The 141,764-nt window shown below is 41.1% G+C and overlaps 10 protein-coding genes and 1 long non-coding RNA gene across 13 annotated transcripts; 7 read left to right on the top strand and 4 right to left on the bottom strand.

The window, feature by feature from the left end:
* The first annotated feature begins 443 nt into the window (after positions 1–443).
* nipsnap1 (nipsnap homolog 1 (C. elegans)) lies at positions 444–9,771 on the top strand. The gene is made up of 10 exons (XM_047592630.1): positions 444–689; positions 2,107–2,234; positions 3,521–3,566; positions 4,002–4,096; positions 4,329–4,399; positions 4,557–4,697; positions 6,521–6,552; positions 6,654–6,748; positions 8,448–8,531; positions 9,106–9,771. The coding sequence occupies exons 1-10, from the start codon at positions 625–627 to the stop codon at positions 9,168–9,170; spliced, it is 822 nt and encodes a 273-aa protein (XP_047448586.1). The 5' UTR covers positions 444–624; the 3' UTR covers positions 9,171–9,771.
* Positions 9,772–11,478: 1,707 nt separating this feature from the next.
* On the top strand, positions 11,479–31,096 carry castor1 (cytosolic arginine sensor for mTORC1 subunit 1). Its single transcript, XM_047592505.1, has 9 exons — positions 11,479–11,819; positions 18,100–18,170; positions 22,954–23,147; positions 23,527–23,662; positions 25,667–25,790; positions 26,327–26,446; positions 26,824–26,906; positions 27,983–28,077; positions 30,110–31,096. The coding sequence occupies exons 1-9, from the start codon at positions 11,671–11,673 to the stop codon at positions 30,179–30,181; spliced, it is 1,044 nt and encodes a 347-aa protein (XP_047448461.1). The 5' UTR covers positions 11,479–11,670; the 3' UTR covers positions 30,182–31,096.
* A 1,078-nt stretch (positions 31,097–32,174) lies between these two features.
* LOC125012438 lies at positions 32,175–36,147 on the top strand. Its single transcript, XM_047592398.1, has 3 exons — positions 32,175–33,531; positions 33,696–33,829; positions 34,949–36,147. The coding sequence occupies exons 1-3, from the start codon at positions 33,414–33,416 to the stop codon at positions 35,369–35,371; spliced, it is 675 nt and encodes a 224-aa protein (XP_047448354.1). The 5' UTR covers positions 32,175–33,413; the 3' UTR covers positions 35,372–36,147.
* A 1,421-nt stretch (positions 36,148–37,568) lies between these two features.
* Positions 37,569–39,905, top strand: LOC125012426. The gene is made up of 3 exons (XM_047592381.1): positions 37,569–37,705; positions 37,831–37,973; positions 38,312–39,905. Exons 1-3 carry the CDS (start codon positions 37,690–37,692, stop codon positions 38,777–38,779), a joined length of 627 nt encoding a protein of 208 aa, XP_047448337.1. The 5' UTR covers positions 37,569–37,689; the 3' UTR covers positions 38,780–39,905.
* A 298-nt stretch (positions 39,906–40,203) lies between these two features.
* spring1 (SREBF pathway regulator in golgi 1) lies at positions 40,204–43,899 on the bottom strand. Its single transcript, XM_047592740.1, has 5 exons — positions 43,300–43,899; positions 42,181–42,337; positions 41,918–42,069; positions 41,516–41,629; positions 40,204–40,777 (listed from the first exon to the last, which is right to left on the bottom strand). The coding sequence occupies exons 1-5, from the start codon at positions 43,393–43,395 to the stop codon at positions 40,694–40,696; spliced, it is 603 nt and encodes a 200-aa protein (XP_047448696.1). The 5' UTR covers positions 43,396–43,899; the 3' UTR covers positions 40,204–40,693.
* Positions 43,900–43,921: 22 nt separating this feature from the next.
* rnft2 (ring finger protein, transmembrane 2) lies at positions 43,922–57,096 on the top strand. Its single transcript, XM_047592739.1, has 10 exons — positions 43,922–44,069; positions 44,565–44,642; positions 45,081–45,595; positions 45,682–45,758; positions 46,258–46,358; positions 46,679–46,832; positions 51,438–51,587; positions 55,407–55,472; positions 55,556–55,657; positions 56,243–57,096. Exons 2-10 carry the CDS (start codon positions 44,596–44,598, stop codon positions 56,375–56,377), a joined length of 1,347 nt encoding a protein of 448 aa, XP_047448695.1. The 5' UTR covers positions 43,922–44,069; positions 44,565–44,595; the 3' UTR covers positions 56,378–57,096.
* A 783-nt stretch (positions 57,097–57,879) lies between these two features.
* Positions 57,880–59,789, bottom strand: LOC125011917. The gene is made up of 2 exons (XR_007113232.1): positions 59,327–59,789; positions 57,880–58,053 (listed from the first exon to the last, which is right to left on the bottom strand). It is a non-coding gene; the product is annotated as an uncharacterized LOC125011917 (long non-coding RNA).
* Positions 59,790–60,087: 298 nt separating this feature from the next.
* Positions 60,088–79,149, top strand: fbxw8 (F-box and WD repeat domain containing 8). The gene is made up of 11 exons (XM_047591423.1): positions 60,088–60,675; positions 60,754–60,858; positions 62,813–62,977; positions 63,082–63,170; positions 64,524–64,681; positions 65,690–65,886; positions 66,687–66,908; positions 72,843–72,973; positions 77,089–77,262; positions 78,436–78,552; positions 78,811–79,149. Exons 1-11 carry the CDS (start codon positions 60,232–60,234, stop codon positions 78,974–78,976), a joined length of 1,968 nt encoding a protein of 655 aa, XP_047447379.1. The 5' UTR covers positions 60,088–60,231; the 3' UTR covers positions 78,977–79,149.
* A 1,075-nt stretch (positions 79,150–80,224) lies between these two features.
* On the bottom strand, positions 80,225–86,826 carry tesca (tescalcin a). Its single transcript, XM_047591428.1, has 8 exons — positions 86,675–86,826; positions 85,385–85,454; positions 85,051–85,131; positions 83,970–84,109; positions 82,121–82,182; positions 81,058–81,165; positions 80,922–80,969; positions 80,225–80,839 (listed from the first exon to the last, which is right to left on the bottom strand). Exons 1-8 carry the CDS (start codon positions 86,733–86,735, stop codon positions 80,747–80,749), a joined length of 663 nt encoding a protein of 220 aa, XP_047447384.1. The 5' UTR covers positions 86,736–86,826; the 3' UTR covers positions 80,225–80,746.
* Positions 86,827–87,004: 178 nt separating this feature from the next.
* On the bottom strand, positions 87,005–96,100 carry fbxo21 (F-box protein 21). 3 transcript variants are annotated; one of them, XM_047591424.1, is made up of 12 exons: positions 95,840–96,100; positions 95,126–95,261; positions 94,057–94,166; positions 93,397–93,518; positions 92,365–92,511; positions 91,304–91,440; positions 91,076–91,212; positions 90,591–90,770; positions 90,242–90,374; positions 89,792–89,982; positions 88,793–88,950; positions 87,005–87,991 (listed from the first exon to the last, which is right to left on the bottom strand). In XM_047591424.1, exons 1-12 carry the CDS (start codon positions 96,061–96,063, stop codon positions 87,750–87,752), a joined length of 1,917 nt encoding a protein of 638 aa, XP_047447380.1. In that variant the 5' UTR covers positions 96,064–96,100; the 3' UTR covers positions 87,005–87,749. The 3 variants fall into 3 exon arrangements, with proteins under 3 accessions (XP_047447380.1, XP_047447381.1, XP_047447383.1); XM_047591425.1 differs by having other exon boundaries at positions 90,591–90,767; XM_047591427.1 differs by having other exon boundaries at positions 94,057–94,151.
* Positions 96,101–97,345: 1,245 nt separating this feature from the next.
* On the top strand, positions 97,346–131,500 carry nf2a (NF2, moesin-ezrin-radixin like (MERLIN) tumor suppressor a). The gene is made up of 16 exons (XM_047592549.1): positions 97,346–98,067; positions 99,783–99,908; positions 100,014–100,136; positions 102,524–102,607; positions 111,459–111,527; positions 111,673–111,755; positions 113,787–113,862; positions 114,365–114,499; positions 114,596–114,670; positions 114,769–114,882; positions 116,092–116,214; positions 116,496–116,713; positions 119,003–119,108; positions 122,681–122,799; positions 123,619–123,778; positions 129,042–131,500. The coding sequence occupies exons 1-16, from the start codon at positions 97,954–97,956 to the stop codon at positions 129,090–129,092; spliced, it is 1,776 nt and encodes a 591-aa protein (XP_047448505.1). The 5' UTR covers positions 97,346–97,953; the 3' UTR covers positions 129,093–131,500.
* The last annotated feature ends 10,264 nt before the right edge of the window (positions 131,501–141,764 follow it).

Here is a 141,764-nt window from a genome sequence, read left to right as displayed (position 1 = left end):
TAGGAAACAGGGACAATTACAGTTTCATGTATTTTGACATATTTAAACATATTTAAAATACTATGTCTTGAATATCAATAGTAGCGCGACAAGCTACCGTACTGTTTATAGTCTGCGCGCAACACGCTGACTCGGGCTTCCTTTCCGGCTACCGTAATAACCGCTGTCTGCGCGCAACAATTATTTTCAGATAGCGGTAATCCAAAACGATGACTGTGCCCAGAAATTGGGGACGTCTAGTTGAGATGGCTGATCAATAAGAAGGTTTATTAAAGGTATAGTCATAAAAACAGTTTTAATTATTAACTCATAGCATTGTTAGTGTATAGTAAAAAAGAAAAAGAAAAAAAAGTCATCCAACTGTTCGCTAATGTGTTTTAAAATGTGCCCCCAATCGATGACAGGCGGAATCGACTAATCAGGTCTGATCGGCATTGATTACCGCGCACTGCGCACTGCGTGGCCCGGTCAATCAGACTTGTTTTTAAATCTCCGGCGGATTAGTCTTTATGTCTATCTAACTCCAAGCCTGATTAACGCAGCACACACCACAGGCGGGAAGGTAAACATTAACCAGACGAGCACGTTTACGTGTCAAAGAAAGTTTTAAGTTTGCGCAGGAACATGGCGGCGGCTGGATGGACTAAAGGACTGTACAGGTCCTCTGTCAGTCTGCAACAAGCCACCAGGTAAAACAAGCTTTTCCATATTATTACTTTTTTTATTATTACATTTTTTCCATGGCTAATCGTTGATTACTCATTGAGAGTCAATATGTTTTTTTATTTTACCCTCAAACTAAAACATAAGGCAGCAGACTCAATTCATTTCTTATTATTTCATCAGTCACTGCGTTTTATTTTTTGTAAAACATATACCCTTTTTTAGGTAAATTGCAATTGCATGTGCTTCAGTTCATAATATGATCTCACTTATTCATTTTTGTGGCATTATGAACTACAAAAACTAGACTTTTCCTGTTACTTGTTCTAATCATTGGCAGGAACGTCGACCTTTGCCCTGTTAAGATACTATAAAGCAACTACCACTATCTGCCTCTGCTGCAGAATGTATTTCTAATCACTGACTTGTCATAATATTATAAACAAACTTTTAAATGTTTTTTTTTTGGCCATTTCTGTGCTTAATTTTTAAAGAGGGTGCCGTGGGAAATTCATTTTTAATTATAAGGAACAATTAAAGCCACTGGCCCATGAGGTTATTAAAGGAGTTGTTTCACTGACCTTGAAAGTTATTTATTTATTTATTTATTGCAGAATAACAAAATAAAGCCTCAGAAAGTGAATTAACAGATGGCTTTGTTAATAAATGTAAGGAACGCATGCACACTGCAGCTGCCTAATCCGTTCGTGGGGACATGAAATAAAATGCAGAAGCTTAAAGTGACATTGAAAAAAGAAAAAGGTTTAAAAATAAAAAAAATTATATATATATAATTTAGCTACTGAAGTCCTTCAGTTTTATGTCAGAGTAATGACTGTGAAGCTGTTTTAAGTCTATTGTTAGTGATGCTTCATTCATATTCTTTAAAAGATATATGTAAATGATATAAACACTATTTTATTTTGATTGATTTCTTTATTTTTTTTTTGGTGACAGTTGGGATTCCCCTCGTCTGCTTAAAAGCTGCTATTATCTTCATTGCTGGTTTATCTTATGCACGACTGCCTCCTTAAAATGACAGTGGAGCCTTATTTCTCCGCTGTTTGACTATGAGAGGCAGATACCGACGTTCAAACACCGACCGAGCCTCTTAGATTAAAACGCTTCTTACTGATATTCTCCTTTTATTCACTCAAGAGTGGGTGAGAAGAAGTTTTTTTTGTTGTTTTTTTTTGCAGTGAGGGAACAAGCTGCAGTGTTCAACCCACTCACTTATACACTATGCATACTTTTCATATCAAAGGATATTAGCCTGGGCTGTCTTTTAGCCTGTATGGCATACGCATCATCTCCAGGATCCTTTTAAAGTTTGCCTTTTTGGTTCGTTTCTTTTTTTTTTTCTTTTTAACCTAGACAACTTCAGCGGTTTATCTTTCTGCTTTTAGCCTTTGAGGAACTTTCTCTCATCTCGTTTCTGTGTAGGAGGTTTTCAGATAGCGGCGACAAAGGCTGGTTCCGGTCCCTGTTCGCGCACAAACTCGACGCCAGGAAAGATGCTCACTCCAACCTGCTGTCAAAGAAAGAGACCAGCAACCTGTACAAGATTCAGTGTAAGGCTGGCAGCCTTTTTTCATTTATTTATTTTATTTTATTATATTATACTTGCATACTGTACAAGCAGAGGGTTATTTTGAGTGCAGTTGCAAGGCTAGAGATAAGTAAATGTGATCCACTTACATCCTATTATAATGAAAAGGATTCTGTTTTGCGTCTCAACACTCTGGCATCTATTTGTCTCTGCAGAAAACGGCTCAATAAATCACCGTAAATTGAATTCAGTCCACGCTGGCCTTAGTGACCTCAGAGAACACACACACGCACGCACGCACACACGCACGCACACACACACACACACACACACACACACAGGACTCAGCTCAGAGTTATTTGTCAATATACATGCACAACATACAAACCAGCTCTTCCCATGTTTTTCAGGCGAAGGACCCAAACTGATGAGAGATTAAGTAGGGACCACCTACCTACTACATGTGTTCTATATTAATGTAGTGCTACTCATAAATATACATTATTAGTCGAATTTTTCATTCAATATTAAGCCATTCAGATAATACACAGGTTCAAATATTCATTTATTTAAATAAAACAAAGCGATCGATTTTGGCGTCAGTAGTTACTGATGGGAGCTAGCTGCTCTGTTAGCTTCTCTTCTGCTAATATTGCAGCGTGCTTCTGGATTTCACCTGGGAAGACACCTAATTGGCTCTCGGCCAATTGCTGGGAACCTGACAGAGTCGGTGTGTAAAATGCAGCCTCGTGATTGTCTCAGCAGTGATAGGGGCGGAGCCTACTGTGTACAGGAGGCTCAGATTGACAGGTCTAGTGTGGCGCTCGGTGTGAAACTGTATCCTTCTGCCTCCATTTATTTGTGGGGGGAAATTAAAAATCTTTATATAAAGTGTCTAATCAACCAAAGACTCCGCGACCTCGATGCAGTACATCCGCGGATCCCCTAGGGGTCACGGACCCCCTGTTGAAGTAAAGTTTTGTAACGTTTTCCAACAATTTATGTAGTTTTTCTTTTAAGTCTGTCGGGACGACTGCATCCGTGGCTTGAAGAGAAACCTATCACTCTCCCCGGGCTTTGATCTTCTTACGTGGTGTACATCACAGCGTGTAGGGATTTCAATTTGAACACTCTATCAGCCGCAGCCTATAACCTACTGCGGACCAAATCAGTTTTGTATATAAAGTCTTTGCTGAATTGAGGTGTGAAATTACTTTGTTGAAGAATTTGATTGTTGCTTGTATTTTATTTTATTTTTTCCAAAAAGTCAGATTCTTCTTTCTTTCTTTCTTTTTTTTTATTTTAAAGTTCACAACGTCAAACCAGAGTGCCTGGAAGCTTACAACAGTCTAGAGTGAGTGTCTTCGCCGCCTGAAATCCTCCCCTGCATTAAGTCAATCTATGTTTCCGCTCCTTTGTTTAATCTTTCACTTTTAAAAACCTGATAAGTGTCTTTCCATACACTGCTGGACAGATAAAGATAGACAGACTTTGAGCCGAGGAGCAGGTAATTAGATTTCCTCCATGATACGAGGTTTGTGTTTCCACCGTAATGGTATTCTTCCAGGAGATTAATTGAGCATACAACTGAGGTAACGGCAATAACCTGTTGTTAGGATGAGACCAAATTGAATGGATTTTTATAATGGACGTTTATTTAGATTTTTATGCTCCTTGAGTGCCCTCTGGTTGGCTGTTGCGGTGAAGTAATATGAAGTTATATCACCGCTGGTACACAACTTCACGGAATCTTTTCCCTGATATTATTTCATTTTTCTGCCCGCGTAAGAGCTGAAGTGCAAAGCAGGCTCCACCGGGACCAGGACTATCCATGTGAGGTGGTGGGCAGCTGGAATACCTGGTATGGAGATCAGGATCAAGCTGGTAAGCAGCGCGGTAGAACATGATGGAAATGTGTGCAGACGCATTTTTGCCTCATAAACACATGAGCTGAGTGGCTGCAGGTTATATTTCTACATATGAGGAGTGTATAATGTTTAGAAAAAGGAACATTCATTGACAACAAGAAGAATATTTCCCGGTGAGACCGTGTCTCGTGAGCGACGTCGTTTCTGGTGCAGTGCTACAGTGACACCTGCTGGTGTTTGTCTTGCAGTGCATCTGTGGCGTTACAGAGGAGGTTATCCAGCTTTGACTGACTGCCTGCAGAAGCTGAAGAGCAACTCGGTAATTCTACGATTTCTGTTCCTATATTTCATTATGGTTAAAACTGTGACGCTTGGTTCTTTAAATGGAGAGGAATAAATACAACCTCGGTGGCTAAAATGTGCTTTTAATACATGTGAACATCTGCTTGTCTGAGAAAGTGTGATTCCTTTTTTAGGAGTATGTGGAGTTTCGAAAAGAGAGAGCAAAGATGTTGATCTCAAGGAGGAACCAGCTTCTTCTGGAGTTCAGCTTCTGGAATGAACCCCAACCAAGACCAGGACCAAACATCTACGAGATGCGCACCTATCACCTGAAGGTAGACTACACGGCTACTACACAGCAAGATTTACACGTGTTTGCACATCCGTCACGACCAGGCGCAACATTATGACCAGCTATTATAAGACAGGAAACCTCTTTTCTCATTATTGTAATGTCCTAAAAAAGTATGATATTCTTAGGCTGGACAGATATCAGATCTTTATGGATGTTTGTCTCATGTTCAAAGTTTTAAATGCTCAGAGTAAAAACATTGAAGGACGAAGAATTAGAGCTCTTACTAGAGGTGACTGTAACGTACTGAGGCGTAGGACTCCCAAATGTCCTTATCTGTAAGAGGAACAAGTTACCACCACACATCAGAAACTACTTTGTTTTCTAAAAAAATATCAAACATAAATCAGACACGTACTCACATAGTCTAGATAGTTTTCTTAATCTGATTCATACTCTTTGGTTTTTGGTCCATTAATGTTTTTTTTATATATGTATAATTGTGGGTCAGATGTTTTGTCATATTGTCTGTTTCTAGCTTGTCTGTGTGTGTCTGCTTCTGTAATTGTCTGTTGTGTGATTGTTGTTTTAAATCTTTTCTGTCTGTGTTGTGTAGCTGCCTTGGGACTATGGCTGAAATTTAGAATTTGTGCTGAGTCCGGTGTATTAACACTGATGACTAACACATCAATGTTGATTAATGTGCATTATCCCAATTCAATAAACTACTACTACTACTCATGATTGTGACTCATCAGAGACTGGACATGGATGTTTGTTTGTTTTTTCAGTTTTTCCTACACTGTTTTTGTGTGTGTTTATGTCCGTGTCAGGCTGCTGTTAAATGATGTCTAATGTTTTTATGTCTAAATAACATCCATGAATGAATGAATGAATGTCAGGTCCAAACAGTTTCACAGCAGAACACACACGATGGTTTAAATGTTATTTACGTCTCCTGTCGGTGGTCATAATGATGTGGCTGATTGTGGTGGTGTACATGGCGGCTTCCATGGCAACAGCACATTCAGCACAGAGTCTTTATAACATTGTGGTGGTGGGTTTATAGAATCCTCCTTTACTTTTACAGAGACTCAGTCGCTGTAATACGTCAGATTAATTCCATGTCACTTTGGTCGTATAACTGTAATTTCTGGTCATATCGTCACATAATCATTAATACAAATTCACAGATTTGTGTTCACATTTTTTTTTTTTTAAGCCGCCCATTGAACACAACTCCTTAGATCAGATTCGCTGCACTACATTTATAGTTAACCGGACACTTCAGTGCACTTTAGTCCCTGTTGTGTTTGGAATAACTGGGCTATTTTTGGCCCCTCTACTATGTTATAATCACTTATTTATATCCGACTCTCTGGGTTGAGGTGTTATTTGCTCTCAAAAGGACTTAAAATACAGCCAATCAAATATTCTTGCCCGTGAGCTCACATCCCAAACAGAGCTCCCTGATCAGCCACAACATTATGACCACCGGCAGGAGAAGTAAATAATACTGACCATCTTGTGACAGCTCAGTGTTCTGCTGGGAAACTTTTGGACCTGGCATTCATTCATGTGGATGTTAGACCTGTAGCACCCACCTACACCAGACCGGGGACCCCCAACTCCATAGCAATGATTGCAGCAGGAACAACTAAAACAAAACCAAAGAAAACATGAAGAACAGCACAACCTATAGGATCCAAAGATACACAACTGTTGGATTGGAAGGAAGGTGGTCATAATGTTATGCCTGATTACTATAAACACGCTGTAAATAATATAAATGGTGCTTTTACTGTTTAGGTTTAAATGAATTGCCTGTGTGTAGTTATGACTCCACCTGTGTCACATGTGTTTCAGCCAGGAACCATGATCGAGTGGGGGAACCACTGGTGAGACGAGCTTCCTCTGCTTCCTCAAACGCAGATCACATCAGTTTGCTGAACCTTTGCGCACCAGTGATGATGATGTTATGTTCCATCTCTTGAAACAGGGCGAGGGCCATCACACACAGACAGGAGAACAACGAGGCAGTGGGCGGCTTCTTCTCACAGATCGGTGACCTGTATGTCGTTCATCACTTGTGGGGTGAGTAAATGAACACACAGTGGCGTGGGCGGGAGGAAGCTTCACCACGAGTGTGTTTGCACGTTGTGGACGTTGCACCTCTCGAGCCAGGAGAGATCCTCAGGTTTAGGAGATGGAACGTGATCAGTGTGATCGGATTTCGTGCAGCTGGCTTGATCCGAGCGCAGATAACATCTTCCACTGAGTTTGCGGCTGCAGTGAAATCATCAGCACGTGGCAGTGGGACCTTCCACTGCCTGACAGACAAACAGGAACCGTGTTACCGCCATGTTTGAAGGGATACGCAGCTCCTTTTTTCTGCACACTTTGCTTCTTCCATCATTTTGATGGAGGTTGATTTTTGTTTCATCAACTAATAGATGTTTGTAATGCATCACCGATGCTGGTAATGCATTACTCTAATCTGACCACTTTTTTCTAGTAACGAATAATCTAACGCGTTACTATTTCCAAACCAGTGATCAGATTAAAGTTACTTGTCCAAGTTACCGTGCGTTGCTATTTTTCCCAGTTTATATTTTGACGTCATGTATGCAACAAGTCACGTTTTCAGCATGAGGACAACTCACATCTAAGACACAAACGTAGACAACAATGGAGGGAAGAGAGAGATGTGCATTTGCCACATACTTTGCCATTTTCTGTTTTTTTTGTGCGCTTTCTTTTTAGAATTTTTAGAATCTTTTTAGAAACCAATTTCTGATATTTGTAAAAAAGAAAAAAAAAGTTTGATAGATATGAGCTCTTGTGACCCCCATTATTTTTTAACTTCTTTAATTCTCTCTTAAGCCAGACTGACCTCCTCATCAAGATTTTTTCTGTTTTGTGGCGGTAAGGTGGTCTTAACCCTTGTCAGGCTTCCAGTTACTTTCAGAAGTATTTTCTTTTCTGTATCGATGGAAACTCATCTGTTACCACAATCACAATCTCTACAGAGTGACAAGGACAAAAACACTGCTCTCTCTCCAAAAACAGCATTTCTGCCCGTCTGCAGTTTGATCGACTTCATCTACCAGAACACTATCGGGACAATGTTTAGTAGAGAGATGAAAATAGAGTAGGACAGTTTGGTTTAAATGAGAGGCATCATGTTTGGAGATGAACCATCGCTGCATTCCAGCATCAGAACCTCATGGGGGCGCTATCACTGATGGACCAATGAATTCTGGATTCTACCGATGAACTCTAAAAGATAACGAGCCCCAAGAACACAAGTTCTACAGAAGAAATGTTAAAGAAGAACAAGATGAATGTTTAGGAACGTTCAAGTCCAATAGAAAAAATCCAATAGAAATGTTGAGGGAGGACCTGAAGCATCGGTTCATGAGAGGAAACCAACAACATCTCAGAACTGAAGTGCTTCTGTTCTGAGGAATCAGGGATCAGATTCCTCCTGTAGACACTGATCAGCAGTTACCAGAAACATTTAGTCACAAGGAGCTCACAGCAGATACTGGAAATGAGGCTTCACTGATTAAATAAATGTAGAAAAGTAGAATATTTCATTTGATTGGGTTCTATTCGTTCACTTCGTCTTAAGTGAAAATCCACCAAAGTTTTGAGTCATTTTTATGCATAAATGTAGAAAATTCTGATGGATGCAAAAAAAAACTTTCTAGCAGCACTGTGAATGTAAATTCATCCACCTACAATGTGATTCACTGTATGTGAGTGCTGGCTGTTGTTTTTGTTTTTGTAGCTTATAAAAACTTCGAGTCCCGAGAGGAGACAAGAAACTCAGCCTGGCTCAAGGATGGATGGGACGTGAATGTGTATTATACAGGTAACGATATAATATAATATAATATAATATAATATAATATAATCATTTCTTGTTTGCATCTATTTCGACCAATGGAAAATGGAATTTCTTTGTTTATTTGGGGAGGCCCACAAATGAAACAACTAAAATGTGCTTCTGAAATGTGCATGGCAAGAGTGAAAGGCAATGACAGGTGTGTTTAAATATAAGATTTATTTTCCTGTCATTCTTTGTGAAGCATATTAAGCAATTTATGAGACGACAGGGACAGATCAGCTCAGGTCTCATTCACATATTGTAGGGAACAGAACCTGCAGGTGGAACCGACAAAAAAAACAAAACATGTTGAGCAGTTTTGTGACGGCAGGTAAATAAATGATATTTGAGAAGAGCAGTGTTGCCTTTTAAAAAGTGAAGTAAAGTTTAAAAAAACGTAATCTTAATGTAAATGGATTTTTACAGTAAATGTATTTATTATAAGTTATAAAATAAAACCTACACGATCACCATCGTGGGCTGTGGTTATAACTTGATAATTTTACTGTTAATTGTATATGTAAGAGTATGTGACATGTTTCTTTTCGTCTGTTCCCAGTTCCTTTGATCAGAAGTATGGAGTCTAGGATAATGATTCCCACCAAAACTTCACCGTTACAGTGAGAACGTGACTGAACTGCGAACGGCTCATTGTCCTCAACTCCCTGATCTGTTTGGTATGACCGACTGCAGCTGTTTTTAATCTGCCACGTGATCTGTGTCACTTAAAGTATCAGTAACAGTCATCGATGCAGTGTTCACAAGCATTTATTAACGGAGCCTTGAACAAAAAAAAAATCTCCAGAGGTTTAGGTCAAGTACGTGGGGACGAAGAATGAGAACGTGACCCAATGTGTTGTAGATTGATTGAAAAGAGTGAGGTGTGGTGCATTACCTGCATTTTATTTTTATCTGGAATTACTGTAATAGACTTTATTTTTCTTTCCCACAGTGAAAGAATTAGACTCCGCCCAGATTTTTATGATTGCACTTTTATGACCACATATGACTTATAAATCACAAATGAGATCTCTCCAAAGATTCACTACAGCGTCGGTGATTAAAAATAAAAGCCTACCTCATTCTTAGATCATAGAAATATCTAGACATTTCGCTGATTTAAAATTCACAGTTAGATGCATGTGAAGTGCCTAGCAGGAGAAAAATTGTAACTTCTGGTATGAAGTGGTCAGTATTTTCAAAATAAAAGTTGACTAACACAAGAGTTTGGCTATTGTAATATTTAAGAAGTTTTTTGTCAATGTCTGGTAAAAAAAGAAAGCAACAAATGACACAGAATATGAGTAACTGTATATATATATATCCATGAATGTTTCAAATAAGTGATTTATAGCTGCAACAGTTTGTATTTGTCCTACACTTTCACCTAAGTACTAAAAACATATGAAACAAGTTTCTCTGAGAAGGTTTACACAAGTTCTTGGAATAAAGCTGAGCTCAGAGTCTCCAGTCCAACTACTTACATAGCAGACAATATTTTCTTTACGCAGCTGATGACAATGTTGTGTTGCAAGAGGAAAGGGTGTTTCCCAGAGGTTAGCCGCTGGTTTTGTGTTCTTGGAAATTACTATTCAGCAAACACTTAGAATACTATCCTGTGCAAAAATTCCTCATGTAACCACCTCAAACTGAACAAACTGTCCTGAAGAATTTTCCATTTGGGTTAGGAGGGTTGGTGTGAACCTTTAATTATGTGATAAATAAGAACATATTCTCTCAGTTTTGAGTCATTAGAATTTTGTCTTTATGTGGCACAAACAAAACATAACATGACCGGGGTTTGGGAGGAACCAGAATGTGGTGGTGACGAAGCAATAAGTAGTTCAAACAAGTGTTTGCAAAGGCGAACTCATCAGAAATATGCTCTCTGTCTGAGTAATCTTCTTTTAGTGAAGAAAATAATTGTCTTTAATGTAGGGAAAAACTTAGCAAAGCAACTTACAACAAGTTACAACCTGCTTTTTGTTTGTCTTGTGACATGCATACTTCACATCTGATTATTTTATTAGCTGCCCACGTCATCTCTAATCACAATGACTTCAGTCAGGTTGAGGAAATAATGTTTGACCAGGCATAACATTATGACCACCTTCCTGATGCAACAGTTGTGCATGTCTAGGTAGCATCCACACGAATGCCAGGTCCAAAGGTTTCTCAGCAGAACACTGAACTGCCGTGAGATGGTGAATGTTATTTACGTCTCCTGTCAGTGGGTTTAATGTTGTGGCTGATGGGTGTGTATGTGTAACTATATGTAACCTTAGTTTGGCTCTGGTTCCTCTTTTTGTAAGAACCACAACAAAATTAGTAAATCTTATTAGTAAAATGTATTTATTTTAAAATCAATTAAAAGACACTTGCTGTGTTTCCATTACCCTTAGAAATGCGCAAAACCTAATTATCGCAATAAAATACTGGTAATGGAAACACCTACATTTTGAAAACCTCTCACAAAACCTCTTACAACATTTTCACGCTCTCATGTGGTGGTTTTTCAGACGGCTTGATATAAAAGTGTATTGTAAAAGTGCAATGGAAAAACTGGAGATGATGCAGGGGTCATGTGACCATCTTCCTCAAAGTGAAGTTTCCTGTATACTTAACGAGAGTTACAGCTCATTCACACCTTTCAGTGGAAACACTTAAAAGCGCAATTGTACTCGAAATTTCGCTTTTATTTTGCAGAAAAATAATAATAATGATAATAATGGAAAAACAGCTACTGACTCGCTTACTTTATTCCCCAGCTCTTATTTTGAAGATCGCAACCGGAAGTGGCTTTACCCTCGTAACGTCACCGCTTGAACCGGCCCCCTTCTCGCACGCGCGCCAGACATTTAAAGACCACGAGCCTGTCCCTTTAAGAGAAGGGGGCGTGTCGTTTCCGGGGCTGTCCCTTTATTTGAATATACAGTAGTTGAGAAGGGGCTGGAATCCGATTGCGTCGGATGTTTTTCGTGTTATGAGCTGAGCGTCCGCAGCGGGGACGTGAGGAGGTGTTTTTCTTTTTTAGTCGTCGGTAACGTATCACTCCCCCCCCCGTGGCCTAAATTTAACATTTGAATGCTATCGGCCAGCTGAGAGAAGGCGCTTTCTCCGCCGCATGCACGACCAGAGGAGCTGGGAGACCACCAGGAGCATGGACTTACACATCCTGGACCACAGGCTGCGGGTCACCAGCATAGCCAAGAACGGGCTGGTGAACTTCACACACCCCCTGATCAAGCTGATATTCCTCCGGAACAGGACACGGTAAGAGGAACCCCACACCCCCGCCCGGCCGCCCCATCCCGACGATCGGGCCAGATGGTTGCACGGCTCCGCTTGTGAATCGGCTCCGGTAATCCGGTAACCCCTCCTCCCCTTCCTGCGTTCACTGGGTGGCGGAGCCTTAACTGGGGCTGTGTTTGCCTGTGCATGCCCTGCTCTGCCTCCACGAAGGATGCACTGCAATGCATTCACAGCAACTCCCTGCTTGCATTCATTAAAAAAAATCTTCTGTCAAATGAGGTTATATTTGCACAAAACCTGCAGCAGTCAAGTCAGTGCAGTTTTATTTTACATGCTGGAATGCTTTCATTCATTCCTGCATTCACACATGTAGGATAAGATATGGTTAGTTTTATTTGCAACATGCACAGGGAAATGTATTTGTGCATCTTTTCACAGTAAAAACAGTAATAATTGCACACAAGGTGAAAACAATGTAAGAATAAACGTATAACTGAGAAAAATACAAACTGAACATGACATGTAAACCAAAAAAAGGTAATGCAGTCGTACTTGAGCACAGTTAAGGCTCAGAGTTGAGCAGACGGATGGCATGGGGATAAAAACTCCTCTTCAGTCTTCTCAGTCCTTGTCCTCGGGGTGACTGGGCTGTTCCAGGTTCATGTCGGTTCCCTTAACCTGCAACGTTTTGTGTAAATGTCCTGCAGGTTAGGAGGTGAGGGTGAACCTATCACCCCCTAGAGGGCCAGGAAGTCCTGCCTGGTGCAGTTTCCCATCCAGGTGGTGACCATCCCAAACAAGATGCTGTCGGTGGTGCAGGTGTACAAGTTCCTGAGCACCTCGAGAGGGAGCTTATAGTCTCTGAGGGGTCTTCTTCTTCTTCTGTATGAATGCATGTCAGTGAACCACGCTGGTTCCACCGTGCACAGGATCAGCAATAATTAAACGAAGCGCACCTGATGTATTTTGGTGGCTGACCTGTTGCCTGAACCACAAGCAGCCTTGGCATCGGTGCCAGTATTTAGTTAATCTGTGGACAAAACACACACACGTTGTTACGTAACAGTTTATTCCCCCTGACTGCCCCACATGTGCAGTGGCCAGAGGAAGAGCTCAACATCTGTCTTCGAAGCCACCGCGATATATAGGCCGGGCAGTGACCCAGCAGCTGCTGCTCTCGTGTTAAATAACAAAGGCAAATGTCAGAGGATTTCATCGCCCTTTGTGCTCTCTGGAGTTGTGCATCCTAGTATCCTTGAACATATCTATCAGGTGCTTCCTTTGTTTATTAGCCACAGATTGAGCCGAGTCCGTGCCCATCACCTTGAAGCTTTCTTATTTTTATTTCTTTCCCCCCTGACACGGAGACAAAAGATTTAAGTCACTTCCCTGACGATCTCTTCCTCCATCAGGCTCCAAGTGTTGTGCAAGGTTTTTAACATGTCCATACCAGACATTCACATTCAGTGTCATAGCAGCTCTCGCCGCCTCACCAACCACTGCAGCGCGCAGCACATAACCAGTTTGTGTGAGTAATGCACAGATATGTATGTAAGAGGGAAAAACAAGTTGAACAATTGGAATAATTTCAGTGAAGCATTCAGTGGGTGATTAAACAAAGTAGGCCGAGCCGTGAATCAACCAGACAAAAAAAAAAAAAAAAAAAGCGTGCAGGCCTCACTAGCTTGGAATTGCAGGCCTGGTCTGGTGTGTTGTTTGTGCTGTTTGTGCTGTTTGTGCTTTGCACTTATGTCGTTATGCTGTGGTGTGGATGTGTTTTGCCTTGTTTTTCCTGTTCTTTTTCCGTAGCGCACTCAAACTATATAGGGAGTGGAAGACTCAAAACAACCGAGGAGAAAAAAAACAAGCCTGATTGTCTCCGACTGGTTTTCAGCCATCTCCCTCTCCCAGGCCTCTCCTATTCATTAGGGAACAGCTCGAAGGCGCAAAGTGATTTGAAAGAAGTTCTGAGCAGAATTTTAAGGAGGGGAGATGGTAGATTTCCCCTTTAACAACCGCTACGAGCGGAGCGTGCGGTGCACAGGGTAAAAGTAGTCAGTGGATCGTCTGTGTCTTGTGTAGGAGAATGAACTGTTGATGGAGGAAACAGGTCAAGGGTCAAGTTTGTGCTCTGCTAAAACACCTAAGGATGTGAATGAAGCCTCCCACAACTGTTGGGGAAAAAAAGGTGCAAAAAATGAAAAACATGTGAGCTTACTCGTCTGGCGTTGTCCTTTGTTGTGGCTGTTTAAACTTTATGGGTGTGACAATAATAGGAGCCCAGTATGTCAGTCCTACTGCACTGTACATTTTGTTTATTTTAATTTAAAATACAAAGACAATTTCATTTCTTTATTCACAGCAGGAGATGATTTTGTGATCTTCCCAGAGGCTATCTGTGACTTATTAACAGGGATTCAAAAACATTAAATTATGAAAAACAATAACTATTTCTACCTAAATTATAACTTAAACTGGAACAATCCAGGATAATTTCATAAATACAGACAGTATAGAACTTAAACACAATAGCAACATATCAGGCACAAGTAAATGAGGCAAAATATCTTGACCCAAATTTGGATCAAACATATTTTGACAGCATTTTTTTTTTTTTTAAATATCTTTTTAGAAATAGATGGGGATGCAGACTGTTTTATCTTGCTCTCAACCTCATTCCAAGTTTGTGGATCTTTAACAGTCAAACTAAGACTTGTCTTCTTCCTCCTTCTTCTTCTTTTTTCTTCTTCTTCTGCGGGTAACTAACGAGAGCCCGGGTTGGGAACAATGCCTCAGCTGAGCCAGAGACCCAGTTGGGAGTTTTCCACTTGTCTGCTTCAGTGATCCGTCAATGTTGGGGCCCACTTGTTTTCACAGGACTCCCCCCGCCTCGTCCCAACCCGTTCTAACAACAGTTGTTCCGATAGAAACGGGGGGGAAGCTTTGTGACGAATCAGAAGAGCAAACGTAGGGGACAGCTGGGTCGTGCCCTGACGGTGGCTCGGTGGGCTCGCTCCTTCGACATCACTTTTCTGCGCTCTTATCATGTTTCCTCAGCTGGAGCATCGGTTGCAGACGCCCCCACCGCCACCAGCCCTCACTCCCCAACCGCCGCCGCCTCCTGCTGTTTTCTCTTCAGCTGGATCAAAGTCCAGACTTTCATCTTCCCCACTCGGCCGCTCCCTCGCTACCTGTGGCTTCCTCGTCACTTTGGGTTATTTTCCGCCTCGTCCTCTTCATGTTCCCTTCATGCTTCAGTAGAAGGTGCTTGCTTTTTCGACCCATTACCGCCGGCTATCACACGGAGGCGACGTATTGCCGTACAAAACACACTTAATCAGTCAATTATTCACAGAGTCCAAGAGATGGACACGACGATATCCACAACCTCCAGCTGTCCCAGTGCTTTATTTGTTTGCATCAAAGCACTTTAAGCCACGATTGGACTGCATGGCTTTGAACTTGTCTCAATAAGGCCAGCACTTCAGACCACTTAAACATATTTGAATCCCACCATCGTACATGTTTAACAAACTAATTTAACCTTCCTATTGTCCTCTCTGTCAAATCTGACCCATTTTTGAATGTCTCTGTATCACATAATTTGATATAAACTCGGTCTACTGCACATTAGGGACATGGGCAAAAAAACTATCACGACAAATCAAATGATACCGACCAGTTATAGTCAAATAAGCTGCTTAACTACAGGTTTACTACATCTGGTCGGCTAAATTTACCAGAGGATGTGGCTGGTTTCTCCAGACACATTTGGCATCATACTCTGGCTTGTGGTTGTATTTCAGGTGGTGGATAAAATTTGATGTGTTGCTATCCTTAGCCTTTATCATTTTCTCATGATATCCGAACCAGGTCCATATTACCTCATCATGTACATCTACTGCAAAGAAGTGTACAAAATAGTGGTAGGTTTTACAAATAGTCAAACAGACCAGATTAATTTGGAGCCAGGGGGACAAAAGCTGCATGGTCGACGGGAAGACAAATCTACAAATCATAGTCTGACCTGTAGCTCTTCAGACTCTAAGTATAGCGTATGATTTGTACAAGCTTGCAAATAGATTTGCAAAAGTAGTGTAGTTGTAGTGGCGCTTCAGTGAGGCATCCTTTCGGGTCCTATCTGTACTTTGCAAACAGGAAACCAAATATGCACTTGATACATTTCCTTCAGGTTGCTTTGCAGCAACAATCAACATGTTGCTTGGATTAATACAATGTCAGAAGGCTCACTGTCTTCTCCTAAAACAAAGCACAAGTTAAACCTCCACACTGGATACTTCCAGGATAGCTGCCAAACACATGCTACCTGCAGGAAAAGCTGCAAGCTGAGGAAGGTGAAAGGTCAACAGGAAACGAGAGGGATATTGTAACACAATGGGCTGGAAGAGCTTGCTAGCACAGCTGGTGGTTAGTGTTACAGCGCTCGGTCTCTCTCTGGGTCTTTGTCTGTCGGTTGCGTGATTGTCCCGTTTCGTGGCAGGGATTACTTTTAGCTGAGTCAGCGGCTTGGCGGTCTCACTCATGGTCTGACTCTGGCGATAAAGCAGAGGAAGAGGAAGGTGTATCTTCGGTGGGATGTTTTATGAAAACAGGAATAATGTAGCTCTTCCTTTTTGGCGATTCGGAGAAAACAAAGAGAGGCCATCTGTGTGGAAACTGTTTTTGTCTCCTCTCTCTAGCAAATATTAAAGGCTTCCCTCAAACATTTACTTAACTTTGTTCTCTCGTCCTGCGCATGTGTAGGTCTTGAGTTTGGATTCACAGTGTCATGTGTTAGACTTTTCCATTGGATATCAAACAATGGAAACCATGGAACAGATATTTATTACATCGTGTTGACACATCTGTTTTGCTTTTGTCCAGCTCTTCCTTGTTGTCATACTTTTAAATCCAATCAGCTTTCAGGCCTGATATTCAGCAGTGAGTATTGTAACTGATAATGTCCAGAGGATTTGGACCGTTCCTCTGTTAGCGATAGCTGATGTCTTTTCAGATACATTGCAGTTTGTTGTATTTCAGGAGTGACACGTCACGGTTGTATAGGCGTCATCTTTACTGAAGTATTTACACTTACATGAGGAAGAGCTGCTAGTTTGTGGAAACGAACCACTGGACTCCTCACCTGTCTTCTCGGAGGCGTCCATGTTGTTATTGTCATGTGACCAGTCAGTACGTTTACATGCACATGGAAAAAAAAAAAAATTATTGCCTTAATCCGACTTTAACTGGACAACTTAAGTGCATGTAAACATGTCACCCAGACTAGAATCGGAGTATCTGATTAAGATACCCAGATAATGCGATTAATCAGACTTTAACTGGACAATGTGTGTGCACATGGCGTATGACCCCGAAACAAAAACATTCAAGAAAGCCGGTCACAGAAGAAGAAGGTAAACAGAGAGATAGCGACATCTTATCTGCACCAGAAGTAGCACCAGATTAAAAAAGTCTGAACTATTATCCATCTGGGTGTTGCATGAAATGCTGGTACATTCTCTTCAAAAAGTTATCTAATCCAAGTGAATGTGTGTGCGCTGCTCATTTGTTTTCCTCAAACTGTACCAAATCCTAAGCTATTTTTTTCTCACAAAGGCAGTGTTCAGTTGGACTGGTGACTGGCCGGACCGAGCGGGAGCAGCAGAGCCTTTGAAAGCGAATGCATTTGTTCCTAACGAGTAGATTTTAATCAGTGTCCCCCCTTGCACTGTTCTCATGCTTGATTACCAGTAACTCTGGCCTTTCTTTTGTAAATTTTTTAAACCCCATTTATCTGCATCAGCTGGCAAAACTGCACAGTCCTTTCCAATATTCAATGGAAGAACCCCACAAAGGGTGTCATTGTTGCCTATTTAAAAAAAAAAGGGGGAGACCTCTGTTGTTTATAGATAATTCATTAAGTTTTGTCTACTGAATTCAGAAGCTCACATTTATCATCTCGTTCGTAATTGAGCTGCTCATTCTTTTCCTTGAATGGGGCAGTTGCTAATAAGGGCAGTGCCCCAGTTTTGTGCGTTCTCCACCATTTGCTTTAGACAAAGAAGCGTTTGCAGGCGTAATACCGGGCGCTGGGCTTCTGCTAATTGAGTGACGGCCGCTCTGAACCCTGCGCACGTATCACAGAACCCCGTTTATTTGATTCCTTTTAACTCAACATTGCAACGGCCTTTTTGCAGATGAATAGCGCTGTTTCCCTTCCTTTGCTTTCTCCTCCTTATCTCCTCATGCCGTCCACATTTTCTCCATTTCCGTCCTCACGCTGTCTCCTCTCCTCTTTCAGGTGTAAGTTTTTCAGCCTGACAGAGACACCTGAGAACTACACGGTCGTCCTTGACGAGGAGGGATTCAAAGGTAGAACACCCTCATGCACGTACATCTTCCTACAGGGCAGGGGTTTGTCTTTCCTCCACTCTCTTCTACCGGCTGTACAGTATGTACTGTTCACACAACGGTGCAGACAACAATTTAGGGAAGCTACTCCCTTTTTCAATACGTACTGAAATCGTGGTTAGAAGCTGGTATGTGGTGTTGAATTTGGCCACAATATAGGACAGGGTTGTTTTACTACCCCAATGTTACTTCCTTCCTTCCTCATTCACCTTCGAGGGCCTCTCATGCTAGGATGGGTGTACTGTGACCGCATGACTTCAGATTTTTTTAAAGTCGACTGTTATGTGACACTGACAAGTCTCTGATGACGTAACAAATAAATACCCAGCGGAAAGTTATGAAATCTATATGCTCGACCTGGACACATATGCTAAGAACATACAGCTCATGTGCTACATACTGTGAGCTGCAGATATGTATAGCCTGCATAAAAACAGGCTGCACCTCTGCACCTTCTCCATGTTTTGCAGCTAAAGGTCCAATAACTTTATCAAATAGTTGATGTGCAGCTTCCTTCTCTCTGTTACCACAGGACGTTTGGTGAAGTTGTTACTGACTAATGTCCAGAGGATTTGGACCGTTCCTCTGTTAGCGTTAGCTGACGTCTTTTCAGATGCATTACAGTTAGTTGTATTCCAGGACTGACATGTCACGGTGGTATGAGCTTCACCTTTAGTGAAGTATTTCCACATAATTGATGAACTGCTGCTAGTTTGCTGCAACGACCCCCTTTGACGACTCCTCACCTGTCTTCTAGGAGGATGTTGTTATTGTTGTCCTCACATGATCAGTTACTAGTTGATTAAAAACCACTAGTGTTGAGGATTTTCAGTAATGGGGAAATTGCAGTGTTCCGCTGTCATATTGCACATCTTATCTATTTATATATCGGGCATAGCATTATCACCACCTTCCTGATATTGTGTAGGTCTCTCTCTTGTGCCTCCAAGATAGTTGAGACTCATCAGAGATTGGACATTGACTTTCTGAGGGCGTCCTGTGGTGTCTGGAAACAGGATGTTGTTAATGGGGTTCCTTTTGGTCCTGTGACTTGAATTTGGAGTCAACACTTTGTGCTGTTTTTCATGTTTTTTTTGCATCCTGCTGGTCCAGGTCCAAAAGTTTCCCAGCAGAAACATTGGTCAATGTTATTTACTTCTCCTGTCAGTGGTGTTAATGATGTGGCTGATCTGTGTATAAGTGCAAAAAGGATTGGGCTCACTGTTTTCTGACATCTTGTCTCTCGTGTCCTTTTTAGTTCCTTTGCCTCAAATCAGTCATGTGCACCTTCGTGGAAAATCCATTTCATTTTTAGTTGTTTTTATATTAATATACTCTAGACAATTAGAGCAGTTAACAAAATAAAATCAGGCCAATAAAAATATTTGTACGTTAAACCACTGGTGTTTTACCTCTGGACTCATCCACACATCCTCTCCTCCTCGTTCCTGCATTTTCGTCTCGTCCTTCCGCACAGATGTGGACGTTAAAGTCATACATCGCCTCGGGCCGTTCCGCTACTCTCTTTCTCCTTTTGCTCTCCTTCTGACTGAGTGCCTATTTTAAGAGGTGAAAGCTGGTGTAGTGAAGCCACAAGGGGCTGCCTGGGATAAATTATGCCAACCAGAACAGTGGACCTTTTAAAAAGGGGAATAAAGAGAAGAGAGCGAGAGAGTATTCACGGCAGGAGGTCGGCCGCATTTGGAAATGTGCTAAGTTGGTTGAATGAACCTGATTAGTTTTGTGCTTCCTCTGAATGTGTGCGCCACTTCAAATGGAGATCAAACATGAAAGGAAGGTTTTACCCTCAGGATGAGTTTCCAGAAGTGTAATCATTTAAATGATTGGTCTTCAACAGGGGGCCTGTGCCCCCCAGGGGTCCGCATAGGTACTGCAGGAGGGGTCGCAAAATCTTTGGTTGATTAGACATTTTATATATATATATATATATATTTTTTTTTTTTTTAATTTTCTCCCACAAATTAAAATTTCTTTCAATACAAATTAACATGAATTCAACATATTTTAGTAAAGGGATAAATGGAGGCTAAAGCGCTAAGGTAAGCTTCCTGTACACAGTAGGCTCCGCCCCTATCGCTGCTGAGCCAATCATGAGGCTGCATATTTCCCAGCAATTGGCCGAGAGACAATTAGGTGGCTTCCCAGGTGAAATCCAGAAGCACGCTGCAATATTAGCAGAAGAGAAGCTAACAGAGCAGCTAGCTCCCATCAGCCTGTTATATGTTATATGTGTCAGGTATGTTTATGTTTATGGTTAAATATTTGAACCTGTGTATTATTTGAATAGCTTAATATTGGATGAAAACTTCTGATAATCATGTGTATTTATAAATAGCACTAGGTCCAGTTTAATATAGAACACATATAGTAGGTGGGGAAGACCTCTGATTTAAATGTTTATAGTTTATGAAGGCTCGAGACACTTTTCCCAGATTGCTTTTTACTTCCTGCTTTTCCATTCTGGCTCAGAGACACTATTTAAACATTGACCCTACAGCAAACAAGCCTTCACTCAAGTCACACTTTACATCTTGTAGTGGAATGTCTCCTATGGGCATGATTTCCTCCGGAGCTACTAAATAAATAAATAACGGGGGCTGTTTTAAGTCTCTGGGGCTAAAGAAAGAAAGAAAGAAAGAAAGAAAGAGAGAGAGAGAGAGAGCAGAGCAGGTGGGAGAGAGGAAGTGTTCGATCGTTGCACTGAGCAGCAACAACAGGAAGTAGTTACTTAAAGCTGCCTCGTAGTTTACAGCCCAACGAACGCACATATACATCATCGGTCTCATAAAGGTGCAGAGAGGTGCCAACGTTAAAAGGCTGCAGCATAAAGAGATGTCATCAACTGCACTGGTGCACTTATTATTATTATTATTCTTGACACATGTTGTTCGTTGTGGGTGATTTTAGGGTTAAAACAGCACAAACAGCGTCACACACAGGAGACAGTGTGCAGACATTTTCAGGGGTTGAGAAGCGTAGCGATTTATATGTCTTTTAAAGATTCTGAAAGGGTTATCCATGTTTTTATCTCATGTTACTACTGTAACATCCTCTATACGAGCGTTGACCAGGCCTCTGCAACTCGTCTTTTAACAAGAATGAAAACAAGAACATATTTCTCTCTTCCTGGCATCTGTTCACTGGCTTCCAGTGTGTCCGGGGTCTTTAACCTTTTTCAGGCCAAGGACCCCCCAAAGTGAGAGATTAAGTAGGGACCCCCTACCTACTATATATGTTCTGTATTAAACTCGGCCTAGTGCTATTTGTAAATATGCATTATTATCATAAGTTTTCATGCAATATTGAGATATTCATATAATGTATAAAATGTATGAAAATGTGTCATCAACCAAAGATTTTTGCGACTCCCTTGGACCTTGGAGAACCTCTGCAGACTTCCTGTTGAAGATATATGCAGAACATTATAGGATATAGATTCTAGGGTTTGGTAGTGATACCACCGATTTCCTTTCTGCTGGTATCGGCGATAATGATCCGATACCGATACTAATGTGTCTGGTAAATCTAAAACAAAAAGTAGTTATTTGTTTATTTGTTTTAAACTCTGAAGTATATTGAGGTAACTGTCTCATTTACTATGTAACTGAGCTAATACAACAAATACAATCATACGAAATAAGTGAAAATGGTGTTTCAGTCAAGTAAAAATAAGAAGACCATTCAAATAAATTGTTGTTTAATTTTTAAGAACTACTATAAAATGAAAACTTGCATCTTAATTGTGACCCTGTTCTCTTCTCTTCCGTCCTCCTCATCATAAATATTCTATGTTGTGGTTTAACCTGAGTTTGTGTTTCACTTTCCACTGTGTTCCTACATTATCTCCAATGATGGAAGTATTGAAAGTATCGATATTTTGATTTGAGAATCCATTTCAGAGCATAAAGACCTGGTATCAGTATTTCAGTATTGATCCGTACATCACTAGTGTCTGATTATAAATCACTGAAATAAAAGTTCTGGCTCCGCCCACATGTCCCATACAGGTAACTCAGGTTAACAGACCGTTGTCCTCGTCACTTTTATTATTTGGTATTTAATTCAGTTTGAGAGCTGCTCTTTTTACTGTGATTTAATCTAATACTTTAATTTCTTTTTACCTCCTACTGTTCATTCTTTGTTTTTGTGTTAACTGTTTGTTTTGTATATTGTTCCATGTCCCAACTACTCTGTTCATCACTTCGTCATTTGTTAAGGTTAAAGGTTAAAGCTTATTTATTTATGATAATTAACGTGTCTAGTTTCATATGACAGGCAAATTTAACAGATTAGCAAGTTTGGCTATTGTGGACGTTGGAACTTCATTGTTTGCAGTTCTGTCATTGCACAGCCAAGTTCATATATTAAAATAAACAGTTTTATATTCTGCCACACATTATAATATAATATAAATAATGAAATAATCCCAGTGTCCACATATGAGGACATAGTTTTTTTTTTTCAAAAACTACTACTTCCTGTTCAAAGACGATGCTTAGTTTTCCCCAAAATCCCAAATACCTTGGATAAATTTATAATGCATACCACATAAAAGCTCGGTTCTCATGCGGGTAGATGTACCAGGGTCATTAGAATTTTTAGTTTTTTTATAATCCCATGTTTTCAAACACTTCTTCTCTTCTGCCTTTTCATTGCGTAACATCAGACGTTGTGTTTGAGGTCAGCCTCGCCGACCGACTCCTCTCTTCTTGACTCCACTCAGAGCTGCCGCCCTCGGAGCACCTCCAAGTAGAGAGCTCCATCTGGCTGCCACTCAACGTGGTCTCCAACGGCAACGCCTCCAGCAGCTCACAGGCTGTCGGCGTGACCAAAATCGCCAAGTCGGTCATCGCCCCGCTGGCCCAGCAGCACGTCTCCGTCTTCATGCTCTCCACTTATCAGACCGACTTCATCCTGGTCAGTGTCGTTTCCTTTTTCCCATCATTCACTCGTGATTACAGCAATTTTTCCTAACTCTTTAAATGCATAAAAAGCTCAGACCTGTAATCTTGCTGAGAAGCTTTTTCCACCCGCTGAGCTCCCTCAGACCACTGCATTTTGTCCACTCACCAATTCTTCAATTCTCAGCAGACTTAGTTGATGTATTACATGTGAAAATGTTAACTGGGCAAAAAATGTGTAACCCCCCTTGACGGACGTTTGTGTCAGCAAACATATTAATGTTTGACAGGCAGGACGGGTATTTCCATGAAGTGAGAAGTAGAATATTTGCATGTGTTTGCTATATTTACCATCCACACGAATATAAGGAGATATTTCTGTCTTTGCTGTGTAGGTGAGAGAGAAGGACCTGTCTGTAGTCATCAGCACTCTGGAGGAGGAGTTCAGCATCTACAAGGAGGTGGGAGGAGAGTCTGTTCCCGTGCACTGCCAGCACGAATCCAACGGCCTCCAGAAGAACGGCAAAGACGGTAAAGAAGCTCCTCGCTCTGTTCGCAGCTCGTCTCAGGATGTAGTAAAGATCCTCTAGCGCCACCTTCAGGATCTTTGTGCAGAGGCCACCGACTTTACTGTTCTGTTTTGCAGAATGCAAAATAAATGCAAAGTAAATGCAGCTCTGACTTTACCACCGACAACTTTGCTATTTTCATCTGTGACTCTAAAACCGAGAAAACGTGGCATTTTACAAGAGGATTTTTGAGTTTACGCCAATCCACTGACATTATTTAACCTTTCTGTATTAAATATTAGTGTGATTCTCCCTCCTCTTGGTTCAGTGTGTTCGACCACACTCATTTGGGGATCAAAGCAACCACACAAACCTTTAAAACAAAATTTCGAGGCACAGGGTGCGACCAGATAATAGCTTGTACTTTTTTTATTCAACCAGAGTACCATCAAAGTCATACAGAATCTCTAGAAACAGCAGACGGTCCAAGTTCGATAGAAGCAGAGTTTTATGTTTAAAGAGAAACATGCAAGTCCAGACCACCGCTGTGCTTTTATAATGCTTTGTGTTGGCACATCCGTGATGATGTCCACGTTCATACGAGGACTCAGAACCAGTCATACCGTGCCTCTCCATTCATCATTTTTTTGTCACTTTTTATGTTTGCTTAATTCATCACTCTGTCACCTTTACGGCCGGTTTGCTACTCTGCTGCTCTTGTTCTAAAAGTTCACCTGAAGTTCACCGCGCTATGTGGTGTTCCTGCATTGTGCGGTTTATCTAGAGCAGTGCTTCTCAACCTGGGCGTCCGCCGACCCCTAGTGGTCTGTGGTGTAATTGCAAGGCATGGGAAAATAAAATCCTTTAAAAAAGGTAATATGACATTTAAAGAAATAGGATTATTTTGCTCAAATGTGACAGAGACCTTTATCTGCCTAAACTACAGAGGGGAACAGGATTTTGCATCTGTTTCACAAGCAGAATTTACTGTATTTTATTAAGAGATCATTTACTTAATAATGCTCTTATTGTGAAACATCTGCATCTCATTAACTTGCATGTTCTGGTTAGCATTTGAAATGAAGCTAATTTTTCAAGGTTCAGAACCACTGATCTAGAGTTCATTTGGCTGTATTCTGGTCCCTTCACATAACCATAGCGGGAATATATGTTTAAGCCTTAAGAATGTAGTGTGTAATATCATAAACAAAATGTTAATTGAGTCAAAGCTTTTAAAATCAGGATTTTCCTCAACAGAAGTGGTCTTTGGTTCTGGTCATTGGCAGTTATGTGTTTTAATTAGCCAAGCGTAGGGCTGGGTGGTATGAGCAAAAATGTATATCACAATATTTTTCAAAATTCTGACAGTATGACCATTTTTTTTTTCATGCATAATCACGTGTTTCCAACATTTTCTACTGGTTGAGTAGAGAGAGTAACTTTTGCAGAAGATTGACTAAGGATGGACTATTTCACCATTTTAAATAAATAATTAAATGTTATCGAGATGAAATGAGGAAATGTGACAAAAAGTTTTATTTATTTTGACATATTTATTCATATTTAAACATATTTAAACTGCTATGTCTGTAATGTCAATAGCAGCCAACCTCTACCGTAATGATTGTAGTCTGCGTGCAACATTTTTTTTTTTCTCATTCATAAAAAGCCGATATTAAAAATCATAACATATCATAAAGAAAAAATACCGGTACTCGGTATGAACCGGTAAACCTTAGTAAAGCATAAAAATAAACTGAACTGAGGGCTTACAACCTTATCATATAATTCAGTCAGCAAAAGAATTACAGGTACAAAAATTACCCTAGAATAGATTCAATCCAAAAAAAGAGAGAGATATTGTAGGTTTTCTGTCTTATTTGAGAGTAGAACCAGGAACCTGCCTCTGTAGCTCCACTCTTGCAATTTTAAAAGAAATACAGAAACTAGTAGGTTAATAAATATATAATATTATACTAAAAAAAGTGCATCTGTTCTAATAATAACACCGTCTTTCTCCTTCCAGCCATCCAGCCCACAGTTCACCCAGTGCTGATCCCCCAGAACCACTTCTGCGTCATGTCCCTGGACCCGGACACGCTGCCGTCCATCGCCACCACGCTCATCGACGTCCTCTTCTACTCCAGCAGGTGAGGCCCAGTTTTTACTGTAGCGCCGCTGGGAAACACTAGATGGCAGCACCAGACGCAAATAAGGCCTGAGATGGTCCCGCGTTTATCATGACAGGTGTCTCTCCTGGGTAATTATTTCACATCGTTCTATTTATTGACTTTCTTCTCATTTTATATTTCAAACTAATATATTTTATTATTTATTTTTTACTTTTATCTTGGATATTTTATCCAATTTTATTCCACAGTCTGTTAATGAATGGATTGTTTTTTCATTTGTGAAACTAATAATTAAAAACAGGGATTCTTTGAAGTTTTAGACATGGATTCTTAGCACAGAACGGTTCAAATCCAAAATTTGCAAAAACAAAGATGCTGTAAAACTAAGATATTATTGCATATTATTTACGTCTTTTGTCTTGTGCATGAGTTTAATGCATGATTGACTCTATTAGATCCTCTAATAAAAATCATCACTATTTATTGAACAAATAGTTCCTGTCTCGATTCTCTGCTATCATGTTGAACATGTTTTTTTTTTTTTTCGTCTTTAGTCCTAAAGAAGACACGCAGTCGTCTCCTCCGGGTCAGGATTTGGATTGCATCAAGTTCTTCTCCTTCTCCCTGATCGATGGATACATCTCACTGGTGATGGACACTGAAGCTCAGAGACAGTAAGGAGACCAAACTTATCCCACGTCCGACACCACACCAAAACCTGGGATCTTTATCTCAAGTCAGCCACAACATTATGACCACTGACAGGAGACTGACCATGACCTTCCTTCATGGCAGCAGGATGCAAAAAAACATGAAGACCAGCACAAGGTGTTGACCTGGCCTCCAAATTCACTAGATCCCAAACTGATCAAGTATCTGTGGGATGATCCATAGGTCTATTCTCTGATGAGTCACAACTGTTTTGGAGGCGTACACAATATTAGGAAGGTGGTCATAATGTAGATGACTACTAGTCCCAGCTGTTCCACTAACATGCAACATGGGTCTGATGAGTCTGGTGGAATTAACTGTCCCGTCTTTGTGCTCTAAGGTTCCCCGCTCATCTTCTCTTCACCAGTTCGTCTGGGGAGCTGTGGAGAATGGTTCGTATCGGGGGACAACCCCTGGGCTTCGGTAAGGCTACTTTTAAATACTCCAGAGTTCACCAGGTTTCTCTTCACAGGTTAGTTATAATGTTCAATCGAGGACTAATACTGCTACATAGATCCTGAATCTACAGTGTGAAGATGTAGGTCATCACTTTATGCACAACTGTTGTCACTTTGCGCCTGTGTAGTGTAACTTGTCTTATCTTAGATGTTTAAACTTTGCATTTATTGTCACAGCACATCTGATATATTATAAATGTTAAATTATTTTATAAATTGAGATGGAAACAGGAAGCAACTCATCACTTTTTTCCCACATTTTTTTTTTTCACATATTTTTTACATTCTACAATACTAGAGTTCTGAATACTTTCCTTAGAGTTTATACAACTGGTTTACAACAGGTATACAGTTGTTCTTTTCAGATCCAGTAATGATCAGTGTCACAGCAATGCATTTTCTGGCTTCACGTAAATCAAGATCTATAAATCCGGTTCTGAATTAAGTCAGAGATTCAATGATTTTCTGAAGGTTACCTAGTAAACACGATTCTGGATCTAAACGAAGGACGATATGCGTCATAATGATGATGTCACAGAGGTGTTACCAGTTTTCTGTCACCTTCTTACTGGACCGAGTATAGAGCAGGAAAGAACCCACCTCATTAGACGTGTGCATGTTCTCTCGGCTTTAGAAATTATAATGAACAAGCATGAATTAATAGTAGTGTTGTTTTTGTTGTTGTTGTTGTTTGTGCAATTCACTTTTTATTAGTTTTACACATACAAAAACATAGCCAAAGCAGAACACAAAAAAACCTACACACCTACTTACACCTACAGAAGATATATGCAAACAATGCAGACTGCTGAAAGGAATAACAGGGTGTATCCAGATACCCTCTAACCAAATTGCTTCTTTAATTGTTGTGTATAAATGTGTTTCCCATCTCTCTGTGGATCTATGCGAACCTTTTTTAGGAAGCATTTCTTGTGCTTAATACCCGTGTTGATTAAAAGGCAGAACGCTAACGACTCTAGATCCAAATGTCCACCTGATGTGGCCATGCAGCTCATGTCCTCTCCATTCTTTCCCCTTCAGATGAATGTGGCATAGTCGCCCAGATATCTCAGCCTCTCGCAGACAGTGACATCTCTGCCTATTACATCAGCACCTTCAGCTTCGACCACGCTCTGGTGAGTCCCACATTTTTGCATCGTTAGCTACGCTGCCACACCTGTTGTCGCAGAGGACAGACGTGGAAAGGCAACGCGGCTGTGAGTCAGTTGTGTTTATTAAATACTTAGATATTTGAAGACTTCAGGTTTGGCTCCGTGTCTTAACGGGGGAGACATGAACAGATAAAAACCAAGTGTACGTCACATTGAAAATAATTCCCACACTCGGCATCCTTAAGGCAGTCCATAGAGTTGAAATCTGATTAACGCTTGAATTTGTGTGCCAACATAGTGAGCAGCTTGATAATTACCAAGAAACGTTTATCTGAGTCGTTTCTCTGTCATTACCCAGAAACTTATCTAAGAAAGTCTGCAGAATGATTCAACAAAGACAAACATACATCCTATTAGCGCCAGTCATAAGTGGATTAAGTATTTAGTGATTTACATTTGAGGTTTCTTTCACCTTTACCCCAGCGTACAACGTAGTTTTTGTGCCCTTCAGAATTTTCCACATTTCTTTGTAAAACTTACTCAAAACTGGAGGTGGACAAAGATAAGACGTGCGAAACAGAAATATTATGCTTGTGTGTTTATTTAGTGAGGAAATATGAGCCTATATTAAATGTCTATGAATTGCAAAAGAATGCAAATCCTTTCTGTATTTGTCTGTGTTGACCCCCTTGTGCAGAAATAACGGCAACTAACTTTTCCGGTTACTGCTCATCAATTCAGTTCAATTCAATTTTATTTATATAAAGTCAATAACAATACAAATTGTCTCAAGACTCTTTACAAAAAACAGCCTGAACCCTCCGCAGCAAACCTCAGTCGTGTATTTGCTGCATTAATAGACTGTCTGTTCTACTTTTCTAGTCTAATATAACTCGATATTGGACATTCGAATATCAATATATAGTAAAGTAAGCCTATATTACATATCTGTGAAGTGCAAAAGTGTGCAAATCCTTATTTTCGGTGTCTGCTGTGACCGCTTCGTGCAGGAATAAATGCTGCGTCCACTGCAGCTTAGAGGGATTTTAACGAGTAGAAGAATCCCAAAGAAAGTTAAACAGACGACTGGTGTAGACCACTGATTACACATTTGTCTGTGTGCTGCAATACTAGACCGTTATATCATTTTAGTCTAAAATAACTCGATTGGATAATCGTCATAGTCAAAAAAAGACCACAGACGAGAAGGATGATGTCGACTCTTTGGGTATTCCACCTGTTTTCAGTCATTCTTTCCATGCCCTACCTTGAGGATTTTTGGGAAATGAGTATGCAGCCGTGGGTGTCTTGCAGAAGGACATGACACTACATTTCGTGTCATGGAATTCTATATTACCAGGGTCTTGTAAGCTACAAGCAGACTATGTGTCAGCGTTTCATAAAGGGAATGAGGACATCTCCTAAAACGGCACCGAACGAAGCTAGGTCACTAGAACATTTGCATATGGGATGTTGGGACGTGACTGTCTCGGTCATATGAATGTGCATTAATCACATTATCTTCAATCAAAGATATGAAGGGAAATTCCACGTCACCAAATTAAGCGCGGAAACAACATGAATATGTGAATATGTGCCCTGTGCAGAAAGAGAATTATGCCTGTTTTAACAGTGAGATTAAGTTTATTTGTTGTAAACAATAGATAATCATTCGCAGTTTATCCTCAGTTCCATCCAGCTCCAGATATGAAGACTTAAATATAGAAGGAAAAGAGACCTTTTTAAGAAAGGTTGCAAGTTTCGATCAACCCTATGTTGCCTTTTTTGGGTAACTCATCAATCTTATCAGAATTGTTTTCCAGCTCTGATAAAAATCTGTCTGCACAGCAACATAAACTAGACAGACACAGCGACTAGCACGCACCAAGAGACGAATGCTGATGGAGCATCCTAATATCTGCCACAAGATTACAAGTGTTTGTCAGCAGCTGCTAAACATCTACAATACTAATATCCTTCCTTTGTCCGAATGTCTTGTGCAACTGAGCTAGCTAGCAAATCTGTCTATACGTCTAATACTGGCTCGATCTTCCAGGTCCCAGAGGAGGATATCGTGAGCGTGACAGACATGCTCCGCCACCAGAGGAAAGAACCGGCCGCCAGCTGATTCCTGAAGATCCTCAGACCGAGCTGGTGGATCCTGGCTCGTACCACAATCCCACGGTGGCTAGTGGCGGCCGGGATTTGCTGGGGAATAGGTCAGCATGAAGGCAAAGGAAAGGAAAGGAGACTAACCTTGTGCCTAGATTAGCACTGCATCGCCAGCAGTATTAACTATTACCGATTTGCCATGAACACCGGAAGCGCTTTCTTACCGTGTGTGAACACAAAAATTTGTACCTGTGAGGTTACCGGTCTTACCTCTCCGGTGCAGGATGCGGAGTCCCGGTTGGGCCAAAAAAGCACACACGATGCACAACGCGGTGCACAAATAAATTCACAGTCAAATTCTCAAGCAGAAATTCAGACGTAAACATGTACGATAGACTCTTTCTCTGTAATACCGACTTGAGATCTGTGTTTGTGGCCTGAAGTTGAATTATTAAAAACATTATTTTTGCTGGATACACAGCAGAAGACAGTCGCATACATCTTGACAGTGTTATAAACACACAACTTAGTCTTCCAGTAATGTTTGTATCTTAACACCGTGTGTCTAAACAACTTTATATTCGATCCGAGGCCATTTGCAATTTTTTCTGTGTGTGAAACTGAAAGCGTGTGTGTGTGTGTGTGTGTGTGTGTGTGTGTGTGCTTGAGAGGCCATTGTGCGAGAGTACTTGCAAATCATCCCTTGCAAAAAAAAAAAAAAACTGAGAGTTTTGGTTTCTGGGCTCCGTCACTGGTTTCAGAAGAATGTTTAGATTCTTGTGTATTAGCTCGACTGCAAATGCGCTAGGAGTGGTTTGTGTTGTTTTCTTTTTTTAACAAGAGGTCATCATTTCTTAACAGCATTACCCAAGGTCATTAACACTATCTCTTATTTTTTGTTATTTGCACAATAAACTTTTAATTTAGCTAACATCGCTTTGTTTTTGTTTTTTATGTTTTTTTTTTTTTTTGGTACAACTACCTTTTATACAATTTGAAGTAAAAGTTTTCTGTAAACATTTTGCATTCTTTGTGCCACTTCATTCATTAAAAATGATTGAAAATAGATATTTCTTCACTGACTTATAATGACATTTTAGGAGTTCCTTGAATTCTTAAGGCATTATTGCCGCATAACTACGTATTCCAACAAATATTGACTACCGCATGACCAGCAGACTCCCATGATCTGTCACTCTAATGATTCAACTAGGTGAAGTTAGGATGACTCTTGTTTATGGTGCTTAAAGATAAAGTGAGAAATATTATTAATGATAATGACTTTCCGGGAAATACCGTCTTTAAAAGCAGGTCTTGGTGCAGTCATTTCGAAGAGGTCACTTCTCTGTTTTTGAGACTGGGGTGAGTTATAACGAACCCTGTCTTGAAGTTATAATAGCTTCATAATTCCCACCTGGTGATAAAGAAGTGCTCTGAATTGTGATATTTCTGTAACAATCGGAATTAAGGCATATATGTAAGTCAAAAGCAAAGGCTCAATTAAAAATAACTCAACCCGGCATAGGAAAAAAAATGGCAGTAATTGCTTCAGTTTTAACAAGATGGCTAAAAATCGAAGCTAGAGAACTGACGTTTTTGTGGAATTATTTAAAATCTATGACAGTCATGTTCTGGAGATGAAATGTATATAAATTAAACACCACTTGCATAGACATGAGATGCACTAAAGTGGTTATTATCCACTGGGAACCATGGATAATAATCAACAAAACTAAAACAAAAGAGGACCCAGAAATTAACCTTGAGGCACACCAGGTCTGGAAGGCTCCCATCAAAGAGGTAAGCAAAAGTCAAGATTTGAAATATAGATTAGGATGGATGTTTAACACAGAGCAAACTAGAATCTTAATGACTCTTATGATTCTTATGAGATTATAGAAGAAAGAAATAATAAAATAACGTTTGCCGTGTTAAATATGTGTGAGATAACTTTACGCTGCTTGGTTGACCATTAAAAAGAAGAATAAATTAAATTTTCACTTCGGCACCAACGGAAAATTGATTACGATTGTGATATCAAACTAGGAAACCACTGTAGGTGTGAGGTCTGTGAAAGATTTTGGCTGGTGATGTTCTATACCGCTGATTTCCTTTCCGATCCGACACTGAGTAAAATTTAGGCTGGCGTCAGCGATACCGATCCGATATCTGTGGGCAGATACACCATAACGATTCTCGTAAATCTAAAAAAGAAAAATGCAGTAGTGTATTTTTAAAATCATAAATTCATAAAGAATACAAGACATCAGAGTAATTTATTTATTTATTAAGTATATTGAGGTAGTGGCCGAGTTAATACAACAACAGAAAAGCCAAACAGAGACACAGTCTTACACAATGTGAAAATGCCGTTTCAAACACTAAAAAAAAAAATTGTAAAATAATAATAATAAAACCATTGAAATATATTATTGTTTAAATATAAAGAACTACTACAAAACGAAAACTTGCATCTTAATTGTGACCCTGTTCTCTTCTGTCCTCCTCCTCATTAATGCCTCGTGTTGTGTGATGTGGTTTAACCTAAGTAACCGAAAGTATCGGTATTTTGATTTGAGAATCGGTTTTAGAGCGTAAAGACCTGGTATTGGAAGTACTGATATTTTAGCATCGATCTGCACTTCACTAAGTTTGGTCCGACATTTAAAACTGTGTCATCAATAATTGAGTGCAAATTGACACATTGTTATGTTTGGGAGTGAACCCAACAGTCCTAACATCCACCTGCTTGCCTGTTATTGAAATGCATTTAAAATCCTAATTAGGATCTACTGAGTTATGTAATTTATGCTGAACAAATGAAACAGTTTTCAACCTGTGCTACAGGTGACCTGTGTTCCCTTAAAGCTGACCAATGTCAGCTAATAACTTTTGTGATTTAATATGTTTAATATGGTACCTACTATCATATCATTTTTAAAAGTCTGAATGAAAGAACCTCTATGTTACTTTGATTATCTCATAAAAATTGCAAGGATTGTAGAAAAATATGGATTTTGTTCTCCATCCCTCTAAGTTGGATCTGAATCTCCCGGGTTAAGAAGTTATTAGTATGAATGGATCCACCAATACAAACTTTTCTGTGTTGTCATTGTTTGCGGGTCGGATGAGCGCTGACTCACATCTGTGTTAAAATATATTGTCAGCAAGCAAGGGAAAAGTGTTGTGACACATCATCATGGAATTCTTGTGATGTTGTTACGGTGTGTCAGAGTTGGTGGGTGTGGATGATATGTATATATAAGCAGGTTGTAGCAGTGCAGATTTACAACACACAGTGTTTTGTTATTTTTATTTTTTTGTTGCTGCTGTCAACATCACTCAAAAGACCCACGATGTTCCATGGTAAATATCTTCTTAATATTTGTTTTACGGCTACTAATAATGCAATTTAGTGTTTGTTTGCTCTCTTTGCTATAAGCAGTGTATTAAATAATGACGAAGTTGTTTAAGTGTATTTTTACCTCATCCTCTGTTTGATTCACTTGCATCCATGTGATCTGTTCCAGTGCTTGCCTTGGTGATCCTGGTTCAGTGGCGCCCTGTGTTTCCCGCTCCAGTTAAGCCCAGCTGTGACATAGACGACACTGTGCGTCTTACAAAACTTCTTCAACATGAGGCAACACTGCTACTAAACGCATATGTAAGTAATACCACCCAGTGATTCTTGTATGATATGCTTCCTGTGCATGTAGCTGCTAGAAAGTGATATTTAAACCAGTACTACTACTATTATTCATGATATCTGATGACGCCTGCAGCCTGCAGCCAGCAGCCAGCAGCCGTTTTTTGTTTGTTTGGTTTTTTTTTTTTGGATTAATATCATCTGAGCCTCTTGAGCTTTCATGGTGCCGCCGCCGTTACTTAGGACACTGTAGGAAGACATGAGCGGTTTATCCGACTCAGCTATCTGATCATTTTGTTTCCGCGCAAGTCATGACTCAACTCAAAAGTAAAGAGCTCGGTCCAGTATGTTCTAAAGCTGATCGAAAAAAGGCTTATGCTATATGCTTCAGGAGCAGCCAAATTAACTCACATGGTTTAAACCGTAGGTCTTCAACAGGGGGTCTGCAATCCCTTAGGGTAGACATTTTTGTATATTTTTTAATGATCTCCCCATCAGTTTGGGGGTCCTTGGCCTGAATAACGTCGAAGAACCCTGGTTTAAATAGAGATGTCAGCATTGACTGCATCTGCTGTGCACTGCACAGTAAGAAAGGTTGATGAGTGTTCTGGATAGCATGTCACATAACCCCGGGAACAAAGCTGAAACAAAAGCAAATAGCCTTCTCATACGGCTGCCTCCATTCTAAAAGTCTTAATGAGGGACTTAATGATGTAATTAGGGATATCTCTCTGCGGTGGACTAAGATACAGACAGCACCCAGATGCACAGACATGGTTGTGATAGGAGCATTAGCCAGAACCATTAATGGGCAAGAAACTCTGCACTCAGAACCTTTTTCACCTCTCGGCGAGCTCCTAGCGGGAGGAGCTGTCGGGTCTGCAGCAACTTAATGCAGTTGTGACGTGAAAATTATCTGCTATCCGTTTTAATTATTTCATTTACTTAAGGTGTGTCGTAAGGTATGTTATTTACCTTACAGTCCTTATGACCCGTGCTAAATTGCATTTAAAATCTTATTAACACAGTGTAGTATGTAGGATTTAACCCATATCACCACACCATAAATATAACATTTTTTAATTTTGAGATTGAGAGTGAATTAGTAAAAATACTTTTTTTTCCCCGACCTCATAGCAAAAGTTTCACGGACCAATTGAAGATTCAGTCCCTGAGGACGTACCTGACTCCGAAGTATCTGGTACCAGCGTCACTGAGAAGCTCCTGGACGTCTGCAACAAGCACATGCTTTTTAGTTTGCACATTTTACAAGTGGAGGCATATCAGAAGGACCTTCTGGCTGACCCGAAACCTCTCCTGGACGACTTGTCACCATTGAAACTGAGACTGACGAGCAACTACCTTTTGAGCAGAGTAAAGGTCATCATCCAGCACATTGAGGGGGAAATCCCTGAGCTGACAACGCCAGCGCCGCTTCAGCTGTCCCACAATGATGACTACACAAAGAAAGTGTACGGATGGGGCGTCATAGTCAGAGTGGTGGAGTGGCTGAAACAAGTGTCGCAGGTGCTCGAGGAGGCTCGGGAAGTGTGTGACTGACACGACGCTCCTCCTCTGACACTCTAACGGCTAACGTCTATATGCTATGAAAATGTATTTTTTATTTATTTGTCTGTGTAACCTGTGAACAGACAGACAAGCAGCATGTGATGTGGTTTTCAGATTGGACTATTTATGTATTTATTTAAGATGTATTTATTTTCTTAATAGTATTTTTGTTACACCGTATTTATGAACGGGTAAGGGGGAGTTACGTTGCCTTGCCCGTTGCTACTGACAGCAGACTAATGGAACCCAAACAAATGAAATGTTTCACTTTCATGTTTGTTTCTTCAGGGAAATGAGACACATATTACAGATCTGTGAGGCGCACCTAGGGCTGCCCTCATGACTTGCGTAGAATTTTTGAGTAATTTTTTTAAGCAGAAACCTCAGAGGAGTGAAAAGCAAAGTAATTTGTCAAAGTCACTGTGGTCGGCCAGTGATGAGTGGAAACAGGTTTGCGTCGTGAGGAAACGTGGACGTGCCAGTGTTTCTGCAATGACTGGCATTTTGTATTTTACACAAGAACATGAGAACATGTTAGCAGAGGCCCTGAAATCTTAAACGGATGCTTTGATTGCGCAGTGTGTGCCGCAAATGTCTTTATGAGCCTGAGCAGGTGGCACCGTGAGTCCAAGAAGTGAAAGAGAAGTCCTCTTCAACTTTTATTTATTATTTATGTTCTGTCTTCAGATTCCCTCAAAGGTTGCAGTGTTCATTTCCTTCCAGTTTTTTCAATATTTTTGTAATATAAAGCTCTTTATGTCGAAGCAGATTCTGTCTTTATGTTCTGTGTCAAAGTAGCTGCACCCACAAACGGCTTCTGTAAAGTCTGAAACTGAAACTTTACTGAAAGTGATCACAGTAGCTCAGTTGCACATAAAAAAACCCTATTGAGAAGCACAAGGAAAATATATATAAATATATACTATATATATATATATATATATATATATATATATATATATATATATATATATATATATATATATATATATATATATATATATATATATAAATACATAAAAGTGTGTGAGAGTGTAAATTGAGACAACTTTGATCCATGGAGCAACAACATTTTCTGTTTCTATGAACCATGGGTGCATGCAACTGTCGATGTCTTGGCCCATACCACCACCGATGTCACCAACGATATAAAGCTTAATATAACATAAGCGCTGCAGCGCTTCAGGAGGCACAGGAAGTGCATGACTAACACAACGCCGGAAGTCATAAGGGTACTGCCAGTTCAATTCAATGAAGCACAGACATTTCTTCAAAAGAAGGAAAATAAATAGAAAAAGAAAAAAAAACGATGTATAATGTCGTCTTTCTAGGAAAGGAGCTGATCCCACTGATGGTGTGTTGAGTAATAGTGTATGTGTGTTTAGAGAGAAAAACATTTACACAATTTGCATATAAATAAATGCACAATAAAAAGAGACATCAGTAAATATATAATCTATACGTAGAAAGGATAAAATAAGGTGCAATTCACATTAATAACATGGAGTAACATAGATTCTGCTCTATTCTGTATATATATTTATATATTTATTATTTATTTATTTTTTTTAACTTAATTTTTAATTTACTTTAAAGACAACACCACCTGACTGTTCTTGAACCCCCTTCAAGAGATCAAACCAGCGGTGCAGGATGAGAAAATACCTTCGGCGCGTTAAAAACCGGTCTGAACCGCACGAAAGGATATCGTCGAGCCGTTAGAGTCACAGTCTACGCACATAAAGTATTGCTTTAGAGCAGCGAAAGGAGGGATGACTCAATCACAGCGATTTTATTGCGTCACAAGAGCGTCTGATAAACAACCGACTTATAGTAAAGGGGCTCATTTATATACCAACTATTTAAAGAGGTTTCATTTTTAATGTTGAGTGTGGTTGTTTCTGGTTGGTTTCTGCAAACCCCAAAAAATCCTAATCAGTTCTGTGACATCCTTTGCTTGATTTTTTTTGTTATAATTATTTAGATGTCTTTCTTTGATACTCCAGAGTTACATTGCACAACAGCAAATACAAATTTTCTTTTTTGTGTGGACGAAGAAAAAAAAAAGATGCTGTAAAGTGATGACCTGCAAAGAAACCCAGCTTGGTGAACTACTTTTTTTTTTTCTTTTTTCTGTTTTTTTTTTTTTTTTTTTGAATCAGGATACGGTTGAGTTTGAGATAGGGGGATTTTATCTTCACTGTCTCTGACGCCTCCTCTGAGATATGAGCAAATATAAAAATGAGCAGATGTGACAGACGTTACAATACTCGAGGAATCCATCAGGTCAAAGCTTGGCTGATAGAAGAATGAAATACACAGCAGGTACCGTAGGTCTTTGAATTTATTCCTGTGCATCACAGCACAACACATCACAACACAAAACTTTTCATTTTATTTTATTTATTTTTTTTAATCAAACTTTTCAAATGCCGATTGTGCACTTGCAGGTTTCCTGAAAGTGGCGTGTGCCTTGACGCTGGTGCTGATGCGAGGCGCGGACGCGGCACATGCGCATAAGGGGAGCTCGTGCAGTCTGAAAGAGATCGCGGCCCTCACCAAAAGCCAAGTTGCAGCGAGCTTGACAGATTTTGTAAGTAACAGGGCGATGTGTGCATGTGTCTCTGTGTTAGCTCTGGTACATCACCTCTTTAGATATCGTTTAGGTATTAAAGTTTGATACTACACTGAGGAATGAGAGTTTAATTTTTGTATTTCAGTGATAAATGACACTGTTTTTTTTTGTGGAATGAGACATTTGTGGCAAGCAAAATTGTCATCTATGCATGGTGCATTTTTTATTATTATTATTAATTGTGTGGGTGTGTGTAGATCTATGCTGAGATGTCTTGTGTGACCTAGTGGAGACTCAAAGTGAGTACAGTGAGACTACAGACTTGACATGTCATCACCTCTGGTCTTCTCCCCCAGGACAAAGCCAACGGGAAGCATCTCGGCACTTGGTCCCCCGGCTTCCCTGAGCTCCGGGTCCACCGAAACTCCACGTTCAGTTCCTCAGACGTCCAGTGCAGCCTCCACTTCATGGCGAAAGGCCTGGAGAAGATCTTGGAGGACCAGGAGAACAACCTGAACCCCAAAGACGAGACACTTCACCAGAAGCTCCGGGACTCCATCTACAGGATCGTCATGCTGACGGCGTGCGTGAGGAGCGTCCACGGGGACAAATGCTCCTCAGAGCCGCCCTCGCCCAGGATGCCCGAGCGTGTGTTTGAGAGGAAACAGTGGAGTCATACTCTGCTGAAGGCGGCCAGGGACTATCTGAATTGGCTGCAGTCTGAGCTCTCCAGCCCAAATGTACAAGAAACAAACGGGACGAAGCATAAAACTGCTAAAGCAACACACCAGGGTTTTTTGGCAGGGAGCTTACACCCACTGTAATGTATTTAATTTTATTTTAATATATTTTATTTTATTTTATTTTATTTACAAGATATGTGAAGTGTAGACAGCACCTAGCATTTGGCACCATTACACTGTGTCCCCCTTTTCACTCTGTAGCAGAAAATGAATGAATGTGATGCAATGTGACAATGTGAAGTTTCTAAATGAAATAACTTTTTCAATCAAAATCTGAGTCCATTAATGGTGAAGTCAGACATTTTTGTGGGAGGGGGGCGCCTCTTCTTTTCTGTTCTTGCTCGTGTCAGGCGAGAAGGTTGAAATCCCTCACACATTTGTGCATTAAGTGTAACTCCAGGCAGTATTAAATATAGTATTCAGTTAGCTTAGCTCAGCATAAAGACAGAAATAGGTGAAATAATTAGCACTGGTTGGTCTGATAGCAACAAAGTCCGTCTTCCAGCACCTCTTAAAGAACCTTTGGTGTAAAATGCCAGATTGCAGGTTCAGGGGTGAGTCCTCACCAGATATATTTGTTGCATTTCCAGTCTTTATGTTTTGCTAACTGGCTTCAAAAGACTGATACTCATACCGTCATTGCACCTCATTCTCAGAAAGAAAATCAAAACTACCACTAAAGCTTCACCAGAAACTGCTTTGTCCCATTAAACCTCACCGCAATTGACATGTTCCCGCGTGACAGCAATTAATCAACTGGCCAAACAAAGCAAACGAGGACAGCCTCTAAAACGTTTCCTAATTGCGGCAGTTTGTTTTCTCAGCCTTCACGGTGATTAATTGTTTCGCCCTGGCCTCCATCCCTGGTGAGTGGTGGGCTGCTTCGCCTCAGGCAGAAAAAAAAAAGAGAGACAGAAGCTGATAAGAATCAACCTTCAGAGAGCCATTGGTTTGGGCTCCAGTCTGAGACAGTGTGACACAGACAGGAAGATGAAAACCCGTCAAAGCAATGCAAGAGAACAACGCTATAAATTAAAGATTAATGGCGATCTCGCCCCCCTCACATCAGGTGATCAATTTACTTTCTCGTAGAAGTGCCAGCAAGTCTTTATGAATAATATTACTGAAATTGTTCTATAATCACCCATCATTCCTGCTGGTGTAGTGTTTGACATATTTTTTTTAAATAAAATTTATTTCAAGATCATTTTGCTTGTTTGGTTATTTCATCTTCTAGTAAAAACTACATTAAACTACATGTTTTTGCTTTGCATTACTCATGTGTTGATTAAATACCTAATTTAGCACTGAACTTGCTTCTACAAGTGATGGTATATTAAATGCAAATCGCATTAATAGCAAATTCAAAATACTTAAGTCCATCCACAAAAAAACAGGGAAATCGAGTGAGAGGTTGTTGTGGTCCTGATTTCTAACCTGCTCTGGTGTCGTGCATGAAACCTGAAAGGACAACTCAGAGTAAAACCAGCCCTGTGGCCACGACGCTTGTTTCACAGTCAACTTTATTAAATAGCCGTTTCATATGCATGCACTGTACACATTATAGCACATGGGTAAATGACACTGATGTGTTCAATGAAGCCAAAAAAACTAAATTAAAAAAAAAAAAGAAAAATTGTTTTATGACCAGATGTGAAGCAAATCCTGATGGATGAGCTGCCTGTTACGTAGACCTGATGATCATCACGGATGAATGTATGAAGCCTTTCTATGCACTTATGAAGTGTAAATAATCAAATCACATACAGCATTTTTGAGGTCGGTCTTTGACACCTTCATCTTCTTGCCGCAATAATGTAAAAAAAAAAAAAAAAACAAACAAACAAAAAAAAAAAACATAAAATAAAAAAATTGTCCTGGACGGCATTTCGCTGCCTCTTCTTCTTTCTTCTTCTTCAAGCATCCCCTTCGGTGGGGAAATAAAACAGTGAGGTTTTATTGAGCCGTTACTCGTCCCCATTATTCCGCACTCCCTCACACAGGGAGGAGCTCGGGTGGACTCTCGCCATAGCAGTACTTTGCTTGAGGGTTTCTGTAGGTGTTCTCATGCTGAACACTCTGCATGGAAGAGGAAAAAAAAAAAAACAGTTAATTAAAGTTTATGTTTTTGTAATGCCAATGCACAATTATATTTCATATTCTTTACATTTCGAATTGATTGTTCGGGCTCATTAAAGATGGAACATATTGAGGAAATGTTAGCTAAGCTAAGGCGGTTCGGGGACACAGACATTTGTGCGACTCGTCTTCGTTGAAATTTCGGCTAAAGTTTCAGTTGCCATTGTTGAAAGTGAAGCAGGAAGCGGAAACGAAAATCAGCCTGACTGGCAAAAAATACAATAGCGTTTATCAAGTATGTCAAGTATTGCATCAGCGTAGGACGCTGCGTGGGATACGGCGTCTGCTGCATGTCCCACAGTACTTTAAAGGAGCCGAAAGGTCAAAGACCAAAGCTAGGGCAGAATTAATACAGATTTTCATCTTTGGAGAGTCCATTGATGAAAAACGACATTTGAAATGAACCTATTTTTCGACATCAGGGAAATTCATGAACTGCATTGAGTCACTGAGAGAGATTAGATAATGTAGCTTCTTCTATATCACTTAGATAGCTGTCTGAATAATAAAGAGGAATACAATGTAAAGTAAATTACTGTCTATGATGGTTAAGAGATACGTGCAAATATGTACGGCTATTCGTGCTTTGATTCAAAATGAATGTTAAACTTTATGTATGGCCAGAGATAGGAAAGTTGCTTTGATAGATTTGATTTTTTTTTTTTGTGACTAGCATACCTGTGAAGATGTCCGACACTTGGCCAGACACAGCTCAAAATGATCCTCCACAGCAGTGAAGAGGTTCTGGAAACCTTCAGCTGCACGATTCAGGAAGCGCTCAAGGAGCGGTTGCTGAAAGAGGACACAGATAAGGAAGTGAGCATGTTTATTAAAAAAAAAAGTACACAAGTGCAGATTTCAATCTGTGCATTTTCCCTCCAACAGGCTCTGCTATGTGTGAAATGCAAAATGAATATTCATCTTTAAGACATATGATGTATGAATTCTTGCATTTTTAGAATCATTCATTAAAATCTGTGCACGCTTTTTTTTTTGTTGTTCGAGGACTTGTTGATGCTGCATGCAGAAAGTTATCAAATAATAGTGCAAGTCGAGAAGCTTCTCGATGTTACTGATTACCTTATCAGGCTGCAGGCAGCAAGACACGCAATACTCATAGATGCTACAGCAGCCGTTAGCCAGACAGCTTTTACAAATGTACTGCCTGGTGCTGGGAGCATTGAAGTTACAGCAGCCATTCACCAGCAAATCCTTCCTCTCGCAGACGTAGCCTGTAAAACATCAACAGGGATAAGAATAATTACTGATTAAAGGCAACAAAGAAAACATCATCATCAAGCAGATTTAAAGAACTGCTGCGTAATCATGCCTGCAACACTCACCAAGTTCGTCTGTGAGCAGCGTCTTGCCCTGGATGGAGTTTCTGCACTGAGTCATCTGTCGGCTGCTGTTGCCCAGGTTGAAACGTACTTTCCAGGGGATGCGATGGTCTGGATCTCTAACCTCCAGGAGTGTGCGGTCCCGTATGGTCCGCTCCTCCTGCAAGATTCACACAACAGAATGAATGTCACAAAATGCCACCGTTAGTGCTGTGTTTTATAATATTACACCTCTATTTTGAGTTTCCTCTCACATTTCAAAGTCCTGCTTTTTGGCTTAAACGCAAACAGTGATTTTAATTTGGTCATGTGGTTGTTACCGCACCTCCCACCCATTGAGAACTGGGATAGGCTCTAGGCCTCGCAACAATAAGTGGTAAGAGGTCAATAGATGAATGAATTTATGAAATATTGATGCAAAGTGCACAGAGCAGCTGTGCAGAGCAGATCCTTCTCTCCTGTTGACTCCCTTACGTTCAAGACACAGAGCTGATCCTGATGACAGCTCATTCGAAAGACTAATAATTCAATTCAATTTTATTTATATAGCATCAGCATAAATATAAATTGTCTCAAGATGCTTAACAGAACCCAGATGGAAACCTGTCCACAGGCACTGGTGGAAACTATTCTGTTCAGTTTTTTCTTGCATACAAATAATCACTGCTTCCAGGGGACAAAATTAAAATGGTTTTGCATTTGCCCATATTTGAAAAAAAATATCTGGTTTGGAAAAAAAAAAAAAAAAAAAAAGATGAAATATTCAAATATTTTGTAATTTTGCTCAAAAACTAACTCAAAAATTAAGAATTACATAGCAAAACATTGTCAGCTGGTATTAGACATTTAAGGCCGGAACATTTTTCAATCAGCATCCAAATAGTTATGTTTTCATGCATCCATTCAATAAGCATTTGCCTACTATTAGTGGTTTGGGCTGCAGGTGAGTACTGCAAGAAAAGGACCATCAGCTTTAGGAAATGATTGTTTTTAGAGGATTTTTGCATTAACACTATAGCAGCCTGACGTTCAGCTCGGAAGGAATAACTAATCCAAGAATGTTGTCTCTGTAATGCACACTACAGTGTAGCCCAGTTTGGTGCAGGGCTCCTGTACCTGTACCTGTTTGAGAGTGCTGGTGAGGAAGTAGATGAGGGACAATCCGAAGACTACCCCCAGCACCCATCGTTTTCTCAGTAATCGCCGTAGCACCATCATAGCATGGTTTTCTCGGGGAAAATGCAGATGACGGCCCAAAACGCCAGCACCTCCACGGGCTTTTCTGTGTTTACTTAGCAAGAATGTGAAGCTAAGACTGAGCTAAGCCGCCTCTGAAACCTGCTTCAAGCTAATTTATCAAAAACACCAAATACAGCAGATAGAGTGCATACCGGAGGGCAATTAATTAGCTAACCCATGTCGCATGTTTTTTTTTTGTTTGCTTGTTTTTGTAAATTTTGTGAATTAATGGTTAGGTAGTAGGCATGCAAGCTAACGGTGTTTTCCACCATAAACGCCTGCCTTCGTTAGCATTAGCTTCCGCCAAATATTCCGAATAAAATTTCACAAAAATGAGTATGACGCAGCCTGGTGACGCAGTTTCGTCTCATACGAACAAAAAAAAAATACTTCGCAAAAACCTTGCGTAACGCGCGGCGAGCGACGGTGATGTTTGTTTCCAGCGAAATCTGACATCCACCATCAACAAAACAAACGTACAACCCGGAAGTGGTGCGGTGGGAAAGAGGACTCTGATTGGCCGATGGCTCTTTCCGGTATGACGCCATACCGGAAGTTTTTACCTTCCCAGCCGGCTACAAGACCAGACAGAGATAACCGTTTTTACACGAACTATGACAAGGGCCGAGGGGAAATTCACTCAAGTTATCCGGGTAAGGTCGTCACGTCTGTGTGCAAAGTTCTATCTGATGCATTAATAAACCGGACGTTCGCAATGGACTGAAGGTGAACGTCTCATAGCCAAATTTGCACCCAAATAGGAAGGCATGCCTTTATTACTTTGTACAACGAAATTGAGGTAACCTTAGTCCCCCCATGTGCGATAGAAGCACAGGAATGGAACAAAATAAATGAAAGATAAAGGGAAATAAAAACAGAAAGTAAAGAATATGCACGAAAAATCCCATTCACACATAGTAAGGGTCACTGTCATTGCACGTCACTGGGAATTATTGTATGTAATATGGAATTATTTCACAGATGTATTGCACATTGATGTGAAAATTATTCACATTGTTATTTCTTTATTGTTGTTTGAGTTGTTTAGTATGATTATGACTCTTGCATTGCAGCCTTTCCTCAGTCTGTTGGTTCTGGCCTTCATTGTTGTGAATGCTGATGTTGATTTATTTATTTATTTTCTGCAGGGCTGGGTCGTGTGGTGATGAGCGGTATGCCATGCAGAGGAGACACAGCAGCAACACGGATGGCATGCCCTCTGAAAGGTGGGACAACGAGCTCCCCACTGCCTACACTGTCTTGACAGCAAAACACAATCCTACGCTTTAGGGCAATATGTTAAAACTTTAGTGTGCTGCAAAAAAATTTGCAGACGTAAGACGTAAAACTTGCATTAGTCACTGTCCCAACTTAGGCTGAGCTCACAACTGGGACTTAATTTACACATAACTTCACATGACATATCATCAAAATATTATGTACCAATCAGTTGCAACATTAAAACCACTGACAGGAGAAGTAAATAACATTGCTGCTGGGAAACGCTTAGACCTGGCATTCATTTGTGTGGATGTTACTTAGACACGTGGCACCCACCTAGACCAGACCAGGCACCTCCACCCCATATCAACGGCACTATATAATATGGGAAGTGACATTAGTTAACGCGTAGTTTTATTCCTGGGTCTATTTTTGCATCCAAGGAGCCGAAGCCAAACTCTGGGGTCCGAGAGCAGCCTGGATGAAGGTGGCGTGTTTGACTGCCTGAAGCCCGACTCGCCTGCTTCACCCCAGCAGATCTTCTCTGGGCTGGTGGGAGTCCCCTCCGGCTCCGTCTCGTCTGCCCAGTTCCAGGCGGCCGGCTTAGTCCTGGGCTCTCCCCCTGAAGTTTTTATCCAGATGACCGCGTCCTCCAGAGAAGAAGGGGGCCCCCACCGCACAGAGGGCGGCCCTTTTCTCCCGCGGCCACCCCAGCACCACCATCACCACCACCACCACTTCCACCACCAGCCCCTGCAGCACAGAACCTCCTCTCTTCTGCAGCAGGCTACGACGGCGGCCGGCTCAGAGAGGCACAGCTCCAGGGAGGAGGCCCAGGAAGACCAGTCCACCCCGGCTCCAGCTTTGTCTGAGCTGAAGGCAGTGGTGACATGGCTACAGAGGGGCTTTCCCTTCATCCTCATCCTGCTGGCTAAAGTCTGTTTTCAGCATAAACTAGGTATCCCAGTCTGCTAACATCATATAATAGCATATTATTGCATTTATTGTAGCGTTTACCGACTATGTTGCACCTCTCTTTTGCAGGTATCGCTGTGTGCGTGGGGATGGCCAGCACATTTGCCTACGCCAATTCCACATTTAGGCACCAAGTGTCATTACGGGTAAAATATAACAAGAGAATTTCTAAATCTTGGATCAGATTCAGTTTTTTTTGCATATTCCTAAGTGAATGAAGGAGGAAAAAAAGGCAGGATTGATTTTTTTTATTTTTCTGATGTGCAACAAAAATTCAATTCTTGAAATATGCGCTAAATAATTGAGCTGTATGACACCAAGTGATATCAGGTCTTAAGTAGGCTAGCAACATTTTTAACGTGGATAAAAAAGGTAATGGTGTTTCATATGATGCAGAATTTATATATATATATATGTATATATATTGTTATTATATTCTCTAATATATGGCTCTGCAGTGATGTGCTCGTTGGCGGCACCTGTGGCGATTTATGGTAACTGCAGGTGTATTTTTTAACCGCCGTTTTTTTCCCGACATTATCCTGGAACATAATGTAGCAATTTAGAAATATATGAATGAAAAGCCGTCTTTTGCTACATCATTTATTATATATGTTGGCTCTGTGGGTCTGTGTGTGTTACCAGGAGGACCGTTCTGTATTTGTTGCTCTGTGGATCATCATGTTCCTCGGAGGGAATATAGTGTACGTCTACTACACGTTTAGTCACGAGGAGCTGCAGAACAGGTAGCGTACCAGCAGGTGTTTCATCGTAGCCGTGTGTGTCTTCGCCTGCCATCTTATGTTTTGGATTTTTGTTTTATCTTCAGGATATATATCCATTCATTTTATGTTGGGTAAGCCACTTTTATTTTTTACCTCCATTCTCTTCAGGGAGTGTTCCTGTTCTTGTCTCGTCTTGTCTTGTGAGTACTTTGTTGGTTTTATTATTTTTTTTTGTTCAACATTATCCGTTGCCGTTGCTCGTCGTTCCACCTCCCAAAGTGAAAACAACGGAGCCTCCTGATAATAACTTGTCTCGATCTGTGTTGCCTTTTGCCTTCCAGCCTCATTTTTGCCAAGCCCAACCTCAGCACCTTCGACTTCTTCGATCTGATCTGGGCGGTGGGCATCACCGACTTCGTGCTTAAATACGCAACCATCGGCCTGAAGTGCTTCGTCCTCTTCCTGCCCAAGATTCTCCTGGCCTTCAAGTCCAGGGTAAGAAATCCCCCTCCTCTCTCCTAGTCTCATCGGCAGAATATGTCCCTTTTATTAACTGATTTGTTTTATTCAGGATGTTGCACTGATCAGGCAAAACATTATGACCTTCTGAGGGTGTCCTGTGGTGTTAGTGGGGGCCTTTGTGTTGAGGAGAAAAGCCTCTGTGGGTCAGATACTTGATCAGTTTGGGATCCAGATCCAAACGTTTCCCAACAGAACATTGATTTGTCACAAGAGGGTCGATGTTTTTCACTTCACTGATCAGTGTGTATTATAACAATATGTCCAATTGGACTGTCATTGATTGACAGTGATGAAATCTACAAGATCACACAAGGCAGAAATTTATAAAAATATTCAAAAGTTTTAATTGTTTAATTTAAATTAAAAAAAAATACACTATTAATCACAGTTTGCCACGATTGAGTTTCGCACTGTTTTGTTTTTTACCAGGATATTGTGGTAGTTCCCACATAACACTTGAAAAACTTGAAAAATTACACGGTAACAGTATTTCAACGTACACATGTGGAAAAATACTGTCTGTACGACCAATTTAATGCACAAAGAACTAATCAGAAAAGCTAATAAACGGAATAATACAGGAGCTTCTTTGCCGTTTACACACGGGGCGGCCATCTTGGAAACTCAACTCCGGGGGTAGTGAGGATTTTACGACTTTCTGAGTCGAAAATCTGACTTTGGGGGGCGTACCAGTGGAAAATTCCAACTCTGAACTTGGAAATTACGATGTCACGCCATCACAAATAACATAATTTCAAGAATTCATTTGGTTATTATGAGGGAGTTTCTAATACTTGGAAGGATACATCTAGAATTCCTTCATAGTCTTCACTAAATATATTAAATCAGATCAAGTTGTGTTTCTTTTCACATGTTTCACATGTTCTCCTCCTACATTCCTAAAATAATGGCCTGCGTCATTTCTTTGACCATAAATAAAAATAAGTGTCATATATTACCACTCCAATTACTTCTACTACAATACAGAGCTACTGCAAAGTATCTACATCATCACATTTTGCTACATTTCCGCACAAAAATGACTCAAAACGTCGAGTGAGCTTCGCACAAGTCCTGAAAATAGACGGTGTGGGCCCAGTCAGTTCATTTAAAAATGAATCATTTGTACATTTGTGAGTGGGAAAAGTACCGTATGTTACAACACAGAATGCACAAAAGAATATATAAAGAGAGGAGGTATGTATGGATGGAAACTTGTATTTAAGCAAACAGGTTGACTGTAAGTACGAGATTTAACTCTAATGTAAATTAATATTTTCAAAGGAGTCTGGACAGACCTTGACGAACTAGTAGATGTAACTAAATATATCCGAGCATGGGACCGTGACTTTACTTCTCACTGTAAAACAGATCCAGGCAGCAGCTTAACCGCCAAAGTGTAATCTGCATTTCTGTCCACTTATGCACATTTATATTCATTTGTAAAGAAATTAATTAGACTTAGACTTAGACAGACTTTAATGATCCACCAGGGAAATTACTTTGTCACCATAGCTGCGTTGCAAATAAAAGTAAACAATTATAAAACCACAAGAAAGATAAATAAAATAAGATAAAATAACATGAGTATGGATCTATTGTTGCTGAAAAGGCGATGCATAAGACATAAGACATCGTTTATTTATCCCACATATGAGAAGTTTCCTTGTCACAGTAGCGCAGACAAAAAAAACCACTAAAAAAACTATACCACATTTGAATAGACTTACCACATTTTTTTTGAATATACAAAAAAAATAACAGCAAATATATAGAGGAAAATAGAAATATAAGGACTTTCTGTATATACAGTGTGGAATGAATAGAATCAAAATGCTAAAAATTGTTCATATCAATGTTTTAATTTCCTCTTCGACTTTTAACCTGATTCATGGTCTAACTGAGCTAAACGATTGAAGTTAACTGTCTGCAACTGCTACAAACTAAAGGTTGTAACTCTGAAAGAGGCCGTGGATTAGTCCTTTAGGGACGGTGTTTGAGTACCAGAAAGTTTGTTCAGTTTAACTCACAAATTGGAAAAAGAAAAAATTGCTAAACTGTGATGAAATATTCCACGGAGTGAGCAAAGTGCTAAAGGGTCACAGTGTGAAACTGCTTCGTATTCATAAGGTTTTAAACGACGCTCCTTAGGTGCAAGCGGGTGTTGCATGGTTTTTCTGGCCTGAGGCAACAGAGTACGACGACAAACACACACACACACACACACTGAAAGACCGTGATTACCATAAAGGTGTAGCTCAGATTTTGTGTGTGTGTGTGTGTGTGTGTGCGTTGGAGGCATTGGAGGGAAAGGAGGAGGAAGGGGTTTACAAAGTATTAAGATTAAATTTTCCACTCATAAACAAACCCAGAGGCCTATCAGAACCACGCCAGCCGGCAACTGAGCTCATTTGCCCCCGAGGGGTTTGCAGGGGTGAGGTCATCCCTCCCTGGAGCTGGACCATTACCTGTATCCTCCACTCGCACACACACGCACACACACACGCACACAAATATTAGTGCACATTTTGACAGATTTTGTTGGGACACATGTTGAGTTTTAGGGAATCCCAGATAGTTATGATTTCTTATCTTGGTTCAGAAGTTCCACAGCTTTCCAGACTCATATATGTGTGTTTATTGTTGTACATAACGTCTTTTGCATGAGTTCCCTAACTGGGCTCTTCTCTAAAATGCGTTATGAAATACATGTTTTTAAATTCTGTTGCTCCAAACCGCTGTTTTGTTGGCCTTGATTGAGATTAAGCTCGAAGACTTTGTGTAGCTGCTGGAAATGATGGGTCCTCGGGAGAGTTGCAGGTTCATCAGGCTCGGAGCCGTGCACTCAACGCAGACTTAAGATGCTCAACGGATGCAATTATCCTCCTACCAGCAGCTACGTGTTTAGTTTTGCTGACGACAGTAGCATCGATATGACTGGTTGAAGTTACCTTGTGGGCCGCTAAGCGTAATTTGAAAGCGGCTGCTTTTTTTCCAAACAGTTTCTGAGAACGACTTCTGAGAATGTGCAAAACAAAAACAAAGAAACATCAGTAATGACTCCAGCAATGATTATTTTAACCATTCATTAATTTAGTGACGACCACAAGCTCTAAAATTTCTCATATTTCTTATTGAACAGAATTTAAATATTTTGCATTTGCTGCATTAAAAATGGAAAGGAAAATTAAGGGTTGAGTGGCTTCACAGTCACGAGTGAGTATCGATTGATGATTGAAATTTGGAATTTAAAGTGTCGCCAAGAAATAAATTGCCCTTTTTTTTAAACATAACATATGGGTCAAACCCTGACGATGACTGCTCATCCAAAAATCATTAAAAACTTGCTTTTCAGAAAACACAAAGTACAGAAAATTTCCTTATGACCTTATTCGTTAAAGACAAATTAAATCTAAACTTATAATAACTTGTGTGTTTGACATGAATAGAAGACGGATGAAAGGAAACTCACGTCCAGTGTCCTGACAAAGGCACTGAAGAAGGAGGTTGCTATTAAAAAAAGAAAAGAAAAAAGAAGCACCCAATTACATCCGTTTTTGTGGGGAATGAATCTTCTGCTTTAGATGTTTAACTCATCTCTGATAATAATAAAGAGATGAGGGTACCCACAGTTTGGCTGACTAATCGTTTCTTGGTTTTGATCAGATTTATATTGTAGCCATGGAGATTTACAACCAAACATAAATCCTACGCGCTTATTTGTAACGCGGATAAAGAAACGTGAGCCGGAAACCGAGTGACTGGCTCGTGTCCAAACTTTAAATTTGACAGCTCCTGCGTGGGCGGTGACGGCCACCGTGGGACGCCGGGGGCCGAGGGACGAGGGACGAGGGGGGCAATAAGGAAGATGAATTATAACTTAGTAGAAGTCTTTCTCCCCAGCCGACCCGTCTGCTGGCGCTTCTTCACCCGCAGTCATCAATCTTTGTCAGCTACCATCCAGGAAGTCATTATGCAAGCCGGGATGCCACGGGAGCCATCGGGGAATCAAGTTCCCCTTCATTTTGGTCGCCTCTGTTTTTATTTTTTCTTTGTTGTTGTTTTTTGTTTTTTTTATAACTGTCCTCAATTCAGATTCCGTGCTGTGTGGGAGTGGGGACAGAAGTTGGTTTCTTCTCTGTGATTACATACAGGGGGGTCCTTTAAAGGCGGCCAGCGAGGCCCCCACCCACCCCCACCCCCCCATAGCGCTGGGCTCTGGGTAGCAGGTGGAATGAGCCGCTGCCAGTTTCCCTTGCAGTGAGGGGGGAAATTGCCCACGCTGTGGTGAAACTGCGGAGAGCTGGACGGCGGCCATGTTTGGGCTGGAGGCGTGCTGTTCGTAAGCTTTTAATACCACACTGCTCTTGACGAGATAGAAGAGTCCCCCGAAGCCGCTTTCTGAGTGGATCAAAGATAAAACACATTGTCTCCATATTCTAGTTGGGTTCTTTTTTTTTTTTTTTTGCTTTTGTCGCTACTTTTTAAAAGTTTTCATGCAATAACACGGGCGCTCGCGTCACATAACGAACACAGAGTTTGATCAAAGTGGTTTCTGATCTCGCTGTGTTCCCGCAGGGTAAGTTCTACCTGCTGATCGAGGAGCTGAGCCAGCTGTTTCGAGCCCTGGTGCCCATCCAGCTGTGGTACAAGTACATCATGGGAGAAGACCCCTCCAACAGTTACTTCCTGGGAGCAGCACTCATCATCATCTACAGCCTCTGCAAGGTACTCATCGGTGCTCAGGAATGAGACATAACTAGGGCTGGGCAACATTTCCTACTGGGTCAGAGAGGAATTGATGCAGTAGATTGACTAAGGATGGACTATTTTACTGTGATGATGGGTAAATATTGCAGAATAATCCCACACTTGTAGTAAAACAGGTTTGCATAACCCCGTGTTAGCACTGACTGATGATGGTGAAATCTGGGGACATTACAAAACAAAAAACACAGTTGTTTTTTTTGTCATTCCTAAAAAGCTAAAATTCGGGAAACTTTCGGGGACAGCTTTAGCCGGCGGACAGGTCATCCAAAACGGGGACTGTCCCCAGAACTCAGACACGTTTGGTCACCCAAAAAAAAAAACCCCAAACAACTGAAGTCTTCTCGTTCTGCCGCTTTATTTTTTGGACTTTTCCGTCTTCACCGCGCCTTTGCAGTGTTTACAGGTGCTACAGTTAAAATGGTCTGATATATTCAAAATGCATATCATAATGAAAAAAAAACAAACAAAAAAACAGCCCTGCATACAGTGGAGGAAATAACTGACTGGACCAGTTGGCTAACATAGACTAGCTTCCAAAATCTGACAATGTTAGCACAGTCGCTAACATTAGCCGTCTCTCCTCCAAGTTACCACTACACTGGTTTTCAGTGGATGCGATGCATGGGAACTGTTAGTCCAACCTAGCACCAGTAACATGAGAAGATGAGATTCCACAGAGAACTATGACTTACTCTCTAAACGTTTAGGCTAGTTCTAATCTAAGGCATGCGCTAAAGCGTCTGCATCAGAATTGATCGTACCTCTATTTAAACAGGTGAGTCAGTTGAGTCTCATTTACTGTGTAATGACGACCTGGACAAGAGGCAGCACAGAGAGTCAGGCACTATATATAAAAACACATAACAACAGTATGAGCTAAAAGTGATAGTGCTGATCCAAGAAGTTAAAAATGGGTGTTGGGAGTGTGTTTTGGAATGAGGAGAATGGGATGATTCCAGTCACAAAGCAGCAGCAAATTGAAATAATTGACGGCCACAGGAGGGGCAGGCTCTTGTGCTGACCAGGTTAATGTAAGAGCCGGGGCGTAGGTTATGGTTGATGGTGCTGATACAGAGTTGGGATATAAAGGGGTGCTACCAGTGATGGTCTGCAGATCAGTCTACTTTTTGCTTATTTTGACTGTAAAAAGGTAAAAAAAAATGTCTGTTTGCTCATTTTTTTCCCCCGAAATATCCGGAAATTATCTCAATATCTGGCAGTTATTTCCACTTTTAGTGTTTCCGATAGTGCAAACCAATGTACGCTTGCACCAGCGTCTCACTGGCGACACATTCAGGGTAATGACGTGCATTGAACTGCCGGATTAAGGGACCAACTTTAAGTTAAATGTCCTGCTCAGACATACCTCATACGTTGAGGATCGTCCCGTCCCGACCCTGCGATTAGTGGACAACGTGCTCTTCCACCTGAGACACAGTCGCCCACATGTGCAGAAAAGAAATAGATTTATTGAAATGCTTTGATTGTGCTTCTGGATAAATGCTGATTAGAGGAGATTCATCCACTGAGGAACAGGATTCCGTACAGCATGAAGTGGTCTGATCTGGTTTGCAGTTGCAAAAATAACTATTAATATTTAAATAAATAAATAAATAAATAGTCCAGTAATGAAGGCTGGTATATGCAGTAGGAAGAGTTTGTGTCACTTGTTAATCAGGGGGCCTCTTGTAGGATGTCAGATCTGCAGCGTTAGATTTAAAATAAGAATGGATGTTGAAATGAGCTCGACTCAGAGCAGCAGTAGAGCAGGAGGCAGGAAACTCGTGGTCACAGGTCAAAGCCGGGACAGTTCTCATATAGGAACTTTAAGATTTCTGAAAAAACAGACCGTTTGAGCCACGTGTCGGCGTTGAGCCTGTTGCGACATCAGGTAAAGTAGTAAGACTGGCTGAAACTCGAATGAATGACTCTCTGGATGATGCAGAGATCGTTTACTCAGGGAGGCTGAAGCTTCCTGACGACATTTATAGTCCGAAGTTCTTTTAATGGACCAGTGATTCAGTCGCCGTCGTCGCCGATGACGGGGGATGTCCAGTTTTCCGGATGTGCGTGCTGTGCAGTGCGCTGGAATTTTCCAAAATAAAGTCATAATACGGTTGTTTCAGTATTAGATTGTTGACTGATGTAGAATGTGCATCTTGACTCACGGCAGTCTTGGCATTGTGTCACGCTATGATGTTCTATCTAGGTGACGGTTAGTGAAATGCTATGAGCTACTGGGAAGCTGTAGGAGGAGGAAGTGCATAGACGTAATTAGACATAAAGAAACCAGCAAAAAAAAACAAAACAAAACATCAGCGTTCAATATGACCGTGGAGACACATTTCAACATGTAACAGAGGAAATGATCTAAGAAAAGTAAAGATCTGGGTCTATTATAACAAGCCTGTCATCAAACTTAAGCAAGACTAAATTGATTTTATTTGGTAAATGTAGTGATTCACTGGTGCATGTGGACGGGTTATTATTGAAAGAGTTCATGAACTTAAATTCCTTGGTGTCAAAGTAGATGAAAGGTTCACAATTAAACATGTGCAGAACAAGTTATCACAAACTATCTCAGTATTAAATATATCATAACACGTACTATACAACATATATACATACATTTATAATATAAATCATTACATTCTTTTACATTCTCTTCTTTACTGTGCACTGGTATGTTATATAAGTTACTGTGTTGAGGAAACAACTATAAAAACTCACTACATCCACAAATCAAAGTAATAATAAGAATCATCCATCAGGTTCGATATCTAGAACCTATTAACTATTTATAAGGTTAAAACTGGTAAAACTCATGGACGCTGTTGAACTGCAAACAGCACAAATAATGCACGAGGCCACAAATAACTCATCACCACCTACCATTCAGAAACCTTGAGAGGAAATTTTAATTTTAAAATTCACAGGTGACGCACAAGAATTAAAAGCTCTGATCTGGTGATATTTAAAAAAAAAATGTATAAAAATATAAAACTCAGTAGATATGTGAATGAAATGGGAAGTATTGCACTAAATTAAGAAAAACTGCCTGTTTTGGTTTAGTTTTTGTTAAAACTCTGAAGTACGGCCTATTTCAATATATTGCGTGTTTCTTTCTTCTACATTTTCTTTTATTTTTATTTTTCTTTTGAATATATTCAAAATGAACAAAGATCAATCAATCAACCAATGTGATCAATATAAACAATATATGGTTTATTTTGATTAAAATCAACGAGATGAGAGATGTAAGTGCAGGTGGTTTTGTTTAGGAGTTTACAGGAGCATTCACTATATAAAGGTTGTGCTTAGTTTGGTTTTAGTTGTGCAGAGCGGAAGGAGTGGTTCAGAGTCTGTCTCTGTCTCTGTCTGTCTGTCTTTCTCTGTCTCTGTCTCTGTCTCTGTCTCTGTCTCTGTGTCTGTGTCTGTGTCTGTGTCTGTGTCTGTCTGTGTCCGTCTGTGTGTCTGCTGCTCATCTGGCTCCATCCTCAGGTCTGAAGTGTCTAATGCTTAAACTGCAAAACTAATTAGACCGGTGCCTAAACACACGTCTGCCCACATGGCTGTACTTTATTTTACTCCTCAGGTTACGTTTTTTTATTTTTGATAAAGTCTACAGGTAAGTTCAAACTCATGTTTCTGAGCTGACGAGTGTGCACACAGAGAGCACGGTCGCTAGCATGAGCCTCCTCTCCTCCAGCGTTGAACATGTTCATCGTTCTCATATAAACTGATTGTGCTTTGTCTTTTTTTTTTTTTGTCCTGCAGTCCTTTGACATCTGTGGACGTGTGTCTGCTATCCGCAAGGCCTTGGTCATTCTCTGCAGCTCCCAGGTCAGATTCCTTCTGATTAAAAATGAATTTCGCCGTAAAAGCTGTTGAGCATTAAACTTGACTCTCTTCCTCCTCTCATCCAGAGTTACGGGGTGAGGGCCGGCAGTCAGCAGTGCAGCGAGGCCGGGGACGTCTGCGCCATTTGTCAGGCTGATTTCAGAGACCCCATCGCTCTGCTGTGTCAGGTAAGGAGTCACTTCATTAAAAACCAGTTTAGTAAATACAAACAAAGACACAGTAGACTGGAAGGCAGACGTTTACTTTACACTTTCTGCTCATGTAAGGTGTTTCGTGACTCCAAAAAACAGAAAGAAACATCTTTTCTCATGTAACACACACTTTATTTGGGGGGAGTGGGGGGCTCAGATGTGTGCAGTTTTTAAGTTACTTCTTGAAAGTAGCAAGACGTGGTTCTTTGCAGGTTAATGCAGGTTAAAGGTCATTATCTGCTTTCACTGTCTTACTCTTTTTTTTAATGTTTAGTAAAAATTCCAAAAAAAAAGCATAATTTTCCTAATTTCTTAATGCATCATTAAAGTCTAAGTCTATAATTATGATAATAGCAATAATATAATAATAATATTCTTTACATTATTCCATGGTCTCACCCCACAAATTGAAATACAAGAACTCGTTATGTCTTGTAATTTAATTTTCCCCTTAAATCTTAACCCCCGTCCCTTTTAGTAAATAATTTTTAAATGTTTTCTGGTAGGAGATTAATTTCTGCTTTGAATAGTGTCACTTTTGAACCCGATTCTCTCGTGCAGCACGTCTTCTGTGAGGACTGCCTGTGTCTGTGGTTCGACCGCGAGAGGACGTGTCCACTGTGTCGCTCCACCGTCCTGGAGACGCTGCGGTGCTGGAAGGACGGCACCACGTCAGCTCACTTCCAGATCTACTGACGCAGCCAGAGAAGGCCGATGCATCACAGATGTGGCGTGACATGGTTCTCTGTAAACGCTCTGTGACGGAGAAGCGCTGTTAGTGTGGTGTGGTCTTCATGTGAAGCTGCGTCCATCAACCAGACAGTTGACAGAAGCCAGATTATTGTCCTCCAGGTATTTATTTTATTTATTTTGTAGACTTCACTACACATTTAACTTGTGGGTATAATCTATTATTCCTCATTAGTCACACCGTGGTAAAGATAAGTCGCAGCACTTGTATATGTGGTAAATTTGGTGTAATTTGGATTATTTATGATTCCGTTGTGTGCATATATTGACTGTTTGTTATTATTCAATTGTATATTTAACTTTTATTTAGATATTCAGCGTTTGAAACAAAATTAAATGAATTATTGTGGAGGTGGATACACAGTTCACTCATTTCTATTAAGTTACTGGTTTGCAAGGTGTGTTTTTTAATTATTATCATATTTGGGTGTGAGTTTTAATAATCAGACAGGGACCATATTTATTTTAACATGCTGTAAATTTGATCCCTTAAATGAACCACTCAAACATTTCATCTGCTCTGATCTTTCCTATGTGTATTAGTCCTTTTTTATATATTGTTGCTGTGTATTATTTCATCTAGAATCATTTCCTGTGGAGCTATACTTTCCTGCTGAATGTGCACTGCAGCACTAAGAGTTTGAAATTAAAGCGCTCCAACTCTGTGTCCAACTCTTTCTTGTCTAAAGCACAGACACCTGGTTTCAGTAAAAGCATTTATTATGCAAAAAAAAAAAAAAAAAAAATCCATATGAAATATTCCAGTAGTATAAAGAACACGCACTTTATAAAAGACAGTTTTCAGTAATTCTGCTCACGTTACACTTGACGTATCTGAGAAAGCTTATATGAAATCCAGAGATCACAGACAGTTTATCAGCATGGCTTCCTATGCACAGGTCCTGCATTTTCTTTTTCTACCATAAAAAAGCCACTTAACACTTCACCTAAACACTGTTAGAAAACACCTATAAAAAAACATTCATTGTCATATTTTTTTTTTTTATTTTCACACTTGCAGTAGTATAGCTTATATAAAAACAAGTACAGTGCATTACAGTACGGAGCTTAAAAAAGCAGGTGTGTCTCAGTGCAGCGGTGAGGACTGCTGCACTAATTGTAGCCTGGATACAGGAGGTCTAGTAATCACTTCAGCCCCGTTGTCATCGACGCAGTCACACCGTGGGAGGCGAAAATTCAGAAGGCGTACCATTAGTAAGGTTTTCCCTCCGCTGCTGTACCAGGGGAGGATTACATCACCGCTTTGGAAATGGGATGACAGAATGCAGTGGGGGTGGGAGGGGGCAGGACGGGCCGTTATGAAACTGCCGCTACTCCGTCCATCGGGCCCGAGTAAGTCTTCATGACGCACCGACTTTTTTTTTTTTTTTTTTTTTTTAAGTCAGAGACAGTTCCGACCTTGAAACATATAATTAACCCGCTTCCTCTTTTGTTTTTTTTGTTTGTTTTTTTGTGTGTGTTTTTTCTTTCTTTTCTTTTTACTCATTGTGCGCAGTTTTTTCCGGGAGCGCATCCATCCTCCCACTGTCTCACATCCGCTTCAAGTGCAAAAAGATGCGACTCTGCAGCTTTTCCTCATTCACCATCTTAAAGGCACCATCCTAGAATGACACAGAGACACATGCATTGTAATTAAATGTGTGTACAAAACTTATTCAGTGTCCATTAGTTTTCATTTCTCCTGTAATATCGACGTTTTAAATATCCTAAAGGTTTATTTTTGCGTTTTTTTGCTGCAAATTTCCACACTGTGGCACAAGTGAAGGATCATCATATTTTTTGAGGAAAAATAAATGAAACCTACATATTTCATAAAGCAAACTGCATCAACACTATTCCAACATCCCTCAGATCTGAATGAATGTCATCCAAATACTTGGTTTGACCAGACTTTTAACTACACTCATATGAGCTGCCTGTTTCGTCAGATTCGAGTGATAAAAGTTCAATTTGGCTTCGTGTGTGTGTTTAGTAGCGAATAAATGACTCAAATAAGCAGCCACTAGTGTGAAAGATAAGACTGACTGCGTGATAGTTTACAGACCAAGTAGGTGGCGTCAAATGTCAATTAATAGAACACTTTCCATTATTTTAATGAGTTATGTTTTTTTTTCTCCTTTGACTTTTTGCCCTGTGTGTTTTTTGTTTTTTTTCTCTCTCCCCCAAAGCCACCATATTGGGGTGTGGAAATATTTTTCTAACCAATTATCAAAAACACTTAGGCAGTTTCTGAAACTTCAAGATTTCCCCTGAGGCTAACACGTTAGTCTCACTCTCACTAATAGGCCACAGTTCAAGGCAGCTAAGTGTCGCAAAGGTTCTTCAATAAAATACATGCGATAAAAGCGCACAGTAGCACGGAAATAAATGTAATTCCTAGCAGGGAAAATAGCAGTATTTTAAACAGTGAACAAGTAAACAACAGTGCAAATGCCATCCAAGTTTGTATTACTCGTTTATATAATTAGACCCGCGAGAGGATCTAATCCAATCTAAAAATTACATAGAAGACTGTAGTTTTTTCAATTAAACTGTTACTCCTAATAACATTTATTCCTAATTTGTAATCCAGTGTTTTACACTAACCTCACCGATGTGAAGCATCAAATTCTGCAAAGTCAACTTCTCTTACGGCACAAAACGGTTTGGAATTTCATTTTTTTAAAAGGATGTTTTGTTAAATGTAAACATCCTCCTAATTTGCCTGTTCTTCTTGCAAATGGAGGAAAAACGTGGTCCCGTCCCGCTTCAAATCAAACTGGACTGAAAATGAGTTTGAACCCCCCGATTTAAAACATCTTCCTCGTGAGAAGCAGCAGGTCATTGAACTAAACACCAGCCACGCGGCTCCGGCTTGTGACGTCGTTCGCTCACCTGTTGCTGGTGTCGCAGCCTCGCGCCCTACAGGTGTCGCTTCGCGACGAATAGCACGAGCGCGGTGAGGCGCACCGCCATGCGCAGGAAGCCTTTGAAGTTGCCCCTCGCGCCCACCGCCACCGAAGCCCCCGCGCCCCCGCAGCCGAGGCCGACCTCCCCGTCCCCCTCACCGGCCCCGGCCCCGGCCCCGGCCCCGGCCGTCCAGCTCTTCTCCAGGTGGTCCCCGATCCTCCGCAGCCGCGACGCGAGCAGCTGAGCCGCGGAGCACGGCGAGAGTCTGCGGCCGCTGCAGGTGGAGTCTCCCGGCCTCAGCAGGGGCTGGTCTATCGGCAGCCAGCACATCTCTGACAGAGCGAGCAGTCTCCTCACTTTAAGTCTTGAGGATATATGACCCTCCTTCTCCTCTCTCTCCAAACCTTAATTGTCGCCCCCCTCCCTCCCCTCGTACTGTATTATTCATCACAGTGTCACATGGTGATGGGGTTTACATCATCTTTTCCCAAAAGAGAGATACAATGGTTAACTCTTGAATCTCTTTTGTTGTGGTGGTGGTGGTGTTCTGGGACACTGTGTTCTCATGCATTTATTTAAAAACATTACAATCTCACACATAATTAGTGCAATAGTAGCATTTAGTCTTAAATGTATTATGCGCTGTGGCCATGCATGAAAACCCGATTATTATCTCCGAGGGTCCGCGTGCCACAATAAAACTGCGGAATTAAAAACCGTGCGGAACTTTTGCGCAGCTCTGCGTCGCGCTCCGGACTGTTTATAGAGAAGGACCGGTGCTTTTGTTCTGTCGCCACCGAGTTAAAGCGCCTCTCCCTGGTTTACATGGCGAACAAATCCCACTTCTCGAAGCTTTAAAGCCACTTTTTTGTCAACAATGACAGAGAAACATGGCGGAAAACGAGCTTGTTGCGTTCAGGGAACGTTGGAAACGAGAGTTAACCACTAAGACAGAAGAGAAGCCAGCCGTTTGTGCGTCTTCCTCCTCCCGGGATGCCTCCACACAGGCAAGAAAAGAGCGAAGTCTCAACACTCGTTCAGGAGCAGACGACGCGGATTGTGCTGAGGATGGAGGGCGCGTTGGGGGAGGAAGAGGGGATGCAGAGACTGAGGATCAGCCGGAGTATGTGTCCATTGCGCGCAGTTTGCTGGACGGGAGGACCAGTCCCCTGCTGGACAGGATACAGGAGGAGAGGACCAGGAGGAAGAGGCTGTATCAGAGCATGACCAGCGCCTGCAGCGCGTCCCTGCAGCAGAAACAGCAACAGCAGCAGCAGCCTCAGAGAAAGGTCAAGAAGGAAGAGGAGCTGGTGGATCAGCTGATTCAGGATCTGGTAGGAAGATGATGATGATGCATGGTCAGAATCAGAATCAGAACCAGAATCGGTGTTTAATGTGTGTTTCTTTTGCAGAATGAAGTCAATGACATTCCCTTCTTTGACATCGAGTTGCCATACGAGTTAGCCTTGAAGATATTCCAGTACCTCAACTGTACTGAACTGGGCCGCTGTGCCCAGGTAAGTATATCTGTGTTGTATATCAAATTTAATATGCTTTATTTAAAAAGGAAGTTGTAGCCTTACAGCAGCATTACTCCACAGCTTCACAGTAGAAACAACAAGCAGTCCATACATAAGAATAAATAGATAGTTAGTGACGGGTATTGGCAAGGACTTCATGATACAATACATTATTGCAATATTATGATTTGCAATATATTGCAATATTCTACACAGTTCACTGAGAAATTTTAGGTGCCGCTTAAAATACAAATTGTATATATATATATGTCAGATGACAGTGATAATTCATTGGACAAATTGAGTGAAAAAACAATATTAATCCAAATGATCCATTTCCATTTTATTGCACTTGTACAGAAAAAGTGGTGGTGGATGTGTTGAAGCTGTTCACAATCGACCAAAAACATGACTTTTTCTTTTAAAATCAATATTAGGAAATTTAAAATCGATCTTGTATCAAAAGAAAAAAGTACAGATTAGAGATAAAACAATTGCACACCTGAGATACAAACTACAGATTGTTAAAAAGACCTCCTGAACCTCTCCGTCTTATTTTGGACGGATGAGTCTTTTCTCACTGTGTGAAAACCGAAAACCTCCGAGGCTCTAATGGAGATGATGACATTCATTTTCCTTGGCATCCTTCCTCCTGCCACCTGCTCCGCTCCTTCCCGGAGGTGACACCAGTCAGGCTGCGAGCTTTTTTTTTTTTTTTTAATGAGATTCTCATAGAAATTAACAAAGTACTTGCAAACAGCGGCCAAATGCTGATTAAAATATAACAGGGGCCACATACCACTTCCATACCTCTCCATCATCTGTAACAGGTGACACAGTAATACAACAGTCTGCACTGTGTCTTAGCCTCAGGAAGATTCTGGTGTTCAGCATTAGTTTCAAAGAGCTGAGGGAGCTGTGTTTTCATTTGGAGGCTGTGGTTTGTAGTAGTGTTGAATTTGATTGTGTACATTATACACCACCGGTCAAAAGTTTTAGACCAGCATCAGTTTCCTCTGGTCTAGTTGGTCAGAGCTTCATCCTACAGCAACATAATGACACAAAACTTAAGTCCAAGCTCTACCAGAACTACCTCAGGATAAAAACTAGATGACATTAAACTGGAAATATTTCAAATAAAAGAAGAAAGAAATATTGGAGTGTTCTAAAACGTTTAACCAGTAGTGCATGTTTCCACCAAACTACATTTTAATAAACACAAAGGAGAATTTAATGCAGAATTTAACTTAATGTGCGAGGAAACATTGGTTTTTGGTACCAAATGTTTTGGCCGTGCACTTTTCACAATATTTTCACACAGGTTGTGAACATACAGATGGTTTCATTTACAAATATAGATATAATGGCCTTCTGACAAACGTTTGGAACTGTAGGTTTCAGTAAAGATCTCTCAGACACGAGGAAATGGTTCATTTGGGATTAATACACAATTTGCAGCAAAACGGTGCAGGTTTATTTTGAAAGATTTTCTCTCATCCTGCATCATTGTAAGTATTTGTTGGCTTCAAACTACAATCAATTGTTTATTTGTGCAACCTTTGAGGAAATCTTTTTTTTTCACAAGCTGAAAAATGTGTTGCAGACTGATGAAGGTGGTTTTTATTGTGGTTTTAAGGGGAAGGATTAAAATGAAAACAGTCCGGTTGTTTGTGCAGATCTTTTATGAAGACTCTGACAAAAACCTGAGCAGTTGCGGTCACCTTGGACTCCCCCCTCTCCCCTCCCCCCCATCGACATGCTGAGTTGCTCAGAGCAGCTTTAGCATCGTACCTGACTTAATTTGGAACCGATTAGTAAATTACATCTTCCGCGGCAACACGTGAGTCCATTTGGCAGGCGGCCGGGCGCGTTGTTTAAGGCCAAATAAGTGATGTAAGCTCTTAATGAATGCTGATGCAATGCGCCGCTGCACCGTCCCGTCTCCTCCCAGGTGAGCAGGGCGTGGAGAGTCCTCGCAGAGGACGGCGTTCTGTGGTTCAGGATGTGCACGAGGGAGGGTTACCACCAGGATGCCAGCGTGTCCGACTCCCCCTGCTGGAAGAGCACGCTGCGCGACTGCCGCAACTCGCTCAAAAACGTGCGCTTCAACTGGAAGGTGGGCTTCAGCCGATTTTACTTCACTGACGTGGTGAAAATAAAACACCTGTGTGAGAGCTGGTCGAAGATTTATCACCTGAATGAGATTTTTTTTCTCTCTAGAATCGAGTGGGAGCCATCAGCCAGCTGCAGTTCGAGCTGGGGAAGGTGTTGTGTGACGTCAGCTCCTGCGACAGCTTCGTTTTAGCCGGGTGAGTTTCAAGGACGTGTGATGGTGTGTGTGTTAATCTCCGTGGACGCGCCCTCATTTTATCCTTCGTGTTTGTCGCTCTTTATCTTCTCATAAAAGTCTGAATATGAAAATGTGCAACCCTGATTTATTTGGCTCAGACTTTAATTACTACTACACACCAATCAGGCATAACATTATCATAATATTGTGTAGGTCTCCCTTGTTGCCTCTGAGACTCGTCAGAGTGGACATGGGCCTTCTGAGGGTGTCCTGTGTGTGTCTGGTATCAGGATGTTTATTAGTGAGGGACTTTGTGGACTCTGTGGGTTGAGGGGAGGAGCCTCAGAGAGAATTTGGAGGCCAGGTCAACACTTTGTGCTGTTCTTCGTGTTTGTTTTTTTGAGTTGTGCCTAAAGCATTTTTGTGTGTGTGTCTGTGTCATAGCTACAGGGCGGGGGTCTCTGTTCTGCTACATGTCTAAGTAACATCCACAAAAGTCCAAAAGATGTTATTCACTTCTCCTGTCGGCGGTCATAATGTTGTGGCTGATTGTTTTAGTGGGGTAAAGATCTAACTGTAAATACTGTAAATGAATGGCAGCTGCTACCTCATTATAAAACATAGGTATTTAAATTTATTTCCATTATTTCTGGACATCGTCACATTGTCTCGTAACATCTGAAGTGGGACGAGCACGTGAGCAGCAGCTCAGATGAACCGAACCTTTAACTGAGCTGAGACAGTGATAGACTGCGAGGGACCTCAGGGGCCCGATAAAGACACAAATAGACGTGCGCCGTCTCCAGGGAGCGTCCTGATTAGATTCCCCTCAGTCCCGCCGCGTCCCACTGGAGAAGACGGTGTGTTTGTGTATTTTCAGACGTTTGACACACTGTGCAAATGGCAGCAAAACAGTCCAGGCATGAAATAAAGTCTCAGATCCTTCTTTTTGTCATGTCACTGCGCTAAACACATTCACAACGTCAATATTTTCCCCTTATTGGTATTTTAAAGGGTAATACAGCAAAGTGAAAGTACTTGAAGGATCAATGGCAGTTAAGGGTGATTCAGTTGCAGCAGCAGGATCGAATTAGAGGCAGTGGAATGAGATTAGACTCTTAAGAAACGGTCTCATTACGGCCGGACCTGCTGAGGATTACAGAGATGTGCCGTCAAACTCTGCTGCACGTAAATGTGGATGGAAAGTTTGGATTATTCTACAATATTTACTCATCATCCCAGTAAAATAGTCCGTCCTTAGTCAATCTACTGCATTAATTCCTCTCTCGACCAGTAGAAAATGTTGTGAATACATGATTATGTTTAAAAAAAAAAAAACTAATTCATCCTCCTCCTCCTCATGTCTCTTCAGGTACACGTCTGGGGATGTGAGGCTGTGGGACACGCTGCACTGGGACTCGGCCTCCTCGTACCTGAAGGTGAACGGTCTGTCTGCGAACACGGAGCCGAGGCCTCACGTCAGTCACGTCCAGGTCAACAGCTCGGTGGCTGCTGCTGCATATGAAGACGGTGAGCGGAAACTGTGAGCACCTCGCACCCATCAATCAGTCAAACTTTATTTATAGAGCAGTTTTCATACAAAAGATGCAGCGCAAGTGTTTTACATAAAAAAAAATAAATAAATAAAACAGACACAAGAGACCACACACATGCAAACACACACACACATGCAGATTTTAAAACACTGAGGGAACACTCACACTCAACACTTTGAAGAGATGAAAATAACTGTTTAAATTCTAATTATAATTTGGTAATTACCTAAAGCATAAAAATAAATAAAATTCAACAAATGACTAAAAGATAAGTAAAATTCAGTTAAAAGTCAGACTAAAAAATATAAAATGATAAAATAAATAAAATTCAGTAAATAATCAGACTAAAAGGTAAATAAAATTCGGTTAAAAGCCAGACTAAAAAAGATAATAAAAATAATAAAAACTAAGTAAATTTCAGTTAAAAGTCAGACTTAAAAATGATGATTAAATAAATAAAATTCAAAAAATAACCAGACTAAAAGGTAAACAAAAGTCAGTTAACAGCCAGACTATAAAAGATTAAAAAAGAAAGTAAAATTCAGTTAAAAGTCAGACTTAAAAAATATAAAATGATAAAATAAATAAAATTCAGTTATAAACCAGACTAAAAAAAAGATGTAAATAATAAAAAATAAGTAAAATTCAGTTTAAAGTCAGACTTTAAAAATATAAATGATAAAATAAATAAACTTCAGTTAAAAGCCAGACTAAAAAAAAGATTAGAAAAATACATAAAAATTAAGTAAAATTCAGTTAAAAGCCAGACTAAAAAAAAGATTAAAAAAATAAATAAAAATTAAGTAAAATTCAGTTATAAACCAGACTAAAAAAAAAAGATGTAAATAATAAAAAATAAATAAACTTCAGTTAAAAGCCGGACTATAACAGTAGGTCTTTAGTTTTCTTTTAAAACAGTCTGCATTGTGATAATGTTGCAGTAAATATACAGTTAAAGGACTTTTGTGTGTTTGTGTTGTAGGTTGTGTGGACCTGTGGAGCACAGAGACAGGCGGGGAGCCCGTCCACCACTACCAGAGCCCGGGGAGGATCCAGGCTCTGTCCCTGAGCCCTGATACCCCGGCTCTGGCGTCCGCCGCCGGATCAGACGTGCGACTCGACTGTGCCGACGACCGCGGCTACTGGAGGACGGCGTGTCGGGCTCAGCTCCCCAAGACTGTGAGTCCCACGGTTTGGTTCTACATTTGAATGAAACGCACCACGTGTGTGTTAATTAGTGATTTATTTCTGTGACCTTTTCAACTGACGTTGGCACCAAACAGAACATTTAAAGACGTCTGCTGGTTCGAGCCATGGCGGAAAAATTCAAACTCAAATTTTGTCTCATTTGTGTCTTTTGACTTTATTTAAATTTAGCAGAAACATCCACTCACAGATTAAGTATTAAAAGCTGGTTACTGAAAACCGTCCACACTTTTAACTCTGCATTGTACAACATGTACATCGATCAGCCACAACATTAAAACCACCAACAGGAGAAGTAAATAACGTTTAAACCACCTTGTGACCGTTCAGTGTTCTGCTGGGAAACTTTTGGACCTGGGATTCATTCATCTGGATTTTACTTACTTAGACCAGACCAGGCACCCCCACCCTTTACTAATGATAGCCCCCCCCCCAGCAGGATGTAGCCTGGCTTTAGGAACAACTCAAAAAAAAAACATGAAAAACAGCGCAAGTTGTTGACAGGGCGTCCAAATTGCATCTGTTGGATGATCCACAGGCCCCCCCACCCATGACATCCTCTTTCCAGACACCACAGGATGCCCTCAGAAGTCCCACGTCTATTCTCTAATGAGTCACAACTGTTTTGGAAGGAGACCTACACTATAATAGGTCATAATGTTATGGCTGATCGGTGATAAACTGAAAACACATTCACACACACACCGTGTACAGAGCTTCGTGCCGATGCCGTGTGAGTGAACGGTGCCTTGTTGCCTTCTCTGTGATGGCAGGTGGAGAGTGTGGCGCTGGTGCCGGGCCGAGGGCGGCAGCAGCAGCCGCTGGCGGCTCTGGCGGCAGGAGACGGCGTCTACCTGCTGGATCCCGGAGACGAGCAGCCGCGCAGCCTCCACTCGGTCTACGGGCATCCGGTCACCTGCCTGGACGCCTCCGACTCGCTCGTCGCGTTCGGGGTGAAGAGCTCGGGCTGGGCCATGCACGACGGAGGCAACAAGGTGGGGGTTTTTTTTTTTCTGCAGGACTGAAAACATGTTGCTTATTATAACTTATTATAGCAACATGTCATGAAGTTATCCGCTGCACGACGCAGTCTGATTATGACCTAATATCGTGTAGGTCTTCAAAACAGTTGTGACTCATCAGAGAACGGACATGGGTCTCCTGAGGAAGGTGGTGTCTGGTAACAGGGTATGAGTTGGAGGGAGGGGTCTCTATGGTGGATCAGCCCACAGATACCTGATCAGTTTGGGATCTAGTGAATTTGGAGGCCAGGTCAACACGTTGACCTGTTCTTCATGTTTTTTGTGTGTGTGTCAGGCTGCATCCTGCTGGGGTGCGTCATTGCTATAGGATGGGGGTACCTGGCCTGGTCTAGATGGGTGGTACATGTCTAACTAACATTCACATGAATGGATCCCAGCAGAACACTGAATCGTCACCAGATGGTTTAAATGTTATTTTCGTCTCCTGTCAGCGGTCATAATGTTGTGGCTGATCAGCGTGCGTAGCTCTTTAGAAGCAATGCTATTTTTTAATATCGTTTATTCTACACGTTGGCACCAGTTCACATGTTCTCATAACAGTCGTCTGGTCCATTATGAGCCGGCGCATTGAGAAAGCAGCGTCTGCGCGTTAATGGAAGTGATGGAGCCGTATCAAAGTTTCCACCTGTGAAAGACGAGCACGATGAAAGAAAACCTTGAATGTTGACCAAGCCGAGCCTCGAAAAGTCTGCAGCTGTTTTGTTTTTATTTTATTTTTTTTTTACGACGCGCTGCAGCTTCTCGACTTCTTACTAATTGAAACGAAAAGGTTTCCATTAAAGCGGAACGAGGTCGCGTGCGCTCTCAACAGGTGCGTGATGAAAAAAATGGCACAAGGTAAATGGCTTCGGTGGAACTGGCTGAGGGACGGGGGGGGGGACAAAGGTTCTGGCGTCGGGCCATCATCAGTTTAATGACTGGTGTGTAGCTGGAGCACCCGTCTCCTCTGGCCTCCTGGATGAAGTCTGCTTCCTCCCTTTGAAATGCGGAGCACACTTTTTATTATTGATCTGAATTTTGGATGTTTTGCAAACACTGTTTGTTCACGTGTAGAAGGTTAATCTGAGTCTCCTGGTGGTGTGATCGCTAATACTCCGTGTCCCATCAGGTTAGACCCCGTCGGTCCCATTAGGAATGAATGTCATGTACCTGTAGGGGATTTGTTGATAGTAACTCACTTTAATAGCAACAAACTCTCACTGGGCTCTGCTCTTAATTACTACATGAGGCTCGTTTCTTGGGCTACGTCTGTTTGCTTCTAATAATACTGTGTTTCCAAGAGCCACTAATTGACTCTTGAGCTTTCACTTAGAAAGGACAAAGAGCCATGAGACAAAACATCAACTAATCCGCCGCCAAGACTTTTTTATTGAGTCGCTTTAAATCAGACTCAAGATTCTTTTTATTCAGGAAGATGTTTGCTGCAGAGCAAATGTTCGTGCACGTTCAATCTGTTTGCGACTTGACAGGATTTTGGCAAAAGCTGCTGCGCTGACATCATCCCTGCCGTCATTCAGCCGCAGCGCTAAAGCACCACATAGTGGACCGAGCAGAGACCCGCAGGGAGGTTTTAACCGGCGCTGTGGTGGAAGTAAAACGAAAACCTGCACTGACACCGAGTAGATGTTGTTTCATTTAACCTGATGTGCAATTAAAACGAAATACGACTAAAATAGGCTCAAAGGTTTTTATATATTATGTGGTATTTTCTGAAGCTTTTTTAGTGGAGTCAATTTTTCAAATTTCTTTTTAAATATTTAATTTAGAACTGAGATGATTTGTAGGTATTTTAAATATCGAGTAACATTAAAGTCTTAGATAGACTTTAATGATCCGTGAGGGAAGTTGTTTGATTACAGGGAGCTCAGTTTCACGTACAATAAATAGGGAAATATAGTTGGAAGTTAGTTGAAATCTAATAATAAATAAATAAAATACCATAGTATAAGCAAAAATATATATACGATTTGCATATGTACAAATATATGAGAAATAAAAGTAAATATATACAAATATAAATGTAGTGAAATTTATAAATATATGAGATTTGGCTCCATTTTGTATTTTATTAAATTATCTCTGGGTTTATTTTTCTTCATTTATTAACATTTACAGACAATATGATCAACTGGCAAATGAGAAATATAGAGTCTCAGTAAATGGTGTAAATAATCATTAGTAATAATCATTAGTTGCAGAAGAATTGAAGATAATCTTTGTTTATTGTGGCCAGTTCATTTTCTACAGTTTTAGCATGTGTACACAAGTGTACCTAATAAACTGGCAAGTGGGTGTAGATTTAATTCCTACAATTAATATGTTTTGTTGTAAATAGGTCAGCTCTGAATCTGACACTCAAGTTTTAGGCGTTCTGACATTTCCTGTGAAATTAGCTTTTCTTTTTCCTAAAACTTTAACAAATCTGGAAAAACAAAAATAATAATAAATCTCATTTCATTTTAGATTTGATTCATTTTTCTTGCAATGCAGAGACACATCAAGTTTTTCATATATGTATATATATAGATCGATAACATTAACACACCATTGCGGAACCAGTGAAAGTTCCTCTAAAAAACACCCCCATAATTGTGCATGAAATGGTTTGTTCCTGTAAAATTCCCGGCGGCGCCTCTGACCCTGATCTTGACTCGCTCCTATTTAAATTATGCCTCTTACTAATTAAAACTTTTCCAAACTGCGTGAGCCCTGTCACCGTTGTCGCGCTTCTATCTGCAGATTCATCTCCAACAGACGGCTCAGCCCGACATATGCTTCATTAAAACCTGTTGAGATGCACGGAGGTGGAATCCGTCATCTCGCACCTTTTTATCACACAAAGGAGCCAAACTTTTTTTTTTTTTTTCTTAATTTACAGCTTTTTGACTCAGATGAACTCAACCGCGTGTTAATTTGACTCAGTTGTGTTGAGACGGTGCTTTCTGATGGTTATATTCAGGGTTTTGTTGTTGGTGTCTGTAGTGGATGTGTATATATATGTGTGTATATATGTGTGTGTGGTCGAAGCCAGTTTCCAGACTCTCGTTACCACTTGGCTTCTTCCTGCCCGTGGACCCTGTGACGACCCAGGCATCCACCCAACCACAGCTCCTCGTGGCTCTGAATGCAGCACAGTCTGGCAAACTGTCCAGATCTACCAGAGAGCACGAGCACGGACAGGAAAACCTGTAATCTGCTCACAGCCTGAGGTTCAGAGGGCCGGCTGGGTGGGTGCATGGTTTCAGATATGAAGGGGTGGGTCCCTGAACAGGTACAAATATAACTATAAGCTTTATCAAAAAAATGTTTGTGGAGAACTCGGACTCTTGCAGCGATGCAAATACAGTAAAGGACTGGATTCGGGATTAAACTCTAAAATAATTGCCTGTAAATGATGCAGGCTCCTCCTCTGCCTTTTAGCTTGTTTTTGAACAAGGAACAAGGATCTGGTCCAGTTTGTTCGTCTCTGTTTGTCCACATGGTGTCTAAACCTTATGCAGCCGTGAATTCATGTTTGTTTTAGATACTGGTGTAAGAATAGAATGGAATATCTTTTCTTATCATTGCAGAACACAGGTTGTACAGTGCAACAAGACTGAGACTGTGTTCACAGCAGGAACTGAGTTAAAGTAGAAATGTGTCTGTGTGAGACGGGGGAGTCATAGTCTGTGTAGTGAGCCTGTAGTCTGCTGGTTTTTAGTCAAACCACTCATGTCTGCTGGTGACGTCTGCTCCGAGGAGCATTAATGAAAGTGGAGTAAAGTGGATTCTTCTGTTGACGTGAAAAACTTCCCGTCTTGATTTCCCCTCAGCCTATGTGGTACAACCAAAAAATGTATATCACCATATTTTAAGTCTTACGGTATCATGGTATATTACGGTATTTATTTTCATGCATCATGTTCACAGCATTTTCTACTGAAAAAAGTTAAATGTCATCGAGATGAAATGATGAAACAGTCCCATTTATGGTTTAAATTATTTTGACGTATTTATTCATTTTTAACCTGCTGTTTGTGATGTCAATAGCAGCGCGACTGGCTACTGTAATGGTTGTAGTCTGCGTGCAACATTTTTTTTCTCATTCATAAAAAGCTAAAATTGGGGACATTTTCAGGGACAAGTCATCCAAAACATGGACTGTCCCCAGAAATCAGGGACGTCCAGTCACCCTAAGAAAGAAAAACCCAAACAACTGACATGGCACCTTATTATTTACGTCTTCTCGTTCTGCTGCTTCATTTTTCAGACCTTTCCATCTTCACCTCACAGTGACACCGTGCGTGTTTAGAAGCGTTACATTGAAAATGATCCAGTATATTAAAATTTCATATCATAACGGAATAAAACACACATTGGCCAACGATCCAGACGACACCAACATTATAGTTTTTCTGCAGGTTCTGCAAAAAAAAAGAAAGAAAGAAAGAAAGAAAAAAGCACGGAGTAATTACATTAAGGTCCCGCCAGAAGCCAAACATTAGAGTTTTTCTTTTGTCTGTAAACCTCTGGAGCTCCAGCGAGTGCATTAACCTAACAACTCCCGTGTAGCCGCGCTCCATTATTCCCCCTGAAAACACGCTGCCGCTCCCTCGTAACGGCCACAATGTGATCACAAAGCATCTCCTCCGCCTCCCTCCGAGCCCTCAGCGTCTCGGCTTCACTGGGCAGATTCAATAAAAGTATATTCCCGTATCTGCAGTGATTCATTGAGAACAGGAGGCTGAACCTCATTTCGTGACCCCCCCTCCCTCTCGCCATCCCCCTTCCTCTCCCTCCTCTTCCTCTTTCTCAATTCGACGCCCTCCTCTCTTCCGCCGTCCAAATCCTATCAAGCTGTCATTTCAAAGGCTGCTGTGATTTGGGCTTTGCCCCGGGGTGGTGCACAATTAAAGCTGCGTTGGCCCAAATAAGGGATGCTTGTTAAAAAAAAAAAAAAAAAACTACTACTGGCAGCTCCTCAAGGCTTACATCATTGAAACTTCCTTATCTCTGCTGCTGTCTCTCCATCACTCTCTCTTTTCTTTACTACCTTTTGGCTGCCTCCCTTTCCCTCCCTCCCTCGGTTTCATTTCTTTGTCGTTTTAATTATTCAATGTCAATTTTGCCTGGCGGTCATCCTGTTTTTGTTCGGCCTCGTTTGGATGAGAAAACACCAGCCGCTAATAGCCCAATTAGACCGGCTCCAGATGACATCATTGCAACATGCACGGAGAAAGTTTACTGCAGCCGCCGAGACACAGGCTGAGCATCGCACACTGTGGACGAAGTTTGCATTTAAGTTAGTTTTTATTTTTTATTTTTTTTTAGTCTTAATGCTGCTGTGCATCTGCGTCATGTCTGCAGTCTGTGTAATACATTAAAGCTAAGAGCTAAACCAAATTAAGGTTTATGTGCACAATTCAGAAGACACAACTTGGATGAGCTTTGTTTCAGATGTACAGGGAAATGATAGATAGATAGATAGATAGATAGATAGATAGATAGATAGATAGATAGATAGATAGATAGATAGATAGATAGATAGATAGATAGATAGATTACTTTATTCATCCTCGAAGAGAAATTAGGTACTAGGTACATGACTGATTCCAAATATATCGTAGACACAAGCTGGACACAAGATGTGCACAATGCATTTAGTGTCATTGCTTATGGGGTGGGGGGGTCTGGTCTGGTCTGGTCTGGTCTGGTCTAGGTGGGGGTTACATGTCTAAGTAACATCCACATGAATGAATCAAAGGTCCAAAAGTTTCCCAGCAGAACACTGAGTTGCCACGAGACGGTCGATGTTATTCACTTCTCCTCCTGTCAGTGGTCATAATGTTGTGGCTGATAGAGCTCGACTTGGTTTGATGTCGGTGTTTATCTCGTCCCGAATCCCAGATCCACGTCTACAGCCTGGAGACGAGCAAACCGACGGCCTGCGTCGGCAGCTCCCCGGGCGACTTCACCTGCATCAACCTGAGGGACTCGAACCTGCCTCATCTGCTGGTGTGCGGCAACAAGGACCGGAGGTAGGACGCACACTCAGTGCAGATGTAGAGCACACAAACATCAATCTAAAAAGAAAAAATGAAAAAATGTGCGTGGAAGCGGAGAACAGATGCTGTGAGGAGACAATGCTCTGCTCAGTTTGTGCGTTATTAACACTTCACTGACTGCGCGTTGCCTCGATAAATGAAGCTTCCAGATGCTTCGAGGAAAAGAAAGAGGCTTTGAGATGTTTTGTTCCTCCGGTGCCTGGATGATGCTGTAGTAGATTCTGTCCAGCCTCAACCAAACACACACACACACACACACACACACACACGTCGCTAACCTGGCTCTCCGGTTGAGGAAAAAGAAGACACATAAAAGAGCCATTCTGCACTTGTTAGCGGCGCCGCGGCGCATGAGCTGGCAGCGGAGGAAGAGTCCCTGGCGTGTCTTCGTCCAAAGCTGCCCCCGCTGCTTCTATTCAGCACCAAATCCATTTGGCTGTTAAGTAGTTGGCTTCCAGCGAAAGACACACCGCATCGCATTGTTTGGGCTCAGGATTTTTTCGTTACTTAGAAATAAGAAAACAAGAAAAAGACGTCTTGTCAAGCGCCAGAAAAAAAAGAGCTCAAATAATTCAACAGCAGCATTTAGAAAAGAAGAATTCGTTGCTTTATTTCTTTTCGGCTTTTTGAGCAGATTCTACCCAGAAACGCACACACACAAACACACACAGGAGCTTGGCTCTTCCACTTTGGCCCCAGCTGATGCTGAACACAGTCGAGGACAAATGGAAGTGGTGGGGGGGGGACTGAGGGACAGTCGGTGGCAGTCTTGGCCCCTCGACAGGGTGGCGTGAGGCCAAAGCCTAATGCTTCCCTTCTTTTTGTCCAAATGAGTTTCGTCCCCTCGTTTTTTTGTTTTTTTTGTTGAGTTCCAAGGAGCGAACGAGGGTCCAGATAAAGGGCGTCTGGAAAGAGGCCACATCTGTGAAAACAGGGAACAATGTGGGCAAAAGAGAAGAGTTGGAGGCGGAAATAACGAGTGTCGTACCTGTGGCTCAGATCAGACAAAAACTTTTACGTGAAGATGTGAATCGAAAGTAATGCAAGACATAGAAATATAATCCAGTGCAATATTAGTAGTAGAACATAGGTCTGGGCGGTATGAAAACGTATATCATGGTTGTTTTTCAAAATTCTGACTTTATCGAGGTATATTACCGTATTTTTTTCCGTGCATAATCACGTTCACAACATTTTCTACAGGTTGAGAGAGGAATTAATGCAGTAGATTGACTAAGGATGGAATATTTTACTGTGATGATGAGTGAATGTTGTAGAATAATCCCACACCTGTGTTAGCGCTGCTGCTGACGTGGAAATCCAGGGACATTTACAGCTCGGAGATAAAAATTAATAAATAAATAAATAAAAGTTATCAAGATGAAATGAATAAACAAGGACAATTACAGTTTCATTTATTTTGACGTATTTATCCATATTTAAACATATTTAAACATATTTAAACTGTTATGTCTGTGATGTCAAAAGCAGTGAAACTGGTACCGTAATTATTGTAATCTATGTGCAACGTATTTTTCTCTCATTCATCAAAAGCTAAAATTGGAGACAGTATCGGGGACAGCATTAGCCGGGGGACAGGTCATCCAAAATGGGGACTGTCCCCCAGAAATCAAGGACTCCTGGTCACCCTTAAAAAATTTGGATTTATGTGTAAGCTGGACGTGTACATTTTTGTAAATTTTACTTCTTTATTTTACTTATTTTTTATTTTTATGTCCTGTTCATTTTTTATTTAACTCGCGACGACTTGGACAAACTAATTTCCCTGCAGGGATCAATTAAGTGAATGTTGAATGTCGCCTGTGAGCAGGTGTCAGCGGGTGAATTTCTGAGTGATGTGGTGTTTGTTAAGTTTCAGGGCTTTTCCAAAAATAATCCTTAAACGCATGAAGCACGACTGCACCTCTTCGCTTTGATTCCAGTATCCCCTGCCAATTTTAAACCTGTCTAATAAACGACAACAACAACATATATACACCGATCAGCCACAACATTAAAACCACCGACATGTCAAGTAAATAACATTGACACAACGTGTGGCAATTCAGTGTTCTGCTGGGAAACTTTTGAACCTGGCATTCATTCATATGTCTGGATTACTTAGACATGCACCCACCTAGACCAGACCAGACACCCCCCACCCCATAGCAATGACACACCTTGATGGCAGCATGACAAACACACAAGAACAAGTTTGGAACAACTCAAACAAAACAAAACAAAACATGAAAAACAGCACAAGATTTGGAGTTACTGAATAATTCACTAGATCCTAAACTGATACAGTACCATTCTCTGATGAGTCACAACTGTTTTAGAGGCACAATTTTAGGCAGGTGGTCATAATGTTATGGCTGATCTGGGTGTCGTCATAATGAGAATTTTACAGTTAATTGTTAATTCAAGACAACAAAGAAGAGCATGAGTGTGGTGTCCAAATCACACAGAACCCCCTCCTCCTCCTCCTCCTCCTCCTCAGGGTGTAATGATTAATGTCTTCTCGTAGCTTCAGGAGGACGGGAGTTATCAGAGCCTCTCCCACACTTCTCTTATTAGGCAGAGCTCTCTGTCCTTGATTAATGAAGACGAGCCTTTCCAGCGACAGTTCACTGAAGACAGAGCCGCCCCCGGCATTAGATTTATGGCTCCCCGCGTCCTGCCAGCAGTGTTCAGCCCTCATCCTTTAAACGTGCGCTTCCGTCACGTAACGCCACTAAACGCACCGCGGACAACAGGTCCACGGTGCCCATTTAGCCATTTAAGTCTGATTCTTTAAAAAAAAAAGAAAGAAGTTGTAGAAGGGGAAGTGAAATCCGTCCGTGTCCCCAAAGTGAATTTGATTATGGTAATGAAGTCTTGGAAGGAGGCTGAGTCTGGATGGAGTATTGTCCTGGACGCTTTCAGCTGCAATAAAGCCACAGTGACAACAGATGGAGCTCAGCGTCCCGGGGGCTCGTGTTGCTGATCAAACCCACCGGGCACAAATCCTATCCTGCTCTTTTTTTTTTTATCATCACTGGCATGTTAAAATGATTAATAATAATAATCACTGCAGGTATAATTACCACGAAAGCTCATTTTAACAACTTGTTTCAAATCACCGTTTATGAGACGCTCAGAAGAAAACAAAACGTCCAGAATCACACAAATTACAGAGGCAGGATGACTTACACCGATCAGCCATAACATTATGACCAGTGACAGTAAATAAGAAGTAGTAAGTGTGACAGTTCAATGTTCTATTAAGTGTATTGGTGTGGATGCACCCACCCCACAGCGATGACACGTGATGCATTAGGAGGGCGGTCATAATGTTATGCCGGATCGGTGTAATTGCATTCACAGTGAAAAGGATCAGATGTTTATTGAAGCGTCCTATAGATACATATATGACTGTTTTTAACTTTTCTTTTCTCGCCATAGTGAAAGAAAATCTATCACCTATTATCAGTCTTTATTTGTTTTGTTTTTTTTTTCATTTTTTCATTATTTTTTCAGCCTCTTGATTTTCCATAATCTAAATTTTGCTATTCAGCTTTTGTACCGTATCTGTTGTTTCAAGCCTCCTTAACATAACACCAGCTCCATTAATCCTTGTTGTTGGATTCCTGCCATTTCCTTCATGTTATTTTTTAATTATTTTATTTTATTTTTTCCTGGTTTGTTGAAATAAAGAGACTCTTGTCCAGATGAAGCTGGAGCACGTGACCGTTTTGCGACGCTGCATCTCCTCCGGTCCGTGTTTGTCTTCGGTCTCCTGGCTGTGATGTTGGATGAAAAGTTTCTCGTGCTGCTCTTGTGCTTTCTTCAGAGAGCGACGGAGAATAGTGTCCTCTTGTCTGGACATGAATGCGCTCTTTGACAAACTGAACTCTCTTGTGGCGTGAGATCTCTCTCCGCCTCTGTGAGCAGGAAGCGAAATCTAAAATGCTTCGCTGGACGTGACTGATGCTATTGTTACTGACTCCAGAGTTTACGTTCGTTCTTTAAAGCGTTGTGTATTGTATGAGAGTGAAGATCGTATGTGTTGTAAAAGCCTGATGTTACTCTTCTGTCCTGTGATGCAGGGTGAGGGTCTTTGACCTCAGAGCCGGCTCCTCCGTGGCGTCCCTGTACGCCCACCACCTGGGGGTCACCTCTGTGCAGGCGGACGACTGGAAGATCGTCAGCGGTGGAGGCGAAGGGCTGGTGTGTGTGTGGGAGATGAGGATGGGAGCTAAACTGTGGGAGATGCACAACAGGTGGGATTTATTTATTTCCTTATTTATTCCTTAGAGACACTAATTCATGCTTTTAACACCTGTAGAATCGATTACTGTAACTCCAGAACTCAGCTGCACGAGTTCTGACCAGACAAACATTTCACCGATTTTCAAATCTCTGCACTGATCACATGTCGGCTTCAGGATGGATTTTAAGATCCTCTGAATGGTTTTTAAAGCTCTTAATGGTGTTGGTCCTGATTATTTATCTGATTTAACATATGAGTCCTCTAGAAGTATCAGATCTTTTTAATTATGTTAAACTTATTAAAAGTTTTAACCAAAACATACGGTGACTCCTTTTACCACTATGTCGTTTGTGGAATAATCTGCCTGACAATAGAACATGTGGACATTTTTAAAAGCAAACTAAAGACCGACCTTTTAAGTCTCTTTCAACTGAGGTTTATTTAACTTTTAGTCTGATTATTAATTATTATTTTAATTTATTTTATTTTTTAACTAATTTTAACTTATTTTATCATTTTTACCTTTTTGTTGTGGCTTTTAATTGATTTTTATTCATTTATATTCTTTAGGTAATTACAAAATTATAATTACAATTATTTTTATTTATTTTATTTTATTTTTTAACTAATTTTTAACTTATTTTTTCATTTTTACCTTTTTGTTGTGGCTATTAATTGAGTTTTAATTTTTTTAATATTCTTTAGGTAATTACAATATTAGAATTATAATTTATGGTTATTTTTATCTCTTTAGTGTGTCTTCAACTTCAAAGTGGTGTGTGTGGTTGTCCGTCCACGCTTTGTGTGTGTCTTTACATACGTGTGTGGCCTCTTGTGTCTATTGTTTTTATGTAAAGAACTTTGAGCTGCATTTTTTGTAATAGAAGTATAAATAAATAAAGTTCTGTTGGTTGATTGGTTGGTTGATTGGTTGGTTGATTAGTTGGTTGTTGGATTGGTTGGCTGTTTCATTGACTGATTGCTTGATTGATAGGTTGGTTGGTTGATTGACTGATTGGTCAATTGATTGGTTGGTTGAATGAGATGATGCAGTGCAGGTTTATGCCTGACACTAAGCTGAATTTACTCCTTTTTGGAATCACAGATTCTTAATTTAACATAAAAACGCTGTAAAATGTCTGTGTCTAATGTTGGAGGTGCTCTCCCTCCGTCTTTGCTGCAGACATCCTGTCAGACACGTTCGCTTCAACACCAGCACCCTGGTCACGGCCAACATCCCCGATGACAAGGTGCCGCGGGGGGCATGCATCACGGACGACGACCTGACAGCTCATCGCAGGTCATCATCTCCCCCCCCACGCTCTGTACACACACATCTCATTTATAGTTTATACAAGTTTATGTGACACGTACTCTGGTCCTGTCTGTGCCTGAGGTTTTCTCAAAGTAAATTCAGCTGTGTAAGATTCTGTCAAAAGTACTTTTTTAGGAATTCATAAATCAAATATGATTTATACACACCATCATTTTTCTAAAAAAGGATAAAAAAAAAAAACCTGTTGCTGTTCCTGATGATATAAATGTTATTGCCCTTCAGGCACAGGGGAGTCATCTGCCACTACGACTTCTCTGAGGACGCCATGTCCCAGGATCACGTCCTGCCCATCTGCAGGTCCGACTACACCGAGTCCTACGGCTACAACTACAATATCGGCCTGGCCGTTCCGTACGACCGGCTGTCTGGCTCCCACCCGTCCCACTGACGGAGGTGGGAGCTGAACTCTATCAGTTTGATTCTCCAAACTATATCGTTTTTGGAAACGTGATATATTAATGTAATCATTGCAGAGCTGTTTTAAATTAAGCCACTAAGCTTGTAAACTATTACTGTCCTGGATTTGGTCACAGTTATTAAAAAAATGTCATATTTCTATCACCTGATCATCTGTTTATTCAGTATCTCACACAAAGGCAGCTGGAGCTGTTTCAGATTTGGTAAAGAAAAGGAAAAAAAAAGTGTTTAAAAAGAAAGACAACTGGACTTGTAGAGTTTCTTGAAGACATTTCACCCGTAGACTGTGTAAAGATGGACGGTGGAGCTGCTTCTTAAAGGTGAAGCCAAAGCAAGCAGAGCTCCCCCTGGTTGCAGTATAGCTCATAAGCTCCGCTCCTTCATGTAAAAACACTAATATATTCGTCAATAATATTTTAGGTAGTCAATATAATACTGATGCATATCCAAGTGTCATTTTAGTTATTCGACGCTATAGGTGACATCTGATTGTGTGAACTAGAGGTCGACTGATATGGAATTTTTAGGACTAATACCATTTTTTTTTTTACATTAGCATTGGCTGATACGTGCTGCCAATTTTTCTGAGCTGATACTTGGAGCCAACACTTCCTTTTCTTCCTCCAATTAACACGATAAAAATGACACAATGATCGACAACCTGCACTATTGGGTTGCCAGAGAGTAACAGTAAAAGTTAGGACTGTTGCTAATGACTGTAATGTGTTGGTGCTGAGCGATAAAGTAAACAGAGCTTTGTTTGGTAACGGTTTAAAAAAGAAAAAGAAAAACTGGGGGAGGGGCAATATATGGGCTGCACGGTCTGCAGCGTCTCCAGCAGCACAGGGCTGTAAAAAAAAATATATATACATATGTATCGGCCGATACTTATACCAGTAAAAAAAAAACGCAAATATTGGCCATCTATCTCACTAGCATCTCTAGTGTGAGCAGCTTGTATCGAGCTTGCCTGAGCATGCAGCACTTGTGATTCCATGGAAGTACGTGGAAATATACGGGTAATTTAGGGGGAGTGGGGAGACGTGATCACACCAGTCTGTTCCCAGGCTATAAATAAGATTTGTTTAATATTGTACACAGACGCACAATGTCCTGCTTTTAATTTGTTATTAATATAATCCAGTGATAACTCTCCGATGTTAGGGGAAAGTAAAAAATGAAATAATGTTCTAATAAAGTAGTGTTTTTTTATTTTTACGGTAGAACAGCAGTGGTTAGCTACACAGAGTCTCAGAGGAAAACATAAATGAAACTATTCTGGAGCTGAAGAGGAATGGTATGTGCCAACAGTGTTGCACTCTGGACGTCAGCCATGACGGATGACCCGTGAATGCCACACTGGGCATGGCCGACTTCATCCAGGAATCCTTCATGTTACAGGGCGGCTACATTACAATGGACAAAGCAGTAGTTTTAGATGCCATTTAACGTAACAGAAGTGTTAACAAACATCGGATATATATGTCAGACCTTTTACAAAACATGAAAACCGAGAAGTTTAGAAGTGACTCTGTGAGAAAACTTCCAACACCAAGCAGCATAGTCTCCATGATTCGTATAAAAAGAAATGTACTTCCATCATTATGTTAATTAGAATTATTCCCCCAATACAAATTATTATTAGTGCATATCAAAAATCTTTGGCTTCATTTCTTTTAGGGACCGTAGAGGCGCCATTTAAAAAAAACAAACATTTCTTTACAAAAAAACCAAAACAACTTCAAGATTTTGATTTCCCGCAACGCATTGTGGTGGTGTCCATATCCAGGAAGCGAATGTGCATCCTGGACTCCATTTCAAGGCCTTTTAAAATCTGTGGACAGATAATAACGCCGTCATATGCAAGAAGCTCAAATTATTTCTGTAAAAAGTTGGAAGTTGAAAAAAGTGCAAACCTGTTCGAAATGCTCAAACGTAATTCCTTCGTAGAATTCATCCGGGGCCTGTGGCGATAAGGAGACACTTTGTGTTACTTTACCGCAAAATGTGCAACTGTGTCCTGACTGGCTCAGTTTCGCCGGCGTCTGTTACCATGTGTGGCACGTTTGTGCTCGCCACCTCCAACATGGCAGCGTCCGCTATGGCCTTGGCAGCCTCCTGCCCGATGGCGCCGCTCTTTGACAGGAGCTCCTCCACCACCTTGGACGAGAACAGAGCAAATAACAGCGATCTTTAAATCCTCGCTGGGTTTGAACAGCGTCGGTCTTGGAACCAAACACTCTGATTAGAATTGGTTTAGAAGCCTTTTCCCAAACTGACTGAAAGTCATGTTAACAATCGGAACAGAGTCAGACTCCGTTCTGTGTTGATGTAAATGTGCAAACATCTCCAACAAGAAGGCTTCTTCTGTGCACCTCCTCCTCTCCAGTGCTTCCAGTAGGTCCAGTGCTTCTGTAAAACGGTTCTGGTTAAATATAGTGGCACATGTAAACACCAGATAGGAAAAGATCACCTCACCTTCGATCGGAATGAGAAAAAACTCTCATGAGCTGAGAAACAGGAAGCTACACTGCAGAACTTTTGTCCTTCCCTCATGACAGTTAGACTCCTACTTAACACAAGCAGTGTTGACATGTGCCTACGACCTCTATGCAGCGTGTCCTTCAGTCCCGTCTCTTCTTTCACTGGCCTCAGCCACGTGTTTATCTGTTTTTGTTGGGTTCTATTTGATTCATCCTGACCACCGTGGAAAATTCACAGAACCTCAGCTACATCCGTAACTGTGGTTTTCTGCCACAGACTCCATGGCTGACGCTACAGTTTCAAGCAAGAGAACGTGGCCTCAGAGAAAAACTTTGGTATGTGTTGAAATACAAAGAAATTTACCTGCAACTGATTGGTTTATTACTTTATTAGTCACCTTATTGGTTTGACGAAGGCCCGAGTTTGATGGACGCCCGTTTATATGAGAAAGCTGACACTGTACCTTTAAATCCTTACACGTTCAAGGAAGGTTTTGCTAATACGAGCTGATAAATAATCTAATTTTACATCAAGACCTCATCTTGTGCATGTATTACGCAACACAAATAAGCAGCCGCTTTCTTCTTCAGAGACGATTAATGCTGTAAAGAAGAGAAGCAGCACGTCTTACCGTCCTGTACTCTGCCAGCGTGATGGTGCCGTCGTTGTCCGTGTCGTGCATGTTGAACAGAACTGGAGGAATGGAACAGAAAAATAAAATAAGTAAATTAGTGGTTGCTGTGATTTCTGAGGACATTTCCATCATCGAATCACAGGATCTCACTAATAGCCCGGAGGAAGTTTTGACTGCAGGACAGTTCATTAATTGGAGCGTCCAGCCAGCGTCTCACAATCACCACCAAATCAAATGAAGCCCTGTTAGCGACATTTACCATCGTTTAACAGCTCGACGAGACTAACAAGGAACAAAAAAATGCCACTTTGAGTCCTCAGCCGGCTTCCGCCGACATTTCCTGTCCGCGGTGTTTCTGTGCAGTCGATAGAAAGTCAGATTCAACGTCTCATCTCTTTCCATAAAGTCCCTGAGGTAGAAATCTATCAGCGTGACTGTAGGCGAGTTGATTTATGGTTCCACAGAGAAAAAGCAGGCGGGAAATAAATATCTTGAAACGAGCATCAACAACAGAAAAACACATTCAGGAGAAATGTGTGTGAACTCAAGCGGAACAGGCCCTGATACGTCCAGCGTCATGTAAAATCATCTGCCTGCAGGTAGAGCTTTGTTTCATTTTTTTCCTGGAGAGCAAACTGCTTTAGGTTTCTATTTTCCTTCAGCTCCATTTATTTATTCTCAGGAAACAATCTCCAGACATGAGGTTTTAAAACTCTTATTTACTCTGCAGGTTTACAGAGTTAAAACCTCTGGTCTTGTTAGTTCACGTTTTATTTTACGGAAATTTGATAAATGTATTAAATATTAACTATTTCCTGTTATCTAACACAAACTGGTCGGCACACCTGTCTCCAGCCTTACAGCAGCAACTTCAACGCCACCAGAGAAAACTATTTACAGTGTGGCCTTTGCTCATATCCAGGAACTAGCCGCTCTGCATATTTTCCATCTTCCTTATCCAATTCAACATCAATCCTTCGACACATTCACAAGTCGTATCTAAGTGGCTCCAACGTGTCTGAGCAGCAGAGGACGAGCTCAAATGTTATCTCGCCATAAACAAAAGCAACAATGGCCTCATGTTGTGTCAGGCATATTCATAATAGTTAAATCTGTGGCTTGAAATCGTGCCGTTCTACTTGTGGCCGTTGTGGCTGTGAAGCACGGATCTCTGCAAGCTTCTGTAATGCAGCAGCTGAGGTGCAGCGAAGGAATTTGTGCAGCCGTGCATCCCCTCGCTGTCTACGTGAGCTCGCTGACTGAAGTAAAGACTCTCGCCTTGTGACTCTTCTCCTGGTGTGTTGCTCTTTAGTCATAGGTGAAGAACAGTTGAAAGAGCAGCGTGTGAAACAGGAGGTGCGTGACCTAGATTCAGATTTTTTCTTTTTAAATCTAGATTCCTGACCTGCAACTCAGCACCGTCAGCAGCATTTAGCAGCTGTTAGATGGGACAGTGCAGCAGGTTTTTCTCTGAGTCCTTCTCCGTGTGCGGCAGATAAAGATCTAATGGCTAATCTGATAGTTAATGTGCATCCTCCTTCTCTCTGTTACCACAGGATGTGTTGTTATCATCACATGATCAGTGACTATTCTACATGGTGCTTAAAGAGTAATGGAGCAGCAGTCACAAACTGACCTAGTCCTTCCATTACCAGGTCTTTATGCTCTAAAATTAGTTCTCAAATAATAATGTAGGAACACAGTGGTATCGCCGATACCAGTGCGACTTTGACCCATTATTGGATCAGAAAGGAAATCAGTGATATCGAACATCACTAGTACAACCCTTAGAGCGTAGTGCTGTTTAAATAAAATAATAAAAAAAAAATGTTGGAAAGCTACTCACAGCGAAGCTTCTCTTTCCGCATGGCCTCCTTCTCCTCCTCCGTCGTTTTCAAGGACGGGGGGCGGAAGTGGGACATGACCATGAGAAACTGCTCAAAGCCGATCTCCTCGAACGAGCCCGCCTCATCCTGATGCTGGTTCCTGGGACACAGTCAAAAGATAAAGGTTAAAAAACGAACAAACAATCAGAAAAAGAAAGAAACCCTGATCCCATCACCTGATCTACTGCTACGAAAACTGAAAGCAAAAAGGAAAATTTAAAAAAAAGTTTGTTTTGCACAGTTTGGTTTGTGCACATGACTTGTGTGCTTGTGAGTCATGTGCACCGACACGTGGGCTTCAAATGTAGACCAAAAAAAATTAAATAAAAATCATTTTGTGAAGTTAATAGTTGGATCACACATTTTATTTTCAGAAACTGCCTTTAAGTTCTCTCAGGGTGACGACTGAACTCGTATCGTGTCTTTATCTGCACAAATTTTTTTTAAAAAACTTTAAAACTTTAAAAATTCTTGCCCCTCCAAACTTAAAACCGAGGCTAATCCATAATTCTTTCACAGTAAGCGGCGTTTTCTGTGAGCGGAGAAACAGATCCTTTAAAAGAACAGAACCACTCCTCAGCTCGGCCTTATCTGAGTTAGCCCTTTCTTTTTGTTTCCAGCCTTTGCGCTGAGCTAACCGACTGTTTTCAGTCACTTCTTAAGTGGCCTGTAGCTGTTTGCTGATCATTTTCAAAGTGCTTTGTTTACATGGTGCAGTGCAACGTGTTTGTCTAACATTGAGGGCCAGCTCAGGATCACTGGCATGTGGAGCCCTTAGAGGAAAACCAATTTAACCACGGCTGGCCACATCTTCTCGCAAATAACGATTTATCAGGATGTCGACTGACTGAGAACACGCAGAAAGCAGAAGGGAAATCTCAGAGCTTAAATGCAGCCGCGGTGCACAGCAGATCACTTTAATATTAATTTATGAGAGTTGTGATTGTTCAGACAAACCAAAGTGTTTCTGCTACAATCAAGTGAGACGGCCTTTAGCCTCAGAGACGGGGACAGAACGTGGAGCCACTCGAGCGAACCGACCTTTTGTCAAAGAAGGCCCCGATGATTTGCTTTTTGATGGGGTTGTTGGCGAGGGCCGGTATGCTTTCCAAGCTTTCTTTGCTGCAGGGCGACAGGAGAAGGTCCATTATCATCAAACAGATCAGAGCAGAGCTAACACACAATAATCAGCCCGTCTACAGGAAGCTGCACGCGCAGAATCTCTGGGAAACTGACGAGCGTAAACATTTGTTCCCAGTTTAATGACACTACGAGCACTGTGAGGCAGATCTGATGCATACGAGAAATACCCACAATCCATCACTCCAGCTATAATACACATACATATGTGTTATCATCTTTAATGGTGGTTTACCTTATGGTCTCCTCGTTTCCACTCAGGTGCTGAAATCTCTTGTGGAGGTTGGTGATTTGCTCCAGTGAAACTAAAGAAGCACAAGACACCGAGCCGTGTTAGTGACGCGCTGCAATTAAGCTGAGATGAACAATTAGAAGTCGATTTGTGTTTATTACTGTTTATTTTTTACATGCGATAAACTCTGTTATTGAGGACAGATGAGGTGCAACTCTGGCATCAGTCTAATGGCAGAGCAATCACACCCTTTCAATCTGCTCCCTGAATCATTAACCCGCCGTGTGGACAAGCGGCCTCACGCTGAAAGGTTTAAATGTCGTTCTGCCAGGATCACATCTGAGACCTGTGACGTTTTCGATTGTTTCGGTAAACATTGTTTAGCTACTGCAAAATGCATGTTTGCAGCAGCTGCTTCTGTTGCTGCACTCAGACCTCGGCGCCACATAGAAACACATATGTAGGACAAAATCTTCAGCTGATGGTTGTTACGATATTTACATTTTCTTGTATATATCTTTTATTACTTTAAGGGTAGTTTTTCTGTTCATAAGTGTCATTCAAACGTCTGTGTTTTTGTTTCCCTTTAAGCCGGCGGTTCTCTGCAAAATTTCCTTGAGTTCTCATTATGACAATAAAGACTCTTGATTCTTGATTTATTCTGCAGAATGAACCAACAGTTGACCTCTCTCGTTGTCTGTGTTCTATTCACAGTTGTGCAATGAAGCATTTTCACAAAATGTACAGGACAAATAAATCCATAAAAGTGTCTCACTGAGGAGGTCAAAGCCCCACCTTGAGGAAACTGGGGCAATAAAGGAGTTCAAAGTCTCATCCATATAGTATCCATAAAGCTGGACTCAGACTTCTGCATACCACCGCATGTACCAGTTTCACATCAGGATCCTTCCGTTTCTTTAAATAGATCTGTTCACTTCTGTTGTTTCAGATCCGTGTTTAACTTTGCAAAGTGGTAATAGTTAAGTCCTGCAACACAGTTAAAGTCAGAGTGACTCAGTGTGGATTCATCATCTCGTGTATTTCGAGTTAATTTCCATATTTATCTTGTTTACAGATCATTTTAAACTTTTGATTCCCTGACCTGAACACTAATAAATACTCAACCAACTAGTTTTAACTGTACGATCAGCACCTCTATCACACTTTAATCTCTAATTTCTTAACAGCGTTTGCGCCTTGAAATTGAACCATTTAACACAAACCTTCACCGAGTCAACAAGAACATACTCCCGAATACAAAACAAACGTGTCCACTATCCTCTCCCTACTTACATCCAGTTTTTTCCACCAGATCTTGGTACTTGTGCTCGGAGCGCGTCTGCGTAGCTCCCATACCTGCTGCTCCACCGGTGCGTCAGGGCGCATAACCGAGTCGGACTGGCTCAACTTTTCTGCGCTCGTCGCCGCTTTAAATCGCGCTTCTACTGGCGGCTCGGCGCAACTGTAGCCTCCTGCTGGCACCCTCAAGGTCCTAAATCCACACAGTTTCTGCAGAAACACTTTGGAGATACTAACCACGAGTGGCTCCAGACAAAGAAATGTACACGCACCCATTTGGATCAGTGCGTAAAAAAAGAAAAAAAGGAAATCAGAGAGAAAGTGTTAAAACTTGAAACGCTTTATTCTTTTGTTTGGTTTCCTCACACCTCAGAGTCACTTCTGTTTCAAGTCACTGGTGTTTCTACTGGTTCCTCTTGTTGTTCCATGAATGACCGATGAGCCATGGCATCCGCTTCTCTCGTAAATATACAGAAATAAATCAAGACGCTCTAGAAACGTGAAAGTTAGACTTTCATAAGTGCGTTAAAAGAAGGAGAATTAAAAGTAAAACTTAATGTACAAAGTCTTTTTGTGTGTGTGTATGTGTGTGTGTGTGGCACTGTTCCTGGGGTTTAGGGTTTCTGCTTGTAGACTGGTGCTGGATGCAGGGGGTTCTGGGTACAGGAGCATTCCTTGGTTTTTAGGTAGAGGGGGATTTACAGCACCTGGATACTCATCCCGAATTTATTCATCCACTTAACTGTTTCCTCCAAATCTGGATTTCATTTGTTTTGTATCGTTGTATAACACTGACATTAAACACTTCTCTTTTCCCAAACTAAACCCTGTGATATTACGATATTAAGATGTTGTTGAGCATCATTCAATAGTTTGAAATACACTGTGGTATTTGATATCAAAACACAATCTTTTCCTTTTTGTAACAGAAAAAACTCCCTCCCTGTTACACACGGACTGTTTTTGAGTATAAGTGTAACAGAGGAACAGCTAAGTGGCTTGTGAACTGAGAATGGGTGACCAGTAATATGCTAGCCCGGGTTGGCAGAGTGCTGGACATGGCTACTTGCTACATGGACATGGCCTGGTGGTTGTTTTGGTCTGCGGCAGGAGCCTGATCTTGGGCCCCGGAGGCGGGGGTCAGTCTCTGATAGAGCTCCTGCACCGCGCGCAGGGTTTCGCTCATGTCCTCGGGGTATCGTGTCTGCAGTTCCTCATTGGCAACGTAATGGGTGTCGGAGAACTCGGAGAAGTACCGGCCCACCTCCGGGTGGCCGATCTCCAGGGGCGCCGAGTGTGGCTCCAGGTTCTCTGAGGAGCAAATCAGTGGTGATAACTTTAACTAGAAATACGCACATAAAAACCAGCTCATGCACACGCATCAAAGCATTTCAAGAAAATGTCATGTGTAATTTATTCAGGCGTCACAGCTTCGTGTCTGACTAGTAGCTGCAAAACAGAGACAGAAGCAGATGGGAGCAGAGGAACTGATCGATACCACCTCAGAGACCAGAGAGACGGTGGAGAGGGTGCAGATAAGACGTTCAAACAATGGAAGCTGTGCAGTAGCAACATACACGAATATATGGGTGAGGCTTTTAGGGAGAAACTTTCTTATGAAACGTCAAAAACTTGGATGAGCCGAGGAGTAATGCATCCAGATCTGAGTGAGACCGTTTTAGTTTTCAGTTATTTGCCTAATTACTCAACTGTTTTATTCAGTTTGTACAAAGCGAGTAGTTTTTGTGCAATTATATCGAATTAAATTAAATAGATGCTAATTGAAATTAAGGAACTTTACTGCTGATTAGACATTAGACAACAGTATTTTGTGCATGCAGACTATAACCAATCAAAGTCATATCCTAAGGATTTTAGGCTTGTGACCCTCCACCATCTTTGCATAATCTCAAACTTTGAAAGGTGTAATAACAAACTTCTTAGCATGATATATTTTCCTGTACATATGAAAGAGTATTTCCCTTGATTTGCAGCTGATTCGTGTCCATAAGGAAAATGATTTTAAACAGGACATTTATCAAACATACATTATGTTTTTAGTCACACAATCCATTAATAACTTTTTTTTTTGCTGGTGGGCTTGATCCGTACCCTGTGCTGCGTAGCGGCATGTTCCATCCTGTACCAGGACGTTGTAGAAAGGCTGGTTGGCCCCACTGGACAGCTGGTGGACCCTCATGGTGGTGATCCACTCCTGGCTCATGGTGCATTTGGGGTCCCAGCCGTAGATTACACAGTTATACCCAGACCTGGTAGAGGAGGTGAGATGAGATAAGATTGTAGAGGAGCTGCATCGCAGCAGTGACATACAGTACTGGAACTGTTCCAGACAAAGATTTAGAAATGGTGGCTACAGAAAGCACACGGCATAATCAGGAACCACGGCCACCACGTACACAGACAGTACAGGAGCCTGGCTGCACAAAAAGTCTGAAGGACAGTTTCCACCACCAATAGACTATTTTCTGGAGCACTGGACATGCACCCTGTCTGCCGGGACACAACAATGTGCAGCATGACTGCCAATCCTATTTATCACTTTTATAAATATGCCCATAAATTCTGTAATACTTGTGCTCAAATTGTGCTGTTAACTAGAGATCGACTGACACATCAGCACTTTTTTACTGGTATTGGCATCGTATTATTGGCATCATATCTTTCCACATGGCGAGATTTACATTCAGAAGCACCCCAGGCAGCCCTGTGCTGATGGAGACAGTGCGGACGCGTGCAGCCCATACATTGTCCGTCACCACTAACACGGTGGGTGCAGCTGGAAATGGGAAAATGCTTGTGCTCTACCTCTTTTAACTGTTTTTTGTATACATGATAGAGTTAAATATGTTATGAGTTCAACAAATTTCTATGTTTTTGCTTAAATTGAGACCTTAGAGGGAGAAAAAGCAGTATCGGCTCCAAATATTGGCTCAGAAACATTGGCAGCGGTAAAGACGGTACTGGCCCTAAAAAATGCCTATCACTCGACCTCTACTTTTAATCCTGTGTAAACCCTGCACTTGACCAATATTCCTGAATGTGAATCTGGAGTCTTGTAAGATTTTAAGGCCCAAACCCAGAGTGACCCACCTCTTGTGTTTCATAATAAGGCCGACTGAGTACTGGACCTCCAGGTGTTCTGGAGCACTGCGCCGCTTCACCTCAGGAGTTGAGGGATGCTTCTTGTGCTGGATGTGCTCCAGCGTGTGCTGCACCAGGTACCCCACTGCCCCGTGCTGGGACGGATCCAGCGCCTGAATGTGCTGCAGGATGTCTAGCACCTGTGGCCCAGAACAAACATCAATGCACAATGTGGCTGGGTGAAATATGCGACCTCTGCATGCACTTATCCTCTTAAGCACTATCACAGCGGGTTACATATTAAGCTACTGTGCCAGAGAATAAAATGGAGCTTTATACTGACTGGGACAGAATTCAACTAAAGAATCTAAAACAACAAAGCTTCGCTGGCATTTGAGTTTATTAACACTGTTGGGCCCAAATCTGATTTCTTCTTAACAACAGGTGGTGTATCCTGACCTTTTCTGGCCAGATTCCCAGGTGGAAGTAAAGGCGTGCCTGCAGCAGCAAGTACTGCACGTTATCTGGGTTAATAGTGAGGTAAAGGTCCAGCGAGTCTCTCAGCAGCTGGTAGGATTTCTCGTTGCCCTCCCTGAAAGAAAGCACACGGCACATGTGAGGTCATTCACTGGAGGATTGCATTCTTCCATTCATTTAATTCCATCCATCCAGCAAATCTTAAGTCAGTTGTGATCTGTGAGAAACTAAAAAAAGACCCATTCTAGTCCCAGTAACTTGGAGAAAAATGCTTTTCATGGGTTTAAATTCCAAACCTTTGACCCTCCTCCATTCCTCCAGACGCTCTTACCCTCTTTTGCCGATGTTGAGCAGGTTTCCCACCATCCTGAGCAGCACCTCCGTGGTGCTGATGGCACTGTAGTAATCTGCCGTCACCTGGTGGCCGATGAGGTACTCGCACTCCTTGGCGGTCAGCTGCTTGCCTTTACCGAAGGCGTCGATGTAGACAAAGTCGTAGATGTCCTCACTGCTGCAGAAACAACGTTTAAGGAGGCTACTGTGAAAACGCATGCGTCGGCCGTAGCCTCTCGACATCTTTAAAATGATTTAACTGCTCTACATTAGCTGCTTCTTCACACCTCCGCCCTGCAGCTGTCGCCTTATACACTTTACGTCTATTTCTCTGGTGAAAAGACCATTCGCATTCAAATTCAGTTCAGTCAAATTAAAAAAATAAAATAAGAACTGTATCCACTTCACAAGAAACAATCATTCTAAGCAGGACTGGAACTGAGCAGAATTACAAAAATAAATCTAAGAGATTTCAAGTCACACCCTCTCGGTTTCTGGCACCAGCGCAGCAGGAAGTGATTGGGAAAGTTGACAGGATCCAGCCGAACTCCCAGCTTCCGGGCCAGTGTCATGTAGAGGACAGAGAGGCTTATGGGGATGCCTGTACGGCGTAGTAGCACCTGAACAAAAAAATAAATAAAAAATGAACACCATTATATATGTAAAATAAGCTTAGAATTTAAAGAACAGATCATTTTCTGCAGGATCTACCTGGTGGATGTAAGAGTTGAGGGGGTTGTAATAGTCACACTCGTTGCCTTTGTACTGAAGCTGTTCATACAACACAGAGTTGAGGGCACACACCACCTGCCTCTGGAGCTCAAAGTCCTCCACCACAGAACAGTGACCTGCACCACACACAAGAAAAGAAACTACATCAGAACTATTTTTTTTTAAATGCATTTTGGATTTTGTGCAAGCAGATTTAGATGAGTTGTATTTCTTGGACGTTTTCTGAATACAGTGGAAGTGGAAGCCCAGGATTTCTTCATTAATTTGGATCTCCATTAGCTTTGACTGAGGCCATCGCTGTTCTTCCTGGAGTCCACACACACAACACAGTTCTGCAGTACTCAATTACCCAGAACACACCACACAATAAAACAACAACTAAACAACACCTCACAATGATGTACAAAACAAAACTAAAGGAGAAAAAAGAAAAGCATACATATAGTAGGTGCAGTACAGGACCTAGTTCCAGTGAGCAGTAACACCAGAATGTAGTTCTTTACATAATTCATAAATGGTCAGATGGTCAGTGATATGTCTACTTATATTTGAAGTGACTCCAGTATATTAAATTTATAGTTTGGATCTCATAAAACCATTTAGACTTACATTGATTAATTGTATATAATGGCCTAAACTAAACATTAACAGACACAGAGAGCTGTTTTGTTAAATGCATTTTCAATGATTCTTTAAAACAATATTTGTTATTTTCTTGTCTGATACTTCCAGGCAGGTTGTTCCATATCACCATAACTCTATAAATGACAGTATTTTTCATCTTGTTTGCTTTAACTTTAGGTAAAGTGAATCTACCTTCCGTGCCTGGTGTTGTATCCATGTTCATCAGAACTAAAAGACAGATGTAAAATGTCATCGGTAAATATTACGTATAACAATGGACCGAGACTACTTCCCTGTGGAACTCCACGATTAATTAATTTAGGGCTTAACTGTCTGGTGCTGATAAAACTTTGAGAATAACTAACTGGGAGAGAAAGAAAAAAAAAAGATATCTTTGCGAGTCTTGACAGCCCTACCCTGAGCGATGCGCAGGCTGGGGTGAGACGGGTTTTTGATCCTCAGCATCTTCTTCACTTTTTCTGCGATCTCATCCAATTGGGCCGATATGTTTTCCAGCGTGACGTCAGCCAGTGGGTTACAGTACTGATCCACCAGCACGGCTCCTGAAGACGTAGAGACCGAGACCAAGAGAAGGAAAGAACGAGGAAAAAGTTTAATGAACAAAAATGATAATTCTCTTATCACAACAAAATCTATTATTGGTAAACCCAACCACAGGGCTGGGTGGTACACCGGTTCATAACAAATACCGGTATTTGTTTCCAGTGTCCATAAGGAAGTGCCGTGAGACACCTTTTCAGACACATGGTGCTTGTGCCAAAGGAACGTGCCGTGTCGGTTGTTTGTTGTTTGTTTTTTAGGGTGACCAGACGAGGATGATCCCCATTTTGCATGACCTGTTCCCGAAAATGTTCCCAATTTTAGCTTTTTATGATGTCGCACACAGACTGTAGTTATTACGGTAGTCGGTCACGCTGCTATGTACATTACAGACATAGCAGTTTTAATATGTTTAAATATATGTCAAAACAAATGAAACCATAATTGCCCTATTCATTCATTTTATCTTGATAACATTTAACTTCTTCCTTTTTTTTTTATATATCTCTGAGTTGTAAATGATTTCCTCATCATTAGTCTGTGCGAACACCATGCAAACCTGTTTTACTACTAGTGTGGGATTATTCTACAATATTTACTCATCATCACAGTAAAATAGTCCATCCTCAGTCAATCTACTGCATTAATTCCTCTCTCAACCAGTAGAAAGCGTTGTGAATGTGATTATGCACGAAAAAAGAAGAAGTTACCTGGGATGAGTTCGGAAACATCTTCAAGAAACTCTGCAACTCTCGTTTGAATAAACCATGAAACTCATGACCGAGAACCTCCACAGACCCTTTGGGACTATTTTGTTTTGCATCCACATCCCCCGCTAAGTTGGAAACTCTAATCTGAATTATGAATGAGAGGTGCGGATGCCTCACCTTCCAGAGCCGACTGCAGCTCTGCAGGCTGCTCCAGGAAGGTCTTCAGGCTCCTCAGGATGTTCTGCTGCCTCAGGAAGTAAAGGATTTTCTTTGCATAGTACTTCAGTGTCAAGCTTTTCCTGAAAAACAGCAGAGGGGAATAAACGGGTAAAGTATTGCTGCTATAACTGAAACCATCTGTGAACTCATAACTTAAACATAACGACTCACTAAAGAGCTAAAGATGCTTCACTGAGCTTCATGAGTTTGTACAAGAGATAAATTCCTGTTCCCTGGGGACTAGTTTAACGTTTTATGATCATCATCTTTCTAAAGCAACAAGGCCTTTTGTCCTATTTGCACAGAATTAGTTTTACCTGAGGACGTCCTGGGATTCATATATTACCACCTACGTCTGTGTTTCATGTGGCGCATTCAAGACAAACTGTGTTTTGTGGTTGTGATGCATGTAATGGCCTTGTTGAAGACCTATAATGTAGATTATATTTTTTTCTCCTACTGCTTTTTACTGGGCATCTTTCAGAGCTGCAACAAAATGTTGTGATCTGCAGTGACAATAAAGATTGTTCTGTAACCACGGGGTCTAAGAGACGATCAATACGGAATAAAATGCCAGTTTGAAGCGGTTACTGAGGTCTCACTACACTTTGCTCTCACCTCTTGTCGGAGTTGAGTATGAAGAGGAGCTCGTCTTCGCAGAAGTGCTCCGGCATCCCAAGTGACTCGATCTCTGCAAAGCTGTCTCCCAGCACCTGGCCAACGCAAGGCTGAGTTACAGATGCTGGGGTTAGTTTGAGGACATTTAAAAGCATTTAATATTCAACAGGGAGGAGGAGGGGATAAAACACTTCTCTGATTAAACTAATGTATAGAATAGAATACGTTTGTTGTTCTTGTAACATGTACAAGGAAATTAGGTGCAGTCATTCAGTGCAAAAGTTATAAAATGTGATAATAGTTATTAAACAGACAGACTTAAAGCATATTGAACAAGTCCTGCACATCTCTTGCATGCTCCAGTGTTGCCAGATATATGATAATTATCATATTTATAAGATATAAAAGTGCAAATAAACAACAGTTTGCAATTTGACTGACAATAAATAAAGTGTTTACTATTGCTATTAGTCATCATCTGTCATTTCCTCTAGTATAAATTATGTTATAGTTCCTGTTAATAATCGACTTCCTTTTAATGCACAACTCCATTTGTATAATATGTTCATAGTACCTCAATCAGTCATTGTGTATATTTTACTCAGTCACCTGCATATATGGTCTCACCTGTGAATAGGTTTTCATCTGTAAATAATGTCCACATGCTATAAAAACAACCTGTACCATATCTCTTTTATACCACAACTACTACTTATGCTACATGGACTTACAGTTTATTGCACTTCTGCATAGATGCCAAACTGCATTTTTTTGCTCTGTACCTGAACATGTGGAATGACAATAACGTTGAATCTAAACTAAAATTGCAGTTCTGTGCACATGTCACAGCCTGTATTCGCTAGTCCACTGTCCTAGTGTGTGTGTTTTAGTACATTCAACAGTTTGAGTTAAAACAAGATCATTCCAAAGCAACACTACAATATTTCTTCATTTCCAATATGGCAACACTGGTGTGGATTGTCCTTAAAAGCAAATTCTGCTGCAAATCTCCCCACGGGTGGGATAAAATAAAAGGATCATCTCATCTGATGAGACACTGACGACTTACAACTTCTGTGAAGAATCTCTTGGAGATGGATTCCACGGTCCTCCGTATCTGTATGCCCACTCGGTGGCGCGTCCTGTATTCCCTGAGCCAGTCACAGCTCTCGTTCTGACGGTAAAACCTCTGCAGCCTCGGCCATCTGTTGATGAGAGCAGAACCACCGTGTTATTCCTCACCAAACGCCGTGGGGGAGACTCCAGAAACGAGCTCCCAGCAGCCCAGTCGCCTCCAGAGCGGCACCATCCACCTTCCTGCAGATGCAGACGTAGTTTTACCCTTTGCTGAGTGAAAAAGAGTGAAGCTCACAGCCAAGTCACTCAGTCAGGGAGGAGGTGGAGGAGGAGGAGGAGGAGGAGGAGGGCTCAGCTTTATGCCAAGAGAAAAGCTGCATTAACAGCCTATAGGTGCAACATTCAAGGTCACACCACTTGCATTTTTTGGGATGCTTCGAGTAAAATAGTTAAATTTTTTGAGGGATTTTATAAAATAAATAAATAATAACGTTTATATGTGTATTTTTTTCCCTCCCCACAGTCCACAGAGCGGCCTGGCGTAATGATGCATTTGGTGCATCAGCAAGATGTCACCGTCCTGACAGCCCCTGTGTCTTCGCAGCAAACGAACGCACCATCACACAGACTTAACGGCGCACTGAAAATAACACGCACGGTCCAAAACACCAAAAGCCACAACTGCGACGAGAGAAATCATAGCAACCTGAGTTTGTACTGGTGTCCCCAGACCTTGCCCCTTCCATGGCAGACGTCGTGTAGCCGTTTGCAGCAGCAGGACACGTTACAAATGTCGACGTGTTGGAGGACGGGGAAGCACAGGATGTATTCGAGCAGCTCGGTTGGCAGGTCGGTTAGTTTTTTCGTCTGGGGGTCGGAAATAGTCCCATTTAGACTCGGTTGCCCCTCTCCGGCTACCGACGTCGCCATCTTTACTGTTTACCCCGATTACCTCATCGCTTAGGCGCCGCCCCTTTATGGCGCAGGGGGCCGGGCTATGGGCGGGGCGTGTTGTATGCAGAGCGCTGCGATTGGCGGTTTGGGTAAAAGGGAGGGGTGGAAAGGGTGCTGTCTTCATGATCCTCGGAAATCCAGAATTTTAAAACTTCAAACAGGGATCAAAACTGTCAGTTGCCTTAAATTTGACTCTAAGATGTAAGAAAATTATGAAAAATATTGTTACTATTTTGCTTTCTCCATTTCATGACTTCTGTGTTAATCGTTTAACCAATAATGCATCCGACTGACTACAATTTTGTACATTTTAACACATACTGTTTACACATGAGTTATCTACACATACAATCTGACAATTATTTATTTATTTATTTGGATATTTGTACAACCTAAACGATATTTGCACATTGCGAATGTCCTACCACTAATTGCACCGTATATTCTCGCTTATTTTCATTAGTTTATTTTTATATGCTTAGAGTAAGCTCAGTTGTTTATTTTGGTTTTGTGAAGGGGAACACCCAAAGTAAGAACTTCATTGTATGTGTATAAGACAATAAACTTCTTGAATGTTGAATCCTTTCAAACAGCGAAGTCTTTAGATTACAATCAGATGTGCCATTCTTACATGTGCATTTTCCATTTTTACAGTGAAAATGAAATAAACTCACCTTTTTGTAACCAATAATTCCTGCACAGTATTATTACTGCACATTACTGTGTCTTATTAAACCTTCCTATGTATATAACATATATGTACATCTGTCTCTAATATTTGCATATTTGCTAATATGCATATTTTGTACATATTTTCCTTATACTATTGTATTTGATTTAATTTTACTAGATTTTTACTTATATGTTATTTTAGTTTTATTATTTTTAATTATTTAATTTGTTTTATTTTGTAACTATCTTCATCTCTTTTTATTTTGTGCTCATCAAGAGTGTTTTTTTTTTATGTGAAACTGAGCTACTGTGACCAAGCAATTTCCCCTTGTGAATGAATAAAGTCTGTCTAAGTCTTTTACGGCCAACTTAATTGCATGCCACAATAAAACACAGTGATACAAGAATACATACAATGCAAAGCATCTCATTTTCTTTTATTTGTGACCACGAAAAACGTAAAATATCAATTTATCCGGGAAAAAAACGAGTTATTTCAATATGTTTACGTCGTTAATGTGTGCTGAGCGTTTATTACAGCATTCTTTACTGCACCCGAACGCAGCATCCGTACTGACCAGATAGCCGTTTGTTAGCGCTTAGCACCTCCAGCGTAGTTTACCAGGAACTACCTGTCGGTTTTGAAGTTTTAAAAAAAGGGAATATACTGGATGAATATTTTTTTTTCGGACTCGTAAACGTAAAACTTAACGGACTTCGCGTGTGAACCTGGCACAAGATAAGATAAGTTGTGGATATAACGTCAACAGTTTCTGATTAGTTAACGTTAGCAGCAAGCACGGGACAGAGCCCTGTAATTATCAGCTAAAGCTAAAAACAAACCAAAAAAAAAAAAAAAAAAGTAGTTGTACTTTCTCTTTGGCAGCTAATGCGGAACAATTATCTTATTAATATGTGATATATGACGCTTTTATAAAACAAACAAACATGCACTTAAAGCTTACTGTGAACTTTTATGGGACCAGGAAAATTCCCACCACCTCCTCAAAATAGATACAGGAGGAGCTGGGAACTCACTCACGTGTCCAGCTGCGCCATCGTTTGATAGCGAGTTGAACTCCTGAGTAGAACAAGTGAAGCAAAATGTCTTGACTGTAAGTGCACTCCTTCTGTGGGAAGTGTGCGACCGACTTTGAGTGAGTGAATTTTGAGCTTTATCGTGGGATATTCGCCATGGCGAGTGCTTTAGCAGCGAAAATGGGATTTAACTCACTGAGGAAGAAACAACCCAGGACCTTCAACGTCAGGATCTGCACCATGGAGTCGGACATGGAGTTCAGCTGTGAGGTGGGTTTTCAGAGTTTAACGCTGAGATTCATCACAATCAAATGGATAATAGACAGATACTTTATTGTATTTATCCTGTGGGAAATTATTTTAGCATAGTAGCATCATTGCACAGAGACAGGAGGGATTATAGTCAGCAAAAGGGTCAAAAATAAAAAATAAAGGTGAGGCACAATGTATATAAATATACAAGTACATGTGAACGATAAGCAAAGTGTATATAAAATATACAAGTTGACTTAAACTTTATTCATCCACAAGGGAAATCAAAACAGGAGCTTAGTCACAATTAAAAAGTAAAATAAAAAAATAAAGTAAAAATAAAATATAAGTAAAAATCTAGTGAAATAACGTAAAAGTAAAATATAAAAAAAATCTTATACAATAAAAAATAAAATATAAGTAAAAATCTAGTGAAATAAAGTAAAAGTAAAATATATTAAAATAAATCTAATAAAATACAGGTAAAAATCTAGTAAAATTAAAATAAAAGTAAAAATCTAGTAAAATTTATTAAATTAGTGCAAGCACAAAATGTACAAAATTAGCATATGAACAATGTGTAGCTATATAGGAAGGATTAATAAGGTGCCATAATGCGCATTAACATTAATTAACATTATAGACAAACTATAGAATACTACAAAAAAGTAAAAACAAAGTATAAAGTGTATATAACACAAGAAAAATAGTGAGAGGCATATCTACAAATATACAACAACATGCTATATCATAAGGATTTGAAGATACGTGGTAGTGAGATGTGTACGATACGTATATGACTCAACACCAAGTTTATCTGTGTTCTTTTTGCCGACTTGTTATTGGGTGTCGTGCATATTGCTGCAGCTGCAACCATATTATATGCTTAAATATAATCTTTGAGGAGGAATAAATGAATGTGGGGGTACAGGCGGTAAGATACACGACTTTTTCCTCTTCACACTAGATGGCAGCAAGTAACTGTATCTACAGACGACCACGTCTTGTAATTTGTCTTAATAGAATTGGGGACATTTTACTAACTCTCAAAGCCTGTAATGCATCTGCTGGAAACGTGATTTATACCGGCTTTATCGCGTATTTTTTGTCCCATTTTTCATGTGTTTGCTTTGTCGCATGACTCTGTGATATTTCATAACTGAAAGGCATCAAAATGACATGCAGGCACCGCACCACCGTGCCCTGTATTTAAAAAAAAAGGGAGGGACTCTCCACCAAAGTTTGCAGTTGGTAATTACACGCAGCAGCAGAATGTTAGTTGTACGTCTCCCATTTCTGTTTCGGGACAAGGTATCAATTATGGGCTTAGTAAGCGGCATTTAACAGGGATCGGCCACATATACTGTAGATGAAATACCACCAGCACTGCATGGTGGTGCTTATATTCTCATTTACTGCAGTTTAGAAACTCGGTTTTGTCACATCAGCCTCGGATGCACCTGACAGCTGCTTGCAGCCTTGACTTAGCGCAGAGGCTGGAAATGAAAGGTATCTAAATTGGATGTGCGCGTCCACTATTCCTTCCCCCATAGCTGCCAGGCTGAAGAGAAGAACATGTATGATTCCTTGCTTTGAAGCTCATCTGTGTAGATTCAGACGGCGCAGTTTGTTATAGTGTTCAGACAATAAGCTTCCGAAAGATTATTTTTTAAGAGTGCTGCAAAAATAACGACTCTCCGAATGTCTTCAGCATGTTTGTGTTTGTGTTTCAGTCCAAGTGGAAAGGGAAGGATCTCTTTGACCTGGTGTGCCGAACCCTCGGCCTGAGGGAGACGTGGTTCTTCGGGCTCCAGTACAACATCAAGGACACGGTTTCTTGGCTGAAGATGGAAAAGAAGGTGATTCTCATATACAGTCGAGTCGACAAACCGTAGGAGCCGTGTGAAACTTTATTAATGCACGCGGTGGAGCGTTGAAAATAAAAATTAGTGTCACTGACGCAGGTTCTGGATCAGGAGGTGCCGAAGGAGGAACCAATCACCTTCCACTTCCTGGCCAAGTTTTACCCTGAAAATGCTGAGGAGGAGCTAGTGCAAGACATCACACAGCATCTTTTCTTCCTACAGGTAATTATGCATATAATAATAGTTACATAAACCTGATTGTTTATACTCTGTGCAAGTGTAAATCTGACAAATTTAGTGTAATGCTCCAGAAATGATTCTGTAACCTGATGCAGCAGATGGTTAGTTACATGGAATCATCTGAAATGTCTTCCTTGGACATGCTGGTAGCTGCCAGTATTTCCAGATAAGATGCTGTTTGCTCCGAACAGCCGTGGTTCAGCCACAGTCACGTAGCTTGAAACCCAGCAAGGTGAATCCTCGTGTGATCTCGCAAATCTCCGTGGAACCCATTAACATAAATCATTTTTATTCAATTTATTTCTGGCCTCTGGACTTACTCTCGGGATATTTACCTGGTCATCTTCCAATTTATTTCGGCGCTTCCTGCGATAAAGGCCTTGTGATGTTCCTCTTTGTACGCTCCCGCTGACCGACACATTCTCCTCCATCTCTGCTGCTTTCGGAGTCGAAATTGCCGCACAACAAATCCAAACGTGCCGCCCGGAAGATGAAGGCTAGTGGGCAGGCACGTTTTTTTTTCCCATCTTCTCAGAGGGGTGCTGCATTTTGAGACTTTAAAGCAAAACACTCTTAGCAGTCACTTTGAAAAAATAAACATGTGGCAACATGAAAACTGATCTTAAAGCATTAAAATTCATTGTACATTTAACATTATCGTGTTTCACACATTTGGCCTTTATGTTGGGCTACCTGGCCGTCCTGAGCCTGCACCAGCAGGGGGCACACGTCCACAGACTCTCTACTCGAGTTGTTGAACGGAGTAATACTCGTTTTCCCCATTGTCCACGGTCTCGATTGTGTGCAGCCGTGTGGAATCAATGCACAACATATTACCGCTACCCTTTCTGTCCACTTAATACTCTCCGGGGAATTCCTGCACAGCCTCTCCGCACCGCTCCTCTCGCAAGAGATGAGATTTTTAACCGCTCTCTTCGTCCGGTGCCACCAGACTCATTTATCAATTACCAATTAGGCTTTAAGGGCTCAGTTATTGGCCCAGTTAATGACATATTCTCTATGGGATGCTCGCCCCCCCATAGTACTCCCATCATATCCAGACTATTGTGCTGGTTTACTTTTCTGGCTTCAAAACCGCAGCGTCCTTGTGTTCCTCAACATTTACCTATTTAAGTTAATCTATTTAAAGGTTGTTGAAGCCATTTATTCTTTTCAGAGCGAAGCCACGCTTAGAAATAGAATGCAGCAAGCGAATTACTCACCAGTGAAGGCGCTGCAAGAGGAGGAGAACACAACATGCAGCGCCTCGCGTCGGCTGTCTTCCTATTACTTTGCTCTCATTAATTCCCATAATGTCAGGAGCCGGCCTCTGTTCAGATAGTGTCACAGGCATGACAGCAGGATTAGCGCTTATCAGGAACGATCACCGACCCGGACGCAAACGCGCCCGCGCACACTCGTACACACTGTCGGCACAAAACAGACACGTGCACGTCTCTGCCACGACAGCCTGCAATCTTAGCGACAACACGGTCTCATTTGTAAACCACATTGCAGCCTCAGCCTATTAGCGCTCGCCGTGATTAAGGGCTGTCACCTCTGGCTCCGCACCTCTGTTAGTTCAAAACGAGAGACGAGACAGCGTGACGAAGATAATAAGGTTTGAAGCCTTTAAATTGTCCACTTATGCAGCTACAGCCAAATGTATGTTTGCTCCGGTCCAACCTCACTGCCCCGTGTTGTGCTCCATATGCAGCTATGCCAGATTATGATTCAATTAGTTTGACGGGTGGCGGAGTTTAGGTTGGCGAGCATGTGGCGGGATACTGCACTTTGATCCGGGGGGAGCTTGTTATATTGGGATTGACATAAGAATTCATGTTATTACCGTGATCCGTGGCAGTTACACTTGTAAACATGCACCGTGTCTTTTTTCTTAAGCTATAAAATGGAGACTTAAACCTCGAATTTGTCACTCTCACTGACGGACACAGAATCAGCGGCTGGAAATTAGACGAATGCAAAACACATACTGACGCAAATTATATATATAAAAAAAATACTTTCCTATTATGATTTTCTGACTTGCAAGCTCACATTCTTGGAGCAGAGGAATGATTTCATGAAATTCTTCCTTCCTTTGTGTTTTAATAGACCCCCACGTAATTATAATATTTAAATCTTAAAAGTTTTATTTGGCCACTAATGAATGTAGCATAGGTAGACGGATGCTTGGTTGGCCAGTTTAAATAAGTAAATAAGGAAAAGATCTCCTGGTATTTGGTGTTAGTTCTGAAGGTCATTTTTGCATCCGAAAGGTTAGAAGAAATGAAGAAGGGTTTATTTTTCGTTTTTATGTTGCGTGTAAAATATATGGCTTCTCATGAAGATATTTTGTGACTCCTCAGGTGAAGAGGAAGATCCTCGACGAAGAGATTCACTGTCCTCCTGAGGCATCTGTGCTCCTGGCCTCCTACGCCGTCCACGCCAAGGTTGGTGCTCTTTCTGGAAGATTTGGAATTCAGTTTCAGTTTAAAATGTGCTGGAACAAATGGCAACTTCTTTGTTCATTTCATAACAAGGTGCTAAATAGAAAAGAAAAGCAGAGAAGAAAGCATAAAGGCTTTGTAAAGGTTTTTGAGGCTTACATTGAACTGACCGAGGAAATATATCCTTAGTATTGAACACAGTATTAATGAAATACCTTTTACTTTGTTCAGCAGTTGACAAATATCAATAATCAATAATATTGTTATTTGATTAAATTTTTTCAATGTATCACTGGTTAAGCAGCACTTAAAATTTCTCAGTGAACTATGTAGAATATTGCAATATATCGCAGTATCATAATATCGCAATAATGTATCGTATCGTGACTCAAGTATCATGATACGTATCGTATCGTGAAGTCCTTGCCAATAACGTCAATACCCTATTCGTCACTCTTGTCTTCTATAATCTTCTCTTATCCAGTCCCCTTCGGTTCGGATATTGATTTTTAGAATTCCCCCTTTTCTTTTCTTTAGCGTTTCAAGAACCTTGAATGAAATACTTTTTATTTAAAACCCAGGAGTTCAAGTTTGTGGAAGAACCCCTTTTAGTAGCTTCTACCAGGCAGATCTGCAAGCAGGAAGAAACATTCAAATACGATCTCGTAATTATTAAATAGTTAAAGTGGGAAGAGCTTATCTGCTGCAGAGATGAGGCAAAGCAGCAAACGTGCCCGGTTGTGCGTCTTGGTCGCCTCAGGATTGAATTCAGGTGTGTGAGGTGTGACTGGGAATTTAAAGCAGTGGGGATAAGGATCGTCACCTTCAAGGGTTAAAGCCCTGCTGGGAAGTTGTGCGTTTCACCTTTCGGGTTTGACGGCGATTGGCAGAAAAGAAGAATGCTTGAGGATTAGCAGTTATGTGTTTTTAGCAAATTGAAATAGTTTTGTGACTGAATTAACAAGTATCCTTAAATTCTCTGGCTTCATCCTTACACACGGGAGAGGGCTGAAGTTATGTAGAAGTAGTTTGAAGTAGAATTCCTTGGAGCCAGTTAAGGTATTTCAGGCATCTGTCTGATCAGAGCAACGCTCTCAGAGGAGCACGTGATTTGTTACGATCTGGTGGCAGTTGTTGTTGTTGTTGTTGCTGTTGTTGCAGCTTCACTTGGTGAAATAAATGTCACTTGTTATTGTTCTGATATGTAAATTACTTCTATTCCATTTTTATTCTTTAAATACCATTTTTTGACCAGTAATTAGTTGGAAACACATGCATGGCTATTGTTTTTGTTGTCACTAGATACCGTCCCTTTAAACACACCACACCAATCAGCCATATCATTATGACCCCTTACAGGACCATCTTGTAATAATTCAGTGATACATACCTTACAGAGACTTGACCATTAATTATCTGTGGATCTGCCGTCAAATTATTTTTGTCTTTTCTGCTGGAAACTCATAATCACTCATGGTATTAACAAGGGAAGCAAAGCCTTCAAAGACGTCGTTAATCGTAATGGTCTTTCTATTTATATCACACACCTAAACCAATCAGCCACAACATTATGACCACTGACAGGAGAAATAAATAACCTCTACCACCTTGTGACAGTTCAGTGTTCTGATGGGAAACGTTTGGACCTGGCATTCATTCATGTGGATGTTACTTAGACATGTAGCACCCACCTAGACCAGACCAGACCCCCTCCACCCCATAGTAATGACACTCCTTGATGACAGTAGGATGCAGCCTGACACAGACACACACATAAAACACTTTAGGAACAACTCAAAAAACAAAAGAAGAACAGCACAAGGTGTTGACCTGGCCTCCAGATTCACTAGATCCAAAACGGATCAAGTATCTGTGGGATGATCCACAGAGGCCGCTCCCCTCAGACCCCCCCCACTAACAACATCCTGTTACCAGACACCACAGGACCCCCTCAGAAGGCCCATGTCCATTCTCTGATGAGGCACAACTGTTTTGGAGGCAACAAGGGAAACCTACACAATATTAGGAAGGTGGTCATAATGTTATGCCTGGTCGGTGTATAAATATGTTGCTATTTGAATGTTTTTCTTTGATTTGTCGGTTGAGGATGAAGCGAGTTACCTGTAGTCTATGGAAATCACTCCCCCTTATTAAAGCTCCAGAGACGCCAGGCGTTTTGGTTGAAGGATCCCATCTCTCTGAACGGACGTGGAGACTAGGTGCAGATTCTCTGACAGGCTGACAGGGTCCGCAGAGACCGGAGCTCCACTTCTAAGGATCTGGACGAGAGCCGTCCGAGATTTGCTTTTCTCGTGCCAATTTAACATCCCTAGGTTAAAGGAGTTTTAGCCTCTGATGTCAGCAGCCTCAGTGTGGAAGTAGAGCAAAAAATAAGTGGCCACAATCTGTTTTCATTTGATCAGCAGTCCACTTCCATTAAAGTCACTTTGAATAAATTGGCATTGTAAAATGGAGACAGGCACTTGTATCTTCGCCAGTTTTTTTTCCCTCCTCTTTTCCTTCATCATAAGCTTTTTTTTTTTTTTTTTTTGTGCGTGAGTGTGTGTGCAGAACCACTGTGTAGCCAGGGAAGTAGACTACATCACACAGTGGGATCTACTTTAAATGAAAGATTACATCTTTAATCACGATAATGCCAACCTGAAGACGGCAACAAGAGAAGAGGAAAAGGACGTGTTCCGAGAGAGATTTACTGTTTCAAAGTGAACTCAGGGTGAATGAGAGCACGCGGAATCGTGTGTGTGTGTAATCAGTTTTCAGTCCGAGTGTTGTATGATTCACAGCAGACACAGTGGGATGCCATAAAAGCTACTATTACTGTGTACGAGTCGCAAAGAGGTCGTGAGTAGAGGGGATAATAATGGATGTTAGTACGAGAGGAGGAATTCGTGTGTGTACGAAAGGCTCTGATTGATTCATTTACAACTGTTTCACCTGTCAGTGTGATACAGGATAGAGTACAGGGGGATTATAACTTCTAACAAGCTGTGTATCATTGATTGCAAACTGAAAAAAGTTCATTTTAGTTCTGAATTTGAACTAAATAGGAAGGAAGCTATTGGCCTTTTTGATTCATCTTGGAAGAGTTTCTACAAAATATCTCCTGAATGAATTCGATTCCGATTTATAAGGTTTTGAATCGATTAATCACAATTCTTTTCCATTCACTTCGATTTGATTCAAAATCGATTCAGTATTAATTGATCTTTGAAATTTTACTTGGATATTTCAAAGATTGTCAGAACAAAAGCAGTAAATGTTACTATGAAACCTCTATTTACTGAATTGTTAAAATGTCACTGTTTACATGAACAATTCACTCCAATACAGTCATAAAATACAAACGTACTTTATTTTTTGTCTTGACCATTGGTCCATAAACAATCCATAAAAAAAAAAATTCAGCCACCGTTCAACATAAACAGTGAAAGTAAACTGCAGTACTGGTTCGTGTTTGAAGTAATATAATGTTGATCATTAAAAACATTCACATCCAAAAAGTATTGAGTACATTTATCAGCTCTTTGAGTGTTTGGGGTCCCAAGTGGGTACATACAGAAGGACATGTGGTGTCATCCTATGTCTTCATACATCATGTTTGTTGCCGACCAAGGAGGCGCCTCAGGACGAAAAAAAACAAAACTCATGCACGGTGGTGGAAATGGATTTGGGTTCGCTTCGCTGGCTCTGTCTGGACCGAGCAGTGTGACGCCATTGATTCAACTACGATCATAATAATGTGAGGCCATCTGTCCGAAAGTTGAACTGGAAATGGTTCTGACACAATAAGGGTCTGCACATAAGGACCCAGATACAGGACACAGAGGGAAACAAATGAGTAAATTAATAAAGGCGCTGCAGGGTGCGCAGGTAACCAAGACAAGAAATTAGGAAAACACATGAGGAGCATGAGGAACTGAGGTTACCAGGAGGTAACATCACAAACACATCTTGACAAAGGGAAAAGCAGGGTTATATGTGCGCTCACAAAAAAAACACAAGGCCAGACGGGCGAGTGTAATCACAGACGGAAAGTAAAACAAGAAAACTGATGACAAAATTAAAGCAGGAAACGCAAGAGAAACCAAACGAGGTTACAGAAAAACCACCATTCAAAACCACGACGATTATAGCATCGCCTCGTCAGTGCGGTCGAGAAAAAGACGATGCAGTCACTATTTTTGTTGATTCATTTAGCTTTTCCCTGTGGTTGTGGTCGCAGCGCTTTTTATCTGTAAGCGCTCTATTAAAGAGAAGGATTTTTTTTTTTTAACATAACAGTCAGTGTTTATTCCTTTAGCGGCCGTTGCTTGTGAGTCCTTGTGGTTTCTGAGTTTGTATTCTGAGTGGGTGTGGAGCGACAACGAGGGGTTGACAAGAGAATTTCGAGAAACAGCCTCTCTGGAAGAAGTGCAGAGGTAGACACTTTGCAGAGAGGACGAGCAGGGAGTGAAGTTGTCTCCCTCAGCAGTTTGTAGCACGGAGACAAGCATCCAGCTGAGTGGGAAGGGAAATGACGGGCTAATAGGCGTCAGCGACACAGGTGAGAATAATGTGTAACCTAAACTAATCTTTGGGAACTAGAATAGGAAACATTCCACCAGAGCCTATTTACCTGAACCCCTGTCTGGTTTTATTTCCATTCTTTCCACCTCACGTCATATGATACAGATGGTTTCCAGTCTATGTAAACAGCGGAGCTAAACAGAGATGCTCTTTTCAGTCTGAGCCGTACAGTATGTTATTCAGCGCTCATTGGAATTTGTCAGCTCCTCCTTCGAGAATATGTAAATTGTGCTTCACTCACCTGTCCCAGCTGTCAGGAAGTTGACGTCTGCCGCGGCTCGGATGAGCCCGGCATTAGCATGAGGTAGACAGCTGCTGCCGAGACACATGAGTTCAGTAACAACCCGCAGTCTTTCAGCACGACCGAGAAGTTACACGAATCCTTGTGAAACGTGTAGGTAGGTACAGAGACTGGAAATGACTTTGTTTTGTCATCATTTGAGTCATCTTCGAATTTGTTGCGCAGATGAGTAGTCTGAATCCATGCAGCAAGTGTAAATATTAACATCGTCTTAACAGGAATAGAGTTAGTACTTCTGTGAGGCTGTACCAAGCGGCAAGTGCAAAAAACATGCAGTTCATCAAGTGGCCACTAGAGGCTCCAAAAGGGCGCAAATCCCCATAGAGCCCCATGTTAAAAAGCCCAACTTTACAGCATTATTAAACATGTTTGGTCTCAATAGTTTATTTCACTATTCATGACAACTGTACTGAGGGTGATTTATTTTCTAACTCATTTTTTTATTAAAGTTTAGAATTATGCATAATTAAGGGCGTTCCCGCTTTGAGTGACAGGTGGTAGCCTGAGCTAACAGGTAAGCTCGTCCAACATGGCAACTGCAGGCTTCACCCACTTCGGGGTTTAGTTTCAAAGTTCATAATCCAAAGGGTGACGTCACGATGGGTCTGTCCATAGTTTACACAGTCAATGGGCTGTACTTAGCTACACAGGTGAGCTAAACGCTATCATGCTCACTTAATGAATGTCAACACTCTCACTTTAAAGTTTAATGTTTATAATGGTGACCATCTCTATTTGATATGAGGCTATATATATATATATATATATTTATAGTGTATATTTATAGTATATATTTGTATATTTGTAAATAGATACATTGTATTCTATTTTTTACTATTTATATTTATGTATTTATTCTTTAATATTCTTTATTTATTTACTCTGACCAAGCCATTTCCCTTGTGGATAAAGTCTAAATCTAAACTTAGCACAGTAAACATCAAACTGATCCCTACAGCCAATCTAAAAGTTCCAGACACCAGATATTATTTCTGACTGTTCTCCTTCTTCATCCATTGACCATAATACTGTGTATCTGTTGTGTGGTGGCCAGTTTGAAAACACACAAAACCATCCTTCGAGAATCATCTGCTGCTGTCGGTTTGGAGTTTTTAAAATAATTGGAAGAAAGGTGAGAATGCTGTCACTGGCAAAATGCCACCCTGTCCCTCACCGAGCCGAGGGCCCAGTGGCGCCACAACACCTCCATCAATCTATATATCATCAATTATGCATCGTGTTACACAAAACAAAAATGTGACCGACCGAGGGAGTACAAGGGACGATGATGGGAAGCTGAAGGAAGAGGATCTAATTAAATGGCCCTCGGCTTCTCCACTCTGTTAGCCACCACTAGACTGGGGTTCCCGGGGTTGCTGTCGCTGTGTCTTGAGCTTATTAAATTTGAGTCTGTTAAGTAGTGTTTTCAGACTGGTGCACACAGTAATAACAGCCTAAACACAACAAAAACAACCCAACATATCACAGTTATTTCCCTGATTGTTGTAGCCAGACACACAGCCAAAGGATTTTAATTTATTATGTGCAAACAAGCGTAAATTCGCTTTTAAAAATGTGCATTTGTAATCTGTTTTCATTGTTTAAGGACTTAATGATGTATTTTCTTTCAAACACAATTCGTTGTACGGCAAAAATATGCATAATTTGTGTGACTTGTGAGGCGGTTCTTTTCGTTGTCAGTACTTTTCTGCTCCTCCAGGTAATTGAATGAAGTGAAGGTGAAATGTTTCCTCGCAATCACGTGAGCATGTGAGCAGCGTCAGAGGGTTTTCAGCTGTCGGACTGTTTAAACAGCTCGTGTCCGTCACAGAATCAGGAATGAGTCTTTTTTTCCCCGAGTCAAACACAAAAGCCTCCTCAGCAATTACTTCAGTGTCCTCGCTGCTTTCACTCTTGTGCTGTTCTTTAAAACGATTTACCAAAATGATGCAATTCATTACACGTTGAGATTTATTTTTAGTTTAGGCCTGTGACGCAGCAACTCATCCATAAGGCTAGATTTTCACAGTCATATTTTCTGTATTTGAGTTAGTACTCCCTGAAGAAAGAACGGAGTGGAAGAATTATTTAGAAGACGTGTTTCATTGTGTCTTTGCTGAGGGCTGAAGTGTCTCATTTTTAAAATCAAGTCATACCCGAGTTCTATGGCAGCGCAGTGGAATAATCCAAAAGAATGAGAATCACGGGCGCCATGTTTGCTACATCAGAGGTTAGATTCTCCAGTGTAACCCTATGAGGCTGATGTGCTGTGTTGAAATAAATGTCTTATTTCCACCATTAACGGGCCTATAAATGTTATTGGCATCGTCTGTCAATATGTAAAAGGCCCTCACTTAAATATACCAGCGTCTACTTACTTTAAATATCTTAAATGAGTCTGTAAAATGCTTTGTAGCCCAATCACCTCATCAGTCATGGAGCTGTGTTTGTCTTCTCCTCAGTCTCCGTGTTCATCATCGCTGTTAAAAGGCTGAAATTACTCAGAAAAATTAGAAATACTCAGAAATAGTGAAAATTAAACTAGTTTTACTGTTTTATTTAGTATTATCATTATAGCATTAGCATGCTAGCCATAATAACTTAGTAGTAACTGAGGTAAAGCTACGTGTCAGTTAAATGTGTTTATCTACATGGACATAAATTACATGAACACATGGGTTTCACAGTATTTATGACGCTAGCTGCTATTTTTCTAAGCCTTTAGTCTAGATAACTAGCTAGCATAAGGCTAGCATAAGGCTAGGCTAACTTCAAACTTCATTCATTTGTAAAGTGACGTCTTTGAGATCAAGGTTCACATTAATGATGGTATCACTTTATTTTTCTGTATAAAATCTTAACAAACGTCAAAGAGAGACATTGACATTTACCTCATCACATAATAGAGAGAAACCAGCTGACGTCCAGTTCTTCCTTTTAATCTTCTGCTCCATAACTTTCTATGTTTTTGTTCACTGGGGAAAAGGTGGAGTTTCCTCCGTGTTTTCCTGATCCTGTGCTGGAGACGTAGGCTGAGCACTGTGGCATATTTTAACTTTTCCAACTTATCCAACTTTATCTCTGTTGTTGCCACTTCTCTGTGGGTGAATATCGGTTAGATGTATCTAACATGGCGCCTATGAAACACGTGACCAGCTCAGAACCAATCAGCATAGAGGAAAAGCTCAGACCCTCATTCCCTGGTTGGATAGACTCTCTCTAATATACGGCTCTGGTCTGGTCTGGTCTGGTCTGGTGTAGGTGGGTGATACATGTCTAAGTAACATCCACACTAATTAATGCCAGGGCCAAAAGTTTTCCAGCAGAACTTTGAATCGTCACAAGATGGTCGATGTTATTCACTTTTAATGTTGTGGCTGGTTGGTGTATATGAATAAGTTATCATCAGCTTAACTGTAAAGCACTGACACAACTCCATTTAACGGTGACACCTTGAAAACCTGCAGCAAAGCACAGTTGCTGGTAAACGATCATGTTAACCTACTTACATAAATCTGCTTCCATAGCCCACTTTCTCCAAGCGTTTCCACATGTATAATTCATATCCTTCCACCCGTTTTACAGCAGCCAAACGAACTTCCCACTGCCTCTCAGTCAAGCCTAATCCTTCCGCATCTCTCGTCAAACGTGCCAGATATAATTTATAGCCCAAGCTCCACGATGATAAGTTATCTCAGTTCTCCCAAAGATATCTCTAATTGCATCGTTTACACCGTCTCCCAACAACTCGGCCACGGGGCGCACGGTGCACATTAGTGACCTGATGGCACACCGGCCTCCATTCATTCTCACAGAGACACTTTTTCTTAGCAGAGGAAAGTAGTTTCATCTTCTGAACAGCTCCCAGGAGAGCCTTTGTCTGGGCCGTTACTGCATGGACGGCGTACAGTGGCCATTAGATTGAAGTGATTTTAATCATTTTGGCACCTTTGTTCTATTTTACAGTACGTAGACTACGACCCTGACGTTCACAAGCCTGGCTTCTTGGCTGAGGAGGAGCTGCTACCGAAGAGGGTTCGTGACAGCTGGTTTACTTATTGTCGTCAATGAGCTGAGACGGAGTTCTCGTTTTTTCTTGCTTTATGTGGGGCATTTTATTACCCGCCGCACCGTCTGCATGCATTCATGAATGCTAACACCGGTCCTTCCCCCCTTTCAGGTAATCAACTTGTACCAGATGACTGCAGAGATGTGGGAGGAGAGGATCACAGCGTGTTACGCGGAGCACAGGGGCAGGACGAGGTAAGAGCTGCCAAAACCCAACTGGACCGTTTTGAAGTTCCACACTCCTCAGCACAAATTTGGAGTTCACATAGAAAGTGCTCGAAACTTTGTTCCACAAAAAAAAAATGTTTTATGCAGAGAGGCAAAAAAAAAAAGAGTGGTTTCTGGAGGGAAGTTTTTTTTAAAATCTTTTCCCAACATTTTATTAAGAAAATGTGCCGACACCACGCTGCTGCTGCACTGATCACAACCTATCAACCAATCAATAAAGTGTTATTAAATGCCTTTTATAATCAAAGGAAATGCACCTATTATGTTGCTGCAGTTGCTTTTGTGAACAGAAAATGACATGAGTGTAAATATCAGTTATTGTGGTTTCGCTTTTCTTCGCCGCACAATTGAAGTTGAAAGTGGTTAAGGAACAATTGAGGGTGATTTGAAGTGTCTAAAACTCACTGGGAGGCGAGTTTGAAGCTGGAAGTGACTTCTATGAGCCAGAAACCTCAGTACTTGAAAAAAATAATAACAGAGCCACTAGTGCCGAACAGTAACGCTTTTCTAACCAGGCAGTGGGAGGGCAGCTGGATGCAGTTTGGGTTGTACTTTTTGTTATGTTTCTTTGGGAAATAAACTTTTTTTTTTAATTAGTGGAGTAGCTCAAACTTAGAAATACTCAATGGATTGTCAAGAAATTTGATACAAACATGTACACAGATCAGGCATAACATTATGACCACCTTCCTGATATTGTGTAGGTGTCCTTTGTGTCTCCAAAACAGAATCTCTGGTAACAGGATGTTGTTAGTGGGGGACATTTGGGTCCTGTGAGTTAAAGGGAGGGGCCTCTGTGGATCATCCCACAGATACTTAATCAGTTTGGGATCTAGTGAATTTGGAGGCCAGGTCAACACCTTGTGCTGTTCTTTGTGGTTTTTTGAGTTGTTCCTAGTGTTTTTGTGTGTCTGGGGATGGCTGCTGCCATCAAGGAGTGTCATTGCTATGGGGTGGGGGGGTGTCTGGTCTGGTCTAGGTGGGTTCTACATGTCTAGGTTACATCTACATGAATGAATACCAGGTCGAGAAGATTCCCAGCAGAATGTTAAATTGTCACAAGATGGTTGATGTTATTCTTTTTTTCCTGTCGGTGGTCATAATGTTATGCCTGACCGATGTATTTCTCCGTTAAACAGTACAAATAAACCTCTCAAATGTCAGACTGATGTTAAACCAAAGCAATGAAGTAGCAACAGCTGCACCATAGACACACTGTGATGGACCAAGTGTTAAGGTGTAACGTCCAGTCCCAGATTACACCGTACAGTTAAAAATTGATGCCATCTGCATTTGGTCCATGTTCCTTTAGAACTTCAACATGGATTATTTAAAGAAAAAAAAAAGAAACAAACAAACAAACAAACAAAGAAAAATCTACGGCTTCTGCAGCATAAATCAAATCAAAGCGTTGAGATTTACATTTCTCCGGATCCACTCTAAAGTTAGTATGTTCTCAGTGTCCAACCCAGTTAGGGGTTGTTTACTTGGCAATAATGCTCTCTTGACTGTTCAGACTTTAATGAAGCCTAAATCACATCCCATATCAAACAGCCAGTTATTCAAAGTTAAGGCGCCGACGTGGCCTGATTTCTCCTCCGCCATCAAAGTATGCCAGCGCTCTCTTCTTCTTCTTTTTTTTTTTTTTTTTTTTTTGCTGATTTGACCACCAACACTGCAGAAAAAGAGAGGAGGAAAAAAGTCTGGCGCATTCCCTTTTCTCTCTCACTGAATTTAAATGTTGGAGGCATCAGAGTAAGTCGTGTTTTCCAGCGAGCGTGGCCTCTAAAGCCTGTTAGGGCGGCGTGTTGTGTGTCAGTGCTGTGCTTATGTTTTCACCCTCGCAAGAGCTACGTGCTAAAGTTTTTAATGGATCACACAAGGCGACAGATAATCCACACACAAAAAGCACTTCTGCGCCTCCTCTCCTCCTCCTCTCCACTCCCCTCGGATCCCTCCCAATCCTCTTCTCCCTCTTGTTGTCTCTCTTTGAAACAGGGATGAAGCTGAGATGGAGTACTTAAAAATAGCTCAGGACCTGGACATGTACGGCGTCAATTACTTTTTAATCAGGGTGAGTTCATGCTGCCTCGCTATGTCTGTGCAAAGAAAGCCAGTATGGGCGATTAGAAGGTGTGTCACCTTACCATGTTGTATGAAATGGTGATAATGGTGATCTGACTCACCGCTGTGCCTCCTGAGATTAATGTAATTGTTCGAAATTTGAGCATTTTTGAACAAACGTGTACATCTCAGGGTAGACAGACGCTTGCTGATTAGATGTGTTACAGGTGAGTCACGACAAAAACAAACCTCTCAACCAATGGAAATTCACTCGAGCCTTGACCCTTGTGTTCTCTAAAAGGCTGAGACGTTTTAGAATACCACCTAAAAGTCAAACTCAGCTTTAAGTAACTCACCGTGTCGTATTCTTGGTGGTACTGGAGTCGTCAAAGTCAGTTCGCTCTAACAGTTTTGGCAAGCGCCGCTACCACGACGCCACCTCTGCCAGCTGTAGGTACAAATGAATGTCCTCTCAGTAGAATGACTTTATTTACTCTGCTGCTGTTGCTCAGAATAAAAAGGGAACGGATCTGCTGCTGGGAGTGGATGCACTCGGTCTCCACATCTACGAGCCAGACAACAAGCTGACGCCCAAGTGCTCCTTCCCTTGGAATGAGATCCGTAACATCTCATACAGTGACAAGGAGGTAGGGGTTGAAAAAGTGTGGACATCCAAAATGGACGTTTGTTTCTCTCCTCTGTTGTAATGAACCTCCTGTTATTCGTGTCTCTTTAATGTTCAGTTTACCATCAAACCTCTGGACAAGAAAACCAACGTTTTCAAGTTCAATTCTTCTCGGCTGAGAGTCAATAAGTTGGTGAGTTCAGACGAGATTTTCAAAGTCGTTCTGGTTGTGGCTGATATCGCTTTTTTTAAAATTTGGAGCTATTTTCACGTTGGCCGTTTCTCTTCTAGATTCTTCAGCTGTGTATTGGGAACCATGACCTGTTTATGCGCCGACGTCGCGTGGATTCGCTCGAGGTGCAGCAGATGAGGGCTCAGGCCAGAGAGGAAAGGGCCAGGAAACAGGTACTGACACTGGAAACAAAGACCAGGAGAACGGGTTGGAGATGTCAGCGTAAAAGTTGTGATATAATCGCATATTTGAATCACAATAATCTGCAAAGAAGAATGTTCAAATGAATGTTTATTTCCTCCTGCTGCTATCGTCCAAATACATCTAGATAAATAGTAGATAGCTAACCATAACCTTAACACAACACTGGGAATGACACCACACCTGCATTCCAGTTACATGAAAGCCATGTCCATGAAAGCTCTCGCCTGGACCGAATATATTTTGGCGCAAACTCAGCGTGTTCAATATTTATATTTTTTGAATGCAGGGTGAAATTCAAGATTTTTTTTTTTTACACAAATTGTAAATTGAACAGATAACGTGAACCAACTCATGAGATGTTACTGGAAATATAAATAAATAAGTCCACACCAGGCAGAAATTTATAAAAAATATTCACAATTTTTAATTGTTTAATTTAAATGTGAAATAAAATACACTATCAGTCACAGTTTACCACAATGGTGTTGAGCACTGTTTTAGTTTTACCAGGTTATTGTTTTTAGCCGTTGTTAGCGGGACATGAAAAACTTAAACTACACTACAGCAGCATTTCAATATACGTATGTAGAAAAATCCTGTAAAATCCTGTCTGTACGAGTGATTTAATGCAACAAAAACTAATCAGAAGTGCTAATAAACGGAATATTACAGGAGCTTCTAATTACTGTTTACACACGGGGCGGCCATCTTGGAAACTCAACTCAGGGGTAGAGAGGATTCTACAACTTTATGAGCAGAAAATCCAACTTTGAGGGACGTTGCAAATTTCAACTCTGAACTTTGAACTTCAACTCTTTGACATTTTTCCATCTAAGTACAAATGGAATGAAAAGTCCAGTCTTACAACTGAAAAAAAGCACAAAATATTTCTTTACAGTGTTCAGATGCAAGTAATTCCATAAAATATGTCCCTCACCCTCATTTTATTTCTTATTTACAGTTTCTAGTAATTCACAAATTACCTAAAAGAGACACTTTTCTAGTCGTGATTTATTTTATTCATTATTGTAATAAGTTGTGATTTATCCAGTATATTACCATAAATACCACCTACATTCCCACTTTCCCCACGTTTCTTTTTTTCTTTATCTCTACTCATATTCATCCTACCAAATCTCCACTTTCTCTGACCGCCCTCTGACGCCTGTGTCATCCAGGTGGAGAGGCAGCGTCTTCAGAGGGAGAAGCAGCTCCGGGAGGAGGCGGAGAGAGCCAGGGATGAGCTGGAGAGGAGGCTCATTCAGCTGCAGGACGAGGCTCACATGGCCAACGAGGCGCTGGTAGGACTGAGCTGGTTAGCTGCATCTAAAATGTCACATACCAGACATGCCAGGCCTCAAAACAACATCATTTGTCAAATTGAGCTCCTCTCAACATCCGTAACATGTTAAGAAGCGTTTACTATTTCTCAGTGGATTCTCATCTCCCTCCATAGATTTCCCTCCCTCTTACATTTCTCTATCATCGTACATATTTTCATCCGTTAATCTCTCTGTCTTTGCTCCATTTCCTGTCCCATTTTTAACCTCCCTACCTCCCGCTCCCTCTTCCTCCTCTCCAGCTGCGTTCGGAGCAGACGGCCGACCTGCTGGCCGAGAAGGCCCAGATCGCCGAGGAGGAGGCCAAGCTGCTGGCCCAGAAAGCCGCCGAGGCCGAGACGGAGATGCAGCGCATCAAAGTGACCGCCATCCGTGGCCAGGAGGAGCGGCGGCTCATGGAACAGAAGATGCTGGAGGCAGAGATGCTGGCCCTCAAGATGGCCGAGGAGTCGGAGAGGAGGTGGGTTACATGGACCTGTGTGTCATGGTTCTGTGTCTGCCCCGTTCCATTAAGTTTCCTGTTTTATTCTGTTAAGTTCCTTGGTTTCCTGTTTAGTGCTACTCCCTGTGTATTCCCCCTCTTGACTGCTTACTGGTTTCTCCCTGTGTGATTGCCCTGATTAGTTTCACCTGTGTCTCGTCATCCCTCACCCCTCCTGTGTATATATAGTCCTGCCTTTCCCTTTGTTCCCTGTCGTGTCATTACTCTTGTTAAGTCGTCTCCCTAGTTTCTTTGTGTTTTGTTGTCATGTTCTCATGTTTTTTGCCTCCTTGCCATGTTTTGATTATCCTGCCATCTTTGCAGTGTATTTAGTTTTAGTTTTCTTTCCTTTTTGGTTTGAACCCTGACCTTATCTCCCTGTATCCACATCTCCAACCACCTGACTCTAGCCAGGTTTACATGGAGACTTTTTTCTCATTCTGATTGAAATCATTTGAAGGTTTCAGGTCAGCTGTTTACATGTGAGCTGATCTATTCTGATCTGATGTTTACATGTACCTCTGCTTTTAATCTGTATGGCCGTTTTACAGACGTGTGACATGCGCATATCGATGAAACCATCACGTGACTGATCAAAGATGGAGGTCTCTCGTCTAATTAGCACTAGTTGCTATTGTTTTTACAGTTTTTTTCTAATAAAATAACAGCTTGATTCGGAAAGTTTGTGGGGTCTTACCCACTTTTGCTATTGTGTTATCCTTATAGTAGCCGGTCTTCACGGTTTGCCAGTGGTTCCAAATTTGTTCCACGCTTCGTTCTATCCCTGCCTCAGTGAACTTTTGATGGACCTTTTCAAACCCACTGTCTAAGCGTGCGATAATGTCTAGTTCTTTCAGAGTTGTTATTAAAAACAAGCTCTCTGCAGCACCGCGGACCAGTTGAGGAAATATCACTTGAACGTAACAGCGTATTTACGTCAGGACAGAGCATTTACATCAGGGCAGAGCATGCTCAGACAGAACGGGGCCTGACTTTGTTCCCATTCACCGATTACATGACTTTTGATCAGATTGGGAAAAAGAATATTCTACCCTTGTGAAACCAAATGAAATTCGATTCGGTTTGGGCCTGTTTATTTCGATCGAGGTGTTTATATGGAGCATTTTCATTCGGTTTGGGCTTCTAAACTGATTGTAATCTGAATATTTGGCTCCATGTAAACCCAGCTAGTGTTTCTCAGCAGGCACCATCACTCTTCTACCGTCTACACATCGATCATACATGCTCTTTACATAACTGAACCCTTCAAACAGAGGAAACTGTCTTGAGTTACTGTTAAGCATCAAAAAAGACCTTCTGACTTTGTTCTTGTGTTGCAGCTGGAAAAGCAGGTTACAGCCAGTTTACTGCACACAGAGGAGATGGGCACTAAAAGCTTTTGTCTGGCCATCCTCCCTCTAGGTTTGAGTCCCAGGATTTAATTTGTACTAGTTAATTGTTAGCAGTGGTATCGATGGATTGGGGCCTTTATTACTAACACGCTCAAGTTTCACAAAAAAAAAAAATATATTTTATCCTGGGATTTATCTGAGCCCTAAAAAAGCACTTTTGTCTGTGGAGTGGATCAAATCCACCAAATCAACATCTGCATTTGACTTTTTTTTTTATTATTATTATTATTATTTCTGTGGAGGTCAAACGGATAAAGACAGCTGAGCGATTGTCATTCTGCTCTCCGTACAACTTGATAGATGCCACTCAATTCATTTTCATAATAAAACCGTACACACAAACACACACAGAGAGAACATCACTTCAGAGCCTCTCGTTCACAACCTATTAGGCAGTGATTTCATCGGCACCATTAAGCACTCGGCGCTAAATGCAGTTTGTCGATGAGCACTTTTCTGCACCACGGAAAATTTAAACCTGTGGCACTCGACATGTAAATGACTACGTCCACTCAAACTCTGGAGGCGCGCGGCTCCCCCACATCGACCAGGAACTGCTGAGTGCTCGGGAACACAATCAAAAGAAATGTAATCGCTCTCACAGAGCGTTCTTACATCTGCATGTGCGCGGGGAAATAATGGAGTCAGAAGTGATTGTCTTCTGGGGGCGGGGGGGGGGTCATACATTGATCATGTAGGTAATAACAAAGTGACATTTCTGGTTCGCGGAGCGCCCGCCGTACTGATTACGTCAGATAATTTTGGATTCAATTTAGATAATTCGGTTTCCTTGGAAGGAGTCTGAGCTGAATTAACATATTAAGTATGCATCTCTCTGTGTGTGTTTGTCCCTCAGGGCGAAAGAGGCCGAGCAGCTGAAGCAGGACCTGCAGGAGGCCAGGGATTCAGAACGCAGGGCAAAGCACAAGCTGCTGGAGATTACCAGCAAGGCTGTCTATAAGGTACCTGACCTGGGGCGCGCACACACGCACACACGCACACACGCACACCTACTGTATAACACACATTTAAAACCCACATGCAGAGTCGCTTAAGTCACGTGGTGTATGTTCTGATATAGATGGGGGAGAAAATACATTGATATTGATGGGAAAGTAAAAAAAATCGAATATAGTATTTACTAGTTTGAGCTTCTGAACTAAACCCATTTGCTTTTTGTTGTGTGTATGAAAGCACAAGGCGACGTCTTATCAAGTGTCAAAACCCCCTAATACTCAGTTAATTATTATTATTATTATTATTATTATTATTATTATTAATGGTGGGTATTGGCACGTACGTATAACGATACTAGTTCACTGAGAAATTTTAAAAGCAGCTTAAAATACACGTTGTGTACATGTACATCAGATGACAGTGATAATTCATTGGACAAAATGAGGCAAAAAAACAATATTAATCCAAATGATCCATTTTTTAGCTTGTACAGAAAAAGTGGTGGTGGGAGTGCGGCAGTCGTTCACGATCGACCCAAAACATGACTTTTCTTTTAAAATCGATATTAAGACATTCAAAATCGAATCAAAAAATTGTATCGGAAGAAGAAATATCGCGATATGTAGAGGAGTGATTTATTGAATGCTGATTCACTGTTAAGATTCACACAACCTCAGTATGGTTGTTAGCTAATGCCGTTAATTTTGAAGCTTTCTATGTACGGAGTAATGCTAGATTGGTTTACCACACATCTCCAAATGCGGCAAATTCTTGTACATTCTCAAAAACCGACTGAGGACTCAGGTAGTCGCTTTGTAATTCTTCACAGTAGTATCTGAATAAATGATCTTCAGTTTATGCAGTGATGCTACTGCTGTAAATATTATAGTTGCAAAACTAGGAGATGAATTTATTTATGCTTTATGCTTTTAATTGTGTTCCAGATCTATCTTTTATTAAAATAATAATAAAAAAAAAGATTTATTTTTTGGATTCACAAAGAACCAGTAAGAATATTAATAAGATACTGTAAAAAAAACGTAACAATACTCAGAAAATTAGAATAAATCCTGCATTTGATAATCACGTCTGATTTAATATTTGATCCATTGATTCAGAGCTAATTTGTTCAGTTGAATTTTATTTCTTTAGCTGTATATTAAAATAGTTTTTGCTTCATTTTTTCCTCTGCTCTTGTTCTGAAATTAATTCATATGTGACAAAAAAGGGTAATTTACCTTTAGATTGGTGCATAAAAGAAATATTCATAATGCAGAACTGCACATTCAGTCTGTTACACACAAAAAAGTCGTTCCCTCGTTGGGAGAATGAGCTGCTGCTGCTGCTGCTGCTGCTGCTGCTGCTGCTGCTGCTGCTGCTGCTGCTGCTGCTGCTGCTGTGGGGATAAAATTAGCAGTTTTATCTTCATTCCTAATAACTCTTAGTTAGTGTAGTGCTGCGAAGCCGCACTGAAACAGAAGATGCTTGCATAAGACCAGGCAGCGCATAAGGCAGCCTACGCAAGAGCTTCCAACATGCTAAAAACCCACACACTGCACATTCATCTGCCTGCACACATGTACACACACACACGGGCTAACTATAGAATACTACACAATTATCAGCTCATGAATGGAAAGCCTAAACACATCCACACACAAACGAAACGCGTCCACCTGAACTTCACTGCATCACTGTGAATCTTCTACACGTATAAACCCACTATTACACAAACGCACAATCCTTTAGCGGGACACCAGCGATTCTCGTCTTATTAGCGACGGCTTCAGTCAAACTGCCAGAGCGCGTTTGTGTTGAATTTATCCACCCTCTATTGTTGATTCCCATGTCAAGCATTAGATTTCTATTCATGTTGGTCTGATCACTTGGATCATATTTCTTTGAAGGTAGGAATGAATGACGTTGTTCGATGGCTTGTTTTGTCACATTTGGAGCATTCCCCTCCCATTTGGTCAAGTGCAGCTCAGAAACATCTTAAAAAACTGCAAATTGCAAAGCCTGGTTATTTATTTATTTTTCTTAGCCTTTATTTAACCAAGTCGATCCCATTGAGATACAAAGACCTCTTTTCCTGAGGACCAAGACAGCAGCCTAGGGAAGTTAAGAACAGACAGCAACTCACACAACACAAGTAAAGTACATGGAAGATAAAAACAACAGGACTAAGACTCGGAATTTACATTAAAACAAGGATGAGTATGAAATGTAGCTGCTGTAAGGTCTTTTCAAAGATCTGAGGGTGATTAGTTCCTTTAACTTTAAAGTTTTCTGCAGAGAGTTCTAAGTAGCAGGTACAGAGAACTTAAAACAGTGTTTACCAAATTCAGCATGTCATGTTTAATAAGTACGATTCTCCATCGTTCCTTCTGTTCCAGTGTAAGTGAGACACATAAACAGTTATCGTGGCTAAATGTAGGGGACACATTAAAATATTGTCTTTTGATGTTTATGCATCTAGTCAAATGTATTGGGACACCATTAAACATAATACAAGTGACAGGTCATGTGGTACCAAGACCACAAAAAACTCTATGATATGAGGACGGGACATTATAGAGCTTTGTTGGCTTGGAATATGCTCTCATTCGTCAGACACATCAGTAGTAGATTTTATAGTGTTTAAACATAAATTCAAATAGTACCTTTTATAGATAAGTACATGGACAGTAACTGTATAGATTTATCATTTAAACACTGTATTTTTGAGACTATATTGGTTATTGTTGTTTGACATATACTCAGAGTAACTTCACATATTTGTTGAATTATTGTATTTTATTAAACTGATGGAGAGATTAAGTAGGGACCCTCCTACCTGCTATATGTTCTATAGAAGAGAGTAGCAAATTAGGCCACGCCCCCATTTGGATGGTAAATACAAATCACCCTGTAGTCAGTGTTTATTTTGTGTTGCTAGCATTAGTTTCCCTGGAAAGCAAGTGAAATGGCTAATGTTCGTCAGACAGACACAATCGGCGACGTTTCATAGAAAAACTTGAAAAAAACGACATTAACTCACGTTAGCATCATCATAATTAAGAGTTTGCTGCACACGTACACATATAAACATATAAAGTATCAGGGTCCCACGGCTTTCCATCTTTGTTCACCCATGTTGTTGTTTGAAGTCATACATTTCTTGGTTTTTGTGCCTCTTTCTTGACTTTTACCTTTTAATTTGTTCTAAAAACAACACACAGGGCAGGAACTTCTTTGTTTTCGTTGCTGAATTTGTTGCGTGGACCCCAGGAAGACTAGCGACCACTTGGTGGAAGCTAATGGGGATCCTAAAATAGAATAAAGAATCACGTTGTATGTCGGGTTCACTTCCGAACCCGGTCGACTCCTGCAGGAGATTTCATGCATTTACAAACATTCATTTGTCACCATCAAAAGAGGTTCTTTTATACTCCTGTGTCCCTTTGAGCTGACACAGCTCCACTGTGTTCATGCAGTCTGCAGCCATACTCTCTGGAACCATGTGCTGTAATCATACCACCTTCCAATATTTTCTTCATTTTCTTTTGCTTTTATTTCTGTTGTCCCACATACTTAGTCCCCAGGCCTGCCGTCTGACAGCATGCCTCCAGACCTGAGCTTCAGCAGGGAGAACCTCAGCTTTGACTTTAAAGACACAGACATGAAACGCCTCTCCATGGAGATCGAGAAGGAGAAGTGAGTCCTCGCGCTCTGCATTTTACACTTTCCGCCTCGACTTCAGATTCATTTTTTCATCATCAGAGGAGACGGATTTGTTAAAACGAAAATAACCTCGCAGGGGGTTTGAGAAAGATCGAAACTGATGCAGTGTTTTACTTGGTGTTTTAAAATATGCACATTTTAAATCAGGGGTTCGGGTGAGCGTTTGACCCTCTGCATTAGCTGCTACTGATGAGGCTGCCGGCCATTTTATTTCAATAACGCTTGGGGTCAATGCTTGCAGACAGGAAAAGCTACATTTAGACAAGTTTGACCTCTGGGTGTGGAGCTGAATAAATTACCTAGGTCTTAGTTGTCATATAATTAGCTAATTAGGATTTTTAGACAAATGCAAGTGGGCAGCAGCCGTGGTGCAAACTGGTGGAACTGACACACGTTTAAAACAGCTGACCAGCCACAAATTTCCAAACTTCTTAAACTAATCTTACGAAGTTTCATCTTTCTCAGCATGCTACTGTCGTTAATTATACAGAGCTCATTTATTTAGTTTGGAAATACAACACACAGAATGTTAACAAACCCATGAGAATGTGTTTGTGTTTCAGATTTTCTAAAACAAAGTCTTAAAAATATTTAAAATTTTACTTTTGCCTTATAAGAGAACGCTTATAAGACACTGTTAGACTTTTTGATTAATCCCATTCAAGTACTAATACGTGCTGCATAATTATCATTCATACCATGTAAGTCTGTGCCCTCGTTGTCGCTGTATTTGTTCAGAATGATCTGTGGATATAATAGCTGTGTCCCAACCTGCAATTTGTCGACTTTTAGGGTAGAGTACATGGAGAAGAGCAAGCACCTGCAGGAGCAGCTGAATGAGCTGAAGACGGAGATCGAGAGCCTGAAGATGAAAGAGAGGGAGACTCCTATGGACATCATTCACAACCAGAACACAGAGCAGGGAACCAGCAAGCACAGCAACTTTAAAAAGGTAGATAAGAGCTCTGCCGCTTTGAATGGACTCGCGCTTTAAAACACGACACAAAATATTCACTTATTTCTCCCAAACACTTTGTGCACATGTGATTTCCCCCTCCATTCAAGCCTCGTCCGCCTGCTTTTGTGCACTCGCGCAGCCTCATTTGTCAACAGGTCTTTGCAGCAGAACAGAAATCTGATAACATCTGCAGTGTCCCTTAAGGTCACATTATTGGAAAACCAATAGAGAAGACTTCAGTGTACAAGCGACACAGACTTGCCTGAATTCTGAGGAAATTACTGATGCAGCTGTCTGCAATCCATCTCGTACAAGTGACTGCTTGCCTGTGTGCCTGTGCGCGTCACTAGCTGCTTTTCCATTAGTTTTTTTGCAAAATAAAAGCATTTTTTCAGAAAGTTCGATAAAGTACAATTGCTCTTTGCACATGTTTCCACTGAAAGGTGTGTCGCAAATGAGCTGTGGCTCTCGTAAAGTCTCGCCTCTTGAAAATGACTGGTCAGATGACCCTCTTCATCATCTCCATTTATTGTGATATTTATGTTTTACTCATTTCTAGAGGAAATGGAAACACAGAAAGAGTGTGACCTACCATTCTCCAGTAAACATTTAAAATATGACACTGGTTGAGCTGTGTGCTAGCGCTAACACAACACCTGCTAGTCTCTGATGACGTCACTGACAAAAACACAGTAGAAAGTGATAAAATCTATATTCTTCACCTCAATACATGAGAGCTGAGAACAGACAGCTCATGTGCTACATACTTTGAGCTGTAGATATGTATAGCCTGTATAAAAATAGGCTGCAACTCAGCACCATCAGAAGCATTTAATAGCACCATATGGGGACATTAAGTTTTAGGTTTTATCGGAGCTTATTCAGCTTCATAAGTGGACGCTTTAGTCAACCAGTTAGTGGTAGCAAAGGTTAAAACATTTATTTATGCTTATTAACATTTCTAGTTTGATAATACATTTTATCAATAGCAAGAAGCTAGAACTTTGCTAATTAGCAAGTACTCATTTGAGGACGCTGGAACTTCATTATTCACAATTTGAAGCCTTTGCTCAGCCATGTTCAGATATTAAAATAAAGAGTTTTATATTTTGTCACACATTGGGTGACTTTATTATGATGTAAATAACAAAATAATCCCAGTGTCCACATATGAGGACATGTTATTCTACTACTTCTGTCCAGAGATGATGCTTAGTTTTTATATGTCTTACTAATCCCAAATACCTTGGAGAAATTTAAAACCACAGAGCAAATAAAAGCTTGGGTCTGAGGAAGTTAAAATAGTCACATCTAAAATATGGCAGAGAATGTACTATTGGTTTGCATCAAATGATCTGACTGGGAGATATACACACTCTGCTGCTGTCTATCCATACTGTACATAGATTACACGTAGAATCTGTGGTAAACAGGGTCTTCACCCTCATCTTACACCGTCTTCCCAAAGAGAACTGTCAATCAAAATGTAAGCATGGTTTTCTAGTCCACCCCCTCCATGCCCCACTGTCATATTATTTTAAGGTTATTGATTCTCAGAGCACGGCTTAATAGCAGCCGCTTCCACTTGCCCCCGCGTTCGTTTCTCAACCTCGACTTTCTTCTTCGGTGGAGCCCGCTGGGGCAGAGCGAGCAATCCCTCATTTTCTATTTCTGTGACCCCTCAACGTGTGCAGTGATTTCTCATCTTTAAGAGCGTTAAACTGGAAAAAAAAAAATCTTGTATGCGTCTTACATCAGCTCCCATCAGTAGCTGTTTCCCCTTAGACTCATTGCTTGGTTCAGCGATGATATAAAGTAATACAAAGAGTGACACGCTCTTTAAGCTTGAGGGCTGTGTTTTAATTGATTGGTCAGAGGCAGGGACACAGTCGATTCTGTTTCCACTGTCCTCTGATGAACTGGACGATTAGACTCCGTTATCTTCCCACTCCAGTATCTCTCTAATTTCAGTAAGCGTATCAAATAAAAAATTTGAGTTCCCAGCACATTGTTTAACAAAAAAAACACCCCCCTTCGTTTTAGGTTTCCAGTGTAACATTGTTAAAGGAGCATTAATTGATTTTTGCTCGGTGATTAGTCATTTGGATTGATGGGGGCAGCTCTGAGGTGCGAGAGGAGAAGGAGCCAAGTTAAAAGTGTTGGTTTTATTGAAACAGGGGCGGCCGGCATTTATCTTGTTAGAGAGGGAAGGGGCCGAGGAACTTTATTCAGCTTTGCCAAAAGTGGGGGGGGGAGTTAGAAGAGGCTGATGCTGAGCAGAAATGTTCAAAAGGAAGTTTGAGGGAGGCTGAGCCGCAGAGAAGTAACAGGAATCTGCTACTGTGAAGCCAGTGGTCAGAAAAGAAGAGCAGACGGAATATGGAACGAAGCTCAGATCTCTAAACCAAAAGCAACCCCGGGCAACGCTCTCTCCATCCAGACTCCTTCTCCCCTCTGGATGATTAATGAACATCCTCCTAACATGCTCCAGTGCCTCTCCGCTTCTTCTACCAGGTCCCAGGTTCTGCTCTGTTAGGCCTGCCAGGGAAGCTTGTTCTCAACGACTGAATTAAGAAAAAGAAAGAAAAAAAAAAACATGAGCGCTGCAGTGATTCTTTGGAAAGAAAAAACTGGAAATGCTTTCTTTATATCCAGACTATGAAGTGGTACACAAAGGAGGTCAACCACCGGGGGCCTCTCATTGTACTAAACAATATTCAGAAGGTAGGGCTGAGCGGTTTACCGGTTCATACAGAATACCAGTGTTTTTTCATGTTTTTTTAGGGTAGAAATCTCCACTTTCTGGGGACAGTCAACTAGATATTTGGCTCGAGACGTTCGTCTCGAAAAATGGCTCAATAAAGTTTTTTATTTATAATTTTCCACAAAACACAAAAAATACAATGATGGAACATTATCCATAAAAAAATGAAGTAATAAAATGTTAAAAAAAAACACTTAATTTCTATAGTTGGTGCAAAAAGATTTAATAAGTTTTATTCTGATTAAATAATAATGCAGCTTTTATCAGTTTATCCAAAGAGTTGCTCTGCTAAACTCTCTTCCACTTCTTCCTGTTGTCCAACCAATCATAAAACACGATAACAACTACATGACGTCACCTGGAGACGTCCCCAAGCCGATCTGGTACCTGCACCGGTTAAAGCCAATTTTAGCCTTTTATGAATGAGGAAAAAAAATGTTGCGCTCAGACTACAATTATTACGGTAGCCAACTATTGAAGTTACATTCATAGCAGTTTAAATATGAATAAATACGTGTCAAAATAAATGAAACCACAATTGCCCCTGTTCATTTCATCTTGATAACATTTCATAGCAAACCCACCTAGTGTGGAATTATTCTACACTATTTACTCCTCATCACAGTAAAATAGTCCATCCTTAGTCAATGTACTGCAGTAATTCCTCTCTTAACCAGTAGAAAATGTTGTGAACATCATATCATATACATCATATACATTTTTGGTGATACGGCCCAGCCCTAGTTCACAGCATAAATACCAGAAGCCTTGAAAGAAGTCTCCATGTTTTTTCCAGTGTGGGCAGCGTCGTGTATGATACTGCAGAGTTGCACACAGATCCACACACCGTCAAGCTTTCACAGTCACACGAGCCCGGTTCAAGCTGCCCGTCAGCGGGGACAAAAGAAGGTGATGGGTAAACCTTAAGCTTCAAATCCATCCCTCTCCCACACATTATCTGTTTGGATTTACTTAAATCCCTCGATCTGCACATCGCCCAGAAATAACCCGGATTTCCCAAACTGTCCTCCTTCATCCTCCTTCATCCTCGGGCTAATATTTACTTTGGCAGCCGCTCTCTTTACCTTACAGATGTTAAAGAGAGGAAGAAGTTAGTCCAGTTAATTTGCGGCGGTGCTCTCTTATGAAGTATTAGACGAGTCGATGATTGTCCGTGCTGCTGCGAGGGTTAAAGCACAGTCTGTGGTGGGAATTAATTCATCACGAGCTCATTTAAACCTGGAGAGAAATCCACGTTCAATGCCGGTCAGATGAAGAACTGTTTAATTGTTCAACAGTCTGTTTGTCTGTAGCCGTGCTGTGTAGCTGTGACACTAATCCAGTTGTAAACCGTGGACAGAGGCAGATTTTTGTTTCAGTTTATGTAAATTAGAGCCAGTATAAGATGGATCAACGACGCTGCGTGTTTTCATATCATCACAGATTCATTACCGACATAATAACCTTGTGGGTTTGTTTGCAGTCCGCACGCCAAAGACTCTCCAGTTATCCTCTCCTCGTGATCACTTGGTCCGGGGATAGAAGTCAAATCACACGTTCTGTTTCCATTGTTGTGCCTTCATTCGAGACACGACTCCATTCGACACGTACATTCACAAATACTGGAACTATTCTAGTTAAATCCTTGTTTATCGAAACAAAACTTTTTAATTGTGTTTGTATTATTTCATTCATCACGCAGTTTAGTTTGAAAAATATACAGAAATATTTAGTCTCTTGCTGGCAACAATATGGTCTACACCGATCAGCCACAACATTATGACCGGGAGAAGTAAATGGCATCGACCGTCTTGTGACAATTCAGTGTTCTGCTGGGAAACTTTTGGACCTGGTGTTCATTCATGTGAACGTTACTGAGAGACGTAGCACCCACCTAGACCAGACCAGATGAGACCTGCCCCCCCCCCACAGCAATGATGCAGGCACACACACAAAAATATTTTAAGAACAACTCAAAAAACATATAGAACAGCACAAGGTGTTGACCTGGCACAATAATCGGAAGGTAGTCATAATGTTGTGGCTAATCAACTGACTGGGAGCATCATGTGTAATTATTATGTTCCCATCTTATATTTCATGGGGTTACTTTGGGAGTTTTAGATGAAATGTTGCATTTTTAACCGCGTTAAAACATAAATCCTTTAACTCTCATAGTTGAGAACATTTGAATCGTGGCACGTTGCTAAATCCCAGCACCACAACAAACTCCTTTGACTTTGCTCGAGATTTTAGGGAAACTGCTTCCGCTGCATGAAAACTTCACAAACCCAGGCTGCCTGAAGCTTCTTCACTGTCTCTCCCTTGTGATTCACGGCCTTGTGCTCGTTGCTATCTGTGCATGCATTGGAAACACACAGAAGGATTAGACTGGGTGGAAAGCGTGAGGGGAAATGTCAGGTGATTATTTCTGCTTTTATTTGCACGGCCCACGTAAGCCTCACCGTGTCTTCGCTGTCATGTCTTTCGCAGCTGACGCTACAGAGCACCAAGACCAGGGTGGCCTTCTTTGAGGAACTTTAAACCACGTACCCGTAGAGGTGGGGAACGCAAAAACTGCCACGAACCTCTCGTCTCCGCATTCCCGGTGAGTCGTAAAGAATGATCACACTACGAGGCCTTATGCTCCACTTCCTGGAGAAGTCCTGAGGAAAACTACGGACAAAGAAAACAAACAAAAAAAATCTACTGCATCAACTCCAGGGGCCTTGTGTACGCACAAAAAAAGAACACATTCCTAATATTCCTGCACTAAATCATGAAGTCATAAAAAAAAAAAACTGAGTGTGTGTTTACAAAGGATTGTTTTTCCATGAATATTTTGAAGTAAACTCCCGATTTATTGGTTGAAAGAAGAAGAAAATATATATGCTGCTCCTGTTCCAGTGAGTCTCTGGAATTTAGAATGGTTATGAAATCATTCCCGATTGAGGTGACCTACATTATCTGATAACAGAGTAGAAATGAACCACTAATAATTTTAAACCAGTGACAATATGTAATATCTTTAGTAGCTGTATTGTATTCATCTTAAGCCCTAGTTGCGCGGGTCTAGTTTTACCTGGGGACCTCTAGTAATTTGTAATATTAATGAAATTCATCTGTGATCTCAATCCTGTACAAATTGGCCATGTGTGTAATTCATTCATTCATTTCCATTCTTGGGGAAATGGGGACACTGGAGCCTATCCCGCCCTGGACACGTCTCCAGTCTATCTCAGGGCTAACACAGAGAGACAAAAAAAGACATTCACACTCACAACTGTGGCCAATTTAAAATCACCAGTGAACCTAACAAGCATGTCTCTGGACGGTGGGAGGAAGCCGGACTCGTACCCGGCAATGAATTACCGCCTTAATACGACTTTAACTGGACAACTTAAGTGCATGTAAACATGTTGCTCCGACTAAGATGTTCTTATCGGATTAAGACATCCAGATAATGCGATTGGAAAGTGATTTTCACCGGTATGAATACTGTAAACAGAGCCGGTGGAAGAGCGCCCTGAGGGATGGCACCATCTTATCTGCACCATAAGTAGCGCGCACATTACGTGTGAGATTAAAAAAGCTGAACTATTATTCATCTGGTCGTTCTTTAAATGCCAGTCCGCTGCATGAACGACTCCAGTTGTTTATTATATCACGTATTAGGTCAAACAGTAAAGGGGGCCGTATTAACCCGCTGAAAAGACACATATCGCCACCTAGTGGGGAGGAGGAGAACATGTTCCCGTCAGTTATTTAATTTTCTGCCCTCATATGCGGACGCAGGTATTATTTTGCTGCCACCAACATGTAAGAAATTACTGTAGTTGAGTCGTAGCTCGTTACTATTGATAGTCATAACAGCATAAATATCATAAATAATAAGAATTTGATGTACCTTGTCCACCTTTTGTCCCGTGAAACATCCCCTTAACATCTTAACGTCCCCATATGAGGACGCAGGGTCTCAGGAGATTAATGTGTTCATCACATCTGTAAAAGTGGAGCTGATTTAAATACTGCCAGGTAGCTCGTAAATTCTCCCCCAGTCTTGTCACATCATGATTTATTAATATTATTATTATTAATGCAAATTTAAAAAGTAGTTAAAGCCGCCGAGACATATAGTCGAATGAAGATGGGTAGTAAATTAGAGTAAAAGGAGGAGTTTGCTTACCCCAATCCTGTGCAAATGCAGACGTACGGGTGTCGTTCCTGAATCACACGGTAAAACTAGCCCCGTGCACATAGAGCTTCAGACTTTTATTCTTGCTGACAATGTGATATATATTCCATTTTATTCATAATCTCAACATATTTCTCCATGCTCCATGTTCAATATAATAACACAGTATATAATATAATACAGTATATCATATAATATAGTATCATAACATAAGACATTTAAAGAGCCATTTATTGTTAGTGAAGGGATCTGAGGTGGATATGAAGCTGTTTCTCTCTCACTAAAATCCACCTCTCACTTATAACAAGCATTTATCTCAGAAAGCCTGGTGACTGTAGAGTAGTTATTCCTCTTTTGTTTACATCTCATATAAGTAGAGATGTCTCATTACATATCAGTGGATTAATCATTTTTACCTCGTGCCTTTTTTTTTCAAACTGGATGAAAGAACCGTTTTTCTTTTTTTTTTATGAAAACAAACACTTTTTTTTTTTTTGGAACTGAAATGAACTAGCATCTGTTTTGAATTAATGTGTCCTTGAATTACTGTGCCGTTTCCCTCTGAAACCAATTTATTTTGGAAAATTATAATGTGAATTCATGTATTTTTTTCTTTCCTTCTACATTTATCACGAACACTAAGCAGCAGTATTTGAAAACGATACGTCGGATGAAGTTACAGAGCCTACATTGCCAGAGATTTTTGTAACAGATGCGTGTTTTCGTATCATGCAAAATAAAAGAATATCGGGTCAGATTTTATTGTGCATTTTTTTTTTCTTTTTTCCTCCCCATCCAGAAATAACTTTGTGTTATTTTGGCAGACTTTGATGAATGTCAGCTTTGATATTGCCAGTGCCAAGAGCCTCCTCCACCCGCCCCGAACAGACATCCAATTACACCTTTGAAATGAATCAAGTGTTACATAAGCGCCTCCATCTTGTGTCAGATCACATACTCCGTTTGCTTGAGTGACAAGATCTTTGTGTTTGTCTGTGCCCGTACGTTCGTTTTTTTTTTGCTTTTGTTTTTTGAATGTTGCATGCCACCGCGTTAACCCTTTCATGTGTTTGAGTTCCTCGACACTGACAGCTCCCTGACGGAGAGTTCAGAGGGGCTTCTCCACCGCTGTTTCACCCCCTGGGCTCGGCTTGAGAGCGGCCACCCTCGGCTTGTCAGCGTCTGCGACGGAGCCGACTCTCCTCGGAGGGACAGGGGTGGAGGGGTGTGGACGGGTGGAGGGGGCATCAGGCGAACTGACAGATATAGCCTCCGGATTCTTGTTCATTCCTGACTTCCGCTGCAACACTGTCCTCTGAGGAGAGGAGGAGGAGGAGGAGAAGGAGGAGGAGGAGGATAGAGGCGATGGGAGGAATCTTTTGTCATTTATCCATTCTCAAGGGATCACAGTTTACGTCAAACCTGCACACTCTGTGGTGCGTACACACACACACACACACAGGTCTTGCAGCAGGTTTGAAAAGGTTTTCATCTCGCTGCACAGCCACGGGGCTGGAATATAGAAGAAGCACAAACAGGAAGGGAAAACCCTCGCGTCATAATCCACTTAGTCTGTATTTAGGGAGCCGATCAAAAGAAATTATTCGGTTTTAGCTGCGTGCATTGATTATTTTCTGTCTACTTAAACCCTCAAATGATTTTCCAGAGAATTTACACAGATGCATACGTCGATCAGCCACCACATTATGACCACTGATAAGAGAAGTTAAATAACATCAGCCATCTCAACTGGGAAACCTTTGGACCTGACATTCATTCATGCTGCTTAGAAAATTATAAACTAGTACGACAGACAAATAAATAGATAACTAATCCACATAACAGGTTCAGGAAGTCCTTTGTCCCCACGGCCATCAGACTGCACAATGCCACTATTAAATTAATACATTCTTATATACTCTCACTGGCCACTTTATTAGGTACACCTGTTCAATTGCTTGTTAACACAAATAGCTTATCAGCCAATCACATGGCTGCAATTCAATGCATTCAGGCATGTAGAGGCGATCAAGAGAACTTGTGAGAGGCCAGAGGAGAATGGGCAGACTGGTTGGAGATGATAGAAAGGCAACAGTAACTCAAATAACCACTGGTTCCAACCAAGGAATGCAGAATACCATCTCTGAACGCACAACACGTCCAACCTTGAAGAAGATGGGCTACAGCAGCAGAAGACACACCGGGGGCCACTCCTGTCAGCTAAGAACAGGAAACTGAGATTTAACAGTTCACACAGACTCACCAACACTGGACAATAGAAGACTGGAAAAACGTTGCCTGGTCTGATGAGTCTCTATTTCAAAACAACATGAAAGCATGGATCCATCCTGCCTTGTATCAACGGTTCAGGCTGGTGGTGGGGGTGTAATGGTGGGAGGGGTCATGGTTTAAATGCCACAGTCTACCTGAGTATTGTTGCTGACCATGTCCAACCCTTTATGACCACAGTGGACCATCTTCTGATGGCTACTTCCAGCAGGATAATGCTCCATGTCACAAAGCTCATATCATCTCAAACATGACAATGAGTTCACTGTTCTCCAATGGCCTTCAGTCACCAGATCTAAATCCAATAGAGGAAACTTTTGGATGTGGTGGAACGGGAGATTACTGAGTTCTGTAAAACCATAACATTATGACCACTGATCATCTCGTGACAACCCAGTGTTCTGCTGGCATTCAATCATGTGGGGTTTACTTAACATGTTAGCACACCACAGACCCCACTAAGAAGTTCCAGCATCCAAGGTCACCCTGTTTAGAGGCACAGGACCACACACTGTTTTGGAAGCCGTAATGTTATGCCTGATTGGTGTATAAAACTACACAAACTGAGCCTATCGCCCTAAACGTTATGTTAAAACAGGCCCAATACAGAATGTCTTCAAACCCGTGTCTGTGATGCATAATTAAATCCTAAGAGTTTATCAGTGTCCTCCAGCCTCCTTCCCTGTCCCCTGGACGTTTGCTGTCCTCAAGGCATCTGCTGTATTTTGCTGATGCGCTGAGAACCCTGGTTTTGTTACGCCCCATGTTAATTGCTCAGTAATATTAAGCTTGACACTAGCACACACTGGAATACGGGACACCGGTATAGAGGGAATATTAAATATGCCCCACTGTTCATTCACCGTCTAATGTGGAAGATAAAGAGTCAAAAAAAAAGAAGAGCAGCATTTATTTATGTATTAATATCAAATCCAACCATTGTGCTCCACAGAACCCTCAATACCATATCTTTTCAGTGCATTGTGGAAAATGCATATTGTTTATATTGTCTCGTTGTATATAGGTCTTATTCTTCCTTCTTTTTATATATAATTCTTTTTTAAAAGCAAGAAGAAATCTGCACTTTGGTCTGATAAGATTATTGGTTCCACTGTGGGGTGCTTTGCTGGTCACACTGTTGGCAACACAGACGGCTCATGTCCTACATACTGTGAGCTGCAGATATGTATAGCCTGTATAAAAACAGGCAGCACCTCAGCACCATCAGTAGCATTTATTAGTACTTATCCATAGAGTGTTGTTAGATGGGATAGTGAAGCAGATATTTCTCTGGAGCTAAAGGTCTAATAACTTTATCAAATAGTTGATGTTCAGCCTCCTTCTCTCTGGTACCACAGGATGTTTGGTGAAGTTGTTTTAAACGACTGCTCTCCAGAGGATTTGGACCTTTAACGTCCGCAGATGACTTTTCAGTTGCGCTGCAGTAGTACTTTTGTTGTATTTCAGGTTTTCATCTTTAGTGAAGTATTTCCACACACTTGATGAACCGCTGCTGGTTTTGCTGCCACGACCTAATGGACTCCTCACATGTCTTCTAGGAGGCGTCCATGTTGTTGTTGTCATGTGACATCCCCTAACTACCACAGTATTCTGCAGAGACATGCCATCTCATCTGTTTGTTTGTGTGTTTGTTCATAACCTCCTGAGACCCAAGCGTAATTTTTTAATGCATCTTAATTTCTTTAAAATAAGATTAAGATCTTTAGGTATTTGGGATTACTACCAGTACATAGCTAATACGTGCATGCATGCATAGACAAAAGTGTTTCCTTATGAAGATAGGTTTAAATGAAGCAGAATAAGATGCATCAACAAACCTTAATTCACTTAAGATGATTTGAGATGAGTTGGACGTCAGAGTGACGGCAAAACAACCAACAAGTGTCCAACATCTCTGAGAACTTCTTTGGGGCTGTTGGGAAACCATTCCAGGCCTTTTTACCTCATGAAGCTGGTTGAGAGAATACCAATACACTGAACATAAATCTAAAGCGCCAACACTTCTTATCTTTGATTCCTTCAGCATTAATCTACAATGTAGAAAGAAACACAGATAAAGAAAAAACTGTGCACTAAGCTATTTATTCATCTTCTACCACAGCGGACTAATTAATGCAGTTCATGCTTTCTGGCTTCAAAATGTCAGGATTAACTTGATAAATGGTGGAATCGGGAATTTAATGAAAGTGCAGCTCTTTCCAGTTTCAGTTCCTGTTTAACTCATGCTTAAATAAATAAAATCCAGCTACTATTTCTGTTAAAAACAAAATCTAACACCAACTCAACGCCCCCATCAATCCACTGCCAACATTGTTTTACGTTTTACATGACTGACTGTAACACTCAAACGGACAAACTGTCATCCATTTCCTCTTCGTCAAACTCTGCACTAATGAATGATTCAGTCGTTTAAATTATGCAACATCACTATCAACTTTTTTGCACCAAACTTTCAGTGACCAGCTTATCACACCCCCAACTTTTCGTTTTTTTCATCCGCTGTGTCCTCCCATGACATTTTTAGCTCCACACACTAAACCATCCATTGTGTGTTGTTTTTTGAGTTTTTTTTATCAGCACCAGCTATGGCGGAGCCAGTTACATCCCGTGGGTTTATCATCCGCTTCCCCAAATCTACTCCCATGTGCTAATCTCCTCCCACCCATACCTGTCCTGAGATATGCCAGGAATCCTTTTTCCTTTACAACGCTCTGGACCAATGCAATGATATATTAACACCAGACAACAATGAATAACTATTTTCTCTCAATTCCCCCTTGCTGAGAGGTTTTTGTTGGTAGTTTATCCTGCTCTAGGGATAAATCTAGAACTTAACATAAAGGGCGGGGAGATACTTAATCCTAACATTTCAGGGTGGATATAACTAATAAACACCCAACATAAGACCGTTTTGCTTGATCACCTCTTGCTTCTTCAACTCTCTGATGAGTTTTCTCCTTGACGACCCAGCATAACTACTTAAGGTTGGACAAACTGATGCTGTACGTTTCTTCAAATTCTTTAAACCTCATCTTTAACCTTAACTGCATTGATTTAAATACATCTGCAGGATGGATAAACATGCGGATAGTGCCCACAGCCCTCTACAACTTCCCTTTGAGCTTCTTTCATGCTGTCATTGGAATTACAGGCATCCGAATGTTTCTTTATACTGGGACAGTCTTCACTGGTAAAAAAAAAAACTAACCATCAAACACTCGAATTCAACACTGCATTGGGTATCTCACACACTACTGGCTGTCTGATGAGTTACTTTTGGAACAGTCAGGTCAAGCCTTTTGGGAGGTGCTGACAAAGAGTATCCTGTTTTGTTGTTGGTTAGACTTCCTGCACCTAAAAACCCTAAAATCACGATTTCAACTCTCGACTACAACAAACTGCAGGAGTAACTTGATGTTTTGGCATTTGGTAGCTCAGTATAGACAGAAAGGTTAAGGTAGAAGAAACAGGAAACACCATGCAGAAAAAGTTCCATCTGTCCAAGACTCAACCTGGGAATCATCTGCTAAGGATATTTTAGCCCATGTGGTTTCCCACCTAAAAACATCCAAAACACTGAATCAGGTTAAACTTTTGTGCATCGTAATTAGGGATGGGCATCAATACGTTCCAACTGGTTCAATTCATCGATATCATTAGCCTTCATGTTTATCGATTCCTCTTCACATCCCACTCACTTCACTTTGTCAGGAGGGACTGTAACAGCGCAACATGCTACTTATGCAGCACTGTAATTTCAAGCAAGGGCGACGAAGACGCACGGCATTAATTAGCCCATGTGTTTAACAATCTCCAGTCAAGAAGTGCAGCTATGGCTAAGTCCAGCAGAGCAGAGCTAGTGAGTATCCAGTGACCATTTTCCTATTTGTTTACTTACAACTCAGTGAAATTGCTGTTGTTTACACAAACCCAGAAACCCCAACGTTTTTCTAGACCATTGGTCTTCAATGTTTTTCTGGCCAAACTCATGGAGAGATTAAGTAGGGACCCCCTACCTACTATATGTGTTCTGTATTAAACTCAGCCTAGTGCTATTTCTAAATATACATTATGATTATTATTTCACATTAAATATTAAGCTATCCCTTATCCCCTTACTAAAATATGTTGGATTCATGTTAATGTGTATTTAAACAAAGATGTTGTGACTACCCTGCACTACCCTGTGGAAAACCTAGGAATTTATCCACTAATGTGCACGGTCTATTGGAAATTCTGGGTAAAACTATCTTAACCCTAACTGCAGTCTCCACTGCATGTTGGAGAGTCAACAATCTGCCCTTGTAAAACCGATATGACAAAATACAGTCATTAAAATGCAGTTCAGACCAAGATAATTGGTAATAAGATAAGAGAATAAGAGGGTTTATGTAACATCCACATGAATGAATATCAGGAATTGTCTCAGGATGGATGGTTGTTTTAATGTGTCACAGTAAGAGGTGGATGTAAAGCCTCGTCTTGCCATCACACCCGTCCCCACTAGCTGACGCTACCCAACGCACTCTTTTGACTTCACTGTTTCTTTGAGTCATCTCTGAATACGTAGAAAACACCTGACCATGCCCTGACCCTGCTTTTAGCGGTGGAACTCTTCCATGATGTGCCACATGGCCAAAGCCATTAGCAAAGGTCTATTAATACCCCGCATGGAGTCCAGCTCTCCTGCTCGACGGACAGAACGTGGTTGCAGATTATCGCTGTCATCCTATAAATGCGTCCGAAGAAAATCTAACGAGCAAACAAATAACACGAGGCGGCTTTGAGAAGGTCATAAATGACTCTGATGTCTTGTATTCTCTATGAAGCTATGATTTGAAATACACTACTTTTTTTAAGGTTTACCAGACACATTAGGGTGAATTTACGCTGAGTCGGATCCGTATCGCCGATACCAGCCTGAATTTTACTTCGTATCGGATCAGGAAAGAAATCGGCGCTGGGTCTCTTTATATGAGCTATGTTCTGTTTAAGGTTTCTTCCTGTTAAAAGAGTTTTTTTGATGCCATCTGGAGGTTTCAGGCCGAGTTTTGTGTCTTGAGATGTTATTGACGCTATATAAATAAAACTGAACTGAACTGAGTAGTATTTATCAGTGTGCTGTGCAGACCTGCGGCCTTCCAGGTGCTTCCATTGACTCTTTCAGACTGAAACACTTCCTCAGCGTAGTGAATCCCCCCCAGTTTGCCTCGATGTGTGCAGCAGCCTGGTCCTGGTCCTGGGGGAACGTGTTTTTATTCACTGCGAATCCCCTTTACGTTAATCTTTTCAGATTCTCTTCATGCTGCTATTTATGCGCGACACTTCATCTTACACATGTGTTTAGTGTGATTACATTTTTGGATTCTCTGGGCACCCCTGCACGGCAGCAGGAGCCCGTATCGCTGGCGCTTGCGTATTTGTGCTCAAATTCGTGCACCCACATTCTGAGACACACTTTGAGAGTCACAAAATCCTCCTCGGTCCTTCCAGCCAAATTAGTGTCTTCTTTCATTCCTGGCACTGCAGATGTCTCCGAGCGAAATACCTGTGGAAAATCGGCATGATTGGGTTCATTATGCCGCCTGCAGTTAGCGCGTATGGAAATGAGTTTGGTATTTTAGGCTGGAAAAAAAAAAAAATGAAATAAAATCTCCATTTTCATAACATCAGCTTGTTAGACTCATGAAGTGCTGCCGAAGTCCTATTTCTGGGACATTTCTGGACTACTTGATGAGACGCTATGAATAAATTTTCTCCTGACCCCGAGATAACGACGAGCTCAGTTTTAATTGTCTCAGTCCGTGGCAAATTACAATATGAATATCAAGTTGTCTCTCTCAACACGATATGGATCAATTCTCGGTAATATCCGCCCTCTCTCTTTTTCTTCTTCTGTGCTCCGCTGCATCGCTCACATCCCCCCCTTTTTCCCCCGGCTTTTTACATCTGCAACGTGTCAGTCTAGTGGAGCCGGTGCAGCTGTGTGAGTCAGTGGTCATCATGATCACCCCCACACCCCCACCCCCATCACGCTGTTTCCCTGCACCGGAGGATAAAGTGTCAAAGATCACTCTATAGCCTGTCAATGCAGCCAGACTATTAATGAGACTATGATATGAAATCCACTCTCAATGATTAATGAGCAGGACACTATTTGTGAATATTTAATGGTAAAAAGACAGATTTAACCGTTTCCCGTCTCCTCTACAAAACTAATTGTGTGCACATATCCTCTGTCTGTCTGTGTATTGGGGGGGGGACCTTTACCTTGGAGTTTCTCTCATGTTATTTCCAAATGACTTTCTCTTTACATAGCCTCTGTTCTCATCTGCTCGTCCGGTGGCGTGACAGATGGGGCTCAGCCCTTTTCCTCCAGCGCTCAGACTAATGGTCGGAGCGCGGGGCCGCCGCCGGTGGCTTGTTTGGGGGGTGTCAGTCTGGATCCGAACGCTGGCAGAGAGGGAGGAAGAAAATAGCTCAGAGAAAAGTCTTGGAGGTATTAATTAGACGGTGAGAAGAATCCCGGCTTCCCTCGTTCATCCATCTTGACCTGCTTAAGTGACCCACTTCTGCGGCAGCTACCTACCTGTCTGCTGTGTGTGTTGTTGAACATCTTGCATCAGTGGTGCTCAGGGAGATGAGATCGTAGTGGGGTTCCTTTTTTTTTTTTTTTTCCTGCTGGAGGCTTTCCACTGTCTTTAGCCTTTGTGTGTACGTGGTTGTTAAACATGCCTCATCTCACCGTGCAGTTTGTTTCCATTAGAGATCAGCTACTGGGGAAAGACAGTTCATTGGAGTCGTCCTTGTTTGCATGATGTTTGCACCACAGAGGATGTGTCATCTGGTGGTATCCTGGTTCATACCGATATTTACCAGTATTTATTTTTTTTTTTTCCGCTATATGAATTTTTAATATACCTGCATACCGGTGTATTTGGAAGACACTGTTTCAGACCGGAGCATTTTCAATGTAGCGCTTCTAAACACACTCGTGAGGCTCGGTTAGGACGGAAAAAATTAAGCTGCAGAACAAAAAGACTTGTGCCAAAAAAAAATAAGGTGCTATGTCAGATGTTTGCCTATTTTTAGGGTGACCAGACGTCCCCGATTTCTGGGGACAGTCCCCATTTTGTTAAAGTTGTTCTCGAAAATGTCCCCAATTTTAACCTTTTATGAATGACAAAAAAAAAAAAATGTTGCACACAGGCTACAGTTATTACGGTAGCCGGTTTAGCTACTATTGTCATTACAGACATAGCACTTTAAATATATTTAAATATGAATAAATTAAATTTAACTGTTAATTGTCCCTGTGTCACGATAATCTGTTTTACTACTACTGTGGGATTATTCTACAATATTTACTCATCATCACAGTAAAACAGTCCATCCTTAGTCAATCTACTGCATTCATTCCTCTCTCAACCAGTAGAAACATGTGATTATTCATGAAAAAAGAAATACAGTGATGTATATTTTTGGTCATACCTGCCTGAACGTTAGTCTTTCCTTCTATTCTCTTTTAAAAAATCTCCAGGTTAACATAAAAGGGACGATCGACCGAGCAGGAGAAGCAGCAGCAGCAACATTACATGCTGTGTTTCTGATTTCAGCAGCAGCAGGTGTGGACGCACACATCTCTCACCTCATTTCATTTCACACACCTGTATCGATTACATCTATTGAGACAAGACTGTACTTGTGGTAATTCAACCATCGGCTGTGAGTCAGTAGGAGGAGCAGGTTTGACCCTCGGTACATGGACGTCATGCAAACGTGTCTTTGAGCAAGACACTGAACCGAACCGAAGCTGCTCCAAGTGCCTGAACTGAATACACCACGATCAGCCATAACATTATGACCACCTTTCTTATATTGTCTAGGTCTCCTTTGTGTCTCCAAAACAGCTGTGACTCATCAGAGAATGGACATGTGTCTTCTGAGGGCGTCCTGGTGTCCACAGATAATTAATCCTCAATGTCTTTTATGGCTGCTTGTTTATTATAAAGATCAGTACTGATTAGTTAAAGACTCAACAGTGGGTGGAGACCAAAGCAGAGCAAATAAAAAAAGAACTAATTTTAGCCTCGTCATTTTGTGTTTGTGTGCGATTTTACATTAATGGCCCAAAGTGAACAAAGATTTCCAACAAATCCCACAGATAAAAAAAGGAAAATGCAGGTAACTGATCTATAACACGCAGAATAAAAGCAACACAATTAAATGACCTATTGTTCATGAATGTAATTAGTTTTCAATCAGTCGCACATACATTGAAAAAACTCCAAAGGGAAAATAATTACCATTTCCTCCGGCTTGAAAAGCATTTGATTAAACCCGCGGTGCCCTGCCTTTACAGAAGCTGATAATCTTTTCTTTTTATTATTAGTTTGCACATTCTCGCATGTTTTTAAAATGTCTCAGATGAAAAAAAAAAAAAAAAAAAGGCCAGAAACAGGATGCAGGAAGTCTGGAGCTACTGAAGAGCAGCTCAGAAAATAAAATATGAAATATCACCAGAACTCTTTATGTGCAAAATGAAGGAAAGGAGACACTGAGTCCATGATGTGGATGTAAAGCAGTGTTATGTAACGTGCAGAGATCGGGGCAGGAGGCTGTTTGCTCTCACTGTGGAGTGATGTCAGTGGCATTGTTCATTCATGTGCCTCGCTGTGTCTCCGAGCTGCTCTCCTTCTAACATCCTGGTG

The sequence above is a fragment of the Mugil cephalus genome, chromosome 8 (genome assembly GCF_022458985.1).
Source record: "Mugil cephalus isolate CIBA_MC_2020 chromosome 8, CIBA_Mcephalus_1.1, whole genome shotgun sequence".
Taxonomy (NCBI): Eukaryota; Metazoa; Chordata; class Actinopteri; order Mugiliformes; family Mugilidae; genus Mugil; species Mugil cephalus.
Note: the sequence above shows the minus strand (reverse complement) of the source record. Positions and strands in the feature narration are given on the sequence as shown.

Coding starts and splice junctions, on each gene's coding strand:
- nipsnap1 (XM_047592630.1), top strand. CDS start 625: ATGGCGGCGGCTGGATGGACTAAAGGACTGTACAGGTCCTCTGTCAGT. Junction 4,097..4,328: donor TGGAGATCAGGATCAAGCTG/GTAAGCAGCGCG, acceptor TTTGTCTTGCAG/TGCATCTGTGGCGTTACAGA. Junction 6,749..8,447: donor TGTCGTTCATCACTTGTGGG/GTGAGTAAATGA, acceptor TTGTTTTTGTAG/CTTATAAAAACTTCGAGTCC.
- castor1 (XM_047592505.1), top strand. CDS start 11,671: ATGCACGACCAGAGGAGCTGGGAGACCACCAGGAGCATGGACTTACAC. Junction 18,171..22,953: donor TGACGAGGAGGGATTCAAAG/GTAGAACACCCT, acceptor GACTCCACTCAG/AGCTGCCGCCCTCGGAGCAC. Junction 25,791..26,326: donor GTCCTCTTCTACTCCAGCAG/GTGAGGCCCAGT, acceptor TTTCGTCTTTAG/TCCTAAAGAAGACACGCAGT.
- LOC125012438 (XM_047592398.1), top strand. CDS start 33,414: ATGATATGTATATATAAGCAGGTTGTAGCAGTGCAGATTTACAACACA. Junction 33,532..33,695: donor AAGACCCACGATGTTCCATG/GTAAATATCTTC, acceptor GATCTGTTCCAG/TGCTTGCCTTGGTGATCCTG. Junction 33,830..34,948: donor CACTGCTACTAAACGCATAT/GTAAGTAATACC, acceptor CCGACCTCATAG/CAAAAGTTTCACGGACCAAT.
- LOC125012426 (XM_047592381.1), top strand. Junction 37,974..38,311: donor CAGCGAGCTTGACAGATTTT/GTAAGTAACAGG, acceptor CTTCTCCCCCAG/GACAAAGCCAACGGGAAGCA.
- spring1 (XM_047592740.1), bottom strand. CDS start 43,395: ATGATGGTGCTACGGCGATTACTGAGAAAACGATGGGTGCTGGGGGTA. Junction 42,338..43,299: donor TCACCAGCACTCTCAAACAG/GTACAGGTACAG, acceptor TGAATCTTGCAG/GAGGAGCGGACCATACGGGA. Junction 42,070..42,180: donor GCTGCTCACAGACGAACTTG/GTGAGTGTTGCA, acceptor GATGTTTTACAG/GCTACGTCTGCGAGAGGAAG.
- rnft2 (XM_047592739.1), top strand. CDS start 44,596: ATGCAGAGGAGACACAGCAGCAACACGGATGGCATGCCCTCTGAAAG. Junction 46,833..51,437: donor TCCTGGCCTTCAAGTCCAGG/GTAAGAAATCCC, acceptor GTGTTCCCGCAG/GGTAAGTTCTACCTGCTGAT. Junction 55,473..55,555: donor TCATTCTCTGCAGCTCCCAG/GTCAGATTCCTT, acceptor CCTCTCATCCAG/AGTTACGGGGTGAGGGCCGG.
- fbxw8 (XM_047591423.1), top strand. CDS start 60,232: ATGGCGGAAAACGAGCTTGTTGCGTTCAGGGAACGTTGGAAACGAGAG. Junction 62,978..63,081: donor ACGTGCGCTTCAACTGGAAG/GTGGGCTTCAGC, acceptor TTTTCTCTCTAG/AATCGAGTGGGAGCCATCAG. Junction 63,171..64,523: donor GACAGCTTCGTTTTAGCCGG/GTGAGTTTCAAG, acceptor ATGTCTCTTCAG/GTACACGTCTGGGGATGTGA.
- tesca (XM_047591428.1), bottom strand. CDS start 86,735: ATGGGAGCTACGCAGACGCGCTCCGAGCACAAGTACCAAGATCTGGTG. Junction 85,132..85,384: donor GGAAACGAGGAGACCATAAG/GTAAACCACCAT, acceptor GTCGCCCTGCAG/CAAAGAAAGCTTGGAAAGCA. Junction 84,110..85,050: donor GGGGCCTTCTTTGACAAAAG/GTCGGTTCGCTC, acceptor ACTGTGTCCCAG/GAACCAGCATCAGGATGAGG.
- fbxo21 (XM_047591424.1), bottom strand. CDS start 96,063: ATGGCGACGTCGGTAGCCGGAGAGGGGCAACCGAGTCTAAATGGGACT. Junction 94,167..95,125: donor AGAGATTCTTCACAGAAGTT/GTAAGTCGTCAG, acceptor TCTGTAACTCAG/CCTTGCGTTGGCCAGGTGCT. Junction 91,213..91,303: donor TCAACTCTTACATCCACCAG/GTAGATCCTGCA, acceptor TTTTTTGTTCAG/GTGCTACTACGCCGTACAGG.
- nf2a (XM_047592549.1), top strand. CDS start 97,954: ATGGCGAGTGCTTTAGCAGCGAAAATGGGATTTAACTCACTGAGGAAG. Junction 100,137..102,523: donor AGCATCTTTTCTTCCTACAG/GTAATTATGCAT, acceptor GTGACTCCTCAG/GTGAAGAGGAAGATCCTCGA. Junction 122,800..123,618: donor ATGGAGATCGAGAAGGAGAA/GTGAGTCCTCGC, acceptor GTCGACTTTTAG/GGTAGAGTACATGGAGAAGA.